This window comes from Aquarana catesbeiana, linkage group LG10 (genome assembly GCF_042186555.1).
Source record: "Aquarana catesbeiana isolate 2022-GZ linkage group LG10, ASM4218655v1, whole genome shotgun sequence".
NCBI classification, from domain to species: Eukaryota; Metazoa; Chordata; class Amphibia; order Anura; family Ranidae; genus Aquarana; species Aquarana catesbeiana.
Window position 1 is genome coordinate 137442077 of NC_133333.1, and position 124367 is coordinate 137566443.

The 124367-nt window shown below is 43.8% G+C and overlaps 1 protein-coding gene and 1 long non-coding RNA gene across 2 annotated transcripts; one reads left to right on the forward strand and one right to left on the reverse strand.

Annotated features, from left to right (window-relative positions):
* Positions 1-5112: 5112 nt before the first annotated feature.
* On the reverse strand, positions 5113-76187 carry LOC141110914 (uncharacterized). Its single transcript, XR_012236350.1, has 4 exons — positions 76028-76187; positions 73800-73865; positions 17809-17915; positions 5113-10449 (listed from the first exon to the last, which is right to left on the reverse strand). It is a non-coding gene; the product is annotated as an uncharacterized lncRNA (long non-coding RNA).
* RPL18 (ribosomal protein L18) lies at positions 28961-57175 on the forward strand. The gene is made up of 7 exons (XM_073602699.1): positions 28961-29097; positions 35284-35370; positions 35455-35562; positions 39240-39338; positions 46871-46994; positions 54201-54270; positions 57057-57175. Exons 1-7 carry the CDS (start codon positions 29095-29097, stop codon positions 57130-57132), a joined length of 567 nt encoding a protein of 188 aa, XP_073458800.1. The 5' UTR covers positions 28961-29094; the 3' UTR covers positions 57133-57175.
* Positions 76188-124367: the final 48180 nt, after the last annotated feature.

Here is a 124367-nt window from a genome sequence, read left to right on the forward strand (position 1 = left end):
TTTAGATCATTTATTTCAGTCAGGATGGGTTATAACACATCAGGCTGTAATCCCTCCCTCATGCACTTATTTCATTATATATTATTTGCACAACATAGGATTAGACCGCTATTATCACGTGCCTATTCGTATCCCCATTTGTATTGTTCTTTCGCCTTTGTGTTTTACCAGTGTGTACATTATTTTTCCTTAGCACGTAGATGTGCTTTTTTACATTCACGGCCAGGTTTGACATCTGCAGGGAGTCAGGTGATTGCAGTGCGGACACGCCCATGTTGTGTGGGCCTCTCCGACACTGCGTCAGGGTTGCCTGGAGACCTGTGTGTACCGCCCAATTGAGAATGACGTTGTACGTCATAAGGGACGGTTACCGGGGTCACGTGACGGCCGCGCATACACGTGGTTTGTGTTCGCGGGCTTTCTGGACGCAGCGTGCATGGTTGCCAGGCAACCTCCACGTGCGTCCGTATACCCTCCGGGTCTTGGCATCTCATGACGGCCGCGTGAACACGTTGTTTCGTGTTTGCGGGCTTTTCTGGACACAACGTGTATGGTTGCTAGGCAACCTCCACGTGCGTCCCGTATACTTCCGGGTTTCGGCATTACATGCGGGAGTCCCGCTTAGTTCCCGGGCTCCCAGCATGCAAATGCCTATGGACAATCCCACTAATCACAATTGATGTAGGTAGGAAGTGCCTGTTCTCAGTGGCTGAAGGCTGTATGTTTATTTTGTTACAGGTATAATGATTGGTCAGGAGGAGAAGGTGGGTCCTATGCCATCAGATGACCCCCTCCTCTGTCCAATAGGATTCATTATTGTTCAAATGTCGATAGCTGATTGGTCTTGCATTGTGTTTGATTACATACACTATTTTATAAATATTGGCAGTGTTATGAGGGTCTTACATGCCCCTGTTGAAGATCCTTTGATCGAAACACGTAGGGCGTTTTTATATACCCCATACACTGCTTTTTTAATTCCGTGATCACGTTTTGTTTTATGTATTGTGGTTTTTTAATAATAAAACTACCTGAGTCACACTATGTGGAAGCGTCCCTCTTTTTTCCACATGCCCTGGTGAATCGAGAAACCACTCTCCTTTGGGAATTGTTTCGATCCCGTTCCAGTGGACCGAGAGGGACGTCCAGGTCTGGCAGAGGCTCTACCCTTGCCTCCATCATTCCACACCTTTGCCCTTGGTGGCACCAAGCCTTATCGATTCTATGCTCATGGAAGTAGAATCCAACTTGTCCGGTAAGCGTATTCCATCCATTCGTTTATCTTGTTGATACCCGATCTGACCGTTGAGAAGCTGAATGAACTGCCACACGGATCATACATATTCACTGTGGACTGTTTTTGTTGCTTTAACAACACGTCACTATTGGGACATTATGTTCATGTGCACAGAGACTATTTGCATATGGGTTTATTAGCGCTACTATTTATTTTAATTTTGGTTCACATTTTTGTCACATGTTTGTAGCAGCTCAATTATTAGTTTCTTTTTGGGTAGCGCATTAACCATTCCCCCTTTTTACTGACTTAGAGAGTATAGCAGTGACTGACAGAAGAGGCCCATGCTGACTGTTATTGTATAATATTCTGCAGTATAGTATGTGCAGGGATGGACAAAAAGTGAATGGTTTTGGGTTTAGCAAACTTTGTGGGAAGACTGCAGAATTAAAACTAATGAAATATCTGGACTTGATATATTGACCTATGACATGACCAGGGTAATAGTGACTGGTGTGGAGTCAAGGTTAAGAAATTATAAGAATTTTAAAATTATTGTATGGGAAATAGTATAGGTTGGGAAATAAAATGTAAAAGAATAATCTATATAAAATACTTCATACTGAAAACATGTACTTCAAGGGATTTATACAGATAATTATTATTAATATTCTAAGAGTATTGTATTATGATAAAACGATATAGATACATGTATATTTCTTTAGTGGATGTTGTAGAAGTAAAAGAAACACACTAAATTAAGTTATTAGATAAAATGAGAGTGCAGGAGCCATTGCTTTGTAGGTTGCCCTGAAATGTTTGCCAGAGACCTATTGTATCCTGACACTGAGTATTTTTTATTTTTTACAACTATAATTCTGAAGTGTATTTTATATCCAGACAAATATCGGGTGATCGCAGAAGACATGATGCAACTTGTTACAAATGTTAATTGCCACAAAGGAAGGATTTCATGCATAAAAGGAGGAACTGGAAAACCTGAGACTTGTATCTTTGCAGAACAGGTATGCACTGAACTTGTGTCTTACAGCATCCAAAGCAGCTTGTGCTATAATACTGGACCAGCAAATGAAGAAGGATATCTCTCCAGACACATCAAGCACTTGGCTAAGCTGAAAAGACCTATGCAGGAAAAGGCAGAGCCTTATGGGACTGAGTTTGGCTTTCATTCATTAGCTAAACTGATTGTTCTTCTTCCCTGTTATCCTTGATGTGATGTTGCTGAGTAACTGTTGCCTGTTGCAAGAAGTTTGTGGCAAGAATGATCACGATGCCACTGAGACTGACAACTATGTTTTCCGTGCCACATATGGAGAAGGACTTTGCATCTACAGAAGATGATGCAGTGTGTTTTTGATTGGACTGATTTATTTTTATTTTTTGTTTATGTGATAAGTGTCGGGTTCATTGGGGTCTCTGAAGGGCATGGTGGGTGATCTGTATTATAATTGCTGTGAGGCTTATGCCTCAACAGGGGGGAAATGTTGTAGAATCTCATATTAGCCAAAGTATTTCATATTATTCATATTGATTTGCATATATTTTATTGATAATAATAATAATAATTATTATTATTATTATATAGTAGTGGTTTTATCAATATTATCATTCAATAAGTAAAGCAACAATTATTAATCTTTAATAATGTATACTGTGTTTTCCATAGATTTAGAAAGTCTTCATTTTCAAGTGTTGAACTTTAAATGACCTCTGCTTTATGACAAGTACTTGTAAACATGTGTTCTCGAAAATGTATTAAGATAGTCTACTGAGTGAAAGTTCATTAGAATAGATTCAAGTTATATAGAATTGTCTCAAGTGTTTGAAATGCATATAAATCAGACAGATAAAGATAAGAAAACAGGTGGTTTAGAAATAATTAAAGTTATGTACAGTACATTAAATTAAGTTTGACAGGGTCAAACAAAGGTCTGCTTGTGTCCTCATTAAAACTGTTAAAATACATGCATATAGTGAAACATATAAAACATCTGGTGGGGTTATTGAAAGTTCATTTTCCCAAAAGTCATAAATCTGTAATTCTTGAACTTAGTTAAATCTTATTAAGATGAGGAGAGTTTGATAACACAGCTGGGTGCCAGACTGTCTCTACACAGGTGTTTTTAATTGGACAAAACCAGTTATAAATCACTTTAATGAACATATAGGAATTTTTTGAATAATTAAGTTTATCTGGTTGTAGAACAGGTGTCAGATTTATGGTTAGTTACATTGACGTAGATCTTAGCGACCAATCATATGTAAGAGAGATGGTTAAGATAAGACTTGTAAAAGGGTATATAAATGCAAGCTCTACAATTGTTAGACAGACAAGTCAGATAGGAGCTCATAAGGCTGAACTCTGTGTATGCTGCCCTATTGCAAGGGTCATAGAGGTCAGAACCAATGGGCAAATATCTGTCCGTAACTTGTCTCCTCGTACGAGCCAGAGAAGACTTCTTAACTTGTTCCAGAGTGTGGTCTCAGGTTAATTTCCCTCACGAACTTGGTCGAGTTGGAACCCAGAACTCTGTGAGGGGACCAGACCACCAGTCAATCGACTGGTTTCTATTAGGTGACGGGTTCCCAAGAATTGGCAGAAAATACCAATCCTGGTTCGAGGTGAGAACAATTCACAATTCTTTCAATTTGGTTAGAGGATAAGAATACCTATATCCAATATGTTTGCATTGTAAGAAACTGTATAAATTAGACCTGTATCTTGTAATACTTTGAACATAAACCTGTATGTTATCAGCTGTTAATAAACCTGCATCCTCGGCGGAAAGCGGTGGCTCTCCTCCTCGGCGGGAAGCGGCAGCGCTCCCCTCTTCGGGGGAAGCAGCGGCTCCTGTGTCCACTCGGCTCCTCAGGCTTTCTCCGCCATGTCGCAGTGCTCTGCGCCCCGAGCCCACCCTGTTTTGAAGACTATTAGAGCCTCTGGTTCTAATCACGTGCGTCAAAATACACCCCCCCCGCTTATCCCCGCCATAGTATTTCATCCGGCCTCCTGAAAGGGGCCAGGCACATGAATAGGGAGGGCGACGGAGGCGTCAGGGGGGCGGCGCCCATGCGCCAACAATGCATGGACCGCCACTGTTAGGGGGTTGGGGAGGGAGCTGCAAATAGGTTTTTTTTACCTTAAGGCAAAGAATGCCTTAAGGTAAAAAAATCTTCTACTTTAACAACCACTTAAGGTAAAAAATGTCCCAGCGGTTGTATCACCCCCTTATCTCCCTTTATACTTACCTGAGTCCTGTCTCAATCCAGCACTGTGTCTGTCTACAGCAGTGCTGGACTCTCTCCTCACAGGCTCAGAGACAGCAGCAGGACCCATTGGCTTTGAATAAGAGACAAGATGACACCTATACCTGTAGTGAGACATTTTGTGGCATGTATTTTAGTGTCCCAACTAAAATAGATCATGTATTTTTAAAAACTGGAGGTGAGGAGGTCTTGAACTGTTCAGATACTCTGTACCTGCAGAGTTTAAACTGAGACCTAGACATTTATTTCTGTAAACCATTTTGTAAATATATGCAAAGACAATGCAAGACATTTTGCCATCTTTCCTAGATGTTTTTCCCCCTGGCAGCAGAATTTTGATAGAAAAAATGCTTCATGCTCATAAACACATGTAAAGCATTTAGGCGCATCAAGTTGTTTGGCGGTAATTCATTTAATTGTCTAGAAGCATAATTTATGCTGGCCATTGAAATGAATAAACCTTCAAGCGTTAAACGCGCCTAGTTTTAACACGTTTAGATACATTGACAGGCATTATGTGTTTTTTCTGCCAAAATGCTGCTGCTCCTGGATGCGTTAAACAAGTCTAGTGTGCATGAGGCATATAGATTTGTAATTTTTTTTATGCTTGGTATTCTTATACCTGGTAATTATGATTATTTTCTATTTGCACGAATAGGCTTGCTAAATTGTTACTTGATGTGTTTATTTCCTGAAGAAGCACTGGTTGCATTCTGTGGAAATACTTTGTGAAATTCAGCAACTTTCTTTGAATAAAAACCTATGAGCGCTGGTACCCTTGGACATGTTCTCTATACTTGAGCTTGATTGGGGAAGCCTTGTTGCATGAAAAGCACTCCACCTAGCCAAGGTGTGATTTACCTTTACAGCTAAAATAAATCTATCGATTTATAATTATTATTATTATTATTTTGAATTTTTTTTTTATTATAGGTAGCAGATTCCAACGGTGAATATTTCTTTAAATCATCTAAACTGTTTGAAAGTCCTGTGCACATGGAGGAAGCAGAAGATGTTCTCTGCATTTTACAGGCAGGTATGTTACTGAAAGGTTTAACAGTAGTATGGGTATGCAAAACCCATTTTTTTGCCATTGCATTTTTTAGATATTTCCCTTTGGCATGTTAGGATGAACACCAGACAAACTGTTTAATGCACAGGTGAAATCCATACACAAGTATTATACTCCCCAGAGGCTTGTAATTCTGTTCTGCTAGTCTGATTTCAACACCTCTGCTACACTGCATGGCCAAGAAGCTGAATCCACTATTTGACAGTTCAGCTCTACAGCTTCAAGTGACCACTGCTTAACCGCCTGCTGCACAATCACAGACATGTACCTCATTGTGTTCAAGTGGTTTAGACCTTGGCCATGGCTTCAGCTGTCAGCTATAACCCCGGTATTACAATTTTAAGCCGGCGATTCCCTAACTTGTAAAAGTGATCCAAGTGGCTGATTTTTGCACCACACACATGTGAGGTATCGCTGCAAACATTAGAGCAATAATTATAGCTCTAGACCTCCTTTGTACCTCTGAACTGGTAACCTGTAAAAAAAATTAAATTGTCACCTATGGAGATTTTTATGTATCGTAATTTGTCACCATTTCACGAGCGCACACAATTTTAAAGCGTGACATGTTAGGTATCTATTTACTCGGTGTAACATCATCTTTTATATTTTACAAAAAAAAAAACTGATTTTGATATTGTGTTTTTTGCATTAAAAGTGATTAAAATTTTTTTTTTTTTTTTTTTTTTTAATTTGCATTCGAAAAATCACGGCGCAAATACTGCGTGACATAAAAAAATTGCAACAACCACCATTTTATTCTCTAGGGCCTCTGCTAAAAAATATGTAGAGTGTTTGGGGGTTCTAAGTAATTTTCTAGCAAAAAATACTGATTGTTACATATAAACAAAGTGTCAGAAAATTGAATAAACTATAATGACTGCGCTTAGGGCAATGTGTAGGTATGCAGCCCCCCTAAGGAAGCTCCCCAGAGGTTCCTCCTGAAATGAATATGTATGTGAATGGGGTGGTGGCGCTCCCTAGACTTGATTGGGCAGATAAGTGGTAGAAAATGACAGACGTAATAGAGACCAATATACTGGCTCCTCGGCGGATGACCCCACCGGAGCAGGTTGTGTAAATAGATACCAGACAACTGTGAGGTGACAGCACTCCCTATAGGGGATATACAGCATAGGTAAGTATGCAAAATAAAATAAAAATATAAAATAATGAGAAATAATATAGTAATGAAAATTATTGCAACCTCCTCACCATAAGTGATAGTGTTGGTAGGTGTACCTACCCTGATTATACATACATCACATGTGAGTGAAACCATACATAGTGCCTTATATAGTATAAGCTTTCACATAAGTGCACACACTTTGGTAGTATGTAATACTACACCTGTGACTAAAATACAAGTGGTGATAACCTCAAAATAACAAAGGTAGCGGTAAGCCTATAAGTGACCATATGATTGAGCACCTAGATATATATTAGGCATCTACCAAATTATGAATTCATAAACATAATCAGTGAACAAGAATCATTTAAACCTTAATTAGTTTTAAATCTTAATCAATTTTTAAAGTGTTTGTAAACAATCCACAATTCTAGGGAGCGCCACCACCCCATTCACATACATATTCAAAGTGTCAGAAAAGACCTGGTCTTCAAGTGGTTAGAGATTGGATAATGAATCAACATTATGATCAGTGGCGGCTGGTGCTCAAAATTTTTGGGGGGGTGCAAACAAACAGAAAAATTCAGAAAAAAAACCCATCAATTGCAGCCTCACTGTGCCATCAAATGCAGCCACTGTGCCCATCAATTGCCACCACTGTGCCATCAAACGCAGCCACTGCGCCATATCAAATGCTCCCACTGTGCCCCATCAAATGCTCCCACTGTGCCATATCAAATGCTGCCAGTGTGCCCCCCGCCCACCGTCTGCACTTACCCTGTCTCGGTGGGACAGCTCTTCGATGTCTTCTCCCGTCCTTTCTTCCCGTCCTCTGCTATGATTAGACGCCTGATAGGCATCCAATCACAGCGCCTGTCGTTTCAGCCAATCAGGTGATGATTAACAGATCAGAGCACCTGATTGGCAGAGAGGCAGTTTAGTGTTAGGAAAGCGAATATCCATTTGCTTTTCTAACACAGATGAGTGACCTGTGAGCGCCCAGCATGGTGCTCACAGGTCACCTTTTTTGACGCCTATTAGAGCCTATGGCTCTAATCAGGTGCTTCAAAAACACCCCCCGCCGCTGTAATTCAGGCGCCTGGCACCCGAAAAGGGGCTGGGCGCCTGAATAGTGGGTGGCAGCGGTGGCCATAGATAGATTCATGCAATGCATCTATTGGTGATAGAGGGGGTGGCAGGAGAGAAAGGGCGGCGTCTGTGTGCCCTTATGGACACTGATGATGATTTCAATTCTTGGATCCATGAGCAGTTTGGAGGCAGAGAGGTGATTTGGACTGTATCAGGCAATAGGGATGCCACCTGCCTGCTTTTGTTTGTAATACTGACTGCATAGAAAAACAAACCCTTTTGTAGCTAAAATTGTACATATGCATACTGGACTTCTGTTTTGAAAACTCGCATATAAAAGTACCAATGGACATACTTCTTTTAAAGCCAACACATGTTATAAATGGAAAACCAGCAAATGTAACTCTTTTTTGCAGCTGTGTTTATGAATTATTGCACAAATGGGGTGTTAAAGGTTAAAGGGGTTGTAAACCTACATATTTTTTCACCTTAATGCATCCTATGCATTAAGGTGAAAAAACACCTGGCAGTGACCGGCCCCCAGCCCCCCAGTTTTACTTACCTGAGTCCTCGAACTTGACCCACGGGGATGCGATGTCTCTCTGCCCGGGGTTCTTGACTCTTGATTGGATAGACTGATAGCAGCACAGCCATTGGCTCCCACTGCTTTCAATCAAATCCAATGGCGCGAGCGCCGGGGGCCTGGCCGAGTCCTGCATTCAGCGGCTATGGACGCCAAATGCTGGACTCAAGAGTGCGTCCGCAAGGTAATCCTCTGGGAGAGCGCTTCTCCCAGGGGGTTATCTGATGTGGGGAGGAGCCTCGGGGACCCCAGAAGAGCAGGTTCTGGGCCACACTGTGCAAAACGAGCTGCACAGTGGAGGTAAGTATGATATGTTTGTTATTAAAAAAAAAATCTCCTTACCTTAATTATACAGTACAGGACATATGCATTCTATTCATATACCATAGGACATAGGTTATAGACTCTTATCTTCAGGTAATTGGACACTGGCAAGCTTTTGAGGACTTGGCCCCTGGGGCGCCTCCCCTATAACCCTGCTCCACTCCTTTTGTCCTCAGTATTTTACTAGTGCCTAAAGATTACGGACCTCTTCTCCTTCGTGAATAAATCAGCACCACTGGTTTTATTATTTTTATTTATTATGTTCTTAAGAATTCTTCAGTAAACCTCAATGTCTTCTAATGCCTACAGAGAAGCAGTGCATCCTCAGTAAAACCTTGGGAGTCCTATCTGGACCCTATGGTGTGGGGATGGCCTGAAATTTTGCTTCAGCCACTGGATCTCGCATAGGGTACTCTCCACATGCGTTGTTAGATGCAGGGTCCTATACAGATTCAGGGCTGTGGTTCATCCTTATGGATCCCAGTCCCTGAAGACCCCTTTGGGTATATATTTTTATAAATAAAGTGCAGTGCTCTAACACGTACCCTTTGGTATGTTTTGTAAATGGTTTGTCTCAACACTACATTTGCAGGACAGCTTGTTCTGTTGAAAAACAACAGACTTACTGGCTGGATCACCAAAAAAGAAAATCAACCACTTCCCACCCAAGGATGTCATATGACATGCTTAATTCTGGCACTTCGCTCCTACAAATTACTCAGAACCCCACAAACATATATATATATATATATATATATATATATATATATATATATATATATATATATATATATATATTTTTTTTTTTTTTTTGCAGAGACCCTAGGGAATAAACTGGCGGTCCTTGCAACTTTTTATGTCACACAGTATTTGCGCAGCAATTTTTCAAACGCTTCATGAAAAAAAAGTAAAGTTAGCCCAATTTTTTTGTATAATGTGAAAGATGTTACGCAGAGTAAATAGATACCTCACATGTCACGCTTTAAAATTGCGCACACTTGTGAAATGGCGCCAAACTTTAGTACCTAAAAATCTCCATAGGCAACACTTTAAAAATGTTTACAGGTTACCTGTTTAGAGTTACAGAGGAGGTCTAGTGCTAGAACTATTGCTCTCGCTCAAACATTCGCGGCAATATCTCACGTGTTTGGTTTGAACGCCGTTTACATATGTGGGCGCAACTTTTTTTTAATATTGTTTATTTGAATTTATTTATTTTTACACTTTCCCTTTAAAAAAAAGTTTTTGATCACTTTTATTCCCATTACAAGGAATGTAAACATCCCTTGTAACAGGAATAGTGCGTGGTCCTCTTTATGGAGAGATGTGGGGTCTATAAAAAAAAATACCGGCCTCCAACCTCCCCTAGTGATCCCTGTCCTAGTGATTGTAACCAAGGATTCTCAAATAGGCAGGTTGAGAGGCTCCAGGAGGATTATTTAATTTGGAGGAAACTGTTTTATAAGTTTCCTCTGTGGTTGGTAAAAATCCAATTGGGGACCTGGAGCCTGGATATTTCATAGCGATCTGGGTGGGATGGAATCTCCAATCCTGGGACCGGGTTTTGGGAACAGCCAGGAGTCTGGCTTGTTGATTGTGCAGGTGGGTTCTGGCCTCTACCCTCCCGAGGAGTCCAGGCGTGCAAGAGAGAAGTGTGCCTGTTGGCCCAGGACAGTCTGACACAGCAGTCGGAGGGCCCAAGCCGGTGGGCTGTAGCAGCCAGGAAGCTGTAAGAGAAAGTGTCACCAGAGTTACAGAGTGGGTACCAAACAGGGACACAGTTACAGGGACAAGAGGACCGAGATCAATGCCTGAACAGCAGGACTGACCAGAGAGCCAGGTGGCTCTGTATTTTTGTATTTTCCATTCGTTATTTTATTATTGCTTTGAAGTTGAAACACCTGCGTGGGAATCCTGGATGGACTGTTTTTTTTTCTTTTACCTTAATAAACATGGGTCAAAAAAGCCCTTAAACTGCATATTTGGCGTAGACTCAGCTCACTGGTAAGCTCTACACTGAAGCTAAATAACCCCCAATATATATATATATATATATATATATATATTGGGGGTTATTTAGCTTCAGTGTAGAGCTTACCAGTGAGCTGAGTCTACGCCAAATATGCAGTTTAAGGGCTTTTTTGACCCATGTTTATTAAGGTAAAAGAAAAAATATATATATATTTTAAATATATATATATTTTTTTTTTTTTTTTACTGTATATAAACCTCTAATGAACCAAATGATAAAACTGTGTGAAACACCAGCAAACAAAAACGCTGCTGTACATAATGACCCCAAAAAATATTAAATAATTGAAGTCTAAAATACCTCATATAGTACAATATATACTTAAAAAAAAAAGAAAGTTATCTTAATAATGTGCTATAGGCTGATAAATATTGTTACACTAATGTAGCACCCCCATTAACCCCCAATGGCTGTGGTACCGGTGATTGGGGGTTAAGGGGGGTGCCTGGCTGCCTCATGGTCTGAGGCACACAGACACCCCCAAATTTGGATCTCACAGCCGAGCGCAGCAATCATTGTGCCTTGAGAAGCTCTGATCTCCCTGTCACAGCAGTTCACACTGTGATGTGAACTGCAAACAGGGAAAAACATTTCATTCTAAGTGTTCCCGTAAAGAGAATACTTTGAATTACAGACATCTCAAGTCTCCCGCGAGGTGCTGGAGACTCCTGCATTTCTGTGGCGGCTCCCGCACGCCCGCAAGCGCCTCCCGAACTCCCGGGAATGATCGGTGTGGCGGGAAACAGCTGTGAAGACCGGCTCTGTCCCCGCAGACGTCTCTGCAAACAGCTTCCGCTCCTAGCATTCCCATCAACACTAAAAATCTGTCCTTGTAATTAGGGCTCCGGCTGGCGGCCATTTTGTGGTGGACCAAATTGCATTGATTTTAATGGGAGAATTCTCAAACGTTAGAGAACAAACGTTCTTCTTGTGTTGAGTCTCCGGCTGGGCGCCACCATTTTCCTAAGAAAAACACCTCCTTACAGCATAGGACAAAAAAAAAATTATATATATATATATATATACATACACACACACACACACACACATACACACTAGTTGTTTTTGTTATGTTTTTTACTTTATTTCAGAGCAGATATATAATCTGCTTTGAAGAAAAAAAAAAATAAACAAGTGTATATGCTGACACCTCACCAAAGCCCCCCCCCCCCCCAAAAAAAAATAAAATTTAAATTGTAGAAGAATTCTAAAAAATTAAAAAGTGCAAAAAAATAAAATAAAAAACTACTGACACCACTCTCCCCTGCCCTACCAACACTGTTCACTGCCCCAACCCCCTCCCCCCAAAAAGCATTGTGATAAAAAATTAAGAAACAAATTAAATTGTATAAAAATCAATTATTACAAACAAACAAAAAAACACTGACCCTGTCCACTGCCATATACTACCCACCCCCTTCCCCAGGAGCACTGTGGAAAAATATTAAAAAGGTGATTTAAAAAATATTTTACCGAGGGGGGGGGGGGCGTTGTTTACGCAAGCACCACCTCCCTGAAATGAGTTTACCTCCTCCCTGAAATTAGTTTTTGCAGGTTGGGATGTCTGGAATTACAATACAATTACAATTTAGCGCTCCCTTACATCTTTCACAAAATTAACCCCTTCACTTCTGTCTGATCACTTCTTGCATGCAACAGTAGCTGGCTGCAGGTGTTCCGTCAGATATGGCGACCCGTCAGAATTTATAATGGAAGTGATGTTCCGTCTCCGCCATCTTGCTACACCCCGCAAACCTCCATAGTAACGATACACCGAGAAGGGGGCAAGAGGACATCTTGTTACACCCACCTGAGTTTTGCATTCCACAGTTATTTTTAACAGGAAACGCAGCTTATAAGGTGAAATATAGTATATAGAAATCCCACGGACTGTTTAGATTTTGAATTTTAAAAGCAGTGGTAAACCTGCTGATCTCACAGGTTTGCTAATGTGACAGGACGCCGCTGCTTTTATAATTCAACATGTAAACAGTCCGATGGATTTCCAAATACTGTATTTCACCTTATATGCTCCGTTTCCTGTTAAAAATAACTGTGAAATGCAAAACTCTGGTGGGTGTAACAAGATGTCCGCTTGCCCCCTTCTTGGTGTACTACCGTTACTGTGGAGGAGTGCTGGGTGTAACAAGATGGCGGCGATGGAACGTCCCTTCTGTTACCAATTCTGATGGGTCGCCATATCTGACGGAACACAGGCCTGAGCTACTGGAGCTCCACTCTAGACAGGAAACATGTGACAGGAAATGCAGATGTGACAGGAAACATGTGGCCTCCACTTACTCAAGTTGTGTCTATTGGTTGTTTGTTATATTAAAGTTGATTAAAAAAAGAAAAAAAAACTTAGAGTGGAAGCCACATGTTTCCTGTTGAGAGTGGAACTTCAGTCTGCAGCTTGATACCCTTGAAATGAGACGTAATCATCTACTGCACTTCATAAACAGACACTCAGAGAACTCAGCAGTGGTAATTTACCACTAATTGATAAACGGACACCTAATCCAGGGTGTGGATATGTGATTTGGATGCTCTGGAGCAGCTTGGGATATATTTCTTTATATAATTGACCCTAATAACACATGAGGAGATTTACTAAAGCTGGTACAGCTGTGCATGGTAGCCAATCAGCTTCTAACTTCAGCTTGTTTAACCCCTTTCACACCTAAGGGTAAAACAAATCAAAGCAATTTTGACAACTACTTTGTGCTTCCAGGTGGATTATATCTTGTTTTTTTTCAGGACAGATTGGGGTTTCATTTGGTAGTAAATAGTTATGGATTTCTTCTTTTTTTTTTTTTTTTATTATTATTATCAAAGGAAAACTGGTCCAAAAAAAAAAATCTTTTTTTTTTTTTTAAATTTAGCTGTATATTTCTTGTTGCTACCATAACCTACCACTTAAGAACAACCCAAAATAAATTCCCCTGCTCCTGACAATCACAGTGATATCACATAAGTGTGTGTTATTTGTTGTTTGTACCCGTAGTACAGCCCAGAAACAATAGTGCACATTTTTTTTTTTGACCTACCTAAAACACTCCGACACTAAATGACACTGATGCTACAGTACCTGACCGCGAGATTGTGTTTCCAGCGCGATACCATCGCGCTGGTTCTCGGCGACAGGGTACTGTGAATGTCGCGCTGGCTCACTCATCGGGAAAGGAAAACTTTGTTTTCCTTCCGCGATGAGTGACAGGCAGCGCTGACAGCTGTCTAGTATGAATCCTGAGGCGGGAACACCGCGCCAAATTTTAAATGAAAAAACCGGCGTGGGTTCCCCCCTAGGAGCATACCAGGCCCTTAGGTCTGGCATGGATTGTAAGGGGAACCCCCTATGCCGAAAAATCGGCGTGGGGGTCCCCCCCCAATCCATACCAGACCCTTATCCGAGCACGCAGCCCGGCCGGCCAGGAAAGGGGGTGAGGACGAGCGAGCGCCCCCCCCCCCCTCCTGAGCCGTACCAGGCCGCATGCCCTCAACATGGGGGGGTGGGTGCCTTGGGGGAGGGGGGGCGCCCTGCGGGGCCCCCCCACCCCAAAGCACCTTGTCCCCATGTTGATGAGGACAAGGGCCTCTTCCCGACAACCCTGGCCGTTGGTTGTCGGGGTCTGCGGGCGGGGGGCTTATCGGAATCCGGGGGCCCCCCTTAATAAGGGGGCCCCCAGATCCCGGCCCCCCACCCTGTGTGAATGAGTTTGGGGTACATGGTACCCCTACCCATTCACCTAGGCAAAAGTGTCAATATAAAAAAAACACAGTACACAGGTTTTAAGAATAATTTATTAGTCAGCTCCGGGGTCTTCTTCCGACTTCGGGGGGTCTCCTTCCGACTTCTCCCGGTGTTCGGCCTCTTCTCCCGGGCCCCGCCGCTATCTTCTTCCAGCTCTATTGCCAGCGAGGGGCCCGGTCTGCTGCCGCTGTCTTGTCGCCGCTGTCTCGCCGCCGCTGTCTTGTCGCCGCTGTCTCGCCGCTTCTTCTCTTCTTTTCTTCTTCCCCGATGTTGACACGACGCTCTCTCCGGCTCGAATGCTGTGTGCGAGCTGCGGAGCCATTTATATAGGCGGTAACCCCGCCCCCTTACGACGTCATGGTCCCAGCATGCGCAGGGACTCTGGCGTCATAAGGGGGCGTGGCCCCAGAGTCCCTGCCCATGCTGGGACCATGACGTCGTAAGGGGGCGGGGTTACCGCCTATATAAATGGCTCCGCAGCTCGCACACAGCATTCGAGCCGGAGAGAGCGTCGTGTCAACATCGGGGAAGAAGAAAAGAAGAGAAGAAGCGGCGAGACAGCGGCGACAAGACAGCGGCAGCGAGACAGCGGCGACAAGACAGCGGCAGCAGACCGGGCCCCTCGCTGGCAATAGAGCTGGAAGAAGATAGCGGCGGGGCCCGGGAGAAGAGGCCGAACACCGGGAGAAGTCGGAAGGAGACCCCCCGAAGTCGGAAGAAGACCCCGGAGCTGACTAATAAATTATTCTTAAAACCTGTGTAATGTGTTTTTTTTATATTGACACTTTTGCCTAGGTGAATGGGTAGGGGTACCATGTACCCCAAACTCATTCACACAGAGTGGGGGGCCGGGATCTGGGGGCCCCCTTATTAAGGGGGGCCCCCGGATTCCGATAAGCCCCCCGCCCGCAGACCCCGACAACCAACGGCCAGGGTTGTCGGGAAGAGGCCCTTGTCCTCATCAACATGGGGACAAGGTGCTTTGGGGTGGGGGGGCCCCGCAGGGCGCCCCCCCTCCCCCAAGGCACCCACCCCCCCATGTTGAGGGCATGCGGCCTGGTACGGCTCAGGAGGGGGGGGGGCGCTCGCTCGTCCCCACCCCCTTTCCTGGCCGGCCGGGCTGCGTGCTCGGATAAGGGTCTGGTATGGATTGGGGGGGGACCCCCACGCCGATTTTTCGGCATAGGGGGTTCCCCTTACAATCCATGCCAGACCTAAGGGCCTGGTATGCTCCTAGGGGGGAACCCACGCCGGTTTTTTCATTTAAAATCTGGCGCGGTGTTCCCGCCTCAGGATTCATACTAGACAGCTGTCAGCGCTGCCTGTCACTCATCGCGGAAGGAAAACAAAGTTTTCCTTTCCCGATGAGTGAGCCATCTCGGCGCTGGCTCCTGCGACGGGGCTCGTAGGTGTCAAATCTCGCCGAGAAGTGCGGCGAGATTGACACAATATCGCGGTCACCTACTGTAATTAAATTTAAAAAAAATCCTGTCCAAAATATACTGACCCTGACCTTGACCATTGACCCTTACTTGATCTGACTTAGATCAAACCTTGGTCTAGGTATTTTTCTTTAATTTTTATTTTATTTTGTATCATTTATTTATTTAAAACAATTTTACAAATTTTTCTTTTTTCTTTCTGCAAGGAACAAGAAAGATACATTGTATCCTTCTTCTCCATTCACAGAAAGAAAAAAACACAGGGGCGGGCTTCACCGTCACTGATCACTGTGGAAGGCCAATCAGAGGCTACCACCGCGATCAGGTGACCCGGAATCAGGAGATCCAGGTCCCGATCACTAGTACGGGGCCCGGGGCTCTTGATGAGACCCCAGTCTTTGTTCTGGGAGCGTGCCGTGCAGTGCACGCCCAGCACAAAAGGAGAAACACATATGCAGCCCCATGTAAAAAAGAACAGTGCAGTGAGGCTGCATATATGTGTTACATTGGCGTGAAGGAGTTACTTAAGCGCTTGCCGACCAGCCGCCGCAGTTTTACCACGGCAGAATGGCACGGCTGGGTGAAACAACGTTACCTTGCCTCGCTTCGCCTTTTGGCCACTAGGGGCGCATGCGTGCAGTGTGTGCCCAGAGCCGATATGAGTGCCCGATGGGCGCGGTGACCGCCAGGCTCCCGCGATCGCTCGTGACAGAGCGAGAACCGGGATCTGTGTGTGTAAATACACAGATCCCAATTCTCTCAGGCGAGAGGAGACAGATCGTGTGTTCATACTATGTATGAACATTGATCTCTCTCTCTCTCCTCCTAGACAGTCCCATCCCCCCCACAGTTAGAAACACACATAGGGGACACAGTTAACCCCTTGATCGCCCCCTAGTGTTAACCCCTTCCCTGCCAGTGACATTTACACAGTAATCAGTGCATTTTTATAGCACTGATCACTCCATAATTGTCAATGGTTTCAAAAATGTGTCAAAAGTGTCCGATGTGTCCGCCATAATGTCGCAGTCCCGATAAAAAAATCACAGATCACTGCCATTACTAGTAAAAAAAAAAAATAATAATAAAAATGCCATAAATCTATCCCATAGTTTGTAGACGCTATGACTTTTGCGCAAACCAATCAATATATGCTTATTGCGATTTTTTTTTACCAAAAATATGTAGAAGAATACATATCGGCCTAAACTGAGGAAAAAATTAGTTTCTTTGATTAAAAAATGTGGGATATTTATTATAGCAAAAAGTAAAAGATATTGTGTTTTGCTCAAAATTGTCGCTCTTCTTTTGTTTATAGCGCAAAAAATAAAAAACACAGAGGTGATCGAATGTCACCAAAAGAAAGCTCTATTTGTGGGGAAAAAAGTACGTCAATTTTGCTTGAGTACAGCGTCGCACGACTGCGCAATTGTCAGTTAAAGCGACGCAGTGCGGAATCGCAAAAAAATGGCCTGGTCATTGAGAAGCCAAATTTTCCAGGGCTGAAGCGGTTAAGCTTTGACAATAGAACCTGGAAGCTAACTGGTTTCTATGAAGAGCTGCACCAGATTTTGCACTCTTCAGTTTTAGTAAATCAACCTTATAGTGTCAATAAAAACATAAATGAAGATAAAATGACAATTGTGCTCTGTGCTTACATACAATAAACAATCCAATAATGATAGAAAGTATTCAATAAACAGATGTGAACAGAAACAAAGTGTCTAACATTTCATTGCTCTCTTCTGTGAACAAATATCATGCACATTGCAACAAAAAACTTTCCACTCTGTGATAATTGTCCTCCTGTGCACCGCCCCAAAACAATCCTTTTCACCACAATAATGAGATCCGCACTCACCAGACTAAAATGCTTTTCTTTTCTTTTCTTTCTTACGCTATCACAAGGAATCCTCCTCTGTCAGCATGGATGGCTGCTCGAGACTCCAAACTGCAGTGTCTCCCCTCCTCAATAGAGTGAAAGTAGACTAAGTGAATGTAAAGGCACAGTTTTTTTTTCTTTTTTTTAAATAACAAACATGTCATACTTACCTGCTCTGTGCAATGGTATAGCACAGAGCAACTCGATCCTCATCCTCTCTACTCCCCCACCGGCCCTCCTGGCTCTTCCACCCTGCCGAGTGCCCCTCAAAGCAAGCCGTTTGCTATGGGGGGAAATCCTGCGTGCATGCTGGCTTGCTCCCAAGTCAGGTCTTTGTGTCCATAAGACAGAGCTCGGCCCTGCACCCTGCTCTCTCCTCACTGGCTGTGATTGACAGCAGCAGGAGCCAATGGTTCCTGCTGCTGATATATCTGTGCCAATGAGGAAAGAAAGAGCCAAGAGAGCCTTTGCTCTTGTGCACATTGCAAGATTGAAATCAGGCTCAGATGAGTAAGTATAATGCCCCGTACACACGGTAGGACTTTGTTCGGACATTCCAACAACAAAATCCATGGATTTTTTCCTACGGATGTTGGCTCAAACTTGTCTTGCATACACGCGGTCACACAAAGTTGTCGGAAAATCCGATCGTTCCAAACGCGGTGACGTAAAACACGTACGTCGGGACTATAAACAGGGCAGTGGCCAATAGCTTTCATCTCTTTATTTATTCTGAGCATGCGTGGCACTTTGTGCGTCGGATTTGTGTACACACGATCGGAATTTCCGACAACGGATTTTGTTGTCGGAAAATTTTATATCCTGCTCTCAAACTTTGTGTGTCGGAAAATCCGATGGAAAATGTGTGATGGAGCCCACACACGGTCGGAATTTCCGACAACAAGGTCCTATCACACATTTTCGTGTGTACAGGGCATTAGGGGGAGCTGGGGGGAGTGGGGCAAACTGCATTCAGAAGGTTTTTTTTTACCTTCATGCAGAGAATGCATTGAGTTAAAAAAAACTTTCTATCTTTACAACCACTTTAAGCTGTCTCTCAAGGAATTCTTATCTGCCTATGTGGATGGCAGTTCCAGACTCCAAAGGAGGAGGATTCACCCAGAGAAAGAAAATTCTCACACGGTGTAGTGTAATAATTCTTAAAAAGTCATTTATTAACCAGCCCCAGAATATTTTACCCCCTTCCTGACCAGAGCATTTTTTGTGATTCGGCACTGCGTCGCTTTAGCTGACAATTGCGTGGTCATGCTACGTTGTACCCAAACAAAATTGGTGTCCGTTTTTTTCCCACAAATAGAGATTTCTTTTGGTGGTATTTGATCACTTCTGTGGTTTTTATTTTTTGCGCTATAAACAAAAAAAGAGGGACAATTTTGAAAAAAAAGCAATATTTTTTACTTTTTGCTTTAATAAATATCCCCAAAAAATATATTAAAAAACAAATTTCTTTCTCAGTTTAGGCTGATATGTATTCTTCTACATATTTGTGGTAAAAAAAATCACAATATTTGTATATTGATTGGTATGTGCAAAAGCATCTACAAAATAGGGGAGAGATTTATGGCATTTTTATTATTATTTTTTTTTTATTATTAGTAATGGCGGCGATCTGCAATTTTTATCATGACTGCGACATTATAGCAGACACATCGGACACGTTTTACACTATTTTGGGACCATTATTTATACACCAATCAGTGCTATAAAAATGCACTGATTACTGTGTAAATGACACTGGCAGGGAAGGGGTTAAACACTAGGGGGCGATCAAGGAGTTAAGTGTGTCTAACCGGGAGGTGTTCCAACTGTAGGGGGGAAGGGCTACCACTGACATGACAGCAATCACTGCTCCCGATGACAGGGAGCAGTGGATCTCTGTCATGTCACAAGGCAGAACAGGGAAACGTCTTGTTTACAAAGGCATCTCCCCGTTCTGCCCCTCCACACCGCAATCACGGCCGCCGGTGAACATAGGCGCGCGGTGGGCGCGCGCGCCCCCCGATAGGCGACAAATTCAAAGGGACGTTCATCTGTGTGCGGCGGTCGGCAAGCGGTTAAAACAACTATTATACCACAAGTACCAAGTGAAAAAAAGCAGGCATCAAGACATAAATCTGGTCTGGCCCCCAATAAACTAAAAATGTGTGTACTGGGATTCCTAGACACCGGCTTCCGCCTACGCTGTCACTCTGCCTCAATGCGTTTTATCGCTACGGCGACTTCATCAAGAGGATGGCCTGACAGTATGTAATCGTGTCACATATACCCAAAACTGCTCGGACACTCAGAGCAAATACATCCTAATAGATCCAGGTGGTGTGTGCAGCATCGCAGGCTGCAAAAAAACAGCTCTCATTAACCCTTATGATTCAGGTAAAAAAACTATTTTACAAATAATAAATATCAAAACATAAAACTAAATAAGAAAAAAAGAAACAAATATCCAGAAGACATTTACAGCACCAGAGACTATGAGTGTCAGTTCACATATATGGGAATTGGATGCATTTTGTACCGCATCCGATTCACATGACATGAAATAGCATTGGTTTCTATTGAAGCTGTTGACATACAGTTAGGACCATATATATTTGAACACAGGCACAATTTTAATTTTTTCAGGTATTTACCAAAACATATTCAAGCTATAGTTATATAATGGATATTGGCTGAAAGTGCACACTCTCAGGTTTAATTTGAGGGTATGTACATCCAAATCTAGGGAAGGGTTTAGGAATTACAGCTCTTAAGAATAGCCATCCTGCCTTTTTCAAGGGACCAAAAGTAATTGGACAATTGAATCATAAGCCGTTTCATGGCCGGGTGTGAGCTACTCCTTCGTTAAGCAGGTAAAATGTCAAGAGTTGATTCTAATGCCGCGTACACATGATCGGAAATTCGGCCAGCAAAAGACCGATGAGAGCTTTTGGTCGGAAAATGCGACCGTGTGTATGCTCCATCGGACTTTTGCTGGCCGAATTCCAGCCAGCAAAAGATTGAAAGCATGTTCTCAAGTTTTTGGTCGGAAAAAGTTCCTATCCGAAAATGCGATCGTCTGTAGCACTAGCAATTCCGATGCGCAAAATTCCTACGCATGCTCGGAAACAATATGACTCATGCTCGGAAGCACTGAACTTCATATTCTCGGCTCGTCGTAGTATTGTACGTCACCGTGTTCTTGGCGGTCGAAAGTTCAACAAACTTTTGTGTGACCGTGTGTATGCAAGGCAAGCTTCAGCGGAATCCCGTCGGAAAAGCCATTATATCTTTTTCCGATCAAAATCCTGATCATGTGTACGCGGCATAAGTGTGGTATTTGCATTTGGAATCTATTGCTGTGAACCCACATCATTCGTTCAAAGGAGCTGTCAATGCAAGTGAAACAGGCCATTGTAAGGCTTCAAAAATTAAAGAGAGATAGCAGCAACATTAGGAGAGGCCAAATCAACAGTTTGGTACATTCTGGGGAAAAAATGTAAAAACGACAGCACTGTGCCCAGGTGTGTGTTAAACTGATCAATACAAAATTAAAAAGACATAAACCCAACACAATCCTATGATCTCTCTCCAATACTTCCCAATATTACTAATGTACCAGTGAATATCTAAAAAATGTGACAAAGAAATAAATCAAACTAAAAAAATTGTGATGGGTGACCACACTAACACTTGATAAAGGAGTGGATAACTAAACCCACATACACATGTACTTGAATCTGGGGGGCTTCGGTAACCAAAACTGCAGTGTTTTGTTCACCGGGACCAGGTGGCTTGCACTCAAGGGTACTTAGGGAACTCAGTCAAGTGATTGCAAGACCATTGTTGGTAATTTTTACTGACAGTCTACTGACTGGAATGGTACCAGCTGATTGGAGAAAAGCAAATGTAGCACCAATATTTAAAAAGGGCCGAAATACATCCCTGGGAATTACAGACCAGTAAGCCTAACATCAATAGTATGCAAGCTCTTGGAGGGGATGATAAGGGACTATATACAAGATTTTAGTAATGAAAACGGTATAACTAGCAGTAATCAGCATGGATTCATGAAGAATCGTTCTTGGCAAACCAATCTGTTAACCTTCTACGAGGAGGTGAGCTGCCATCTAGATAAAGGAAGGCCCGTAGACGTGGTGTATCTGGATTTTTCAAAAGCATTTGACACAGTTCCCCATAAATGTTTACTGTACAAAGTAAGGTCCGTTGGCATGGATGGACCATAGGGTGAGTTCATGGATTGAAAACTGGTTACAAGGGCTAGATCAGAGGGTGGTGATAAATGGGGAATACACTGAATGGTCAAGGGTGGAAAGTGGGGTCCCCCAGGGTTCTGTGCTGGGACCAATCCTATTTAATTTGTTCATAAACAACCTGGAGGATGGGATAAACAGTTCAATCTCTGTATTTGTGGGTAACACTAAGTTAAGCAGGGCAATAACTTCTCCGCAGGATATGTGGAAACCTTGCAAGAAGAACAAATGAACAAATTAATCGGGTGGTCAACTACATGGCAAATGAGGTTTAATGTAGAAAAATTTAACTCACTAGGGGGTGAACCTCTGGGGGAATCTAGGATGGAAAAGGACCTGGGGGTCCTAGTTAGTAGATGGGCTCAGCAATGGCATGCAATGCCAAGCTGCTGCTAACAAAGCAAACAGAATATTGGCATGCATTAAAAAGGGGATTAACGCCAGGGATAAAGTGATAATTCTCCCACTCCACAAGACTTTGGTCCGACCACACCTAGAGTATGCTGTCCAGTTCTGGGCACCAGTCCTCAGGAAGGATGTACTGGAAATGGAGCGAGTACAAAGAAGGGCAACAAAGCTAATAAAGGGACTGGAGGATATTGGTTATGAAGAAAGGTTGCAAGCACTGAACTTATTCTCTCTGGAGAAGAGACGCTTGAGAGGGGATATGATTTCAATTTACAGATACCATACTGGTGATCCCACATTAGGGATAAAACTTTTTCGCGGAAGGGAGTTTAATAAGACACGTGGCCATTCATTAAAATTAGAAGAAAAGAGGTTTAACCTTAAACTGCCTAGAGGGTTCTTAACCGTAAGAGCGGTAAGGATGTGGAATTCCCTTCCACAGGTGGTGGTTTCAGCGGGGGGGCATCGATAGTTTCAAAAAACTATACATAACTCTAGATAAGCACCTGAACAACCGCAACATACAGGAATATATAATTTAATACTGACATATAATCACACACATAGGTTGGACTTGATGGACTTGTGTCTTTTTTCAACCTCACCTACTATGTAACTATGTAACTGTGTATAGATAGATAGATAGATAGATAGATAGATAGATAGATAGATAGATAGATAGATAGATAGATAGAGATTATATGTATATATATATATATATATATATATATATATATTTATATATCTATACATATAGATATATATCCCACAACCCACTACCTCCCGCTGCTAAATAAACTAAGGGTCACCTGGTGACCTCACCGAGTGGCCCCGCCCCTTAATTTACTTAGAGGCGGGAGGCGGTGGAGCTGTCAGATGGCGGGAGCCCGTGTCGAGTTCAGACTTTTGTTTTTTTGTTATTTTCTGGGTCGGCGGCATTGGCAGCATTCATTGTGACTAATGCTGGATTTACTTCATGTTGAGGGCATGTGGCCTGGTATGGTTCAGGAGGGGGTACCGCTGTCAGGCTGGATGCTTGGATAAAGGGCTGGTATGGATTCTGGGGGGGACCCCTGCACCGTATTAAAATAAATTTGTTAAGGGCGCTGGTGGCTGCCCTTTACTAAGGTTCACATCAGAAACGTATCTAAATTGCAGCTGAACTGCTGAACAGCTACTTTGGAAATTCACAGTAAAAACGAACCTGAAATTCGCACCGCACTTGTGTGACCCCAGTCTAAGGAAACAACTCTCATGATGCAAACAAACAAAAAAAAGCTCAAGCATCCCAACAGCACATGCTGCAGGAGAGACTGTGGGGAAAAAGCTCACATGATGCAAATTGAACACCAATTTTACTTTACTTAAAGAGGAAGTAAACTCTCTCTTTTTTTTTTCTTTTTTTTCGTCCCTGTAAAGTAATGCCATAATGTGCTAGTATGCATAGCATACTAGCACATTATGTGACACTTACCTGCAAACAAAGCCAGTGTCGTCCCCGCTGAAGGCCGCATTCATCTTCGCCCGTCTTCCTTCCGGGGCCGCGGACTTTGGCTCTGTGACTGGCCACATCATTGACGCAGTATACAGTAAATATCTCCTACACGGCGCACATTGCAGTATCTATAGGTAAGCCTTATTCTAGGCGTACCTAGAGGAACAAAGTATAAAGGAAAATTTACAACCTCTTTAACTTGGTTTAACTTCGGTTTACATCTGTTTATTAAATATTTTGTGTTATATTGGTTTTTGAATGTAAACACAGGACCCCATTATAGTTGTAGCTTTATTTATCTTTTTATTGACACTGCTTCATCAGTTTTTTTAATGTGGAGGTACATATCACTGCGCTGTACTATATGAGGTATTATAGACTTAATGTATTTTATATTATGTGGAATAGCGAATGCACAGTGCAGGGTACAGAATAAGACAGTGTGGAATACTGTTATGCATGCGCACAGAAGTTACATCACCACGGCACAGAGGGCTGCTGTAAATGTACGCTGAACTGTGTGCGTTGTTTAGTGTACATTACTGCTGACAGGCAGGCTGAGAAGCTGTTATGACAGAAGATACTGAGGTCCCATTCTTATCTAGCGCCACTGGAGCATCACTTATTTTGGTGCTTTTTTGGAGTGACACAATTCAATTGAATGCGCTGCCCTTCACTCCAAAAATGTGCCAAAATAGCCCCTGTACCCTTTTTTTGAGTTGACTTTGCAGTGCGATTTGGCGTGCTATTCACGTGTTTTGTTGCTTGACAAAATGCCCATTTTTATGGCACCTTTGGTGTTTAACCACTTGCTTACTGGGCACTTAAACCCCCCTCCTGTCAAGACCAATTTTCAGCTTCCAGCACTGATGCAATTTGAATGTCAATTGCGCGGTCATGCTACACTGTACCCAAATGAAATTTTTATCATTTTTTCCCCACAAATAGAGCTTTCTTTTGATGGTATTTGATCACCTCTGCAGTTTTTATATTTTGTCAAAAAAAATTTAAAAGACCAAATTTTAAATTTTTTTTTTTTAATATTTTGTTATAAAATTTTGCAAACAGGTAATTTTTCTCCTTCATTGATGTATGCTGATGAGGCGGCACTGATGGGCACCGATAGGTGGCAGTGATGGGCACTGATGGGTGGCAATAATGGGCACTGATCGGTTACACTGATAGGCAGCACTGCTTGGTGGCACTGATTGGCACCACTGGTGGGCATTGATAGGTGGCACTTGTGGGCATTGATAGGTGTCACTCATGGGCATTGATAGGTGGCACTGGTGGGCACTGTGGGCACAGGCAGGTGACAATGGCAGGTGGCACTGGCAGGGGGTACTGGTGGGCACAGATGAGGCATAATTGCCTCTTCCTCTTCGGGACCGATGTCCCTTGCAGATAAACCGGTGATCAGCTTTTTTTTCTCCTCACGCTGTCAGCGTGAGGAGAAAAAAAAAACGATTACCGAGCTTTTGTTTACGTCATGTGATCAGCTGTCATTGGCTGACAGCTGATCAGATGGTAAGGGGCCAGGACCGGCCCCTTACTCGGATCGGCGATCACCCGAGTCTCAGTGTCATATGACGGCCTCCCTGAAATTCAGGTCCGCGCTGTGGCCGTCATTCGGCTATATCGCCGATGCCAAGAGGTTAACTGCCATATCACATCCACCTGGAAGGAAGAGAGTCCCACCTGGCCGTCAATCTGCTATAGGCCAGGCGGGGCTCTCCTCCTTCCAGGTGGACATCATATGATGTCCTCCTGATCATGCCACTTGCGCGCCCTGATCAGTAGTGAGTGCCCTGATCATCAGTGCAGCCCCATCCACATACCTCCCAACTTTTTGAGGTGGGAACGAGGGACACCTATTAGACCCCTTGCACACTGGGGCAGTTTACCACTACTATTTCTTCATACTGGCTTTTGAAATGTACTAATGCAGCAATTCTGAAACTCGAGGAAAGAATTAGCACTGGGAAACACTTTTTGAAAGATAAAAAGTGCATTTTATATACAACTATATAGATCAGACCAAAATGAGGGACAAACGAGGAGGAAAGAGGGACAGAGGAACGTTCCAAATCAGGGACAGTCCCTCAAAACCAGGGACAGTTGGGAGCTATGCACCAGTGCCAATTGATGCCCATAAGTGCAGCCTATCAGTGCCCATCAGTGCAGCTTCATCAGTGCCCATCAGTGCAAACTCATCAGCGCACATCAGTGAAGAATAAAAATTACTTAATTGCAAAATTTTGTAACAGAAATTAAGAAAAAGGGTTTTTTCAAAATTTGGGGGTTTTTACATTTGTTTAGCAAAAAACAAAAAAAACTCCAGTGGTGATTAACCACTAGCCTACCGCCCACCATCATATGATGGCGGGACGGTAAGCCTCTTGTTCTGGGCGGACGTCATATGACGTGATCGCCCTCCCGAGCCACTAGGGGGCGCGTGCGCGTGCCCGATGTGTCGCTCGGGACCCGGTGCGCGTGCCTGGCGGCCGTGATGTCCGCCGGGCACCCGCGATTGCCGGGTAACAGAGCAGGACCATGGATCTGTGTATGTAAATACAGATCCACGTCCTGTCAGAGAGGAGAGGAGACCGATGGTGTGTCCCTTGTACATAGGGACACCGATCGGTCACCTCCCCCAGTCAGTCCCCTCCCCCCACAGTTAGAATCACCTTCCTAGGTCATACATTAACCCCTCGATCGCCCCCTAGTGTTAACCCCTTCCCTGCCAGTCACATTTACACAGTAATCAATGCATTTTTATAGCACGGATAGCTGTATAAATGTGAATGGTCCCAAAAATGTGTCAAAAGTGTCCGATATGTCCGCCGCAATATCGCAGTCACAATAAAAATTGCAGATCGCTGCCATTACTAGTAAAAAATAAATAAATAAATAAAAATGCTATAAATCTATCCCCTATTTTGTAGACGCTATAACTTTTGCGCAAACCAATCAATATACGCTTATTACGATTTTTTTTTACCAAAAATATGTAGAAGAATACATATCTGCCTAAACTGAGGAAAAATTTTGTTAAAAAAAAAAAAAATTGGATATTTATTATAGAAAAAAGTAAAAAATATTGTGTTTTTTTCAAAATTGTCCCTCTTCTTTTGTTTATAGAGCAATAAATAAAACCCGCAGAGGTGATCAAATACCACCAAAAGAAAGCTCTATTTGTGGGGAAAAAATGATAAAAATTTCATTAGGATGCAGTGTAACACGACCGCGCAATTGTCATTCAAAGTGCAACAGCGCTGAAAACTGAAAAATGGCTTGGGCAGGAAGGGGGTGAAAGTGCCCGGTATTGAGGTGGTTAAATAGCACCAAAAGAAAGGTCTATTTGTGTGAAAAAAACGATAACGATTTAATATGGTTACAGTGTTGCATGGTCGTTTAATTGTCATTCAAATTGTGACAGCGCTGAAAGCTGAAAATTGGCCTGGGTAGGAAGATGATTAAAGTGCCCAGCAGGCAAGTGGTTAAATATCGATTGTTTTAAAAGCTCTGTCATTTTTCAGGTTCCCAGTAACAAAATGTGCTCTGTCAGTAAACTTCCCATGTTTTGCCAGTAAAAAAATGCTGCAGGAGGTTGGCAACCCTGCTTCTTGTACTTTTTATATCTTTGTTTCTTAGACCCATACACACTATACAACTTTTGTTGTCTGATTTCCTTTAGATTAAGACCCCTTTCACACTGAGGCATTTTTCAGGCGCTTTTGGGCTAAAAATAGCACCTAAAAAACACTTCCCCTGCAGTCCCAGTATGAGAGCCGAAATGCTTTCACACTGGGGCGGTGCGCTGGCAGGACGTTGAAAAATGTCCCGCAAGCAGCATCTTTGGGGCGGTGAAGGCGCAGTGTATACACCGCTCCTGCTCATTGTAATGAATGGGCTGCGGCAGTGGCACTACACGGGCGCATTTAACCCTTTATTCGGCCACTAGCGGGGGTTAAAAGCGTCCCACTAGTGGCCGAATAGCACCCCTAAAATGACGGTAAAGCGCCACTAAAACTAGCGGCGTTTTACCGTCAACGCCTGCTCAGTGTGAAAGGGGTCTTACCAAAATCGTGTAGTGTAAGGGCTTGCCTGATTGCATACAAATTGAAACTCTAAGACCCCTTTCACACTGAGGCACTTTTCAGGAGCTTTCACGCTAAAAAGTGCCTGAAAAGCTCATGAAAACCTATTTCCATTAAAATCAATGAATGCTTTCACACTGGGGCAGTGCGCTGGCAGGGCGGTGAAAAAACGCCTCTCTCCATCGAAATGAATGAAAAGCTCTTCAAAAGCTCTCAGTGTTTTACTGGCAGTTTAGAAGCACCTTAGTGTGAAAGGGGCCTTAAAGCGGAGGTTCACACAAAAATTGAACCTCCGCTTTTCGGAACCCTCCCCCCCTCCGGTGTCACATTTGGCACCTTTCACTGGGGAGGGGGGTGCAGATACCTGTCTAAGACAGGTATTTGCACCCACTTCTGGCAAAGACTCTCACGGGAGTCTACGCCTCTTCCCGTCCCCACCGCGCTGTCTGCTGGGACACACACGGGTCCCAGAGACAGCGGGGACCGGTTAGGAAGCACAGCGCGACTCACGCATGCGCAGTAGGGAACCGGGAAGTGAAGCCGCAGCGCTTCACTTCTTGATTCCCTTACAGAGAATGGCGGCGGCAGCACCCGAGGACCGAGGGACGATTTGGTCTCGGGTGCCGACATCGCTGGACCCCGGGACAGGTGAGTGTCCTTATTTTAAAAGTCAGCAGCTGCAGTATTTGCAGCTGCTGACTTTTAATTTTTTTTTTTTCGCGGGACTCCCTCTTTAAGCTTTGACCTCATATTATATGGTTTTGGTAAATCTAAAGGAAAAAAAAAATCTAAAGAAAATTGCATAGTGTGTATCCAGCTTTATTCTGAGGTGAGCAGAGTTCAGTCCTCCACAGGTCATAGAGTGGAGCGGGCAGAGCGGCGCGGTCTCTAGCTGACAGCTTCCTGTGTTGGGCTTTTCCCATAAGCCTGTGCGGCCCCTCCTCCTCCTTCCTTTCCTCCCCGAGAAGCCGCTGCTGCCAAAGCCGCCATCATGGTGAGAGACCGTATTGGAAGTGTATCCGCAGCCATCCCGCTTCCCCGTCTGTCCGGCCTCGGTCTTTGGGGCTCCGCTGGTGTCGGCGGAGTCTGAGGCTCCGGGTCGGGCCGGTATGGACGGGGAATAGGAAGGGAGAGGCCGGTGGAGATGTGTGTGAGAGGGGATGCTGTGTATGGGCGGCCTGCAGAGCTCTATGTAGTGAGGTAGTAGAGGGAGCGGAGGCCGGGCTCTGTCCTCCATGTATAGGAGCCTCGTCCTTCTCTCCTCTAGTTTGTATATTATCTAGTTGTAGGACCGGTCACAGCACTCGCAGTGCGGACATTGGTGTTTCCTGTACTAGAAGGGAATACGCTGCTGTCTGCAGACACACATGGGGGGCCATGATTGTTATTGGCACCCCCCACACATCTAGGAAAGGCACGTGTGTTTGTGGCCAGCAGCGCAGTTTGGCGAAATTTAAAAAATCGTGCCTGCCGTACTTTTTACATTGCTGCATATTTGGGAGCCCATAGAAATTAATAGACTGTCAAAAACTTTTGTAGGAACATACAGGAAAACGTACATTATGGTGTATACTGGCCCAGAGGCCCGCTTCACGTCTCTGCTGTGTGTGTGCAGACATTGCCCATTCTTTGAAATGTAATAAGTGCAATGCACATGTTATACTCCTGGGTGTTGTGGAGCACAGTGCTTGCTGCTGCCACGTTATTATTGTTCACCATTAAAGAAAATCTGTAAAGGTGAACTTGCACTGGGCCCTCCTTACCCTATCCCCCCCCGGTCTCGCTGTACTGGAGTCCTGCGATCCCCCACTGTTGGGCAACGGGACGTCACCTTACCGGTCTGATGGCTGTAATGGGATGTCAGTCTTGTGTATGCACAAAAGTTTAGTCATTCTGGCACACAGGATCTCTTCCAGAAAGTAAACTGAGCATTGGCAGCTCCATGTACATTCTACAGATAGAATGTGGCAAGTAGGGGAATTTAGTTTTATGTCTATTTTGCTATACAAAGCCTGCACACATATTTTTTTTTTTTATTGGGGACTTTAATTCTGTTTTAGGGTGATAGGTGCACTCCCAGCCGAGACACATACCATGTGTATATGGGCAGCGTGGTCGGGTCCTTATTGTGCGTGGGGTGTACATATGCAGTGAGCGAGAGGTGGGCAAGGAATCGTGGGACATGTTGTCCTAATTCATGTTGATATAGAAGACTTGGTAAAATGTGTTTTCTGGCTGGATCTTCCTCATTCTGTGTGAGCTCAGGCGTGTAGTGTGAGTGTAGTCCTTAGTGTTGTTTCAGCTCAGAGAGAAGCATTTAATAGAAGAGACCAATAGGCTCTTTTCTGTCATAAAAACCTTACCTGTGACCTTTTTTTTCTAGCAACAGAGTGTGAAGTAAGCATGTTCGATTTTCACTCCTCAAACATAAACACATTGTTGGTGGACTTTGTATAATCTAAATCTCATGGTGGTTATGTGTCTGCTTGTTTATTATTTGTTGCCTCATCTTTAATTGCCGCTACTTAAAGTGGAGTTCCACCCAAAAATGGAGTTCCACCCAAAAATTCCGCTTATCCGGTTCCTCCCCCCCTCCGGTGTCACATTTTGGCACCTTTCAGGGGGGAGAGGGGAGCAGATGTCTGTCTAATACAGGTTTTTGCTCCCACTTCCGGCGATAGATCGCCACAGAACCTGCGGCGATATATGCCATGTCCGGCCCCTCTTCCGTCCCCCCTGCTGTCTTCTGGGAGACTGGCAGGTACCAGTCAGGATGCGCAAAGCGACTCGCGCATGCACAGTAGGTAACCAGGCTGTGAAGCCGCAAGGCTTCACTTCCTGATTTTCTTTTATAAGATGCCGGCGTTTGCACCAAGGAGCCGAAGGACAGGTCGGCTTCGGGTGAGGACATCGTGGGCACCCTGGACAGGTAAGTGTCCTTATTTTAAAAGTCAGCAGCTGCAGTATTTGTAGCTGCTGAATTGTAATTTTTATTTTATTTTTTTCCGACTGAACTCTGCTTTAAAGAGGAGTTCCACCCAAAAGAGGAAGTTGCACTCTCCACTTCTGGCACTTTTTGGAGGGGGGCTGATATGTGGCTTTGACAGGTGCCTGCACTTCTGGCTCAGATCGCTACTGCTAACTAAGCTGTAAGCTCCCCTGCAGTCTTCTGGGCCACATCACAGGTCCCAGAAGACTGCGAGACCATTCACAAGGCGCAGCGCAACTCCTACATGCACAGTAGGAAACAGGCTGTGAAGCCGCCAGGCTTCACTTCCCGTTTCCCTTACTAGAGATGCCGGTGCCTGCACCTGAAGCCGGTTGAAGAATCGGCTTGGGTGAGGACATTGCGGGATCCCTGGACAGGTAAGTGTCCTTGTATTAAAAGTCAGCAGCTATAGTATTTGTAGCTGCTGATGTTTAATTTTTTTTCTGAATGAGCCTGGAGCTCCTCTTTAAACTGCTTAGTGATCACTGGAGTGTTGATTTTGTTTGACGTGATTGAATTTATAATGTTTTTGGTTATGGAATAGTCATTGAGGATCTTGTTGTATCTCTAGCCAAATCATTTTAGTTTTGTATGGAGTTGGGAAAGGTTGGGCTCTCTATCAAGTCTTTATTGCTGTATGTGTCTCTACTGGGGATAGACTTTTTTTAGGGCTGCAACTAACGATTATTTTCATAATCGATTAGTTGGCCGATTATTCTTTTGATTAATCAATTAATCGGTTAATAACCTTAAAAAAAAAGCGTGGTGTATAATTTAGTTAATATGTAAAGTTTTTTAAAAAAAAGCAATTTATTCTTAAATATCTCTATGCAGTGGTAAATATAAACAACCAACTATATGGTTAGCGAGCAAAATATTGAATCCACTCTGAGAATAACAGACAGAAGAGATATACTGTATATACACTATTAGAGGAGATATACTGTATACACTATTAGAAGAGAAATACAGTTTTATGACCAATTTGTTGTTGGGCAGATTAAAAAATACAAATTGCTGCAAAAACGCATTACATGCTTTTCTGCAGCTTCTCCATTGAAGTATATTGAACCAAAAAAGCACCGTTTTGCGTTAAAAAAAAAAAAAAAAGTCCTTGACCCTTTCCAAATACGCAGTGGCTGAAAAAAAGCATAGATGTGAACGTGTCCCATAGAAAACCATGTTAAATGAACTGTAGTGTGTTTCTGCAAAAAGCACCAAAAAACACAAAGATGTGAACCAGGTCTAATGCCGCGTACACACGAGCAGACTTTACAGCAGACTTTACCTGGCGGATGGGATTTCGTCGGACAATTCGATCGTGTGTGGGCTCCAGCGGACTTTGTTTTCTCAAAAGTTGAACGGACTTAGAACATGTTTTAAATCAATCCATCGAAATCGAGTCCGGTTGAAAAGTCCACTCGTCTGTATGCTAGTTCGACAGACAAAAAGCCACACTAAGGCAGCTATTGGCTACTGGATAGGAACTTCCTTGTTTTAGTCCGGTCGTACGTCATCACGTACGAATTCGACAGACTTTGGTGGATTGTGTGTATGCAAGTCTGTTCATTCAGAAAGTCCATCATAAAGTCCGCCGGGCAAAGTCTGCTGTAAAGTCCGCTCATGTGTACGCGGCATAGGACGTTTAGTAACATAATGGGGTTAGAAAAAACTGAGCCCTTTTATAGTACAAAAAAAGCAAATCACTACTGTAAGAGGTTCATTTTTTTACTGTAGAACTGTGAAAGTAATATTTACAGTAGCAATTATTTGCTCTTTTTGTACTATAAAGGGCTAATTTCATTATTTTTAACCCTATTATAAAGGGCTAATTTTATTATTTTTAACCCCATTATGTTACTGGCCGATTAATCGATTATGAAAATAGTAATCGATTAATTTCATAATCGATTAGTTGTTTCAGCCCTAGACTTTTTAGGTAGATTTAGAGGAAGAACTTCCAATGGGGACACCTATGCCAGGGACACCTGTTTAAATAGCACATTCCCCTCACTTTGAGAGATTTCCAGTGGCTTTCTATTTGTGTTTCTGGGACAGGAATTGGAGGGAAATTTCCCCAATGGTACTAAGGCAGCAAACACATAAGCTCACAAGGGATTTAACCCTTTGCTTTTCAATCAAAAAAATTTGGCCATATATACTTTATTCCCCAAACCATTTTAATACTGCAGTGTGCCAGCAGCACAGAAGGGTAAAGGTTCATGCAGCCAAGAGTATAATTTTCAGCGCATAGATGGGATTTTATGCAAATCTGAATGCAGTAACAATTGTATTCTATGGGACCATTAAGGCTTCATGTACACGGGACGTTTTTACAACTCCTGAACGATTTAACTTAACAGATAGTAACCCATGTTTAAAACGTCTGATTTGGTGTGTTTCCGTGCCACATTTAGAATTTTTTTTTAAATAGCCAAATATTAAAAACGCCTGTAAACGAAACGCGGCTAAACGTGAGTTACAGTGTTTAGAAGCGTTTGGCACTTGAAATGCCTCTAACTAAACTCAACTTCTGAAGCCATTTTTTTGCGTTACAAAAAAAGCCTCTAAACTTGACTGCCTAGAAATGACTATAAAAGACCCTGTGTACATATACTGATAAGATAACGTAGAGGAGAGTTTAGGAGCAGTTGAAAAAAATGCCCAACTGCTCCTAAACGCCTGTTTAGCAGCAGTGTACATGAGGCCTCACACAGCTTTATTTTGGTCTGCTGGTGTTTAACTGCGTAGACCAGTTTTAGAAAAATCTGTTTGGAGTCCCGCATATGGACCATATTTTTCACTGTATGCTTGCAAGTGTTTGTGCGTCTGCACCATTGATTACATGTTGATGTTTACATGTCAGCCCTGAATGAATCATTCATGTGACGCATGTACAGAATGACTGAAGGCCAATGGTGATTTGCCGTTGTATGAATGACTTGTTCAAGGAAGATGTAATCGTCAATGTGTAATTGGCAGTGGACATTAGGGTCCATTTACACTGCACGCACAAACGTTACATGTGTACATTGTATGGGCAACCTTTTATGTAAAATAAATACATCTATGTGCATGAGCCCTAAAGTGGCCCAACCTGTGTGTACCAGATTGTGATTATAGGGTCTCTGAATTCAGGCACCAACTGTATGTCAGGATAAGACGAATATTGAAATCTCTAGCTGTTCAGTCAATATGTTTGTAGCAGGGCTGGGGAAAAAATCGAGTTGAGAGGTCAAATCGATTTTTTTTTTTCTCACCAAGACTGGCGCTGACACCGCGCCAGTCCTGAGGAGCTGCGGGCAGGAGTTTTTAGGCGAGGCCGCGGCTTCGGCCTAGTCCGCAAGGCTGGACGTCGCGGACTAGGCCAAAGCCTCACCTAAAAACTCCTGCCTGCAGCTCCCCAGGACCGGCGTGGTTCCAAAAGAAAAAAAAAAATCAAATTGTGAATCAAGGTTTTTTTTTTTTTTTTTTTTTTTTTTTAGAAAGTCGCCCAGCTCTAGTTTGTAGTACTGTCAGGCAAGCATGTAAACCTGTTGGCACTAGAGAAGGCTCAGATTTAGTCCTGCCTTGCACTAAAGCTGGATACACACTATACAATTTACTTTTGATTTTTTTTTTTCTTTAGATTTACCAAAACCATATAATATGTGGTTAAACCTAAAAACTTTCAGGCAGTCCCTTGCACTACAAAGTTTAAGGTAAATCTGAAGGAAATCAAACAAAAAAGTTGTGTAGTGTGTATCCAGCTTAAGCAGTAGCTAATTGACTCCTGGAACCTCAGGGACTATATATTTTTGGGCATATTGAACATGGCTACAACTGACAGTCATGGTCCTAAAGCAGAAGCATACTGACCCTCGGATCTTTTAAAATGGTTTAATGCTCTGTTGGCTAACAGACAGTACTATTCATATCAATCCTAATGATCTGCTGCATTGTTTGGACGGTTAGGAAACTGGGGGCAGGTTTACAGGTTCTATGCTGTATGAGGTTTACTGACTTTTAAGCACCTGGAACTGTGCCTTACTATAGTTTAGTTTATTACCGGATTTTGATCAATCAGCTACTTACTGGTATCCACTCTGGTTGTTGTGATTTAGATCATTTGAAAGAGTAAATTACAAAGGACTTGTGGGCTGTAGGAATATGTTAGGAACTGTTGCTTAATTTTGTGCATCTCTTTTGCAGGGAGTAGATATCCGTCACAACAAAGACCGCAAGGTGCGACGAAAAGAGCCCAAAAGTCAGGATATCTACCTGAGACTTCTGGTTAAGGTCAGTAATGTTTGTACTTATGTATTGATGGCTAGCTCTGAATTTCAGTATCGATAACTATACGTATGTTTTTTCTGTTTCCAGTTATACCGTTTCTTGGCTCGTCGTACAAATGCCACCTTCAACAAAGTTGTTTTGAGACGTCTGTTCATGAGCCGTACCAACAGGCCACCCCTCTCTCTGTCCCGTTTGGTAAGAATTGAAAGTGCTGTATGAAATGGATTTGTTTGACTTTTCACTTGAATATTTGGTACATTTATTTTTAACAGTTAACACTAAGAACAGACCTAAACCCATAAAGTAATTTACTGCCACTTTAGCCTTCTTTCTCCTCCTAAAGAAAGCTAAAATAGAGCCCTTCTATACATGCTTTTTAGGCAGAATGGGTTCCTTAAATTGAAATAACTGGTATGTGGGACTAGGGATGCCTCTCTCTGGCTCTAGTCTGTGACTGATGAGGGTTTCTGCGGGGAACTTTTTCAGGTCCTAATAATCTAGGGAGCTGTAAGGTTTAGGCACCTTTCACACTGGTGGAGTCCATCAGCTGGTCTGCAGGGGATCTCTCCGCTGATCCTTGCTGAGCAGGCGGATGACAGGTCAGTGTCTGCTAATGCGGACATGCATGCAGCACGCTGTCCTCTATGGGATGTTGGATGGAAACGGACCACCTTTCATCTGATGAACCAGACGAATGGGGTCTGTCTCAGTATATAAGCCAGATAGCTCTCCACCAGCAAATGACTGTTCTTTGACAGGGGCACATTAAGTTGACTTTTTTTTTCCCCAGAACTGATCTTTCCACTTAAAGCAGTTCTGCAGACCCCCCCCCCCCTATATTTTTAAACCTCTGCATACCTTGTGGTGGGTACCAAATGTTTCTGATACTCGCCCATCCAGCGGTGTCTTGCAGAATTCTGTCCCTGCTTGGTTCCGCATCACCATCTTGCAGTATGATGTCATCCTGAGGCCCACCGGCTCTTCTGGGTTTAGCCAACAGGCCTTGTGATGATGCATCACTAAGCCCCCACCTCCTCCTTTCTCTGAAGCACTATGTCTTCTGGGATATGTGATGTGCATATCCCAGGAGCCCTAGCAGGCATAATGCCTGTAATTTGGCTAGGCGAACGACGGGCATTAGGGAGTGGGACAGAAATTTTTTTTAAAGCAAATAAAGTGCATTTTAAATGGAGGGGAGGGAACTTCACAAAAGGGTTTGTTTGAGCCAAGCTGGCATACTATATGTAACCGGTCCTACTACTGTATGATACGGCCTGACAGCAGCTGCATCAATTCGTAAAGAAATTAATTTGGTTGGGCCAAGCAAACTATTTAAAGTGAAAGTAAATCTGCAGTTAGGCTTTAAGGTAGACAACGGTGACCCCAGGCACCTACTTATTTTTCATGGGCACATACGTACCCTCAGAACTCCATCGGTACCATTGTATCCCACTCTACCTGCTAAATTCAGACCACCAGTTGTATTGCTGTAACGCTGTTAGAGCAGCTCCTTTTCCCCACATGTGAGGAAAGAACATCTCACCAATAGGGACTTGGCAACAAAAATACTGTCAGGTTTTAACCCTTCTCCTTCACCTCTAGTTCATTGGGTTTTATTCCTCACTGCTGTCTTGGTGACACAACAGAAAATGAGGGAAAATCTATACAGAAAGGGCACAGACAGTAGTTCTGACTCCTTCCCATTCCAATAAAAAAAAAATTGAAGTAAAGTGATTGTAAACATGTCGTATTTTGTGCAATGGTTTGGCACAGAGTAGCCACCATCCTCCACTGGGGTCCCCCACTGGTGCTCCACCTCTTCAAGTGCCTGCATAGGAAGCGGCTTCTTATAGGGGCACTTGTGCAGGCTCTATTGAGTCTATAGACACAGGCAGCACAGCTCGGTTTCTCCCTGGGAGCCAATTGGGAGAGAGGGGGTGGGGCTCCCTGTGTGAATGGACACACGAAGCTGTGACTTGGCTCGGGTGCCCCCATAGCAAGGTGCCTGCTGTGGGGGCCCTCGACAGGAGGGACCCGAAAAGAGGAGGCTCCGTGCTGCTCTGTGCAAAACTAACTGCACAGAGGAGGTAAGTATAACATGTTTGTTGTTTAAAAAAAAAAGAGAGAGACTTTACAATCGCTTTAACCACATAAGCCCTGGACCATTTGGCTGGCCAGAGACCAGAGCACTTTTTGCGATTCGGCCCTTTAGCACTTTAACTGACAATTCGCGGTCGTGCAACGTGGCTCCCAAACAGAATTGACGTAATGGCGATTGTATTTTTTTTTATCGGGACTGCGACATTATGGCAGACACATCGGACATTTTTGACACATTTTTGGGACCATTGTCATTTATACAACAATCAGTGCTATACAAATGCATTGATTCCTGTGTAAATGACACTGGCAGTGAAGGGGTTAACCACTAGGGGGCAGTGAACGGGTTAAGTATGTCCTAGGGAGTGATTCTAACTGTGGGGGGCGTGGCTATGTGTGACACGAAACTGATCACCGTCCTGTTACTAGGCACCGAAAGTGATCAGTGTCCTGTCACTAGGCAGAACGGGGAAATGCTTGTTTACATCAGCATTTCCCCGTTCTTCCTCTTCGTGAGACGATCGTGGGTATGCCCACGGACATAGTCTGCGGGACCCGCGATCACACTCACGGAGGTCGCGGCGCGCGCGCCCACAAACAACATCTTAAAGGGCAACGTACAGGTAAGTTAATCTGCCTGCACATGCCCTTCTGCCGACGTATATCGGTGTGAGCCGGTCGGCAAGCGGTTAAGGCTTCACACCCACTTTAACGAGGAAGTAAACCCTGGTGGGTTTTTCTTCCTTTCTTCATCCCTGCAAAGTAAAGGCATAATGTGCTAGTATGCATTGAAAACTAGCACATTATGTGAGACTTGCCTGCAAACGAAGCCCGTGTCCTCACTGCAGGACGCATCCATCTTTGCCCGTCTTCCTTCCGGGGCCACAAACTCCGGTCACGGCGCATACTCGTGAAGAAACGGCACAGGCGGCTTTTCCTTCATAGCGCATGCGCTGATGACATCAACGGCACGGTAAATGTCTCTGGAGCGGCGCACGTTTAGGAGATATTTACGGTACCTATAGGTAAGCCTAGAATAAGGCTTGCCTATAGGTACAACTTCCCCATGGAGGTTTACAACCTCTAAGTTTTAGTGATCCAGGCTCTTGTGCGCAGTGTTTTTATATTTTGCTTTGCTCTATTGTACCTCAGTGCCTGTTCATGCAAACATTTTATAGGACTTTTACTAAGACTCGTACCATTTTTTTCGAGCGGACTCTTGCTTTTTCTCTGTTTTTGGTATTCACTATTGCAGATTCTTTTTTTTTTTTTTTTTTATTGTAATACATGAGATCAAGCCTAGGTTCACATTGATGCGATTTGACATGTCAAATTCCTGGCTATTGTCGTCAATGGCACCGTCAATCGGTGCGATGCCACAACGATTCCCAAAAGTAGTTTCTGTACTACTTTTGGCCACTTCGGAGTGCGATTTCAATAGACATCTGTGCAGGAACCCGCAAATATGTCTCTGAAATCGCCCCCAAAGTCAGACTGACACGCGGGTATGAAATTGTGTAAGTTCAGCTGAACTCGCACGATTTCAATCCCACTGTCAGTGTGAAATTAGGCTTCAGGTAGTAAGAAAGAAGGCTTGTAACTGCTGCAACCAGGAACGCAGAAGACCTCTTGGGTCGCTGTCAAAAAGCCAACTAAAAAAGCAGTGGGGTTATGCAGGTTGCCTCCACTAAAGCATAAAATGTTTGGATGGCTTTTATGGATCCAAATTCACCTTGACAATATGTTAAATACTGGCTTATTTATTCTAAAAGATTCGCAAGATGAAGCTTCCTGGACGTGAAAGCAAAACTGCTGTGGTGGTTGGATGCATCACAGATGATGTGAGAATTCAAGATATACCCAAACTCAAGGTAAGTGCCTTGTTTCTGAATTATTACATTTGCTTATTGCTGTGTGTAAAATATTTTCTCATCTCTTTATTTTATCCAAAAGGTAGCTTGTGGTTAAGTGAAACTTTTTAATAAGTTCAGGGGCTGCTCATTTTGAAAATGCCACTCGCCTGGCTTTCTTGGGAATCTCTGCTCTTAAAGGAGACTTACAGCCAAAGCTTCTCCTATGGATCACAAGAGTGCAGTTCGTTTTGCACTCCTGTAGCCCGTTTTCAGCAGAGAGCGTGCTGAAGTCCGCTCTCTGCTGACGTAACCAATGTCAGTCCAGGCACCGTGTCATCACGACAATGGAGTCTGGTCCACCAGGTGCCTGGACTGACAACCGGCTCAGCCTATCAGCGAGCCACTGAGAGGCAGAGCCGGCTGCCTCCTCTACAGCTCAGCACTCCAGTGAGGAGGGGGCAGGGCAGAGAGCTGTCACTGACAGTCTTCAGCTCTCTGCTCACAGAGCTCTGAAAACTGAGCGATTGGCATTGTTCGATCGCTCGGTGTTAGAGGCGCCGGGGGACAGATGTAGCATCAGACTGATGCTGTCTCCAGCTAGGTAAGTATGATACTGGGGAAAAAAAAACACCTTTTAAGTTACTGACCCATAATTAGAATGCATGATTGAAATTGGAATTTCCAGATCTGCAGAAAGTTTAAGTTGGGGACTTGGGGTTTAGGTCGTAGGATCAGCCTAACCGCCAGTAGAGCTGCACAATTAATCGTTAAAAAATCGTGATCTCGGTTCGGTTTTTGTTAAAAAATTTTAAAAAGACAGAATTTAAAAAAAATATATTTTCCCTTATCGTCTTTCAGGACAGCACTTGAGAGAGAGTGACTCCTCTCCTTGCCAACAGGAAACACCTCTTCCACCAAACTTTAAAAGGAGGCTCCTTTCCACACATTGTCAGTTTTTGTGTTTCCTCCGGAGGGAACACTTCGTGGGGAAGTCAGGGCTCTCAGGTGCTGTCCTGGGAGCTCAGGTTTCCTGTTTTTTTTCATCAAACACCTTTTACCTCATGAGAGCTGTTCCTCCCATTCCACAGCTGAGGTGAAGTGCTGCTGGCTGGGCTCCCTCTCCCTCTTCATATGGGCTCAGGGTGAGTCCGACTGTCGTGGGCATCGCTCCTAGGCGGCGGCAAGACAGGCGGTGGCCGTTTACTATATTTTTTTCTCAGGTCCACCGCCTGTTGCTCATTGCACCGCCGCCATATTGGGGATGGCAGCGGGGCTCCATCCGCCGGAAGTGAGGCATCCGGAGGGGGCGGCGCCCACGGAACAGGCGTGCGGCGTCATTTCCGCCGGAAATCGCAGAGGGAAAGGGGAGGAACGGGGCTGGTGCTTATTTAGCGGTTCTGGTCCGGCGCACTGGCGCTATTGGAGTCCGGAACCGGCGTTTAGCCACACAAACACAGCAAGCGCTCCTCGATGGAATCGATGGCGGCAGCAAGTGGGACAGGCACAGGCACCAGCAAGGCCCAGGTAAGGTGCAGTTGTATACTGTCTTCCCTGTACTGTGGGGTCTCTCTCTCTCTCTCTATCCCCCCCCCCCCCCCGGTGGCAGGGGCCTGTCTGGGCACATAAAGCAGTTAGCTCTTACTGTGCACCTGTGGTGAGCATCCTTGGGTATAGGACAGGTTGTCTCACTGGGATGGTTTCTTCTTTTGTCTCATGGCAGGCCAAGAGCTCTGATCCAGTGGCAAAAAGAAAATGTCCTTCATGTAAATCCAAGCTACCTGAAGGGTGGAAGAAGACGTTATGTCAAGCTTGTATTGATTTGCTAGTTAAAGAAGAAGCTTCTTCCGCTTGCAGCGACTTGATTGCATCAGTTAAAAAGGAACTTGATGCGACTATTCAATCATTTCGCTCTTCCCTAGCAAACCCATCCCTGAGTCAGCCTACTACCTCACAGTCCTCCCAAGGCTCACTTATAGTCCCGGTGATGGAGACTGAGGCATCTCCTACCCCAGAGGGACATTCCCCCTCTCAATCTGAGGATTCTGATGAGGGTGAGGAAGGAGAAAATTTACCTTCAAGATTTAAATTGTCTTTAGAACAGGTAGATGGCCTGTTAAAAGCAATCTATACCACACTGGGTCTGGAGGAGGAAAGAAAGGAGTTATCTCTGCATGATAAAATGTATGCAGGGCTTAGCGAGCACAAAAATCGCAATTTCCCAGTACACTCTGTTATTTCTGAAGCTATTAAGAAAGAGTGGGCAGAGCCAGAGAGAAAGCCTTTCTTTCCCAAAGCCTTAAAAAGGCGTTTCCCTTTTGATGAAGATCCAGCGGCGGTTTGGAACAAAAACCCCAAACTAGATGCCGCGTTTTCCCAGGTCTCGAGGTCTACAGATTTGGCATTCGAGGACATGGGGGTGTTGAGAGATCCCATGGATAAAAGGATGGACCAGCTACTAAAGAGGGCTTGGCAATCCATCATGGGAAATCTTAAACCTACTATGGCAACTACAGTGGTATCCAGAAATATGGAGTTCTGGTTAGAGCAACTTAAGGCCCATATCTCAGCAGACTCACCAAAACAAGAAATTTTGGATTCATTTTCAACTCTGTCTGCCGCTGTCGCATTTATATCGGATGCTTCAGCGGAATCAATTAAAATGACAGCTAGATCTGCTGCCCTAGCCAACTCAGCCAGAAGGGCTCTGTGGTTGAAAACTTGGCCGGGGGACGCGGCATCCAAAAACAAGCTGTGTGGGATACCGTTCCTGGGTGACTTGCTTTTTGGACCTGATTTAGATGCGGTTCTAGATAGAACTGCTGATAAAAAGAAGTCTTTTCCCATCAAAAAGAAAAAGCAGCCAGTTAAACGGTTTTTTCGTTCCCAAAGGGCTCAAGAACAAACCAAACCCCAGGAGAAAAGAAAAAATTGGGCATTGCAGAAGGGTAAAGGCAAAGGAAATGTCCTTTTCCATCCTCCTGCAGCCTCCGGTAAAACACAATGACTTGTGCATACCAGTGGGGGGAAGGCTTCAAAGTTTCCTTCCCCTTTGGGCCAGCATGACAGAAAGTCTATATATTTTGGACATGCTGTCCCAAGGTTACAGGATAGAGTTTTCGGATCGCCCGCCAGAAAGATTCTTTGTAACAAACCTACCAAGGGATCTAACAAAGGCTCTGGCCATGAAGAACCTTTTAAAGGATCTGAGGCACCAGAGGGTAGTGATACCAGTATCCCCAGAAGAACAGGGTCAGGGTTTCTATTCACACATCTTTCTGATAAGAAAACCATCCGGAAACTTCCGTCTTATCCTCAACCTAAAACCCCTGAACAAGTCAGTCCTATACAAAAAGTTTTGTATGGACTCAATTTTCACGGTCAGAAACATTCTGACAAAAGATTGTTTTATGGCATCAATCGATCTGAGGGATGCTTATCTTCATATTCCTGTAGCACCTCAGTCCCAGAAGTTCCTGAGGTTTGCGGTGAATATGGGCAAGGAGATTATACATCTTCAGTTCAGGGCCCTTCCCTTCGGCCTGTCGTCAGCTCCTCGTATTTTTACGAAGATAATGGCGGAAGCTCTCGCCCCTCTTCGACTCCAGGGGATTGCGGTAATTCCATATCTGGACGACCTCCTCTTTTTTGCCCCATCCAGGGAAAAGTTGCAGGAGGATTTGAACAAATCCCGCAGTCATTTGGAGTCACTAGGGTGGATAGTGAATGTTCAAAAATCAAATTTCATCCCAGCTCAGCAAGTACTGTTTCTGGGTTATTTGATAGATTCAGTGGAGCAAAAGATTTTTCTCCCAGAAGAGAAAAAGATCAAGGTCCAAAGGGTAATAACGGCACTACAAACAAATCAACTGATTTCAGTCCGAAAGGTTATGTCGGCTCTGGGGACATTAACCTCTTCAATGCCAGCCATCCAATGGGCAAGGCTGCATTTCAGGACTCTCCAGAGGTTCCTTCTAAGGACATGGAACCACAGGACGGAGAGTTTGGATACAAAAGTAAAGATTCCCACCAGAGTCAAACGTTCACTTTGGTGGTGGAAAAGTCAGGTGGTACTGCAAAGAGGTCTTCTTTGGTCTTTTCCGACCGGGAAAGTGGTCACAACAGACGCCAGTTTGCAGGGATGGGGGGCCCACATGGGTCAAGCCTTAGCGCAGGGAACATGGTCCCAGTTCGAGGCCCAAAGATCCTCAAATTGGAGAGAGCTGAAGGCAGTTGCCCTAGCATTAGCTTTCTTCTCTCAAAACCTCATAGGTTGCCATGTCCAGATTTTGTCGGACAATGCCACGGCCATAGCCTACCTGAACAAACAGGGAGGCACAAGAAGCAGGGCCCTTCACTTACTGTCAGTAGAGATTCTGGAGTGGGCGGAGAACCACTTACTATCTCTATCCGCAGTCCATCTAAAAGGCACATTGAACGAAGTAGCGGATTATCTGAGCCGACAAAAAGTTCAGGAATCAGAGTGGAGTCTGAACAGGAAGGTGTTTGCATTAATCACCAGTGTTTGGGGCCTTCCGCAGGTAGATCTGTTTGCTTCAAAACAAAACACGCAGCTCCCGAATTTTTTCTCCCTTCAGAGAGACATTTGCTCTCAGGGGATAGATGCTCTGGCACATCCGTGGGATTTTCACCTGGGGTATGCTTTTCCTCCATTTCGATTAATCCCTCTAGTGTTGAGGAAAATACTGAAAGAGAGAGTATCAATCATTTTGATTACTCCATATTGGCCAAAGAGAGCTTGGTTTTCCACGATTCTGCAGTTGGCAATCAAACCATGTTGGCATCTCCCGCTCAGTCAGGATCTGTTGATTCAGGGGCCAGTGCTTCATCCAGGGGTAGACAGGTTAAAGCTCACTGCCTGGTATCTGAGGAGCAATTAATGAGAAGCAAAGGCTTTTCAGAACGTTTAACTGCTACGTTGCTTTCCAGTAGGAAAAAGGTAACCAGGGATATTTACGCCAAAGTATGGAAAGTATATGTTTCTTTCTGTCATTCCGAACATAGGGGGGTTAAAGACCTAGTTTCAGTGCTGGAATTTTTGCAAAAGGGTGCAGACAAGAATCTGGCGGTCAGCACTCTTAAGGTGCAGGTGGCTGCCTTGGGAGTTTATCTGGAGAGATCCTTATCTTCAGAAACTCTGATCATGAGATTTTTCAAAGCACTTTCCAGGTCGAGACCGGTACCGGTGAAGCATTTCCCAAATTGGGATCTCTCGGTGGTTCTGCAGGCTCTGGCAAAAGAACCATTTGAGCCTTTACAGGCCATATCCCTAAAGAATTTAACTTTGAAGACTATTTTTCTGGTCGCAATTACTTCAGCAAGAAGGATTAGTGAACTGCACGCCCTATCAGTAAAAGAGCCTTTTTTGTCAGTTTTTCCTGATAGAGTTGTCCTTAAAGTAGATCCGGGGTTTTTGCCAAAAGTGGCAAGCTTTAGTAACAGGTCTCAAGAGATTACTCTACCAACCTTTTCTGCTAACCCTTCGGGTGCAAAGGAAGAGCAGTTTCACAATTTAGACGTAAGACGTATCCTATTACAGTATTTGGAAGTAACAGGAGGGTTTAGAGTTTCAGATTCATTATTTGTTCTTTTCTCTGGAAACAAGAAAGGCCAACAAGCATCAAAAGCATCATTGGCTAGATGGCTTAAGACAGCTATTTCTGTAGCCTATTCTCAAATGGGTTTATCTTCCCCGCTGGGAATTAGGGCTCATTCAACAAGAGCCCAGGCCACTACATGGGCAGAAAGAGCTGGTGCCACCCCAGATCAGATTTGTAAGGCGGCTACGTGGTCAAGCTACTTAACGTTTGTCCGTCATTACAGACTGGATCTCCTATCAGCAGGTGATCAGGCTTTTGGCAGAAAGGTTCTGCAGGCTGTGGTCCCTCCCTAGGGGGGTAAGTCTCTATTATCCTCTCAAGTGCTGTCCTGAAAGACGATAAGGGAAAATTCAAGTTAGACTTACCGGTAACTTGTTTTCCTTGAGTCTTTCAGGACAGCAGCATCCCGCCCTATTGTTTTTTCATATATATACTGTGACTAATCATATCTCGATTATGTGTTCCAGTTTGGGGCCGGAGGTTCTCTACTACTACTGACAATGTGTGGAAAGGAGCCTCCTTTTAAAGTTTGGTGGAAGAGGTGTTTCCTGTTGGCAAGGGGAGGAGTCACTCTCTCTCAAGTGCTGTCCTGAAAGACTCAAGGAAAACAAGTTACCGGTAAGTCTAACTTGAATTTTTTTTTATATTTTGTTATAAAACTTTTGCAAACAGGTAATTTTTCTCCATTGATGTACGCTGGTGGGGCGGCACTGGTGGGCACTGAGAAGTGGCAGTGATGGGCACTGATTGGCACCACTGCTAGGTGGCATAGATAGGTGGTACTTGTGGGCATAGCTAGGCGGCACTGGCAGGCAGTAATTGTGGGTACAGATGAGGCAGATGTGCCTCTTCCGGACCGATGTCCCTTGCACATGAGCCGGCGAGCTGCTTTTTTTTTTAAATAAAAGATTACCGAGCTTTTGTTTACATCATGTTATCAGCTATCATTGGCTGACAGCTGATCACGTGGTATGGGGCCGGGATCGGCCCCTTACTCGGATCTGTGATCACCCGAGTCTCTGACTCGGTGATCACAACGCGCTCTGCAAAAGGGGGCGCTCTGCAAAGGGGGCGCGTGCAAAGGGGAGGACGTCATATGACGGCCTCCCGAGTAATTCAGGTCTGTGCTGTGGCCGTCATTTGGCTATAGCGCAGACGCCAAGTGGTTAAGTTAAAATCAGTATTTTTCGCTAGAAAATTACTTGGAACCCCCAAACATTTTATATATAATATATATATTTAGCAGAGACCCTAGGGAATAATGTCAATTGCTGCAAAATTTTATGTCATACTGTATTTGCCCAGCGGTCTTTCAAATGCAATTTTTTGCGAAAAAATACACTTCAATTAATAAAAAAAAAACGAAACAGTAAAGTTAGCCCAATTTTTTATTTTTTTTTGTTTTAATGTGAAAGATTGTTACGCCGCGAGAATTGTGATTCTCATTTTACCCAGAATCATGCAGCTCTAACAGCCAGGCAGTTGGCACATTCAGGGGGACGTGGTGAACATTTTTATAAATCCACCTGTGACATAATTGTGAACTGGTTATCATTGATAATCATATGAAGGGGGTGTAATTTGATCTTCACTGTAAGCAGGTGCAGCATCCAAAGTATTTGACATGGCTGGAAGTGTATATCTTATTGGTGCTCAAAATGCAGTTGTGTAGAATATAGGAAAGAATGATAGAGCTAGGCATATCTCTCTATTTTGTGTGTAGGTGTTTCCTGACCAACTTTGGTTTTCTAATGTAAGTCACAAAAATTAAGCTAAAAGGATTGCCCATGCATGTCATTGCAACTCTTCCCTTCAGTTTTTGTCAATGTATTTCATGTTTGCTGCTTTTTAAGATTTGTTTGATTTATAATTGTACAAAGTAACAAATTTGTATTTAAGTTTTTTTTTTTTTTTTTTTTTTTTTCCTTTCAGGTGTGCGCGCTCAAAGTGTCTTCTGGAGCACGCAGAAGAATTCTTAAAACTGGTGGACAAATTTTGACATTTGACCAGTTGGCTCTCGCTGCCCCCAAAGGCCAGAACACTGTTCTGCTTTCAGGTAATGACCCTCCACCAGGCAGTATGTTTTCGCTACATTGCTGCTACAATAGTTTTGAAAGTGGTGTCATGTCTAAAGCCTCGTACACACGTACAGATTTTCGGACAGCCGTTCGTCTGTTTTTTGTTGCATGCTAGTCTTGTGTTGAAAGTGTAGAGTTTACTTGCCATACAAAAATTCTCATACGACAGAATTCAACTTCAGAAGTGACGTAATGTGTTGAATAGTTTTGTATGTGTTTGTATGTGCTCGTTTCTGAGCATGCAGTCTTGCTCTTATGATTTTTTCGGACAAAAAACGGATGTTGCGTTCACGTGCACCAAATATTTTATAGCCTGCACATTTAGCTTTTGTCGGACGAAAAATCTGAATTGGCTGTCAAAAGCACCATACTAACAATCCGAAAATCGGCAGATCGTTCGGACGAAATTTGACTTCTGATTATTCGTATCGTGTATATAGGCCTTAAGTCCTCATTCACACTAGTCTGTACTCTGATGTAGTTGCTGTTGTGCTGCACTGCATGAAAATGGAAATTACATTATTCTCTATGGTGCTTGTTCACATCGATGAAGCAAGTTTTTTGAAAAGGTGCAAGTGGTTAATACTAGTTTTGAAAAGAGCAGGGAACGCTAAACCTGTGTTCTGGTATTTTAGACCATTAGAGAGGATGTTTGACTAGAAAAGAAGTGAGGTCATGCTGCTTGGGTTTTTTCTCTAGTAGGGGAAGGCTAGAACCCCTTTAAGCTGTCTGTGTCCCTGTTGCGGTCCCCCTCCTTCCTATCTTCTGAAACTGTTGTAAGTGGAACAGGATAAGCAGTAAAACCATACATCTGATCTAACCCTTTTCTTATCAAAAATAAAAAATTGGGCTGGACATAAAATACCTGTTATGATGGTGTTCAGTATATTTAATTTCAAATTATATATATATATATATATATATATATATATATATATATATATATATATATATATATATATATATATATATATATATATATATATATAATATCTATCTAATCAGTGGGGACGGAAAGTATTCAGACCCCCTTAAATTTTTCACTCTTTGTTATATTGCAGCCATGTGCTAAAATCATTTAAGGTTAATTTTTTTCCCTCATTGACCACTTGACCACTGGGCACTTAAACCCCCTTAATAACCAGACCAATTTTCAGCTTTTGGTGCTCACATTTTGAATGACAATTGCTCAGTCATGCAACACTGTATCTATATGAAATTTTTGTCCTTTTTGTCCTTTCGGTGGTATTTAATCACCGCTGGGTTCTTTATTTTTTGCGCTATAAAAGAAAAAAGAACGAAAAATCTGTAAAAAAAAATGTATTTTCTTAGTTTCTGTTATAAAATTTTGCAAATTAGTAATTTTTCTTCATATATTTTGGCCAAAATTTATGCTGCTACATATCTTTGGTAAAAATAACCCAAATCGGTGGATATTATTTGGTCTTTGAAAGTTATAGAGTCCAAAAGCTATGGTGCCAATATCTGAAAATTGATCACACCTGAAGTACTGACGGCCTATCTAATTTCTTGAGACCCTAACATGCCAGAAAAGTACAAATACCCCCCAAATGACCCCTTTTTGGAAAGAAGACATTCCAAGGTATTTAGAAAGATGCATGGTGAGTTTTTTGAAGTTGTAATTTTTTCCCACAATTCTTTGCAAAATCAAGGTTTTTTTTTACTTTTTTTTTTTTCCCACAAAATTGTCATATTAGCAGGTTATTTCTCACACACCGCATATGCATACCACAAATTACACCCCAAAACACATTCTGCTATTACTCCCGAATGTGGCGATACCACATGTGTGAGACTTACACAGCGTGGCCACATACAGAGGCCCAACATGCAGGGGAGCACCGTCAGGCGTTCTGGAGCACCCAGGCCAATTCTGACATTTCTCTCCTACATGTAAAAATCGTCATTTATTAGCTAGAAAATTAAATGGAACCCCAAAACATTATATATGTTTTTTTAGCAAAGACCCTAGAGAATACAATGGCGGTCATTGCAACTTTTTATCTTGCACGGTATTTGCGCAGCAATTTTTTGAACGCGTTTTTTTTTTTGGGAAAAAAAAAAACAGTTTTGTGCTTTAAAAAAAAAACAAAACAGTAAAGTTAGCCCAATGTTTTTGCATAAGATGAAGTTACGCAGAGTAAATAGATACCCAACATGTCACCTTTCAAAATTGCACGCACTTGTGGAATGGCGTCAAACTTTCGCTACTCAAAAATCCCCATAGGCGACGCTTTAAAATTTTTTACTGGTTACATGCTTTGAGTTACAGAGGAGGTCTAGGGCTAAAATTATTGCTCTCGCTCTACCGATCGCACCGATACCTCACGTGTGGTTTGAACACCGTTTTCATATGTGGGCGGGACTTGCGTATGCATTCGCTTCTGCTTGCGAGCACACAGGGACAGGGGCGCTTTTAAAAAATTTTTATTTTTTTTTTTATTCATTTTACTTTATTTTAGTTTGATGCTTTTTTAAAAAAAAAAAAATTTTTGACCTTTTATTCCTATTACAAGGAATGTAAACCTCCCTTGTAATAGGAATATGGCATGACAGGTCCTCTTTACAGTGAGATATGGGGTCAATAAGACTCCATCTCACCTCTAGGCTGGGAAGCCTGAAATAAAAAAAAAGGTTCCTGGCTTCGATCGTAGCGGTGAGTCAGTAGAAGCACCGGAGGGTGGCGGGGGGGACACACACACACGTCCCCTCTCGCCTCCCGTAAGAATGATCAAGCAGTGGAACAGCTGCTATGATCGTTCTTAAGGTGTAGGGAATCGCCGGCTAAAAAAGCTGATATCTGAATGATGCCTGTAGCTGCACCCATCATTCAGATATCCCCGCACAAAGTCAAGAACGTCGTATGACAGCCAGCGGGCGGGAAATGGTTAAAACGCATTTTTTTAAATTTTAAACACAAAGTTGTCCATTTATACAATATTTCTAACGCATAACGTACATACCAAAAATGACACCCCAAAATAGATTCTCCTACTCCTCCTCAAGTACGGCGATACCACATGTGTGAGACTTTCACAGCCTGGCCACATACAGAGGCCGAGCATGGCCGGGTATGGCGGGGGTATTTCAGAGTATTGCACTGTGTTGTGGGGCATTGCAGAGCATTAGGGATGACTGAGCATGGATGGATGGATGGCTGGATGTCACTGGTTAGCGCTGTGGGCACTACAGATGCAGCCCACAGCGCTACTGCCATCCATCCATTCCCTTCTCCTCTCAGTGTACCGATTGGTACACAGGAGGGGAGGAGAGGAACCATGTGATCGCTCCGTCATTTGACGGAGCGATCACATGGTAAACATTCGCGATCCGCGGCCATTTACCGGGATCCGTGATGCGCCGGGTCCTCTGGACCCAGCGGTCACGGATGTGTTCAGGTGCGCGCCCCAGGGGAACTCTGGGAAGACGTCATATGACGTGATCCCAGAGTTAAGCAACCGCCCTGCTGCCGTCATTCGGCTATGGGCTGGTTGTAAAGTGGTTAATGTACACACAGCACTCCATATTAACAGAAAAACACAGAATTGTTGACATTTTTGCAGATTTATTAAAAAAGAAAATCTGAAATATCACATGGTCCTAAGTATTCAGACCCTTTGCTCAGTATTTAGTAGAAGCACCCTTTTGATCTAATACAGCCATGAGTCTTTTTGGAAAAGATGCAACAAGTTTTTCACACCTGGAATTGGGGATCCTCTTCCATTCCTCCTTGCAGATCCTCTCCAGTTCTGTCAGGTTGGATGGTAAACGTTGGTGGACAGCCATTTTTAGGTCTCTCCACAGATGCTCAATTGGGTTTAAGTCAGGGCTCTAGCTAGGCCATTCAAGAACAGTCACTGAGTTGTTGTGAAGCCACTCCTTAGTTATTTTAGCTGTGTGCTTAGGGTAATTGTCTTGTTGGAAGGGAAACCCTTGGCCCAGTCTGAGGTCCTGAGCCCTCTGGAGAAGGTTTTTGTCCAAGATATCCCTGTACTTGGCCGCATTCATCTTTCCTTCAAGTGCAACCAGTCGTCCTGTCCCTGCAGCTGAAAAACACCCCCACAGCATGATGCTGCCACCACCATGCTTCTTCTATCTTGGTCTCATCAGACTAGAGAATCTTATTTCTCACCATCTTGGAGTCCTTCAGGTGTTTTTTTTTTTTTTGCAAACTCCATGCTGGCTTTCATGTGTCTTGCACTGAGGAGAGGCTTCCGTCGGGCCACTCTGCCATAAGGCCCCGACTGGTGGAGGGCTGCAGGGATGGTTGACTTTCTACAACTTTCTCTCATCTCCCGACTGCATCTCTGGAGCTCAGTCAGTGATCTTTGGGTTCTTCTTTACCTCTCTCACCAAGGCTCTTCTCCCCCGATAGCTCAGTTTGGCCAGGCGGCCAGCTCTAGGAAGGGTTCTGGTCGTCTCAAACGTCTTCCATTTAAGGATTATGGAGGCCACTGTGCTCTTAGGACCCTCAGGTGCAGCAGAATTTTTTTTGTAACATTGGCCAGATCTGTGCCTTGCCACAATTCTGTCTCTGAGCTCTTCAGGCAGTTCCTTTGACCTCATGATTCTCATTTGCTCTGACATGCGCTGTAAGGTCTTATATAGACAGGTGTGTGGCTTTCCTAATCAAGTCCAATCAGTATAACACAGCTGGTCTCGAAGGTGTAGAACCATCTCAAGGATGATCAGAAGAAATGGACAGCACCTGAGTGCCACAGCAAAGGGTCTGAATACTTGGGGCCATGTGATATTTCAGTTTTTGTTTTTTAATAAATCTGCAAAAATTTCAACAATTCTGTGTTTTTCTGTTAAATGTGTGTGTACATTAATGAGGGAAAAAAATGAACTTGAATGATTTTAGCAAAAGGCTGCAATATAACAAAGAATGAAAAATTTAAGGGGGTCTGAATACTTTCCATCCCCACTGTGTATATACACACACACGGCTCAAAATTTCAAGTCCTGAGCCACTAGCCAGGCCTTAAAAGTTACTCGCCACCAGTTGCCCCACCCAACCCCTGCTCCTCCCCTAAACCCACCCTTATAAATTATCTCATGAAATTACATTGTTAAATGTTTTATGCAGAATGAAGTTCCAAAAATAAATATTAACAACGTTAACAATATTAAAATAAAGCATATCCGTACCCATCAGTGCAGCCTCACTGTGCCCATCAAATGCAGCCTCACTGTGCCCATCAAATGCAGCCTCACTGTGCCCATCATCAATACAGACTCACCATGGTGTGTGTCATGGACCCGGGGTCTGTGTTCGGGGGCGCTCTAGCAAGGTCTGGCTCGTGTGATAGGCGGGACACTGATTTAATCTACTATCACACAAGCCGGCCTAGGGGGACGGGACCTTGCTACAGCGCCGCCGAACACAGAACACCGGCTCTGTAACACAGCCTGCATCTCCGTTACACACAAGAGGAGGGGAGAGCTGCAGCCTCTGCTGAAAGCGGCCTCAGTTTAGTCCGGTCCTGCCGCTCTGTGTCCTCCAGCTGACCGCTTCTGTGGTCCACCCCTGCTCCTCACTCGCCCTGCACTAAATTCCACTTGCAAAATGTGAGCAGGCAAGTGGAATTTTTGAGGGCTGTAATATATAGATAGATAGATGTATATCTATCTCCCCCTGCCATCTTGAAATATGATAACTGAGCGATCAAACCCTGCTGATTGCTCAGTTCTGGGTCTTCAGTGAGCAAAAGAGCCTGTGACTGTTAGTCACTGGCTCTCTGCTCTGCTCCTCCTATGCTCACCAATGTGCTGGGCTATGGAGAGGGTGGGAGTGACTGGCTGGAGCTCTCAGTGGCTTGCTGAGTTGGTGAACCAGCTGCTGGTTCAGGCCTCTGGATGGATCCTGACTGTAAAGTGATCTTTTCTGAGCCTGGCTTGGCTGGGTGACATCAGCCTACAGTGGACTTTAGCCAGCTGTTGGGCTGCAAACGTATCACAGGAGTGCAGAACGAACTGCACTCCTGTGAAACCCGAGAGAAGTAAAGCCCAAAATAGCTCCTCACTAATTCTTTTGACATCAGACATCATTTTGAGATGCTTCTGAGATCGTTAAAAATTCACTGACAAGGGCAGTTGACTTCCTGGCCATATCGTCATTTCCTCTGTTGCATCACAAATGGGTGAAAGCCTACTTCACGATCTGTCTTTTGCGGTGTCTATCAGATCTAATTACTATTTAGTTCTCACCTGCACCAGTGCTAGACTGAAATGCCCAGGGATTGTGGGATATATAGTTTCTTCAGAGTGTCACTTAGACTACAGAGATTGTGCATTAGCCTGTGCAGTGCTGCATGGCTCCATGTGAACAGAAACTGCTGACAAAGGAGTGTGAAGACTTGCTCTACTATAGTCTGACAAATGACACCATATAACTAATTTTTTTTTCTAAATTCAGAAATATACAAGTTGTTAAGTATTCACCTCTTATAAGCTGCTATTATCAGTTTATTTTAAAATCTGATCACAATCATTGGTTGTAGACAGATTCATCTGGTTCCAATTTTAGTTGGTAATCTGAGCAGTAGCTAATTACTTGCGGTAGGTTTTCTGCGTATGTGAATGTAAAATGCTTGGTTCATATCTGGGGCTATTAACATACTAAGGGTGATGGTCTGTTATGCCCAGATTATAGTATCTGCATAAATCTGGTTGCTGAATTTGTACCCTGAGAGATGTTTGGGTAAACTCTTCAAGGAAACTTATGAAAGAAATGCTTAGCAGTTGCTGGCTGCCTTTTGAAAATGCTAGTTGCCTGGATATCGGTTTACTTCACTGCCTGCAGACTTGTTCTAGTTCTGTGATTCAGAGTGGTTTGGGAGCTCCTGATCAGTTTACTTGTTCGGGTCTGTATAGAAAGAATCTGGTCATGGTCGTATTCAGACATTTTCAGGAGCGCTTAGCAGTGGTAGTCTGTAAGGTTTCCTAAATGGAAATTGGGGATTTTTTTTTTTCTTTAAGTTTCTTGTAAATACTAGAGAGCAAGCAAATCAACAGCATTTTAGGTCTGTTTTTACTTTAGTTTATCTGAAGAAACACCTTTATGATTTGTAACTTTATTATGTCTAACCTCTGCATATCCAGAGACACAATGTTAAACTTATTCAGAACAGTTTTGCTAACCAATGTAATGTTTGTTTCAGGTCCTCGCAAGGGACGGGAGGTCTACAGACACTTTGGAAAGGCACCTGGTACTCCACACAGTCACACCAAGTGAGTTAACTAAGCTAATGTGTTTTAATAATTAGCCTGTTCAGAGAACAGTATAAGGTCTGGTGGATGGCTAGAAGTCTGCTCTTTGCCCCAGTTCCAAGAATAAACATTATGTTAAGGTATGGGGAAAGATGTCTTCCTCTCTTGCCTCCCACAATGCATCACTCAAGTCCTGATATGGGGGAGAGATAATGCACTTGAAGCGCTGACCCGGAACTTAAAGTATTAAATACTTTTCATGTACAGTGAGGGGGAAAAAGTATTTGATCCCCTGCTAATTTTGTACGTTTGCCCACTGACAAAGAAATGATCAGTCTATAATTGTAATGGTAGGCTTATTTTAACAGCAAAACAGAACAAAAATATCCAGAAAAACGCTTTTCAAAAAAGTTATAAATTGATTTGCATTTTAATGAGTGAAATAAGTATTGATCCCCTTTCAATCAGCAAGATTTCTGGCTCCCAGGTGTCTTCTATACAGGTAACGAGCTGAGATTAGGAGCACTCCCTTAAAGGGAGTGCTCCTAATCTCAGCTTGTTACCTGTATAAAAGACACCTGTCCACAGAATCGGATTCCAATCTCCACAATGGCCAAGACCAAAGAGCTGTCCAAGGATGTCAGGGACAAGATTGTAGACTTACACAAGGCTGAAATGGGCTTCAAGACCATCGCCAAGTAGCTTGGTGATTGGGTGACAACAGTTGGTGCGATTATTCGCAAATGGAAGAAACACAAAATAACACTCAATCTCCCTCGGTCTGGGGCTCCATGCAAAATCTCACCTCATGGAGTTTCAATGATCATGAGAACAGTGAGGAATCTGCCCAAAACCACACGGGAGTATCTTGTCAATGATCTCAAGGCAGCTGGAACCATAGTCACCAAGAAAACAATTGCTAACACACTATGCCATGAAGGACTGAAATCCTGTAGTGCCCGCAAGGTCCCTCTGCTCAAACTATATGTACAAGCCTGTCTGAAGTTTGCTAATGAACATCTGAATGATTCAGAGGATAACTGGGTGAAAGTGTTGTGGTCAGAGGAGACCAAAATCAAGCTCTTTGGCATCAACTCAACTAGCCCGTTACAATCACTTTAAACACATGTTTTGGGGGCAACAACAAAGGAAAGTATATTTACTAGCCAGCAAACCTATTTTATATGCAACTGTTTATCTTACAACTTTTTACAACTTTTTCTTAAAAGAAAATTGTTGGCTGGCATTACGCTTTCATTTCCTACGTATGTATTTCAATGTAAAAGGGTGGCTGTAGCTACTATACTTACTATATGCGTTAGACAACCATGGCTGCCTTTTTAGGGTAGAAGTATGCATCTGTGTGATTCTCCTATAGTCCTCCCAAAGGTGGCACAAGTAGCTGTTAAAGATAACATTCCAGCAGATACCTACACTGATTACATTCAGATATTTGGGGAGAAAGTCTCCAAATAGTTGGTCAGTAAAGACACGCAAGTCTGTTTTGTATACCCCATTCGTTTCCAGTCAGACTTGTAATGTGCCAGATCTTCATAATTTACTAAGATGGGAACAATTAGAATCTGGAGCAGTAGTGCATGGCAACCAGTCAGATTCTATCTTTCATTTTCAAAGTTCAACTAGTTTGTTTGAAGCCTGAGTTTAGTTTAGAAAAAAAAATTTCTATACGAGCAAGGAAAGTCACTTGCAATCAGTGATATGCCCCTTGTGTTGCTATGAATGGAAGTGGTGGATTATCCATCTGTCTTCCATTCATAGATTGTTTAGTTTCATTTAAAGAAGTGATAGTATGGCTTCTATAAATGGAGGAGGTGGTGGGTATAATCTGCATTCTTGATGAGTGCCTGTCACAGCTTCCTCAGCTCTATAAATTTAAGGGGGAAGATTTAGAGGAAGATTACTAAACCAGGAGACGGCAGCACAAAGGACACATCACACTGATAACGTCTGTTGTGCTGAATTTTTTTCATTTTTAAGGGCTTTAAAGCAGAAGTGTGGGAATTTAAAAGAAAAAAAAAAAAAACATACATTTATACTACCGTAGGCAGATGCAGCAACTGTCTTTTAAGATCAAGAACTGAGTGGCCAAAGACTGCTGATCGCTTGGTTCTCGGTCTTCAGTGAGCAGAGAATCGGTGGCTGTCAGTCACTAGCTCTCTGCTCTTCCCCTCCAGTGCTTACTGGACTGCTGGGCCATGCAGGGACAGGAGTGGCTGGCTCGGGCTTATTGGGATCCCTGCAGTGCCCGGACTGGCAGAGTGATGCTAAAGTCTGCTGTTAGCTGAATACAGGCCACAAGAGAAGTAGGGCCAAAAGAGCTTTAGCCCTAGTTCTCCTTTTAAAATGACCGCATTATCTATATGATTTTTGCTGAATGTGCCCAAACCAGAACTAATGGGTGCTTTAAATGCTTCAGTAAGTTGTTGGAATCTAGCTAAAAGCTTTGTAAATGCATTCTAAATAAAAGCTTGCCACAACTCATACAGGCTATAGCCACTATGTACAAGGCCTTGCTGCTGCTACAGAGAAAACATGTGCTGCCCTCCACCATTTACAGAACTATTACTACTCTCTCATAATGCATCATGTTCTGTGAATGGACAGTGGAAATCTGTTAAACTGCTGCACCACCCATTACAGAATGTGATACATTATAGGAGTGCAATGTGAGTTCTGTGAATGACTGAGAAGGGACATGCCCTAAACGTTTTAGCTTTGCAGGTATATAAACCTATTGGTATTTCAGCTTCATGTTATAAATATACTTTTTTTTCCCCCCTTTTTAGGCCCTACGTTCGTTCTAAGGGTAGAAAGTTTGAGCGCGCTAGAGGTCGCAGAGCAAGCAGAGGATACAAGAACTAAACACCATCTGTGCTTTGTACTCATTAAAGATGTTAAATCTTGATTCAGTCTTCATGGTTTTTATTATATAAACATTGCTGTTTTTTTTTAGTGGATGCAGAACCACTCTTAAAGGTAAAATGTACATCGTATCTTCATTTTTGTCTTCAGGGATGGAAATTCTACTTTTACATGTATTATGGCTGCTGCTGGTAGATGGATTCTACAGAAATGGGTGAACTGGAGAAACTACAGATGAATGGCACTGTATGGTAGAGCTGCACGATTTTGGCTAAAATGAGAATCGCAATTTTTTTGCTTAGATCGATCACGATTCTCGCGGCGTAACATCATCTTTCACATTTAAAAAAAAAAAAAAATTGGGCTTTACTGTTTCATTTTTTTTTTATTATTCATTGAAGTGTATTTCTTTCCCAAAAAATTGCCTTTGAAAGACCGCTGGGTAAATACAGTGTGACATAAAATATTGCAGCAATTGACATTTTATTCCCTAGGGTCTTTGCTAAAATATATATAATGTTTGGGGGTTCCAAGGAATTTTCTAGAAAAAAATATTGATAACTTAAACAAGTGTCAGAAAAAGATTTAGACTTTAAGTGGTTAAACTTCCTGCATTTACAAGTTAAAAACTTGGCAGACTGCCTGGATTTTTTCTTTACACACAAGTTTATCCCTTTGATCTAAGAAGATAGTTAGAACCCTTTCACACCGAGCCGCCTATAGCGTTGGCGGTAAAATGCCGCTATAGCGGCTTTTTACCGTCGGATTTCGGGCGCTTTTACCCCCGCTAGCGGCCAAGAAAGGGTTAAAACCGCCCGCAATGCGCCGCAATAGCAGCGTTTTGCCGGCGGTATCCCAGTGCTGCCCCATTGATTTCAATGGGGAGCAGCGGTGGAGGAGCGGTAAACACACCGCTCCAAAGAAGCTGCTGACAGGACTTTTCCTGACGTCCTGCCAGCGCTTCGGTGAGAAAGCCCTCGGGCTTTCACACTGGAGACAATGCTGCAGCTGTTTGAAGGCGGATTGCAGGCGCTATTTTTAACGCTATAGCGCCTGCAAAATGCCCTCTGTGTGAAAGGGGTCTTAGTTACAGTGTTTCATGTTAAAAACTTGGCAGACTGCCCGGATATTTTCTTTTGACAGCTGAGTGAGCAGATAAGTCTCTCCACTTGTTATATGAAAGAATCTGCAAACTCTGCAATAGAGGTCGTCAGGGGGGGTTGAATCGAGATCATGATTTTTTTTTTTAACGATTAATTGTGCAGCTCTACTGTATGGCAAAAATAGTGCTTCCATATAGTGAGCTTTTGAGTAAAAAATTTTTTAGCCAGCTCCTGATACCTACAGGATGCTGTATTTAAGAATTTGATTCCTGTAGTCAGGTTTGTGTATATGTAGAAAAAAGTACAATTATACATCATTCCATTGAAGAAGAGATATTGGTGAATGGTTTTCTGGCCCTAAAACTGGGGAATGTTAACTATTTTATAAATATGCTACAACAGTTTAGCTACTCTGGAAGCTCAGTTTGCAATTCTCCAGTCAGTCACTGTGTTTTTGGTTCGAACACTCATAATCTCTCTACAATTCAACAAGTGAACACCTATCTCAGTTTAGTAGTACTAAGTGTTTTTGTACAAATTGGTGACCTCCTAGCAGGAATGTTTTTCTTTGAAGAGGAAATGTGCTGAGCCGCCATTGCTTACTTCTGTTTAAAAATATTGGTAGGCCCCGATGTCCTGGTTTCTGTGGTTGATCTGAAACAAGTGAAAAGATCAGGACTTTATTCTGTCCTCAATTGCGTTACTTCAGCCAGTGGCTCGCACTATAGAACACTGAAATGCACAACTGAAGCTCATGTACAGTGTGTTTACTGTTTTACCTTCCAGAATATTTGTAGTTCTGTGCTGCTACTTTTATTTAACCACTTGCTGACCACCCGCCGCAGTTATACTGCGGCAAGGTGGCTTGGCTGCCCGAAACATCATGCAGGTACGTAGTTTTGGGCACTAGCCTGTGTGGGCGCACGCGTGCCGGAGGGCCAGTGGCCGAGCAAATCAGCGGGTCAGGCAGACGCAGTGGCTGCCCCTGATCATTCCCCACAGAGACAGAACAGGGATCTGCTGTAAACAAGGCAAATCTCCGTTCTGACAGGGGATGACACAGGATCTCGTCTTCCTGCTCTGTCTGTTGTCCCAGTATAGTTAGTAAACACACCCTGGGAACACAATTAACCCCTTGATTGTCTGTTAACCCCTTCACCAGTGTCATTTATACAGTGATCAGTGCATATTTTTAGCACTGATCACTGTAATGTTACTGGTCCCACAAAAGAGTCCAATCTGTCCGCCGCAATGTTAGTCCCGCTAAAAATTGCTGATCACCGCCATTACTAGTAAAAAAATTACATAAAAATGTCATAAATATTTCCCTATTTTGTACACACTATAACGTTTCCAAAAATCAATAAATATACGCTCATTGGGATTTTTTTTCAATCAAAATATGTAGCAGAATACATATTGGCCTAAATTGATGAAGAAATTTGACTTTTTTTTACCTTGGATATGTTTTATAGCAGAAGGTAATAAATATTTTTTTTATTTTTTCAAAGTTGTTGTTTTTTTTTTGTTTATAGCGCAAAAAATTAAAACTGCTGAGTGATCAAATACCACCAAAAGAAAGCTCTATTTGTGGGGAAAAAACATGACCATTTTATTAGTGTACAGCGTCGCACGAACGCGCAATTGTCAGTTAAAGTAACGCAGTGCCGTATTGCAAAAAAACGGCCTGGTCATTAAAGGGGTAAATCCTTCCAGTCCTTAAGTGGTTAATGCACAGTTAAGTGATCCGCTGGTTTAGCAATGCAGCTTATGATGTTCCCTCTCCTTTATCATTTTGCTTTTTTTTTTTAATCATCCACATAATCACTACAGTTCAGTGGTTGGAGGCTGACTCAGTAATACTAAACCAGGAATCTTCCTGGCTAGCAGAGATGTGTGGCATAAATGGCCATTCAAAATTACAAATCCTTTATCGCATAAAGCAATGACCCTGTGTACCTGGAAATTTTAATTTCCTCCCTAAGCTTTTTTTTTTTTCTAGGAATAATATGGTGTCTTGTAATTGCTGCCCTCCATATTTAAATTACTTGTTTGATTTACTAAGGCTGGGTTCACACGGTAGCCTGCTGCGGATCGCACAGGAGCGCTGTGCGTCCCTGTTCCTCGTTTCGGGGCCGAATCTATGCCTGAATTCGGCCCTGAAACTGAGCCAAAGACTCACAGCATTTCTGTGCAGTGCGCTCTGCAGCTGCAACTGAGATATGTGAACTGGCTCCTTAGGAAGTCAGTCACATTCTCCTGCTATGTGAATTGGATGCGGAGAAAGCCGCATCTAATTCGCACAGGTGTGAACCCGACCTAAAGGAATAGAGGCTGTTCATTGAAATTAGTAAATTAACTGATCGTGTGCTAGTAAATTATAAAAAAAAAAAAAAAAAAAAAAAAATTCCTGGATTATAACTCCTGGACATATAACTAAACCCAAGAGCAAATACAGGCAGTCCCCGGGTTACAAACAAGGTGGGGTCAGTAGATTCTTAAGTTGAGTTTGTAAGTCGGAAGAGGGAACATTTTTTTTTTTTTTTAAGTGTAGCTCCAGCCAAAAAACTATTTTTTTATTTTTTTTGTGGATGGCATAGGGAAGGGTTAATAACACCCTTATAACATTTATTTTACTGTCTGTCTCTGTTCAGATAAATCATATTTTCTTTCACATCATGTGTATGGCTGGGTGTGTGTTGCCTTATGAGGAGTTTATGAGTAATCTCTATTAGCAACTGGGAATATTTGTATACAAGTATGTTTTAGGATAATAAACAAGGATTAGTGTGTATGAAATGTTGGTAAGGGGTTAACCTAGCTAGCTGTACACATATGACAGGCTTTAGATTGAGAACCTAATTAATTTAACAGTTCCTTTAGACTTGCAGGAATGTTAGGTGTGTGTTATGGGAGATGCTCTGCTATTTACTTGTCGTAAATTCAAATGTGAGGAAGAGATGCCATCTGAGTTAAATACTGTAGTGGACACTTGACAGGGCCGAATTCATTAGCTAAATAAAGGCCTTGTAGTCCCCTGTGTTAATCGACCCTTTATCCACTTCAAAAGGTGTTTGATATGCTGAGAATATTTCTTTGATCTGTTCAGGAATGGGCAATTTGCCCTGGCTATGACCATGCATACTTAAAGCGGGATTCCGTCCTAAAAAAAAAAAATTAAAGTCAGCAGCTACTAACACTGTAGCTGCTGACTTTAAATAAGTACTTACCTGTCCTGGGTGCCCGCGATGTCGGCCGACCCGTCCCTCAGGTCCCGGCACCGCCATCCTAGGAAAGGGGAACAGGCAATGGAGCCTTGCGGCTTCACTGACAGTTTCCTACTGCGCATGCGTGAGCGGCGCGGTGCGGCGCTCCGTTCTGTGAATGGCCCCGTGGTGTTCTGGGAACACACACAGTTCCCAGAAGACAACGGGGCCACTCACCACGGAATAGGAAGAGGCAGATTAGGAAGACTGCCTAGCAACAAGGGTTTGGGTAAGTTTAATTTTTTTTTTTTCAAATTAGGATTTTTGGTGTGTTTTTTTTTTTTTTCAGGGTGGCCCTCCACTTTAAGTGCCCCATTCAAGAGAAGGTGATTGACCTTCTCTTTAATTTCTCTTCCTTCTAATTACCTCCCCAAGAGAGGAGTCGTTAGTAAAGGGGCTGAGCTATGCTAAATTTAAGGGGAAGGGGAAATTGTCCAATCTTGGAGGAGATACGTCTGGAGGAAGGAGAGCGTTAACATCATTCCACCAATCGGGGGTCCTGTTCAAGTCAATGAGAGATGGGTGTATATTAGTGTAAGGTACACACAGGGAAGAGAAGTCTGACGTGGGCCCACACACATCACTACTGGTAAATATCAGGTCAGCTCCCAGCACTTAAGGTATACCTGCTTATTTTATGTTTGTTTGCCGTTTTGTATTTTGATGTTTTGAGGAATATACTCTATTTTATTTTAACCTAAGATTTTCTTATCTATAGATGGCACTGTGTATTAGACTTTCAACTACTCACCAATAAATGTTGTTTTTGTGTTAAAGCTTTCACTCGTGGTCAACAAACTCATTTAACCCACATCATATCTTTGAGATATTAAATCTTAAATATAATGAACGGGTAACGGTGTGTGTCAATCGCTTACCTGGGGAAGAGATGGAACCTAGATGCAGTATGGGAAGAGAGCAAGCTGGCAGAGGCAGCGTGATGCTTTGCGTCTTTCCATTTAGTGTGGATGTTACTTTGACACGTGCCACCTCCCTAAACCATTGTTTTGGACCAAGTACACCCTTCATGGAAACAGTTTTTTTGGCGGCAGTGGCCTCTTTCAGCAGGATAATGCTCCCTTTTCCCCACTGCAAAAATGGCTAAAGAATGGTCTGAAGAACATAATAAGTTTGAGGTGTTGATTCTGGATTGTGATTTGGAGTGGGGTGTGCTGGAAAAACAAGTCTTATCCATGGGGTTCCCACCTTGCAACTTAAAGGATCTGCTACAGCTGGCTTGGTACCAAGATACCACAGCACACCTTCAGATGTGGTGTCCATGCCTCAATGGGTCAGCTATAGCATTTAAATGTACTGTCCACACTTATTTATTTTTTTGGTTTATCAATTTGTATTAGTGACTCTCGCGTATTTAATTGGTCACTCTAGAATATTGTTTACACTGTTGTATATGCTTGCCTTTATTCAGGCAGACAGAGTTCAGTAAGCATTGCAATGGATTATTGAATTATTGGTTTGGGAATCGCATTTCTGCGCTTCACAACAAGACTATCTTTACTGGTACTTTAGTATTGTGTGTGTATATATTGACCACAGAGGGAACATATACAATAACAGCGCAGCACCATAACAGTTTGACCTCAATTACACATTAGCCAGGAATAGCTAACAGGTGCTAGTAGCAGTTAACCACGTTTAATCACATGAGAAGTCGCACCCTATTTGTGCCTATGAAACAGTCTTGCAACAATTTTGAAAAGGTTCCGGCACTATTTCTGGCGATTTCATGTGCAACTTGCATAGACATCTGTGTATGAAGTTGCAGAGGTGTTGGCAAGCTGCACAAGAAATCGCATTGACCAGTGGCGATTTCAAAGCCACATTCGGTGTGAACTGGGGCTTAGGCTAGGTTCTCACAAAGGTGGGTGCATGAATTGCACCTATTCTCACACCCAAAATGCACTGCACTTTAAAAACGTGAGGCTGTTTTTAATTCTTAATAGCACCCCCACACATCTACAAATTAATTCCATTTGGGTGCGTGAATCACCGGGAAATTGCATGGTGCAGAAACCTTTTTTTCTGCATAGAATGCAGGCACAGTAGCCCATTAAAATGAATGGCTGAAGAAATGAAGCACGCAGAGCTGCATTAGCGTGAACCAGGCCTTAAAGCTACAGCCATCTGCTCTGTGTATTCAATAGGCAACAGATTAACCACCGCAGTGGTAAAAGCTTTTAAGAAATATTACCAGTCAGACATTGGCAAAGTTAAATCACAGCCAGAATTGTGTGAAGGATAGGACCCACCAATAAGAGCATAGCTCGAACTAAAACTGCTTTTCAATTGGTTCCTTTGAGACAGGTGTCTTTTGTGGGGGGGTCCCCAACCACCGGGCTGTGGCTTCTCTGCAGCCAAGCCGCGAGTGAGTGGAGAGATGACATCATCTCTCACTGCCCACCCTACATCACCACAGTTCTGCCTTAGCCGTGCATCTGCGGTTAGCAGAGAGATTACATCATCTCACTGCCCGCCCCCACTCTGGGAGCCATGTGCTGAAAAGCTGGGGAGAGACAGCAGATCTGCTGTCACTGTTGCCTGCCATCAAATTGCCTTTACATTTAAAAAAAGTGACAAGCTGGGGGGGGGGCGTGGCCAGCTGCTGAGAGGATGGTTACAGGCTGTTAGAGCTCTGAGGTAATGGGCTCGCTGTAGCTTAAATAAAGCGACAAAAATATCTCCTGAGGGCACAATTAAAGCCTGAACGCGGCAAATGTCCTAGGAAGATGGGGAATCGAAAAACTAAAGAAGGACAAATTTAGGCAAGTTCAGAACCCAGGCCGGGACACTACAGAAGATTAAACATGGCGCTGGTCCCTCCTCACCTCACAGCAGCACAAAGCAGCAGGATCCCAGCGCTGAGGGAGACATGGAGACACAGGCTGGCTCGCAGGGAAACAGTCTACAGCTCCAGGTTGACATTAACAGCACCATAAAAAGGAGAATTTCATCCTCTGAGGAAAATGTCAGTGAAACTCCAAATGAATATAATAGTACACTGGGAATTAACCCCTATGATGCAAAACTAAATGCAATACCTACCACAGGTCAACCCATGTCAGATTCCACTATTAAAGACATTATAATGTCACTGAGGGGAGCTCTTCAGCTTGACATGATACATTTTATGAATCAGTCAAAGCAAGAAATTGATGAACTAGGTGACAGAGTGGAATATGTGGAAAACAAAATGAGTGACTTCGCAGAAGCTCATAATGAATTAGTTGACACATATTTTGATGTGGAAAATGAAATTAGAAATCTAAAAATGAAGGTCTCAGACTTGGAAGATAGGTCCAGAAGGAATAATATAAAATTCTGCGGAATTCCTGTGAATATTAAACCTGCTGACCTGAAAAGATTTCTAACAGAAATTATTTCTAAATTGCTCCCTGCAACTCCCCAACAAGAACTGATGATAGACCGTGCACAGAAATCTCACTTAACCACTTGCCGACCGCCTCACGCCTATATACGTGAGCAGAATGGCACGGGCAGGCAAAATCATGTACCTGATCCGTGATGCCTTCCCGCGGGCGGGGGGTCCGATCGGACCTCCCCCGGTGCCATAGGCGGTCGGCTCTTGTTCGCGGGCGATGAGAGGTCAGGGGGAGGCCATCCATTGATGGCCACCCCCTCCCGATCGCTCCCAGCGAATCAAATGCTTCCTCTCCCTCTGTAATGTAAACAGAGGGAGAGGAAGTGATGTCATCTCTCCTCGATCCGGCGCCGAGGAGAGAAGACATCCAAGTAAGTTGCACCAATACAACTCTTCCAGTAGAACACGCAGGCACACTTTTCACCCCCCTTTACCCCCCGATCACCCCCCTGTACCCCCTGTCACACTGACACCAATAGCAGTTTTTTTTTTTTTTTTTTGCATTGGTGTCAGTTTGTGACAGTTATAAGTGTTAGGGCAGTTAGGTTAGCCCCCTTTAGGTCTAGGGTACCCCCCCTTTAGGTCCAGGGTACCCCCCTAACCCCCCCCTAATAAAAGGTTAACCCCGTGATCACCCCCCGTCACCAGTGTCGCTAAGCGATCGTTTTTCTGATTGCTATATTAGTGACACAGGTGACGCTAGTTAGGGAGGTAAGTATATAGGTTCGCTGTCAGTGTTTTAGAGCGACAGGGACCCCCATATACTACCTGCTAAAGGTTTTAACCCCCTGATTGCCCCCTAGTTAACCCTTTCACCAGCGATCACTGTATAACTGTTACGGGTGACGCTGGTTAGTTAGTTTATTTTTTTATAGTTTATTATAGTTTTAGGGCACCCGCCGTTTATTACCTTATAAAGGTTTAACCCCCTAATTGCCCGGCAGTGATATAAGTTAAGTTTTTAGGGTCAGATAAGGTCTGCGTCGCCCCAGGCAGTGTCAGGTTAGCACCAGTACCGCTAAAACCCACGCACGCAGCATACACCTCCCTTAGTGCTATAGTATCTGAGCGGATCGATATCTGATCCGATCAGATCTATACTCCCCAGCAGTTTAGGGTTCCCTGAAATGCAGTGTTAGCGGGATCAGCCCAGATACCTGCTAGCACCTGCGTTTTGCTCCTCGGCCCAGCCCAGCCAAGTGCAGTATCGATTGATAACTGTCACTTACAAAACACTAAGCACACATAACTGCAGCGTTCGCAGAGTCAGGCCTGATCCCTGCGATCGCTAACAGTTTTTTGGTAGCGTTTTGAATCAGTCGTTAACAGTCAGGAGCTTTTTTGCCTGTGAGTCTCACTAGTGTACCCCTAAATTTAGAGCCCAAAATGGCAAATCGAAGGTACACTAGTGAAGAGGCCTACACGTTTCTGAGCATGACAGATAGTGAAGAGGAAGTCACTCATCTGTCAGATTCAGGCTCAGAATACGATCCTGTAGAGGACAGCGGCTCCATGACAGATAGCTCTGACGACGGAGTTGTGGTCCCTGCTAAGGTCAGGCGTACCAGACCCCGAACTTCTGTCCTTGAAGTGCAAGAACCGCAGGGCTCTCGTGTGGAGCAGAGAAGTACTAGTGCCGCTATTCCTTCTGGTGAACTGGCAAGCACCAGCGGCCTAGTACACCCTGGTCGTACATCCAGCACTGCAGTAACACTTGGTGACGTGGCGAGTCCCATAAGTGCAGTTCAAGCTGGCGAGGTGGCAAGCACAAGTAGTGTCCCGCTGCCACCAAGAAGACGAACACAGGCCCGTCGTGCCCATAGTGCCCTTCCTGCTGCATTCGCCAATCCGAATTGGGTACCCACCACTTCTGCAGCACCCGTACTTCCCCCTTTCACTGGCCAACCCGGAATTCAGGTGGAAACAGTTGACTTTATGCCACTGGATTTTTATTCGCTGTTTTTCACCGAAGATCTCTATAGATCTATTGTGGACCGAAGCAATTTGTACGCTGGTCAACACATCGCCACTAATCCCCAGTCCTCCCTTGCCAGAGATTGGAAACCAATTACGGTTTCCGAATTTAAGATCTTTCTGGGCCTTTCCCTCCTCATGAGTGAGTTGCGGTCATATTGGTCCACTGACCCAATTTACCATTCGCCCTTGTTCTCTGCTTCCATGGCCACGGCACGATACGAGCAGATTTTGCGGTTCATGCACTTTAACGACAATGAACTCTGTCGTCCTCGTGGAGACCCTGGATACGATCGGCTCTACAAAATTCGGCCCCTCGTAAACCACTTCAACCAACGTTTTGCAGACTTGTTTACTCCCCATCAAGTTGTCTGCGTTGATGAGTCCCTGGTTAAGTTTTCTGGCCGCTTGTCATTCAAACAGTACCTTCCCAGCAAGCGTGCCAGATACGGGGTCAAGATGTATAAGCTCTGTGACAGGGCCACAGGCTATACATGTAGTTTTATGGTTTACGAGGGCAAAGATAGTCACGTAGAGCCGACAAACTGCCCTGACTACATAGGAAGCGCTGGCAAGATAGTGTGGGACTTGGTGTCACCCTTATTCGGAAAGGGGTACCACTTGTACGTGGACAATTATTACACGAGCGTGCCATTTTTTAGCCACCTTTTTGATCATCAGATTGGAGCATGTGGCACCGTGCGACCTAATCGCCGGGGCTTTCCCCAGCGGCTTGTAGATTCCCGTCTTAGGCTGGGGGAGAGAGCCTGCTTGCAGTGTAATAACTTGCTCGCTATGAAGTGGAGGGACAATAAGAATGTTTTCGTTCTTACCTCCCTTCATGCAGACACGACGGTCCAAATTCCTACGGCGACTGGTGTTGTGGAGAAACCCCTCTGTGTCCACGAATATAACCTTAATATAGGAGGGGTGGACCTCAACGACCAGTTGTTGGCGCCGTACCTAATTGCCCGTAAGGCCAGACGCTGGTACAAAAACGTGTCTGTTTATTTATTTCAATTGGCTTTGCTGAACGCTCATGTGCTATACAGAGCTTCAGGACAGACTGGATCCTTCCTTAAATTCAAGGAAGAGATCGTCAGAGCCCTTCTGTTTCCAGACGGTGCTCCACCTCACCTTCCCCAACCAAATGCAGTAAGCCGGCTGCATGAGAGGCATTTTCTTTATGCCCTCCCAAGTACCCCTACCCAACGAACCCCCCAAAAAAGATGTCGTGTCTGCAGCAAGCGCGGATTTAGGCGTGACACCCGGTATTATTGTCCCCTCTGTCCTGGCAATCCTGGTCTTTGCATTGGTGAATGTTTTGAACGCTACCATACATTAGTGGAGTATTAGCGTAGGGTACAGCACTGCACAGACTAGGACACACTTTCACAGGGTCTCCCAAGATGCTGTCGCATTTTGAGAGACCCAAACCTGGTACCAGTTAAAAAAGTTACAAAAAAAATTATAAAAAAAAAACAAAAAAAAAAGTAAAAAAACAGAAAAAAATATATATAATATAAAAACCAAAAATAGTTGTTGTTTTATTGTTCTCTCTCTATTCTCTCTCTATTGTTCTGCATTCTATACTGCAATGTTTTATTGTTATGTTTTTATCATGTTTGCTTTATAGGTATGCAATTTTTTTATACTTTGTTTTTTTTATTGTTAACCACTTTTTTGCTTTCAGGTACGCCATTCAGCTGCAGAGCGGATTTATTTATCTTGACAGCAACAGCGTTTGCTCCCACGATACATAAAGCCGTGACTCCAGCGCTGTCGGAGGTGATTTCACCACCACAGTTACATACTTCAGCATATATGCCGAAGCGTGGGGGCAGCAGTGGGTGGAGGAGCGATTTGCTCCTGCCTTTTGCGGGAGGATGCCCCCATGCTTCGGCATATATATATACGGTGCATGTATGCCCATCATTAGAAGTGGGTGGATGAAGGGAGGTATTCTAATGGTGGGCATGCCCACTGATCAATATCTTTTTTTCGTTCAGCCCACAGGCTGCATGAAAAAAAAGTTTACAATGTATGCCCAACAAGGACCAGCAACGTACTGGTATGTTGCTGGACTTTGAGTGGTTATACCAGAATGATGCCTGCAGGTTTAGGTATCATCTTGGTATCATTCTTTTCAGCCAGCGGTCGGCTTTCATGTAAAAGCAATCCTAGTGGCTAATTAGCCTCTAGACTGCTTTTACAAGCAGTGGGAGGGAATGCCCCCCCACCCCCCCACCCCCACTGTCTTCCATGTTTTTCTCTGGCTCTCCTGTCCCAACAGGGAACCTGAGAATGCAGCCGGTGATTCAGCCAGCTGACCATAGAGCTGATCAGAGACCAGAATGGCTCCAAACATCTCTATGGCCTAAGAAACTGGAAGCTACGAGCATTTCATGACTTAGATTTCGCCAGATGTATACAGCGCCATTGGGAAATTGGGAAAGCATTTTATCACACCGATCTTGGTGTGGTCAGATGCTTTGAGGGCAGAGGAGAGAGACCCCAATTTTTTCTAAAAAGGAGTACCTGTCACTACCTATTGCTATCATAGGGGATATTTACATTCCCTGAGATAACAATAAAAATTATTAAAAAAAAATAAAAATGAAAGGAACAGTTTAAAAATAAGATAAAAAAGCAAAAAAATAATAAAGAAAAAAAAGAAAAAAAAAAAAAAAAAAAAGCACCCCTGTCCCCCCTTGCTCTTGCACAAAGGCGAACGCAAGCGTCGGTCTGGCGTCAAATGTAAACAGCAATTGCACCATCCATGTGAGGTATCACCACGAAGGTCAGATCGAGGGCAGTAATTTTAGCAGTAGACCTCCTCTGTAAATCTAAAGTGGTAACCTGTAAAGGCTTTTAAAAATGTATTTAGTTTGTCACCACTGCACGTTTGTGCGCAATTTTAAAGCATGTCATGTTTGGTATCCATGTACTCGGCCTAAGATCATCTTTTTTATTTCATCAAACATTTGGGCAATATAGTGTGTTTTATTGTATTAAAATTTAAAAAAGTGTGTCTTTTCCCCAAAAAATGCGTTTGAAAAATCGCTGCGCAAATACTGTGTGAAAAAAAAAAATTAAACACCCACCATTTTAATCTGTAGGGCATTTGCTTTAAAAAAATATATATAATGTTTGGGGGTTCAAGGTAATTTTTTTGCAAAAAAAAATAATTTTTTCATGTACACAAAAAATGTCAGAAAGGGCTTTGTCTTCAAGTGGTTAGAAGAGTGGGTGATGTGTGACATAAGCTTCTAAATGTTGTGCATAAAATGCCAGGACAGTTCAAAACCCCCCCAAATGATCCCATTTTGGAAAGTAGACACCCCAAGCTATTTGCTGAGAGGCATGTCGAGTCCATGGAATATTTTATATTGTGACACAAGTTGCGGGAAAAAGACACATTTTTTTTTTTTTTTTGCACAAAGTTGTCACTAAATGATATATTGCTCAAACATGCAATGGGAATATGTGAAATTACACCCCAAAATACATTCTGTTGCTTCTCCTGAGTACGGGGATACCACATGTGTGAGACTTTTTGGGAGCCTAGCCGCGTACGGGACCCCGAAAACCAAGCACCGCCTTCAGGCTTTCTAAGGGTGTAAATTTTTGATTTCACTCTTCACTGCCTATCACAGTTTCGGAGGCCATGGAATGCCCAGATGGCACAAACCCCCCCCCCCCCCCCCCCCCCCCAAATGACCCCATTTTGGAAAATAGACACCCAAAGCTATTTGCTGAGAGGTATGGTGAGTATTTTGCAGACCTCACTTTTTGTCACAAACTTTTAAAAATTGAAAAAAGAAAAAAAAAAAAAAACATTTTTCTTGTCTTTCCTTATTTTCAAAAACAAATGGGAGCTGCAAAATACTCACCATGCCTCTCAGCAAATAGCTTGGGGTGTCTACTTTCCAAAATGGGGTCATTTTTGGGGGTTTTGTGCTATCTTGGCATTTTATGGCCTTCGAAACTGTGATGGGTAGTGAGGAGTGAAATCAAAAATTTACACCCTTAGAAATCCTGAAGGCGGTGATTGGATTTCGGGGCCCCGTATGAAGCTAGGCTCCCAAAAAGTGCCACTCATGTGGTATCCCCGTACTCAGGAGAAGCAGCAGAATGTATTTTGGGGTGTAATTCCACATATGCCCATGGCATGTTTGAGCAATATATCATTTAGTGACAACTTTGTGCAAAAAAAAAAAAAAAAATTGTCACTTTCCCGCAACTTGTGTCAAAATATAAAATATTCCATGGACTCAACATGCCTCTCAGCAAATAGCTTGGGGTGTCTACTTTCCAAAATGGGGTCATTTGGGGGGGGGGGTTGTGCCATCTGGGCATTTTATGGCCTTCAAAAATGTGATAGGTAGTGAGGAGTGAAATTACAACTTTACGCCCTTAGAAATCCTGAAGGCGGTGCTGGGTTTTCGGGGCCCCGTACGCGGCTAGGCTCCCAAAAAGTCCCACACATGTGGTATCCCCGTACTCAGGAGAATCAGCAGAATGTATTTTGGGGTGCAATTCCACATATGCCCATGGCCTGTGTGAGCAATATATCATTTAGTGACAACTTTGTGCAAAAAAAAAATTGTCACTTTCCCGCAACTTGTGTCAAAAAATAAAATATTCCATGGACTCAACATGCCTCTCAGCAAATAGCTTGGGGTGTCTACTTTCCAAAATGGGGTCATTTGGGGGGGTTTGTGCCATCTTGGCATTATATGGCCTTCAAAACTGTGATAGGTAGTGAGGAGTGAAATCAAAAATTTATGCCCTTAGAAATCCTGAAGGCGGTGCTTGGTTTTCGGGGCCCCGTACGCGGCTAGGCTCCCAAAAAGTCCCACACATGTGGTATCCCCGTACTCAGGAGAAGCAGCAGAATGTATTTTGGGGTGTAATTCCACATATGCCCATGGCATGTTTGAGCAATATATCATTTAGTGACAACTTTGTGCAAAAAAAAAAAAAAAAATTGTCACTTTCCCGCAACTTGTGTCAAAATAAAAAATATTCCATGGACTCAACATGCCTCTCAGCAAATAGCTTGGAGTGTCTACTTTCCAAAATGGGGTAATTTGGGGGGTTTTGTGCCATCTTGCCATTTTATGGCCTTCAAAACTGTGATAGGTAGTGAGGAGTGAAATCAAAAATTTATGCCCTTAGAAATCCTGAAGGCGGTGATTGGTTTTCGGGGCCCCGTACGCGGCTAGGCTCCCAAAAAGTCCCACACATGTGGTATCCCTGTATTCAGGAGAAGCAGCTAAATGTATTTTGGGGTGCAATTCCACATATTCCCATGGCCTGTGTGAGCAATATATCATTTAGTGACAACTTTTTGTAATTATTTTTTTTTTTTGTCATTATTCAATCACTTGGGACAAAAAAAATAAATATTCAATGGGTTCAACATGCCTCTCAGCAATTTCCTTGGGGTGTCTACTTTCCAAAATGGGGTCATTTGGGGGGGTTTTGTACTGCCCTGCCATTTTAGCACCTCAAGAAATGACATAGGCAGTCATAAACTAAAAGCTGTGTAAATTCCAGAAAATGTACCCTAGTTTGTAGACGCTATAACTTTTGCGCAAACCAATAAATATACACTTATTGACATTTTTTTACCAAAGACATGTGGCCGAATACATTTTGGCCTAAATGTATGACTAAAATTGAGTTTATTGGATTTTTTTTATAACAAAAAGTAGAAAATATCATTTTTTTTCAAAATTTTCGGTCTTTTTCCGTTTATAGCGCAAAAAATAAAAACGGCAGAGGTGACCAAATACCATCAAAAGAAAGCTCTATTTGTGGGAAGAAAAGGACGCAAATTTCGTTTGGGTACAGCATTGCATGACCGCGCAATTAGCAGTTAAAGCGACGCAGTGCCAAATTGTAAAAAGTGCTCTGGTCAGGAAGGGGGTAAATCCTTCCGGGGCTGAAGTGGTTAACAAAACCACTCCTGGGAAAATCCCACAGCAATGGGAAAGAATGTCCTAGTTGATATGGTTCTCCTTTCTTAAGAGGTTTCCAAATTCCTCACAGCACACAGTGCTACTTGTTTACTAGCTTATAATATACAACAGCATACGATAGTAAATTGCCTCAGGTACTGTATTGCTCAGGGAGCCCCCAATCTGGGAAATTTTAAATATTTTTTTTCCACTCAGTAGCATACAAGGTACAATACTGCCATCTACTGGATGAAAAGGGAATCAACTCTGTAAGTACTAATGTCACTAACGATATTCATTAACGATGCTTACAAACATTTCCATGGGTCTTAAACTAATGTCACTTAATGCAAAAGGCCTCAACAGCCTTTTAAGCGGAAATCTCTCTGGAATGACATATTAAAATTCCAAAGTGACATTGTATGCATTTAAGAATCACATTTTGCTATGAACAAAGCACCAAAATTCTCCCACCACAAATTCCCTTATATATTTGTATCCAACAACACCAAGAAAACAAAAGGAGTAATATTGGCAACAAAAGATTCTGTTTCCTTCCAACCTCTAAACGTTAAGACTGATTCTCAAGGTCGGTACATTATTCTGGCAGCATCCATTGTCAATATTTATCCCCCAAACAAAAACCCTCATCAATTTATTAAGAAAATTATAAGGAAGGCACGTAAAATGCAAAAAGGTCAACTCATAATTTGCGGAGACTTCAACGCAGCGATGGATCCAGATATAGACACCTCCAATCAAGGACACACCAAAAGAACAGGACTAAATAAGATATTTTCTAATGAAGATTTGTATGATCCCTGGAGGTGTCTGCACTCCCCCTATACCTATACTTTTTGCAGTGCCAAAAAGTTGGACCGCTGTTCTACTGGATGTAAGTTCCTACTGCTGCATCCACAGTGCGAATGAATCACTTCTATACAAATACAATACTCACCAAACAGGTACAAGGCTAGTGCAGGTGCAAACGGAAAAGTCTTTCCTTCCTTAAAGGATAAGTTCACTTAAAAATAAAATAAAATAAATGCACATTTATTTTGCAGGTAAAAGGTTGTTTTTTTTTTTTTGTTTTTTTTAATACGGGTGTAACATCTTATGAAAGGTGAATTTATCTTTTAAATCAATAATAAATGCTATTTTTTTTGTATTAATATAAAAAAAAGTATACTTCGCTGCTCTGTGTAATGGTATTTGTTAACCTCTTCTGTAGTCACCCACCTGTGCTCCTCACTCCTTCCAAATGCGCGCTAACAAGCTGGGCTGTGTGTGTCCATAGATACACACAGCACGGCTTTGTCACACCCCCTCTCCCTCCTCACAGGATTTGACTGGTAGCAGCAGGGGCCTATAGTTTTCACGAAACTAGAAGAGGGAGAAGCACTGGATCAGTGAGAGGTGCCATGTAAGTGTTTAAAGTGGTTGTAAACCCTTACATTTACCCAGTGAGGTGTCAGTCCTCAGGTGATACACAGACATTAAAGTGGATGTAAACCCACTCTCATCCTTTCTAAACTACTGCCATAGTGGTTATCTATGAGGATATACATGCCTCCTGCATGTATCCTTACCTGTTACTTGTCAAATGTCTCCCCTCTGTCTGTTATGAGACCCGAAAAACTGCAGAATGCCTCTAAACTTCCCTTGTCAATATGTATTTTCTCCTGTGTATTTCTTACACTGAACTGTTGCTATGATCACTAACATCCAGTCAAAACCCAGAAAGGTCACCACATGACTTCAGAATGCCCAATCATGCTGAGGTGTGGATCAGCCAATCCTGGGAGAGCTGGAGAAGAAAGGAGGAGGGGATCTGAAGTACACAGAATGTCTCTCTCAGGCTGGTGCATGAGATATGTAAATCACCTGTAAATCACCTGTCACTCACAGCAAAAGGGGAGAAACTAACTCCTATTTCTCTGTCTGTCCATTATCTCACTGAAAAAAGATAAGAGGACTGCTCAGAGCTGGATTAACTCTTTGTGGCAAGACTGGGCACGGATGACATGAAATCCTATACTGTACAAGGTGCAAGCCTTAATTTAAAAAAAATGTTTTTCGGGTTTACATCCACTTTAAACAAATCCTCTTACATGGGTTGTATCTTTTTATCTGCAGTCTTCTCTACAGCCATTCAAACTCCAGAATTTGTACAGTTTGTCTGAGCTTTCAGAAAGCAGGGGGCAGGGATCTGACATTACACTCGACAGATCTCAGTGAAGAGAACTGATTGGAGGAAATGGACACACCCCACTTCACACAGGAACAGAGTTGAGGACAGGATAGACTTCAGCAGCAAAGAGTAATGTGATTTTAGGATTCAGAAGTTGGCACCATGCTGCTGCATAGAACTCCACAGCCATTAGAATGTGAGCCCCTGAAACAATTGCTTTCATGTCTAGAATCAGACATGTTGCGATACTGTGGCAGAATTGGACAGCTGAAGGCGACCAAAGTCTTGCTTGACAAGCAGCAGGAACAGATCAAATTTCCACCTGGCTGCTTACAAGCAGCAACAGTAGAAATCTCTCCTGCGATCGGGTGTCTAGTTTCTCAGTGCGTGGTGCGACCAACTTTATACAATAATGCCTGCCGTCTTGCAGCCCTCCTCAGAATAATGGGTATTCATGAACTAAAGAAAAAAGAAAAGGAGGGTGCACCGACCTAGTGCATTAGCACTGGTAAAGCTTTATTAAAGCATAAAAACAGCAAAGTATATACTCACAAATGAGCATTTGTAAGAGGCATTAACAATTTAACAGGTTTGCTGTTCTGAACACCGACAAGCCAGGACCTGATGTCGAGTGGATCAAACGGATACCTCAAGATGGCTGACGCGTTTCAGGGGAGTACCCCTTTCTTCAGAGCCTAAGCGGGCAATGACTAGTCTCTCGTAGTCACCTCTATATATGTGTCTGCGCACCCCAATCCCTAGCGACGCCCACCCACATGGACTGGCCCTCCCTGGCTCCACCTGATCAATCACATGCATCAACATATAGGGCTACATACCAAACAATTCCCCCATATACTTAACCAGATGGTATGATTTATAATATAAAATATATGATTAAATGTATTTATAATATAAAGTATTATGACCAAAGGAAAACCATACATGATTAGACAGTATAACCTCTCAGGGGGAAGTGATCAGGCACATCTTACCTGCGCCACTCCCACACTTGTCCCATGCTGTAAAGAGGTATGAGGGGATTAAGATAAAACATATTGGACACCATGGAACCTCCAGCTGCTGCCTCCAGTGGGTGGAACGCACACCGCTCAGATAACCAGGAAGTGCGGGTGTACCTGCGTTCCACCCGCGACCTCCGGCCAACCACGGCGTCACTTCCGTTTCCGCGCACGCAAGTGATTGGGCCGCGTGCGCGGAAAACGCGGCCCGGAAGTACGGGTGTGTTTGCATTCCACCCGCTACTTCCGGCCGCTAAAGTGATGACTTCCGCCCAAACAATACAGTGGTATTATATGTGCGCGCATGATGACAAACGTGCACGCCCACACTCACTGCCTGCTCCAGATTACCCCCTCCACTGGCCCAATGCTGAACTGCATCATGCACTCAACTCACAAGGAAGGGGCTAATTACTGCAAAGCATTTGAGGCGCGCAGACACATACAGAAAGTATATAGACAAATGCCCAATGGCATTCGATAGAAGTAACCATCCATAAATTAGTAAAATAAAAACATGTTTTAAAAAATGTAATATAAAAAAACTGTTTAAAAACTTGATATAAAAAGCACAGATCGACTGCTCGTACCAAGCATAAGTATTCTGGGCTCATACATTCTATAGCAGCATTTCAAATGGAGCACCCTACTTGGTGACAGTCTATAGTATAAACACTGTTAGGGGCATAATAATCCCCGCTTTTTAAAAAACAATTTTAAAAGAACACACTTGTATACACTGAAGGATACTTCTATGGACTTTCATACTACGAAAAAGCCATTTGCCCGCTTATATCCGATAGCTTAAAAATGAATATATGTAGGCTAAAATTATATTTTCTTAGTATGAAAGTCCATAGAAGTATCCTTCAGTGTATACAAGTGTGTTTTTAAACAGTTTTTTTATATTACATTTTGTCATCATGCGCACGCATATAATACCATTGTATTGTTTGGGCGGAAGTCAGCCCATTAGCGGCCGGACGTAGTGGGTAGAACGCAAACACACCCGCACTTCCGGGCCGCGTTTTCCGCGCACGCGGCCCAATCACTTGCGTGCGCGGAAACGGAAGTGACGCCATGGTTGGCCAGAAGTCGCGGGTGGAATGCAGGTACACCCGCACTTCCTGGTTATCCGAGCAGCGTGCGTTCCACCCACTGGAGGCAGCAGCTGGAGGATCCATGGTGTCCAATATGTTTTATCTTAATCCCATCATACCCCTTTACAGCATGGGACAAGTGTAAGGGTGGCGCAGGTAAGATGTGCCTGATCACTTCCCCCTGGGAGGTTATACTGTCTAATCATGTACAGTTTTTCTTTGGTCATAATACTGTATATTATAAATTTTACCACCTGGTTAAGTATATGGGGGCATTGTTTGGTATGTAGCCCTATATGGTGATGCATGTGATTGATCGGGTGGAGCCAGGGAGGGCCAGTCCATGTGGGTGGGCGTGACTCATGTGGGTGGGTGTCGCTGGGGATTGGGGTGCACAGACACATATATAGAGGTGACTACGAGAGACTAGCCATTACCCACTTAGGCTCTGAAAAAAGGGGCACTATCCTGAAAGGCGTCAGCCATCTTGAGGTATCGGTTTGATCCACTCGACATCAGGTCCTGGCTTGTCGGTGTTCAGAACAGCAAACCTGCTTAATTGTCAATACCTCTTACAAAAGCTCGTTTGTGAGTATATACTTTGCTGTTTTTATGCTTTAATAAAGCTTTACCAGTGCTAATGCACTAGGTCGGTGCACCCTCCTTCTTTTCTTCTCTTTTTTTTTTCTTTTTGCTTACAAGTAGCAGCAGGGAGATGCTTCCTTGACAATGTGAGGCTGTGAAAGAGTGTGTGCATGGGACACTCCACTCTGTGGATGACTTCCGCCTTCATTACCACAGTGTTAACCCCTTTACATGGCAAAGAACTGCAATATCGGAATATTGACACCAAGCAAGCTATATAAAAGAGGTAGCTCTGATCCTATGCCCAACCTGCCTTCTTACTAGTCTTCAGAGACGAGGCAAGCACTAAGGCAATGCTAGGGACCCTGGCCCCGGAAAGTGTTTTGTAGCTAACTTTTTCCAGAACAGTGTGTGCAAAGCACACAAAGGTCAACTCCAAACTATCCCCACAACTTCCAGTTCAGTGGGATCTGGACATAGTACTCCAAATGCCAGGCTGAGGACAACCAAGCCAGATAGTTGCAATTGAAGAGACAAGCTCTACCAGTGATGTAGAGAAGAGTCTTGATTGAAGGTAAAAAAGTGCTAATAAAAAAGTAAGGCCCGTTTCACACGGGCGCCCCGCTAAGCGGAATCCGCTTGCTCAGCGGGTGATCTCTCTGCTGAGCAGGCAGATAACAGGTCCGCTCCCCTATGCAGAGCGAGCACGGACACAGTCCCACTCTCCTCTATGGGGTAATCATATCTAATCCCATCTGCTGGACAAATTGGGAATATGATACGATCGGAATTGGATGGTAGCGGATGTCAGTCAGGGCCGGCACTCCTATTGCCCCAGGCTCCCGGCAGGGCAGCTGATAGAGGGGCCCAGACAACAAGGCGTTCCGTGCGGCAGGCAGGTGGTAGCTTTGCAGAGCGGTGTGCAGCTTTCCCCCTCTCCCTCCCACCGGCTTTCACATGCTGGAGGGAGAGGGACAGACCAGTACTCCAGTACCATGTCTGCAGTCTCTGACCCTCTCCTGTACCATGTCTGCAGTCTCTGACCCTCTCCTGTACCATGTCTGCAGTCTCTGACCCTCTCCTGTACTATGTCTGCAGTCTCTGACCATCTCCTGTACAATGTCTGCCGTCTCTGACCATCTCCTGTACAATGTCTGCCGTCTCTGACTTTCTCCTGTACCATGTCTGCAGTCTCTGACCATCTCCTGTACAATGTCTGCAGTCCCTGACCTTCTCCTGTACCATGTCTGCAGTCCCTGACCTTCTCCTGTACCATGTCTGCAGTCTCTGACCCTCTCCTGTACCATGTCTCCAGTCTCTGACCATCTCCTGTACAATGTCTGCCGTCTCTGACCATCTCCTGTACAATGTCTGCCGTCTCTGACTTTCTCCTGTACCATGTCTGCAGTCTCTGACCATCTCCTGTACAATGTCTGCAGTCCCTGACCTTCTCCTGTACCATGTCTGCAGTCCCTGACCTTCTCCTGTACCATGTCTGCAGTCTCTAACCCTCTCCTGTACCATGTCTGCAGTCTCTGACCATCTCCTGTACAATGTCTGCCGTCTCTGACCATCTCCTGTACAATGTCTGCCATCGCTGACCTTCTCCTGTACCATGTCTGCCGTCCCTGACCTTCTCCTGTACCATGTCTGCCGTCCCTGACCTTCTCCTGTACCATGTCTGCAGTCCCTGACCTTCTCCTGTACCATGTCTGCAGTCTCTGACCCTCTCCTGTACCATGTCTGCAGTCTCTGACCCTCTCCTGTACCATGTCTGCAGTCTCTGACCCTCTCCTGTACCATGTCTGCAGTCTCTGACCCTCTCCTGTACTATGTCTGCAGTCTCTGACCATCTCCTGTACCATGTCTGCCGTCTCTGACCATCTCCTGTACAATGTCTGCCGTCTCTTACTTTCTCCTGTACCATGTCTGCAGTCTCTGACCATTTCCTGTACCATGTCTGCAGTCTCTGACCATTTCCTGTACAATGTCTGCAGTCCCTGACCTTCTCCTGTACCATGTCTGCAGTCCCTGACCTTCTCCTGTATCATGTCTGCAGTCTCTGACCCTCTCCTGTACCATGTCTGCAGTCTCTGACCATCTCCTGTACCATGTCTGCCGTCCCTGACCTTCTTCTGTACCATGTCTGCAGTCCCTGACCTTCTCCTGTACCATGTCTGCAGTCTCTAACCTTCTCCTGTACCATGTCTGCAGTCTCTGACCCTCTCCTGTACCATGTCTGCAGTCTCTGACCCTCTCCTGTACCATGTCTGCAGTCTCTGACCATCTCCTGTTCAATGTCTACTGTGTCTGACCTTCTCCTGTACCATGTCTTCTGTGTCTGACCTTCTCCTGTACCATGTCTGCAGTCTCTGACCTTCTCCTGTACCATGTCTGCAGTCTCTGACCCTCTCCTGTACCATGTCTGCAGTCTCTGACCATCTCCTGTACAATGTCTGCCGTCTCTGACCATCTCCTGTACAATGTCTGCCGTCGCTGACCTTCTCCTGTACCATGTCTGCCGTCCCTGACCTTCTTCTGTACCATGTCTGCAGTCCCTGACCTTCTCCTGTACCATGTCTGCAGTCTCTAACCTTCTCCTGTACCATGTCTGCAGTCTCTAACCTTCTCCTGTACCATGTCTGCAGTCTCTGACCCTCTCCTGTACCATGTCTGCAGTCTCTGACCCTCTCCTGTACCATGTCTGCAGTCTCTGACCCTCTCCTGTACCATGTCTGCAGTCTCTGACCATCTCCTGTTCAATGTCTGCTGTGTCTGACCTTCTTCTGTACCATGTCTTCTGTGTCTGACCTTCTCCTGTACCATGTCTGCAGTCTCTGACCTTCTCCTGTACCATGTCTGCAGTCTCTGACCTTCTCCTGTACCATGTCTGCTGTGTCTGACCTTCTCCTGTACCATGTCTGCTGTGTCTGACCTTCTCCTGTACCATGTCTGCAGTCTCTGACCCTCTCCTGTACCATGTCTGCAGTCTCGGATCTTCTCCTGTACCATGTCTGCAGTCTCTGACCCTCTCCTGTACAATGTCTGCAGTCTCTGACCCTCTCCTGTACCATGTCTGCAATCTCTGATCCTCTCTTGTACCATATCTGCAGTCTCTGACCCTCTCCTGTACCATGTCTGCAGTCTCTGGCCCTCTCCTGTACCATATCTGCAGTCTCTGACCTTCCCCTGTACCATGTCTACAGTCTCTGACCTTCTCCTGTACCATGTCTGCAGTCTCTGACCTTCTCCTGTAGTATGTCTGCAATAAAGGGGGGCTACAGGCACGGTAGGTGGTGAGGGAAGGTGTACCTAGGCATGGTGGATAGTGAGGGATGGGGGGCCCAGGCATGTTTGGTGGTGAAGTAAGGGGTCCCAGGTGCAGTGGGTGGTAAGGCAAGGGAGGCTGCAGGCACAGTAGATAATGAGGAAAGGGGTCCCTGGTGCAGTGGGTGGTGATGGAAGGAGTGCCTAGGCACAAGTGGTGGTTAATAAAGGCAAGGCTGTAGAGAAAATTTGAATGTAGAATACAGGGCAAGGGGCATCATAATCCAGGGCCCACCAAAGTCCTCAGCACCAGGCCCCTGATGCTCTTAATCCAGGCCAAACGACCAGGGTTGCAGAGGTCGCATTTGCAATCGGGCCCTGGTGCTCCGCCACTGTGGCCACTTCCACCACTAATATATATATTTTTTGTAATGGCACACAGTGAAATAATTAAAAATTGCCATTATAAAAAAAAAAACACTGACAGATTTTCACACAATACACACTGGGATCTGTGATCCCAGTGTGTATTGTGCTATTATTTAATAACACTGCACAAAGCCATTCGTTTTTGTTTTTTTTGGGGGGGGGGGGCGCAAGTAGCTGGTCTTGCCTAGGGCGCAAAATAGTCTAACACCGGCCCTGGTGTCAGTGGACATGTGTCCGCTGACATCCGCTGCTCCATAGAAGAGATAGAAGAGACTGGAGTGTCCAATCAGGTCTGCCTGAAAAACTGACAGGCAGACCTGATTGGACAGCCTATGTGAAAGGGGCCTTAGTCTTTTAACACAGTGAGGTTGAAGAAAAGGCACCCATACTCCTGGGATGCTAACAAAAAAAACTGAGGCATGCTGGTAGTAGGAGGAGTTAGCCTGGACTGGTTTACAGCTTTTTGTTTGTCAATGTTTAATCCTCTTATAGGTGGCAGTATAGCCTGAAGGTTAAAGTGGAACGTCACTCTCCCAATCAACGTTGATTATTTTGAATCCTTATGCTGCTAAATAGATAAATAGATAAGAAAGTATATCTATGTACAGTATATTTACTTGTTTTAATTTTTTTTTTCTTTTTACCTTTCTTCAGTTTCTTCTTGCCTAGGCAAATGATGTCATACATCCCATGAGTCTTCAGGAGAGGAGGATACGTTTTCTCAGATAATCACACTCTCCTGCATGCATGCTTGAGCTAAGGGCAGATGTATTCCAGGAAGTAAATGCTACAGCTACATGAATCATTTGCCCTAAAGCCTCGTACACACGATAGGATTTTCTGCAGACAAAACCTCAGACTGTTTTCAGCCAATAAACACGAACGTAGTGACGTACTACGTGTTTTTTCAGCTCTTTAGCGCCACCCTTTGGGCTCCTTCTGCTAATTTCATGTTAGTAGAAGTTTGGTGAGTGTTGATTTGTGCTTTTCATTTCGCGCTTTTCGCTTCGTGCTTATCAGTTCATTTCTGAACGGCCGTTTGTCAACCAGACATGTTGAGGAATCTGAGGAGATAACATGTTATTTATTATTTGCCTTGGAGTTATTGCTTTGATCCAAGTCCAGTCCAGGAACAGGAGGAGGAGGATTTCTTGGACCAAAAATTGGTTGCTTTATTAATCATTATCAATTATGTCATATGCCTTTGCTTCGGGAGCTTCAGGAGAATAATCCAGGTGATTTTCGGAATTATCTCTGGATGACGGACACCTGCTTTCACCTACTTTTGGCATTGCTGACCCCCCCTATATTAAGAAGCAGGACACATGCATTAGGCTTTTATTTTATTTTTTGGTTAAATAATAATGATTTGATTTGTTATATTTTCTATAATTTTGGATGCACAGAATGCACTTTTTAGTTAAGTTATATTGGCAGATAGCATGTCTAATTTTATTTTTATTTTTTTAATACACAATAAAAAAATTGTGTAGAATAATACTTGGCTATGTGTTTTACCTTAAATGGCAGTTTGGGAGAAGGCAGTTACATTTAACTGCAATAACCCCATCAGTATCACCAGCAAAGCAGCTTCATTATTATCCCATTAAAGAAGAAGAGAATTGTGCGCTGCATTTTGAGATTTCATAATTTGCCACGTCACAAATGTTAATTCTCCATTATGAACGCTAGTTTAATGACCGACCGCTTCTGGCTTGTCCTTGCTTCCGAGCATGGGTGTTTGTACTTTTGTCTGTGGAAAATTTCAAAGCCTGCCATTCAACATTTGTCCGCGGAAAATCCGACAGCAATTGTCCAATGGAGCGTACAAGCCGTCGGATTTTCCACCAACAGCCTGTCATCACACATTTCCTGTTGGAAAATCTGATTGTGTGTGCGCGGCTTTACTCAAGATGGCCATGGCCAGAAATGCTAGGGGGGGGGGGGTTTCAAAGTGATTTCTTTAAAAAAAAATAAAGCATAGAGACATGGATGGATGTGGGCGTTTGCTTTGAATAGTAAAAATTATTAATTGGTGCTTTCGGTTTGTGGTGCTCAGCAGCAGTGAAGATCCGCTTTAAGATATATTGTCCCTCAATGGACAAAAATAAATATCAGTTGATCTTGCCAGAAATGTCTTATCCCTGTCACTTTCTGTGAGATGAACTAGAAACCAAAACAATTATACTTATCCAATCACACTAATGAAAATGAACAATGGCAGCCATGTTTGAAAATCAGTCTCTAACATCCAGTGCTTTCTCCATAGAACCAATGGAAAAATTTGTGCATATACATGAAGGGGCAAGAAGTGTACTACTCGCTGGATTACCAAGTGAAAAACGAAAAACGAATACAGCTTTCACATCTAAGGACTGGTAAGTTGTAATATACTCATTTTTGTTCTTTAGATATAGGTTAGATGTGTTTTAAAATGTATAGTGATATGTTTCTGTAGCTTATTTTTTTAACTTCTAAAAATGTGTCCTGAGTTAAACTTATCAATAGGGATGGGCCGAACATCCCCCTGTTCAGTTCGCAAACACCCTTTAAAAGTTTATGGGAGAAATCTAAAGTGCTAATTTTAAAGGTTAATATGCAAGTTATTGTCATAAAAAGTGTTTGGGGACCCGGGTCCTGTCCCAGGGGACATGTATCAATGCAAAAAAAGTTTTAAAAACGGCTGTTTTTTCGGGAGCAGTGATTTTAATAATGCTTAAAGTGAAACAATAAAAGTGAAATATTCCTTTAAATTTCGTACCTGGGGGGTGACTATAGTATGCCTGTAAAGTAGCGCATGTTTCCTGTGTTTAAAACAGTCCGATAGCAAAATGACATTTCTAAAGGAAAAAAAAGTAATTTAAAAGTACTAGCGCTAGTGTTGGCTATTAATGAATTGTCGGTCCTGACAATAGACATAAAAGTCATTGAAAGTTATTGAAATATAAAAAAAAATGCGTGGGAGTCCCCCAAAATTCCATTACCAGGCCCTACAGGTCTGGTGTGGATATTAAGGGAAACTCCGTGTCAAAATTTTTTTTAAAAATGGCGTTGGGTTCCCCTCAAAAATCCATACCAGACCCTTAAGGTCTGGTATGGTTTTTAAGGGGAACTCCGCACCAAAATTTATTAAAAAAATGGCGTGGGGTTCCCCCAAAAATCCACACCAGACCCTTATCCGAGCACACAACCTGGCAGGCCGCAGGAAAAGAGGGGGGTGAGAGAGCGCCCCCCCCCTCCTGAACCGTACCAGGCCACATGCCCTCAACATGAGGGATGTTGATTCCAGCGATGTAATCCAATAACTCCAACGATGGACTCCAATTCTCGATCACCCATCACGTGACCCCGTCCAGCTTTGACAAGGGGAAACGCTGGGGTTTCCCAGTGACGTGTATGGGTGACCCCGCCCCCTCTGATGCAACGGGAATCCTGCGTTGCATCAGAGGGGGGCGGGGTCACCCGTACACATCACTGGGAAACCCCGGCGTTTCCCCTTGTCAGAGAGGGACAGGGTCACATGACAGGTGGCTCCGCCCTCAGCTACATAAGAGCTGTCAAGCTAGCACCGTGTCATTGGCTGGGTACCTCCGGTGGAGGCAGGATCCTGTGCGTGTTCTCGCTGGAGTCGCTGGAGATCATCTATCGCTGGAGATCGAGAATTGGATTACATCGCTGGAGTAGGAGCATGGATTTATTGGATTACATCACTGGAATCTCTTTTTTATTTTTGTATTTTTAATAAAGGACTTGTCCCAAGCCGTCTCCTGTGGTTTTTTAACATTTTGACACTTTCTTTTTGTGAAATGGTAGGGGTACAATGTACCCCTTACCAATTCACATAGGGGGGCGGGATCTGGGTGTCCCCTTTGTTAAAGGGGGCTTCCAGATTCCCATAAGCCCCCCCTGCAGACCCTCACAACCACTGGGCAAGGGTTGTGGGGATGAGGCCCTTGTCCCCATCAACATGGGGACATCCTCCCCATGTTGAGGGCATGTGGCCTGGTATGATTCAGGAGGGGGGGCGCTCTCTCGGCCCCCCTCTTTTTCTGCGGCCTGCTAGGTTGCATGCTCGGATAAGGATCTGGTGTGGATTTTTGGGGGAACCCCACATCATTTTTTTTTTAATTTTGGCGCGGAGTTCCCCTTAATATCCATACCAGACCTGAAGGGCCTGGTAATGGAATTTTGGGGGACCCCCACGCATTTTTCTTTTTCAATGACTTTTAATGACTTTTATATGTATTGTCGGGACCGACAATTCATTAATAGCCGGCACTAGCGCTAGTACTTTTAAATTACTTTTTTTTCCTTTAGAAATGTAATTTTGCTATCGGATTGTTATAAACACAGGAAACATGCGCTACTTTACAGACATACTATAGACACCCTCCAGGTACGAAATTTAAAGGCATATTTCACTTTTATTGTTTTACTTTAAGCATTATTAAAATCACTGCTGTTTTTAAAACTTTTTTTTGCATTGATACATGTCCCCTGGGACAGGACCCGGGTCCCCAAACACTTTTTTATGACAATAACTTGCATATTAACCTTTAAAATTAGCACTTTAGATTTCTCCCATAAACTTTTAAATGGTGTTCCTCGGCTTTTCGAATTTGCCGCTAACACCCCAAATTGTTCGCTGTTCGGCGAATGGGCGAACAGCCAATGTTCGAGTCGAACTCACGTTCGACCCGAACAGATAGCCCATCCCTACTTACCAATAAACTAAGTCCATACAAAATCAGATCTCAACTTTGAGCAGAACAGAGATGTTCCTGAGCTATTATCTTAAGCCCCTTTCACACTGCTCCGGTGCAGTCTCCCCACCGCACAGGCGCAGTGCAGTGAACACGTGGATTTCGTTCGGGTTACCCACATTTTCCAATAGACTTCTAGGCTGGCCATGCACTACAATTTTCTTATTCAATTTTCTTTAGATTTACCTTCAACTATGTAGTGCAAGGGCCTGCGTGACTGCATACACATTGAAAGTGTTTAGGTTTGACCTCATATTATATGGTTTTGGTAAAACTAAAGGAAAATTAAATAAGAAAATTGTATAATGTATAGCCAGCCTTAGATTGGGTGCATTTGGTGAAAGCACACCAAAGATGCAGCACATAGAACTTTTGGAGCGCTTTCAGAAAACGCACCAAAAACAACCAATCTAATAAAAGTCTATGGGAAAGCACGGGTAACCCGCACAAGAACTGTGGGTACAGTGCTCTGCACCTGCGCTTCGGTGAAACCACACCAAAGCAGTGTGAAAGCTCCCTTAATCGTGTACACATGGGCAGTGTATACAGTAGGATGTTGCAAAACTTCCTGGAGCTTGTTAAGGTAGGTGCACATGGTTCAATTAGAAGCTTAACAAAACTGAAATTGTTAATGGTTAGGAGTGGCAAGTTATGGCTACACACGTGGAAAAAAGAACAAATGTCTCTGTGATAAGGGTTAATTGCACAATGCTCCAAATGTGTGTTATTAATTACTACTATGCTTAACTTACACCATAAAGACGCCTGTCACACTGGGACCGCCGTACGTTAGCGGTAAAGCAACACTCGTTTTAGTGGCGCTTTCCCACTGTTTAAGCCTCGCTAGCCCCGTGTTGCAGCACTTCCAAATCGCTTTTCAGTCGCTTTGGAAGTGCCGCCCATTCATTTCAAATTAATCCCAAACCGCCCCAAAGATGCTTCTTGCAGGACTTTTCCTAACGTCCCGCAAGCGCACCGCCCCAGTGTGAAAAGTCATACTGAAATGAATGGGAGGCAGTTTTCAGGCGCTTTCCAGTCCCTATTTCTAGAGCTAAAATGCCTAAAACCTGCCTCAGTGAAAGGGGTCTAAGGGAGCCGCTTATTCCATTTGCATAGCGATCACCATTTATAGTAAATAATATCTAGCATAACTGAGCTATAAAAAAAAGTTGCTAGTGTGCTCCTGCATTTAACACTACAACCTCTACCCATCTACACAACCTATCCATTATGCATGCTGTGATTGTAAAAGCCTGGTTGATCCTGCCATTTTACTGTACTTCCCTATTCAGAGTGACAACAGAAAAGGAGCTGATTCTGGGTATCCCCCATTGCCACTTCTTGTTTTTGGTCTGGAAGCTTCCCCGCATGACTTCATCATTCTGTGGGGCTCTTCCCACATCTTCTGCATTGAGTTGCAGTACAAGTAACCAAATGTCACATGTCTACATATTGAGCACATAAAATATGATATTTGGAAATAATTATTATGAATCCTATAGAATGTGGATCAAAATGTTATATTTCCTAATGTTTCATACTAATCTGGTCACTTTAAGGCTGGGTTCACACTGCAGACAGATGCGGCTTGCAGCAGGGGTCCGGTGCGTCCCTGTTCTCCATTTCAGGGACAAATTCGGCCCTAAAATGTATCCAAAGACGCACAGGACTCCTGTGCAAGCCGCTCCGCAGTCGCCATGGAGATGTGTGAACTGGCTCCAATGAGAGGCGGTCACAATCTCCTGTCATGCGAATTGGATACGGGAAAACCCACATCCAATTCGAAATAGTGTGCACCCAGCCTAAGACTGCTCAAAGCTTTATAACAGCTGGTTATTCCCACTGCTCTTAGACCCCTTTCACACTGAGGCGCTTTTACGCTAAAAAAAGCGCCTGAAAAGCTCACGAAAACCTATTTCCATTACAATCAATGAATGTGTTGCACCCTGGAGTTTAGGCAGGGATGGTCCCCAAAAATTTACTTGCCAGGAATAGTTACCCTGGTTGATTCTTAGAGATCTACTGATTGCTCCTTAAGTTTGGCCTGGTTGCACTTGTCACTACTACCACTAGGTGGCCGGGTACTTGGTGGTGCTAGATATGAGAAGGGCAACGCAAAGTCAAGTTATGGGTATGTAGGTATCTCAGCCAATCGGCAAGGGTTTCTTTGAATCCCATGGCCTGCTGAGAGCGCCTATATATTTGGGTGGAGTCAGGTGATCTATGTTCTGTGCCACCTGGACGGCTGTCTGGGTGCATGTGTGTCGTGTTGCCCTGGGCTGCTAGGCCGGAGATTGGGCCTATGCCGGGGTCATCTGGCTGCTAGGCTGTCTGAGGGCCTATCCAGAAGCAAGAAAGCAGCGCAGGGTTGGGATTGTGGCTTGCAGTCCAACCAGAAGGGATGGTTCTGCTAGCCCGAGAACCTGACGTGGTCGGAGGTAGAGGGGAAGCTGTCACTACTAAGGGACCATCCACCTTATTACCAGGGACCACAGTGAGTAACTGAAGTACCGGAGCAATTTTCTCGACGAACGGGCACGGTAGAGAATCTGGAACTTTCAGGCAGTGATTAAGTCAGGGACTCAGTCAGCGGAGGTGACGCTTGCAGAGCAGCCTTGGGTGCCAAGTCAGGGACCAAGCAGGCCAGTTGGGTGAAGCTTGAGAAGTATCTGAGTGCCAAGCTAGGGACCCAGCAGAGAGGCGGGGCTGACGCTTGAGGAAGATACCACCGTGGAGATTGGAGGAGCTCAAGGGATTCAGTGGCAGTGAATCAGAGGGTCTAGTGAGAGACCGGGAGCTCAGTGAGCTGAAGAACTACAAGGAAAGGTGTAGTGAAGGTGAAAACTTATGCTTTGTGTTAGAAACTGTTAAAGACTGTTGCCATAGGAGACAGCATTCCTGCACGTGCAGATGTGGTGTCTTGCTGGAGGCCTTTCCCTGCACGACTGTCCTCCTATTGAAGTCTCGGAGTCTGTTTTTTGAACATGCAACTACGTAAGGGTGTCCTGGCCCTAACCCTCTTTCCCCCATAAAAGTTTGTAAGAGAAATAAATATCTCTTTTGCATCCAAGAAGTGTCTGGTGCCCAATAACTTCACCCACCTTGCACTCACTATGCCTCACAGCCCACCATATACAGAAGGATGTAAGCTATCTCTGGCTCTGGAGGTTCTCATTAGACTGAAGGAGGCCGGGGAACTTGCTACAAATGCTTTCACACTGGGCCAGTGCACTGGCAGGGTGGTGAAAAAACGCCCCTCACCATTGAAATTAATGGAAAGCTCTTCAAAAGTGCCTGAAAAGCTCTTCAAAAGCACTCCGTGTTTTCTAATCTAATCTAAGATCGAATTTATTTAAAAGAGACGTTCACTTTTTTTTTCTAAATTTCAGCTCCCCTATGTACCAATATACCATTAGTGTACTTCTTTTGCAGAAATAAAAAAGCTTTCTATTTATCTTCCCCCTACCTCTGTGTCCAGCTGGCTCTATGAAAAAACGTCTTCATTACTTCCTGGACAAACCTTGAGATGTGACACAGGAAGGCTCTTACCAGCTGTCCTCAATAAGGCTGCTTTCACACTGAGGGGGCGGGTCTGTTAGCGTTAAAGCTCCGCTAGTTTTAGTAGCGCTTTACCACTGATCAAACGGCGCTTTTTTTTAATATTCACAAAGGTATTAGCAGAAGTGCTACAGGCTTTAAGAAGAGAGGGGATCTTGATAATACCATTTTTGGATGACCTACTCTTATTCGCAAAAACGACAGCAGAATTGGAAAGGTCCTGTGTTATTGCTTGGGTCACCTGCTGGTGGCACTGCTGTTTTTAGCACCAAAGGGTGTAGTTCTGGTGGCCACCAGTGGGTGTTTCCCAGCAGATGTACAAACTGATAATCAAGCAGCACCTGATGTGGAACTGCTGGGAGTATATAAGCCCGTCCTTCACTGAGGCTCAGGGCTTCAGTATTCCCCCTGCAAGCCTTGCCCCTGCCTGAGCCTGACCTGTTTCTGCCCGGTGTCCTGAATCCTGTATCCTGAATCCTGACCCAGAGACCTGTACCCTGGTACCTGCTTCTTGCTCTCATTACTTACTGCTCCCAGTACCTGGCTTCCTGTTCCCCTCTTCTCTTGTCCCTGTTTTGTTTGCTTATGTGTGTTCCATTCACTTGTATATACAGTGCCTTGCAAAAGTATTCACCCCCCCTTTGGCATTTTTCGTGTTTTGTTGCCTCACAACCTGGAATTAACATGGATTGTTTGAGGATTTGCATCATTTAATTTACAGAACATGCCCACAACTTTGAAGATTTTTTTTTTATTGTGAAACAAACAACAAATAGGACAAAATAACAGAAAAAGTCAATGTACATAACTATTCATCCCCCTAAAGTCAATACTTTGTAGAGCCACCTTTTGCAGCTATCACAGCTCCAAGTCACTTTGGATAAGTCTCTATGAGCTTGCCACATCTTACCACTGAGTTTTTTGCCCATTCCTCCTTGTCATATGTCATATGTCTGGTCAAGCATGTGGTGCGCAAGCGGCTGCTGTTCTGGCCACGCTTGATCCGCTTCAGACATAGGTTGTAAACAGCAATTGTGCAATCTGCTGCACACATGTCAAAAAAGGCCCATACTAAGGAACTTTTTAAAATCAGCGGGGAGTCAACAGCGCCCTGCACCTGCGGAGCTCTGCGGTGTGATGCAGTAGGGTGGCTGCCCTTAAGCTGCCCCCTAGAGGACATCCTGCCTCATTGGAGTTGTGCCACCTCCTCCTCCTCTCTTCTATCAGGCACCCAAGTAGAGTCAGTGACTTGGCTCGAATTTCCCGTGAACGCCCCATAACGTTTGTTCTTCGGCAAACGCCCGATGTTCGAGTCGAACCTATGTTTGACCTGAACATCAAGCTCATCCCTACTCATAAGTTGATCATTTATACAGTGCCTTGCAAAAGTATTCACCCCCTTGACATTTTTCCTGTTTTGTTGCCTCAACCTGGAATTAACATAGATTGTTTGAGGATTTGCATCATTTAATTTACAGAACATGCCCACAACTTTGAAGATTTTTTTATTGTGAAACAAACAACAAATAGGACAAAATAACAGAAAAATTAAATGTACATAACTATTCATCCCCCTAAAGTCAATACTTTGTACAGCCACCTTTTGCAGCTATCACAGCTCCAAGTCACTTTGGATAAGTCTCTATGAGCTTGCCACATCTTACCACTGGGATTTTTGCCCATTCCTGCTAGCAAAACTGCTCCAACTCCTTCAAGTAGGATGGTTTGCGCTTGTGAACAGCAATCTTTAAGTCTGACCACAGATTTTCTATTGGATTGAGGTCTGGGCTTTGACTAGGCCATTCTAACACATTTACATGTTTCCCCTTAAACCACTCAAGTGTTGCTTTAGCAGTGTGTTTGGGGTCATTGTCCTGCTGAAAGGTGAACCTCCGTCCTAGCCTCAAATCACACACAGATTGGTACAGGTTTTGCTCAAGAATATGCCTGTATTTAGCACCATCCATCTTTCCCTCAACTCTGACCTGTTTCTCAGTGCCGACTGCTAAAAAACATCCCCACAGCATGATGCTGCCACCGCCATATTACACTGTGGGGATGGTGTTCATTGGGTGATGTGATGCGTTGGATTTGCGGAAGACATAGCGTTTTCTTTGATGGCCAAAAAGTAAAATTTTAGTCTCATCAGACCAGAGCACCTTCCTCCATACATTTTGGGAGTCTACCACATGCCTTTTCGCAAACTCAAAAAAGTGCCATTTTTGTTTTTTGCTGAAAGTAATTGTATTTCTTCTGGCCACTCTGCCATAAAGCCCAACTCTATGGAGCGTACGGTTTATTGTCGTCCTATGTACAGATACTCCAGTCTCTGCTATGGAACTCTGCAGCTCCTCCAGGGTTACCTTAGGTCTCTGTGCTGCCTCTCTGATTAATGCCCTCCTTGCCCAGTCCGTGAGTTTTAGTGTGTGGCCACCTCTTGGCAGGTTTGCTGTTGTGCCATGTTCTTTCCATTTGGTTATGATAGATTTGATGGTGCTCCTAGGGATCATCAAAGATTTGGATATTTTTTTATAACCTAACCCTGACTTGTACTTCTCAACAACATTGTCCCTTATGTGTTTGGAGTGTTCCTTGGTCTTCATCGCAGTGTTTGGTTAGTGGTGCCTCTTGCTTGCTTAGGTGTTGCAGCCTCTGGGGCCTTTCAAAAAGGTGTGTATATGTAATGACAGATCATGTGACACTTAAATTGCACATAATTGGTAATTGGTTGCACCAGAGCTTTTTATGGGCTTCATAACAAAGGGGGTGAATACATACGCACATGCCAATTATCAGGTTTTTTTTTCTGAAAAATAGTTTTATGTATATATTTTTCTAATTTTACTTCACCAACTTAGACTATTGTGTTCTGATCCATCACATATAATTCAGATTAAAAAAACATTGAACCAAAGGCTGTAATGTAACAAAATAGGTGAAAAGCCAAGGGGGGTGAATACTTTTGCAAGGCACTGTAGCTAGTTAGGTAGTGAGTTGGGTGTTATTTGGGGCTTGCTTTGTTCATTTACGTTTCATTTACTTGTTTATGGTTACTGGTGTTGGTTCTCACGTGTGTCATTATCTTTAATAAATATACATTTTCACTCACTCATCTGGTCCTGATTCCTTTAAGTGCAGCCAACTGATCTGATCACCCCTGCTGGATGCCTGCATGTGGTATCCGTGACACCACAGCATCCATCAGGAAGATAATGAGGTTATTGGGACTGATGACAGCTGCGATTCCGGCAGTGACTTGGGCCCAGACTCGCATGAGAGGTCTTCAGGGGTTCATGTTGTCGGTATGGGACAGTCACCAACAATCACTGAACAATCTGGTGGAACTACCGAGTCAAGTGAAGGAATCCTTACAGTGGTGGCTGCAAGAAAAGAATCTGTCGCTGGGACGCTGCTGGACACAGTTAGACCCATTAAGAATTACAACAGACGCAAGCGCATGGGGCTGGGGAGCTCACATGGACCACCAGGCAGCGCAAGGAAAATGGGATCAGTCCTGGGCCAAAAAGTCTTCCAATGCAAGAGAACTGAGAGCCATCTGAGAAGCCCTAAGCAACTTTGTACGCATTATAAAAGGGAGGATAAGTATTAATCCTTTCAGACAATATCGCTGCGGTATCTTATATCAACAAACAAGGAGGCACACGCTCAGCAATCCTCCTAGAAATAGCAGAGTTAATATTTGCCTGGACAGAGGAGAACGTTCTTTCCCTTGCAGCAATAAACATCAAAGGGAAGGTAAATTCATTAGCAGATTTTCTGAGCAGGAAACAGATCTCACACACAAAATGGAGTCTGAATCAAGAGGTGTTCTCGCTAATCACTCAAAACTGGGGCTATCCAGAGATAGATCTTTTTGCTTCTTCAAAAAAAGCGAAAGCAGGGAAATTCTTCTCAATACACAGAGATCCGAGCAGTTTAGGGTTGGATGCGTTCGCTCCCCCCCTGGTCAGGGAAGCTAATGTATGCATTTCCCCCCTTCAGGCTCATTCCGAAAGTCTTAAGCCCCATACACACTATCAGATTTTCTGCTGATTTTTGTCTTCAGATTTACCAAAACCATGTAGTGCAAGGGCCTGCCTGATTGCATACAAATTGAAACTCCTAAGGTTTGACCTCATATTATATTGTTTTGGTAAATCTGAAGACAAAAATCAGCAGAAAATCGGATAGTGTGTATGGAGCTTTACAGAAGATCCAAACTACAGAAGCAAAGGTCATAGTGATAGCTCAGTTCTGGCCGAAGAGAGCATGGTTTCCTGCACTTCAGAACCTCTCAAACGCAGACCCCTGCAAACTTCCAGCAAAAGAGGACTTACTAGTACAGGGGGAATAGTTTCACCGCTACCGGGCCGGCTTTCTCTGATCACCTGGCTACTGAGGAACAATTGCTAAAGAACAAAGGTCTGTCACAGAAAGTGATTTGTACTGTATTGGATAGTAGTAAAAAGTCCACTAATCTAATTTACTACAAAATTTGGAAGAAATTCTGCTACTGGCAGAAGGATAAAGGCAGGGTCTTCGGTTCTATAATCCTAGCCATACTTGATTTTTTACAGGACAGTACAGATCTAGGTCTTGCACCCAATACTCTTAAAGTGCAAGTGGTGGCATTATCCAACTAGTTAGACGTGAAATTAGCAGACATTTTAATAAAAAGGTTCATTAAGACAGTCTAGGAAAAGTGTCCACCGATTTTCACAGGTCTCAGGACATAGTAATTCCATCTTTCTGCAGGCAAGCACGCAATTTAAAAGAAGAAAATTTTCACAAATTGGATGTCAGGAGAGCCTGTTATGCTACATCAAAAGAACAAAAGAATGGAGATCTGTTCCGAATCTGTATGTGTTGTACTCAGGTCCTAAAAAGGACAAGGAGCTTAAAAACAACCATCGCTAGGTGGATGAGATCCGCTATTGAGGAAGCCTATTCCATAGCAGGACTGCCAGCGCCACCAAGACTCAATGCACATTCCACTAGAGCCTTGGCCACCTTCCGGGGTCGGAGAGAGCAGGGGCTACCATGATCCAGATCTGCAAAGCAGCCACCTGGTCGAGTTTCCAGACTTTTGTAAGACACTACCATCTGGAACTCCTGTCATCTACCGACCAGGCTTTTGGGAGAAAAGTGCAACAGGCAGTAATCCCTCCCTAACAGGTAATATTTCTTTGATGTCACTCTCATAAGGCTGTCCTGGAAGATGACTTGAGAAAACTAAGTTATTATCTGTTAACTTGATTTCCAGGAATCTTCCAGGACGGGACTGTTCCCACCCTATGATTATGTAATTGTAATGATGATTACTAGGGGTGTTCGTTATAGGCCTTAGGTGATTTGTTATTACTGAGGGACCATGCATAGTACCTGTCCTTTTATACTTATGTGGTTTTGTGTTTCCTGTGCTAGGTAGGAGGAGCCACTCTCTCATAAGGCTGTCCTGGAAGATTCCTGGAAATCAAGTTAACAGGCAATAAAGGTTAACAGGTTTTTATGTTAATCACCTAATAAATTTAGCTACACTATTCTCAGCTTGGCACCTCTTCCTCCCCATCTCCTCTTGTTGTTTCAGTTGTTCCAGCCCACTCCAGAGGTAGCCTCACCTCCATCATACAGTATCAGCCAAAAACTTTTGTATTTATTAATCAATATATCTGGCTCTTCTCCAGGACTCCGGACTTTTAGCTTTTTTACATTTTATACTTGTACTTACACCATCTGCTCTTCCTGTACACCCGGACATACTTGACCGGTTTGGTATCATACATGGTTCAATTGCTGGCAACAAGTGTAGCGCTGAGTAAATGATTTAGTGTGTTGATTCTGTTGTCCTATTATATAGTTTTGGTAAATCTAAAGGAAATCTTACACCTAAAGTCACACTGACATACAGCTTTGAAATCATGCATCTTCAAGTGAAGTCGCACAATTTCACATTCGGATTCAGTGTGTCCGAAGACTCAGGGTTTACAGCTTCTTTAACCACTTACAGACCGGAAGATTTGCCTGCTTAATGACCAGGCCATTTTTTGCGATACGGCACTGCGTCGCTGTAACTGACAATTGTGCGGTCGTGCGACGCTGTATCCAAACAAAATTGACGTCCTTTTTTTTTCCCCACAAATAGAGCTTTCTTTTGGTGATATTTGATCACCTCTGTGGTTTTATTTTTTGCGCTATGAAAAAAAAAAAAAAAGACAATTTAAAAAAAAAAACTTTTTGCTGTAATAAATATCCCCAAAAATATTTTTAAAAATCTAATTTCTTCATCGGTTTTGGCCAATATATATTCTTCTACATATTTTTGGTAAAAAAAAACAAAAAAAAACCCGCAATGAGCGTATATTGATTAATTTGGTTGCGCAAAAGTTATGGCGTCTACAAACCATGGGATAGATTTATGGCATTTTTATTATTATTTTTTCTCTTTTTTTTTTTACTAGTAATGGCGGTGATCAGTGTTTTTTAGTGGTACTGCGGCGGACAGATCGGACACTTTTGACACATTTTTGGGACCACTGACATTTATACAGCGATCAGTGCTATAAAAATACACTGATTACTGTATAAATGTCACTGGCAGGGAAGGGGTTAACACTAGGGGGCAATCAAGGGGTTAAATGTATTCCCTCATTTGTGTTTCTAACTGTGGGGGGATGGAACTGACTAGAGGAGGAGACATATCGTTCCTAGCTAGTAGGAACAGACGATCTGTCTCTTCTCTCCTCACAGAACAGAGATTTGTGTGTTTACGCACACACATGTCCCTGTTCTGGCTCTCGTGCCCACAATTGCGCGTGGCCGGCAGTCATCATGACCGCCGGCCACGCGCATTGCTTTCCCCGCAGTGCAGCGGGCGCGCGCCTGCTTATAGGCATTTAAAGGGCCGACATGCAGCTACAATGGTTCGTAGGATCATGCCGACCTGCCGCTGTATGACGGCGGCTGGTCGGCAAGCTGTTAAGATATTTAAGTCTACTTTAAGTTGTATGCAAATCTTGACATTTTCTGCAAAAAGTGAGCTTGGGATGTCACACTCCCACCTCATGAACCTCCTACTGGTCAGTAAGGCACGATCCACATTAAATAGACCAATAAGGAGAGTTTGTGTTGTGCCCTTCACACCTTGACAGGAGCGTTCACACGTTTTTATGTGTTACCGCCATCCGATGAATTTCAATTGGCAGGCAAATGAGCAAAAAAAGTAGGCAAGCGTAACTTTAAAATTGCGCCGGCAGTACCATGCCTTTTGGTGGCCACAAATGCAGCTACATTTGCAAAATGGGTGAGCATGCCATTAGGAATTAATGGCAGCCACACGCAGCTGCAGATAGCGCATTCCCGTGTGGGAAAACGCACTCTTCCGCACTGCAATTGGTGTGAACCGGCCCTAACCCTCTTTCCCCCATAATAGTTTGTAAGAGAAATAAATATCTCTTTTGCATCCAAGAAGTGTCTGGCGCCCAATAACTTCACCCACCTTGCACCCACTATGCCTCACAGCCCACCATATACAGAAGGATGTAAGCTATCTCTGGCCCGGGAGGTTCTCATTAGACTGAAGGAGGCCGGGAACTTGCTACAAATGCTTTCACACTAGGCCAGTGTGCTGGCAGGATGATGAAAAAATGCCCCTCACTATTAAAATTAATGGAAAGCTCTTCAAAATGCCTGAAAAGCTCTTCAAAAGCACTCAGTGTTTTACTGCCAGTTTAGAAGCGCCTCAAGCCAAAGCCCAAGTGTACAAGATCTAATTTATTTAAAAGAGAAGTTCACTTTTTTTCCTAAATTCCAGCTCCCCTATGTACCAATATACCATTAGTGTACTTCTTTTGCAGAAATAAAAAAGCTTTCTATTCATCTTCCCCCTTCCTCTGTGTCCAGCTGGCTCTATGAAAAAACGTCTTCATTACTTCCTGGACAAACCTTGAGATGTGACACAGGAAGGCTCTTACCAGCTGTCCTCAATAAGGCTGCTTTCACACTGAGGGGGCGGGTCCGTTAGCGTTAAAGCTCTGCTAGTTTTAGTAGCGCTTTACCACTGATCAAGCGGCGCATTTTTTTAATATTCACAAAGGTATTAGCAGAAGCGCTACAGGCTTTAAGAAGAGAGGGGATCTTGATAATACCATATTTGGATGACCTACTCTTATTCGCAAAAACAACAGCAGAATTGGAAAGGTCCTGTGTTATTGCTTGGGTCACCTGCTGGTGGCACTGCTGTTTTTAGCACCAAAGGGTGTAGTTCTGGTGGCCACCAGTGGGTGTTTCCCAGCAGATGTACATACTGATAATCAAGCAGCACCTGATGTGGAACTGCTGGGAGTATATAAGCCCGTCCTTCACTGAGGCTCAGGGCTTCAGTATTCCCCCTGCAAGCCTTGTCCCTGCCTGAGCCTGACCTGTTTCTGCCCCGTGTCCTGTATCCTGAATCCTGACCCAGAGACCTGTCCCCTGGTACCTGCTTCTTGCTCCCATTACTTACTGCTCCCAGTACCTGGCTTCCTGTTCCCCTCTTCTCTTGTCCCTGTTTTGTTTGCTTATGTGTGTTCCCTTCACTTGTATATACAGTGCCTTGCAAAAGTATTCACCCCCCCTTTGGCATTTTTCGTGTTTTGTTGCATCACAACCTGGAATTAACATGGATTGTTTGAGGATTTGCATCATTTAATTTACAGAACATGCCCACAACTTTGAAGATTTTTTTTTTATTGTGAAACAAACAACAAATAGGACAAAATAACAGAAAAAGTCAATGTACATAACTATTCATCTCCCTAAAGTCAATACTTTGTAGAGCCACCTTTTGCAGCTATCACAGCTCCAAGTCACTTTGGATAAGTCTCTATGAGCTTGCCACATCTTACCACTGAGTTTTTTGCCCATTCCTCCTTGTCATATGTCATATGTCTGGTCAAGCATGTGGTGCGCAAGCGGCTGCTGTTCTGGCCACGCTTGATCCGCTTCAGACATAGGTTGTAAACAGCAATTGTGCAATCTGCTGCACACATGTCAAAAAAGGCCCATACTAAGGAACTTTTCAAAATCAGCGGGGAGTCAACAGCGCCCTGCACCTGCGGAGCTCTGCGGTGTGATGCAGTAGGGTGGCTGCCCTTAAGCTGCCCCCTAGAGGACATCCTGCCTCATTGGAGTTGTGCCACCTCCTCCTCCTCTCTTCTATCAGGCACCCAAGTAGAGTCAGTGGCTCAAATTTCCCGCGAACGCCCCATAATGTTTGTTCTTCGGCAAACGCCCGATGTTCGAGTCGAACCTATGTTTGACCTGAACATTGAGCTCATCCCTACTCACAAGTTGATCATTTATACAGTGCCTTGCAAAAGTATTCACCCCCTTGACATTTTTCCTGTTTTGTTGCCTCAACCTGGAATTAACATAGATTGTTTGAGGATTTGCATCATTTAATTTACAGAACATGCCCACAACTTTGAAGATTTTTTTTTTATTGTGAAGCAAACAACAAATAGGACAAAATAACAGAAAAAGTCAATGTGCATAACTATTCACCCCCCTAAAGTCAATACTTTGTAGAGCCACCTTTTGCGGCTATCACAGCTCCAAGTCGCTTTGGATAAGTCTCTATGAGCTTGCCACATCTTACCACTGGGATTTTTGCCCATTCCTGCTAGCAAAACTGCTCCAACTCCTTCAAGTAGGATGGTTTGCGCTTGTGAACAGCAATCTTTAAGTCTGACCACAGATTTTCTATTGGATTGAGGTCTGGGCTTTGACTAGGCCATTCTTATGCCCCGTACACACGGTCGGATTTTCCGATGGACAATGTCCGATCGGAGCGTGTTGTCGGAAATTCCGACCGTGTGTGGGCGCTATCGGACATTTTCCATCGGATTTTCCGACACACAAAGTTGGACAGCAGGAGATAAAATTTTCCGACAACAAAATCCGATCGCGTCAATTCCGACCGTGTGTGGCCTGTTCCGACGCACAAAGTGCCACGCATGCTCAGAAGAAATTCCGACACGGGACAGCTCGTTCTGGTAAACTTAGCATTCTCAATGGATACAGCACTTTCGTCACGCTGCAATGTAAAAAATGGTTTAATACAGCGCACTCTCTTCTTCTTTATAATGTGACAAGAATGAAGTAGTTTTGCTGCTCATATTCACACACACTTCTCACAAAGTTTTATTTGTGTTTTTTTAGTGGGATTCCCTGAATATATTGTTATTAGTTGTCACATCTGACAGTTTTATATTTTTTATGTTTTTTTTTTTTGATTTTAAGCCTTTTTTTTTCTTTAATGTTTGGATTTTTTCCAAGGCTGATCTTTGTTCAATGTTATTTTTATTTTTACTCCAGAATATTTTTGTGTGTGTTTTGTGTGTCAAGTTACCCCAACACCATTGATATCTTTTATTATTTAATCTCAAGGAGATTTTTTGTTGTTGGTGTTCCTTGTTCATTTCACATTGTATATTAGAAATGTACCTGAACCCTCACAAACCAACTGTCATTTTTGAAGTAAAACACATAGGAGAGTATAATTCAAAACAAAAATCCTTTATTAAGGGATCAGAACCAAACAAAGAGGAAGGCAACACTGGATCAACAGCAGAAATTAGTGAAGCCTGGGACCCCCACGGCAGACATCAATTCTTAAACATCAAAATTGGTGGCCTGAGGAGTCCATATCTAAGGGAGGGCAGTCTGGTCTGGGATTCACAGAGACTCGGATAGCAGCAGATGACATCTGTGTCCGCAGGCTGTGGTACCACAAGAGGCTGCATCTTTTGGCCGACCAGACTGGATCCAGGGCAATCACTCTCTGGTCTTCCTTTCACGCTTCCTTCCAGGCTGTGGCTGTGCAGTTGGAGATGTGGCAGGAGGAGGAGTAGGACCTGGAGGAGGAGGAGGAGGAGGAGGACTGGGAGGACCTGGAGGAGAGGGAGGAGGAGGAGGAGGACCTGCAGGAGGAGGAGGAGGACCATCCCAAAGCTGTGTGTGAGGTGTAATTTGGCCCCTCACACCTTTCTCCAGAGCCTCTGATATGAGGGCCTGACACATGGCTTTTTGGCCCTCCTCCATCCTCTGCATTTTATAGGCAATGAATGCAGCAATGTTCTCCTGCCTGGTGTGGGGTGCTCCCAGGACCTCTGTAGCCCTCCAAAAGAATCTGATAGCCGCCTCCTCTAGGGCACTCGTCCCACTGCCACTTTCTGTTTTCAGGTGTGGTGGAGGGACCTTGATATCAGCCAGCCGACTCGGCCCGGCCACCTCCTGGCTGAGACTTCCCTGTGTATGAAAAAGGGACATGGTTTTAGTTTTTGCATCATCAATCACAATCCTAAATTAGTACTCCCAACTAACATCTAGGTAACATCATTGATTGGACAAGCAGAAATATTTAGAGGAATGCTATACCTGGCTCAATCTGGGCTCCTCCACATATGGCCTGGAAGGCCCAGGTTGGGCGTCAGAAGCCTCAGCCGGGGGGGGAAGGAAGCGTGGAAGGAAGACTGGAGAGGGATGGCCTGGGTTCAGTCTGGCCTGCCAGAAAGTGCAGCCTGTCGTAGTACAACATCCTGGGGAGATAGATGTCATCTGCTGCTCTGGATCTCTGTGAATCCAGGACTTTCTTGCGCTCCCTCAGATATGTGCTCCTCAGGCAACCAATTAATATCTTTAAATAAGTGATGTCTGCCGTGGGGATCACCTGCTTCACAATTTCACACAATTGCTCCAGTGCTGCCTTCCTCTTTGCTTGGTTCTTGAAATGGGGGTGGGAAATCTCCCACAGACAGGGCAGCTCACTTAGCATATCAATGAATAGTGACATGAAGTCAGTATCTCTCATTAAGATATCCATGTTCACTGCAAGACACAACACAAGACAAAGCCTAATGTCAGACCAAACTCTCCTAATCTTGTTACAATATAGGCCTCAATCTAGAAGCAGTATAGGCCCAAGTTTGTCTCTTACCTTCGTTCTTACGATCGGCGCGTCCAATGCTCCTTCCTCCGCTCACAGATCATACGTAATACGCACGCGTGTTACGCTTTATACACACTGAGCATGCGTGTAACTCCGCCCGCCCCTGACGTTCTTTCTAGTCTATTCCCCGCCCCTTTTCGTTCGGCGCAGTGGGGGAAGAGCATGATGGCGGAGTTACAACAGGTGCGTGATAATTCTAACAACGAGGAGGAGGAGGAGGAAAGCTCGGATCCAGGCACGTCCCGATCCAGAAGGAGACGTTTTAAGGCCACAAATATGTCGTTTGGGGAGATGTTGGAGATGGTAGACATCATGAAGAAGTCCGACTATGACGGAAAATATGGGCCTTACCCCCACCCCAACATCAGAAAGGCCAAAATCATTGGTAAAGTGGTCCGGAGTCTGGAGAGGAATTTCGGGGTACGAAGATCTAAAGATCAGCTCAGGAAGCGGTGGTCGGACCTGAAGTTGAGAGAGCCAGAGCAGTACCGAAAGATCCGGAGAGTGCTGCAAAAAAGTAAGTAGTTGTGCTGTGTTCCTATTCTTTCTGTCTTTATTCCGTTCGTTCTGCTCCATATGCTTTTAGTAATTGTAACGTTTAAAAAGGTCAACTTTAATGTTCATGGGCCCATTATTCGTTCGTATCAAACATTTTTCTTTCGGCCTCTAGAACACCATTGTTTAGGCCATATGCATTTTCCCACATTTTTTTTGGGCCTACTTGGATGCCAAATATTTGTTTGTGTAGATGGGTTTGTTACTAGAATGAAATGCCAACTAGATTGTGTGTAAGGAGAGGACACTGAGCAGTTGTTTTCACATCTGGACACTGGAGCACTAGTGTGGGACACAAGAACACCATTTTTATTAGGGGGGGCACACAGGTGCTCCAGTGTATACTATAGGGGGGGCTACATCTGTGAAGCTTGTACCAAACAGGTAAAGTATTGCAGCTTGACAAAGGACAATAAAAAATATACATCTTGGAACTCGGCTAAAATAGACAATTGTACCCCACTTCCAAGCAATGTTTCCTATTTCTAGTTCTGTCATCAAATATCTGTGTGCTAATTATACCCTTTTTGTTTTACATAGGGGAGAAAAGACTCGGACACCCCTCATCCGAGGAGACCAGAGACCCCCCCCCTCTGGAAGAAGGGGAAATACCAACCCAAGAAGCTGAGCAGGAGGAAGAAGAAGATGTGGTGGAGATTGGCACCACAACAGGTGAGTGTCTGCAACCACAGGCTCAGGTAAAAGAGATGGATGTTGGCAGATTTTTGAGACCTGTTTTTTTTGTTCTTTATCTCTTTTTAGGTGATCGTGATCCAGAACGCTTTACATCTGAAAGTGCCCAGATACTGATCGGGGAGATCATGGGGTGTAATCTCCAATTGCAAAACATCCAGCAACAAATCAGTGATGTTATTAAAAAAAATAATAACATCATTGATGTTTTGGGGCGAATTTAAACCCCACAAAATCACCTGTTTTATCTTACTAAAATTTTTACAATGTTTAGAAAAGCCAAATTTGGAGGATGCACACAGTGTGCCAACATGTGCTATCTGCCATCACGGGAGATCAATGGACGCGTTTTGGGGGTGCAACCCCTTACTCAATTATAAAGTAGCGTTGAGGAAGGGCTTGCTCCCCCAAAACACGTCCCTTGATCCCCCTTGATGGCAGATAGCACATGTTGACATTCGTAAATTGGTGTGCATCTTCCAAATTTGGCTTTTCCAGGGGTGATTTCCCCCCATCTGAACGCTATATCAAACCCAGTTCCTAAATACTGATGTCTGATATAGCCTTCAGGTTTTACCTAATGTGAACTTTGTAAGTTCAAGTTTTTTGGCTTTCTTGTTGGTTTTACACAGGCCTGTTTTATCTGAAATGGATATTTCGATTTTTGATAATGCCCCCCCAAAAATTGTTATACAACAAACATGTTGCTTTGTTTTAAAAACCTTTGGTAAATGCACATGTGATTGTGCAGATATAAAAAAGTGCCTTACTCAAGAATGTGTGGATTATTGTCTCAACACTACAACACTTTTGGGGTGATGTAATAGCTGTTTTATGCAAAAATGGGGGTTATTTCCTAAGGGCAAATACACTTTGCACTACAAGTGCAGGTTCAGTGCAGTTGCAAGTGCACTTGTAGTGAAATGTGTTTTTGCATTTAGAAAGTACCAGCCAACACTATTCTTTATAAGGTTACCCAATCACGACATTTTCTGCACTCAACACATTTCTGTCAGGGTCAGCTCAAACAAACACAAGCAGTAAATGTCCACCAAGAATTGCTTTTGGTTGTTTTTTATTTGAAAAAGGTGTCACAGATTGTCTGGCATATTGATAGCCCCCCTACCCGCAAAGAACTCCAGGTATCGTAACCGGACATCACGGGCACTCAGGGAGGGCAAGCCAGGACGGCCGCTTTCAAGCGCCGTCATTGTTGATGTATTTGGGATTCCGGCCTCAGGCCCAACTGAGCCAGCATAGTTGGCTGAATGTTTTCTTAAAAAATTATGGAGAACACAGCATGCCAGTATAATATGGTTCAGTTTATACTCCGCCATATGGATGGGTGTCAGAAATAGTCGGAACCGGCTGGCCAGGATTCCAAATGTGTTCTCCACCACTCTTCGGGCTCTGGCCAGCCGGTAATTAAAAACCCTCTGTTCCGGGGTGAGGGTCCTCATCGGGAATGGCCGCATCAGGTGGTCCCCCAGCGCAAACGCTTCATCAGCAACGAACACAAATGGGAGACCTTCAACATTGTCCTCTGGAGGTGGCAAGTCCAAGCTGCCATTCTGGAGACGCCTGTAGAACTCCGTCTGGGCGATCACTCCACCATCGGACATCCGGCCATTCTTCCCCACGTCCACATACAAGAACTCGTAATTAGCCGACACCACCGCCAACATCACTATACTATTAAACACCTTGTAATTATAATAGTACGACCCCGAGTTGGGTGGTGGGACGATGTGGACGTGTTTCCCATCAATTGCCCCTCCGCAGTTAGGAAAGTCCCACCGCTGGGCAAAGTGGGAGGCCACAGTCTGCCATTCCTGTGGCGTGGAAGGAAACTGTTGAGGAAAAAACAATAAACATTACTATTTTTTCACAGAAACATGGCAAGCTGATTAGACACAAACATTATGGGTCAACCTCCAGATAGCATTTATTAACCACTTGAGCCCCGGACCATTATGCTGCCTAAGGACCAGAGGTCTTTTTCCAATTTGGCACTGCGTCGCTTTAACTGCTAATTGCGCGGTCATGCAATGCTGTACCCAAACGAAATTTGCGTCCTTTTCTTCCCACAAATAGAGCTTTCTTTTGATGGTATTTGATCACCTCTGCAGTTTTTATTTTCTGCGCTATAAACGGAAAAAGACCGAAAATTTTGAAAAAAAATGATATTTTCTACTTTTTGTTATAAAAAAAAATCCAATAAACTAAATTTTACTCATACATTTAGGCCAAAATGTATTCGGCCACATGTCTTTGGTAAAAAAAATGTCAATAAGCATATATTTATTGGTTTGCGCAAAAGTTATAGCGTCTACAAACTAGGGTACATTTTCTGTAATTTACACAGCTTTTAGTTTATGACTGCCTATGTCATTTCTTGAGGTGCTAAAATGGCAGGGCAGTACAAAACCCCCCCAAATGACCCCATTTTGGAAAGTAGACACCCCAAGGAATTTGCTGAGAGGCATGTTGAACCCATTGAATATTTATTTTTTTTGTCCCAAGTGATTGAATAATGACAAAAAAAAAAAAAAATATTTACAAAAAGTTGTCACTAAATGATATATTGCTCACACAGGCCATGGGCCTATGTGGAATTGCACCCCAAAATACATTCAGCTGCTTCTCCTGAGTATGGGGATACCACATGTGTGGGACTTTTTGGGAGCTTAGCCGCGTACGGGGCCCCGAAAACCAAGCACCGCCTTCAGGATTTCTAAGGGTGTAAATTTTTGATTTCACTCTTCACTGCCTATCACAGTTTCGGAGGCCATGGAATGCCCAGGTGGCACAAAATCCCCCCAAATGACCCCATTTTGGAAAGTAGACACCCCAAGCTATTTGCTGAGAGGCATATTGAGTCCATGGAATATTTTATATTTTGACACAAGTTGCGGGAAAGTGACACTTTTTTTTTTTTTTTTTTTGCACAAAGTTGTCACTAAATGATATATTGCTCACACAGGCCATGGGCATATGTGGAATTGCACCCCAAAATACATTTAGCTGCTTCTCCTGAGTATGGGGATACCACATGTGTGGGACTTTTTGGGAGCCTAGCCGCGTACGGGGCCCCGAAATCCAAGCACCGCCTTCAGGATTTCTAAGGGTGAAAATTTTTGATTTCACTCTTCACTGCCTATCACAGTTTCGGAGGCCATGGAATGCCCAGGTGGCACAAAACCCCCCCAAATGACCCCATTTTGGAAAGTAGACACCCCAAGCTATTTGCTGAGAGGCATGGTGAGTATTTTGCAGCTCTCATTTGTTTTTGAAAATGAAGAAAGACAAGAAAAAACTTTTTTTTTTTTCTTTTTTCAATTTTCAAAACTTTGTGACAAAAAGTGAGGTCTGCAAAATACTCACTATACCTCTCAGCAAAAAACTTTGGGATGTCTACTTTCCAAAATGGGGTCATTTGGGGGGGTTTTGTGCCACCTGGGCTTTCCATGGCCTCCGAAACTGTGATAGGCAGTGAAGAGTGAAATCAAAAATTCACGCCCTTAGAAAGCCTGAAGGCGGTGCTTGGATTTCGGGGTCCCGTACGCGGCTAGGCTCCCAAAAAGTCTCACACATGTGGTATCCCCGTACTCAGGAGAAGCAGCAGAATGTATTTTGGGGTGTAATTTCACATATTCCCATGGCATGTTTGAGCAATATATCATTTAGTGACAACTTTGTGCAAAAAAAAAAAATTTGTCTCTTTCCCGCAACTTGTGTCGCAATATAAAATATTCCATGGACTCGACATGCCTCTCAGCAAATAGCTTGGGGTGTCTACTTTCCAAAATGGGGTCATTTGGGGGGGGTTTGAACTGTCCTGGCATTTTATGCACAACATTTAGAAGCTTATGTCACACATCACCAACTCTTCTAACCACTTGAAGACAAAGCCCTTTCTGACACTCATAGTTTACATGAAAAAGTTATTTTTTTTTGCAAAAAAATTACTTTGAACCCCCAAACATTATATATATTTTTAAAGCAAATGCCCTACAGATTAAAATGGTGGGTGTTTCATTTTTTTTTTCACACAGTATTTGCGCAGCGATTTTTCAAACGCATTTTTTGGGGAAAAAACACACTTTTTTAAATTTTAATGCACTAAAACACACTATATTGCCCAAATGTTTGATGACATAAAAAAGATGATCTTAGGCTGAGTACATGGATACCAAACATGACATGCTTTAAAATTGCGCACAAACGTGCAGTGGCAACAAAATAAATACATTTTTAAAAGCCTTTAAAAGCCTTTACAGGTTACCACTTTAGATTTACAGAGGAGGTCTACTGCAAAATTTACTGCACTCGATCTGACCTTCGCGGCGATACCTCACATGCATGGTGCAATTGCTGTTTACGTTTGACGACAGACCGCCGCTTGCGTTCGCCTTAGCGCGAGAGCAGGGGGCGACAGGGGTGCTTTTTTTTTTTTTTCTTTATTATTTTTTTGCTTTTTTATCTTATTTTTAAACTGTTCCTTTCATTTTTTTTTTTTTTTTTTTAATCATTTTTATTGTTATCTCGGGGAATGTAAATATCCCCTATGATAGCAATAGGTAGTGACAGGTACTCTTTTTTGAAAAAATTGGGGTCTATTAGACCCTAGATCTCTCCTCTGCCCTCAAAGCATCTGATGACACCAAGATCGGTGTGATAAAATGCTTCCCCAATTTCCCAATGGCGCTATTTACATCCGGCGAAATCTAAGTCATAAAATGCTCGTAGCTTCCGGTTTCTTAGGCCATAGAGATGTTTGGAGCCACTCTGGTCTCTGATCAGCTCTATGGTCAGCTGGCTGAATCACCGGCTGCATTCTCAGGTTCCCTGTTGAGACAGGAGAGCCAGAAAAAACACGGAAGACGGTGGGGGGGGGGGGCATTCCCTCCCACGGCTTGTAAAAGCAGTCTAGAGGCTAATTAGCCACTAGGATTGCTTTTACATGAAAGCCGACCGCTGGCTGAAAAGAATGATACCAAGATGATACCTAAACCTGCAGGCATCATTCTGGTATAACCATTCAAAGTCGTGAATGGCGTACCTGAAGACAAAAAAATGGTTAACAATAAAGCACAGTAAACGGTAAAGTATAAAAAATTGCATACCTGAAAAGCAAACATGATAAAACATAATAACAATAAAACATTGCAGAATAGAATACAGTAAAAAAGAGCAGAACAAGAGAGAGAGAATAGAGAGAGAGAGAACAATAAAACGACAACTATTTTTTTTTATTTTATATATTTTTTTTTTTTTACACTTTTTTTGTAACTAACTTTTATAACGGTAACCGGTTCCAGGTTCGGGTCTCTCAAAATGTGATGGCATCTTGGGAGACCCTGTGAAAGTGTGCCTAGTCTGTGCAATGCTGTACCCTACGCTAATACTCAACTAATGAATGGTAGCGTTCAAAACATTCACCAATGCAAAGACCAGGATTGTCAGGACAGGAGGGACAATAATAGAGGGTGTCACGCCTATATCCGCGCTTGCTGCAGACACGACATCTTTTTTGGGGGTTCGTTGGGTAGGGGTACTCGGGAGGACATAAAGAAAATGCCTCTCATGCAGCCGACTGCATTTGGTTGGGGATGTGAATAGGGGAAGTACGGGCGCTGCAGAAGCGGTGGGTTCCCAATTAGGATTGGCGAATGCAGCAGGAAGGGCACTATGGGCACGACGGGCCTGTGTTTGTCTTCTTGGTGGCAGCGGGACACTACTTGTGCTTGCCACCTCACCAGCTTGAACTGCACTTATGGGACTCGCCACGTCACCAAGTGTTACTGCAGTGCTGGTTTGACTACGACCGGGGTGTACTAGGCCGCTGGCGCTTGCCAGTTCAATAAAAAGCTACCAAAAAAACTGTTAGCGATCGCAGGGATCAGGCCTGACTCTGCGAATACTGCAGTTATGCGTTAAGTGTTTTGTAAGTGACAGTGATCGATCGATACTGCACTTGGGTGGGCTGGGCCGGGCGGAGGGGCAAAATGCAGGTGCTAGCAGGTATCTGGGCTGATCCCGCTAACACTGCATTTTTGGGAACCCTAAACTGCTGGGGACGCCAGTATAGATCTGATCGGATCAGATATTGATCCGTTCAGATACTATACCACTAAGGGAGGTGTACGGTGCGTGCGTGGGTGTTAGCGGTACTGGCGCTAATCTGACGCTGCTTGGGGCTGGTGCTTGCCAGTTCACCAAAATACTACCAAAAAAACTGTTAGCGATCGCAGGGATCAGGCCTGACTCTGCGAACGCTGCAGTTATGCATTTAGTGTTTTGTAAGTGTCAGTGATCGATCGATACTGCACTTGGGTGGGCTGGGCTGGGCCGGGCGGAGGGGCAAAACGCAGGTGCTAGCAGGTATCTGGGCTGATCCCGCTAACACTGCATTTTTGGGAACCCTAAACTGCTGGGGACGCTAGTATAGATCTGATCGGATCAGATATTGATCCGATCAGATACTATACCACCAAGGGAGCTGTACGGTGCGTGCGTGGGTGTTAGCGCTACTGGCACTAACCTGACGCTGCCTGGGGCTGGTGCTTGCCAGTTCACCAAAATGCTACCAAAAAAACTGTTAGCGATCGCAGGGATCAGACCTGACTCTGCGAACGCTGCAGTTATGCGTTTAGTGTTTTGTAAGTGACAGTGATCGATCGATACTGCACTTGGGCTGGGCGGAGGGGCAAAACGCAGGTGCTAGCAGGTATCTGGGCTGATCCCGCTAACACTGCGTTTTTGGGAACCCTAAACTGCTGGGGACGCTAGTATAGATCTGATCGGATCAGATATTGATCCGATCAGATACTATACCACTAAGGGAGGCGTATGCTGCGTGCGTGGGTGTTAGCGGTACTGGCGCTAATCTGACGCTGCCTGGGGCGACGCATATCACCGCCGGGCGATCAGGGGGCTAAACCTTTATTCGGTAATAAACGGCGGGTGCCCTGACACTATAAAAAATAAACAAACTAACCAGCGTCACCCGTAACAGTTATACGATGATCAGTGGTGAAAGGGTTAACTAGGGGGCCATCAAGGGGTTAAAACATTTATTCGGTAGTATATGGGGGTCCCTGTCGCTATAAAACGCTGACGGCGAACCTAAATATTTAGGTCCCTAACTAGCTTCACCAGCGACACTAATACAGCGATCAGAAAAATGATCGCTTAGCGACACTGGTGACAGGGGGTGACCAAGGGGTTAAAACTTTATTAGGGGGGGTTAGGGGGGTATCCTAGACCTACAGGGGGGTAATACTAACTGTCCCAACACTGTAACTGTCACAAACTGACACCAATGCAGTAATCAGAAAAAAAAAAAAAACTGCTGGTGTCAGTTTGTGACGGGGGGGGGGGTGGGGGGATCGGGGTGTTTTGTGTGCCTGGCATGTTCTACTGTGTGTGTGTAGTGTTGTGCACTCACATACCTGTCTTCTCTCCTCGGGCCGGAACGGAAATTACCGAGCCGAGGAGAGATGACATAATTTCCTTTGCTGCTGTTTAGCATACAGCAGCAAAGGAATGATGTGATTGGCCGGCGGCGATCGCGAGGGGGGGGCCACGAACGGATGGCCTCCCCCTCATCTCCGATCGCCGTGGGACAAAAGACGACCGCCTCGGGCACCGGGGGGGGGGGGGTCCGATCGGACCCCCCACCCGCGGAAGGCAAATCACGTATATGTACGTGATTTTGCCTGTCCGTGCCACCTTGCCGACGTAAATCGGCGTGAGGCGGTCGTCAAGTGGTTAAGGGGAATTTTACAACAACAAAGTATAAGGTACACCTATCATATTCCCCCTCCCCCCCCTCTCATGGGCCATTTCTAACATTATGGGGGGGGGAACTCTTGGACAGGTAACCCTCTTCACTTCATTGAGAGATGAATGCCTAAATACAGGGTATTACTTGGAACAGCCCCTCCTTAGTTACACTATTGGCAGCCCACTGGACAGGTAAGAAGTGTCATAATACAAAGATATAAATACACACTGTACACATTTGAGCACATTTGGACATTCTGCTATTACCTATCAAGATCATAATAGGATACAAGAACTTTAAACAGTACCATTGGAAAGTATACAGGCAGGCCCTTGCACTACATGCTTTGGGGAATTCATCCATAAATCTGAGCACTAAAGAGGTGGGTATAGTGTGTATGGGTTTGGCAAAGTCAGCAGATAGATGATTGAGGATAGAGAATTGGGATCAGCTGACTTAGCAGTTGGGGGAGGGAGGGTTACAAAAAATTTGGGGACACCACAAAAAAAAGCCTCTGGCCCTCTGCCTGAATTTAAATCAAAAATAACATTTCCAAACATTTTAGGGGGTGTTTGGGGTAAAGCACTACTATGGAGCAGATAAAATACATTGTTAAGTGACTACATGAGGTGAATATAGGGCAGGAGACACCATGCTGGGGAGGTTATTGAAGGGCAAATATGTATGAAGGACCTAAAATAATAATTACAGAAAAATCCAGCATGCATGAGAACAAAGGGGACATTCACAGCATATTCCAATCATGGTAATTAGGGAATGAGGAAAGAAATACAATATATTAGCAAACATTCAATACCATAAAATGTGATATAAAAGGATAAAAATCTTACCTTCATATACTCCTTCTGCAGGACCTGGATGATGGCAGAACAGGTCTCTGGGATAATGATCCCCAGAGCCTGGGGGGAGATGCCTGTCGAGAACTTGAGGTCCTGCAGGCTTCTCCCTGTGGCCAAATACCGCAAGGTAGCGACCAACCTCTGCTCCGGAGTGATGGCTTGCCTCATGCAGGTATCCTGCCTGCTGATATAGGGGGTCAGCGAAGCCAACAGACGGTGAAACACGGGGTCCGTCATCCTGAGAAAGTTCCTGAAATCATCAGGATTATTCTCACGGATCTCACGGAGCAAAGGCATATGACAGAACTGGTCACGCTGAAGCAACCAATTCTTGGTCCATGAACTCCTCCCCACCCTGTTCATGGACTGAACTTGTGTCAAGGTCAGGACCCCAACACCAAGCCCCCGCACAGCACGAACTCTACGAGGAGTACGCATACGCAACATGGCTAGAAAACGGTCGGCTGCTCAGAACGAAGTAACAGAACGCACTGAAGAACAGCAAGGCCTGTGAAGAGCGACCTGAAAAACAGCAACGAGCGGACAAGATCGCACAGAAAACTCCAATACGAACTGACTGCACGCACTGAAGAGCAGATACAAACCCACAAGCACAAACTGAACGGCAGAAAACGATCTGAAAGCCACGAGTCTGAAAAAGCGCGAATCGTCTCTCACCAAACTTTTACTAACACGAGATTAGCAAAAGGAGCCCAAAGGGTGCCGCGCTTGGTTCTGAACCGGCCTTTTCTAGTCTCGTCGTACGTGGTGTACGTCACCGCGTTCTTGGCGATCGGAAATTCCGACAACTTTGTGCGACCGTGTGTATGCAAAACAAGTTTGAGCCAACATCCGTCGGAAAAAATCCGAGGATTTTGTTGTCGGAATGTCCGAACAAAGTCCGACCGTGTGTACGGGGCATAACACATTTACATGTTTCCCCTTAAACCACTCAAGTGTTGCTTTAGCAGTGTGTTTGGGGTCATTGTCCTGCTGAAAGGTGAACCTCCGTCCTAGCCTCAAATCACACACAGAGTGGTACAGGTTTTGCTGAAGAATATGCCTGTATTTAGCACATCCATCTTTCCCTCAACTCTGACCAGTTTCTCAGTGCCGACTGCTAAAAAACATCCCCACAGCATGATGCTGCCACCGCCATATTACACTTTGGGGATGGTGTTCATTGGGTGATGTGATGCGTTGGATTTGCGGAAGACATAGCGTTTTCTTTGATGGCCAAAAAGTAAAATTTTAGTCTCATCAGACCAGAGCACCTTCCTCCATACATTTTGGGAGTCTACCACATGCCTTTTCGCAAACTCAAAAAGTGCCATTTTTGTTTTTTGCTGAAAGTAATGGTTTTCTTCTGGCCACTCTGCCATAAAGCCCAACTCTATGGAGCGTACGGTTTATTGTCGTCCTATGTACAGATACCCCAGTCTCTGCTATGAAACTCTGCAGCTCTTCCAGGGTTACCTTAGGTCTCTGTGCTGCCTCTCTGATTAATGCCCTCCTTGCCCAGTCCGTGAGTTTTAGTGTGCAGCCGCCTCTTGGCAGGTTTGCCTTTGTGCCATGTTCTTTCCATTTGGTTATGATAGATTTGATGGTGCTCCTAGGGATCATCAAAGATTTGGATATTTTTTTATAACCTAACCCTGACTTGTACTTCTCAACAACATTGTCCCTTATGTGTTTGGAGTGTTCCTTGGTCTTCATCGCAGTGTTTGGTTAGTGGTGCCTCTTGCTTGCTTAGGTGTTGCAGCCTCTGGGGCCTTTCAAAAAGGTGTGTATATGTAATGACAGATCATGTGACACTTAAATTGCACATAATTGGTAATTGGTTGCACCAGAGCTTTTTATGGACTTCATAACAAAGGGGGTGAATACATACGCACATGCCAATTATCATTTTTTTTTTTCTGAAAAATAGTTTTATGTATATATTTTTCTAATTTTACTTCACCAACTTAGACTATTGTGTTCTGATCCATCACATATAATTCAGATTAAAAAAACATTGAACCAAAGGCTGTAATGTAACAAAATAGGTGAAAAGCCAAGGGGGGTGAATACTTTTGCAAGGCACTGTAGCTAGTTAGGTAGTGAGTTGGGTGTTATTTGGGGCTTGCTTTGTTCATTTACGTTTCATTTACTTGTTGGTTCTCACGTGTGTCATTATCTTTAATAAATATACATTTTCACTCACTCATCTGGTCCTGATTCCTTTAAGTGCAGCCAACTGATCTGATCAACCCTGCTGGTTGCCTGCATGTGGTATCCGTGACACCACAGCATCCATCAGGAAGATAATGAGGTTATTGGGACTGATGACAGGTGTGATTCCGGCAGTGACTTGGGCCCAGACTCGCAGGAGAGGTCTTCAGGGGTTCATGTTGTCGGTATGGGACAGTCACCAACAATCACTGAACAATCTGGTGGAACTACCGAGTCAAGTGAAGGAATCCTTACAGTGGTGGCTGCAAGAAAAGAATCTGTCGCTGGGACGCTGCTGGACACAGTTAGACCCATTAAGAATTACAACAGACGCAAGCGCATGGGGCTGGGGAGCTCACATGGACCACCAGGCAGCGCAAGGAAAATGGGATCAGTCCTGGGCCAAAAAGTCTTCCAATGCAAGAGAACTGAGGGCCATCTGAGAGGCCCTAAGCAACTTTGTATGCATTATAAAAAGGAGGATAAGTATTAATCCTTTCAGATAATATCGCTGCGGTATCTTATATCAACAAACAAGGAGGCACACGCTCAGCAATCCTCCTAGAAATAGCAGAGTTAATATTTGCCTGGACAGAGGAGAACGTTCTTTCCCTTGCAGCAATAAACATCAAAGGGAAGGTAAATTCATTAGCAGATTTTCTGAGCAGGAAACAGATCTCACACACAGAATGGAGTCAGAAACAGATCTCACACACAGAATGGAGTCTGAATCAAGAGGTGTTCTCGCTAATCACTCAAAACTGGGGCTATCCAGAGATAGATCTTTTTGCTTCTTTAAAAAAAGCGAAAGCAGGGAAATTCTTCTCAATACACAGAGATCCGAGCAGTTTAGGGTTGGATGCGTTCGCTCCCCCCTGGTCAGGGAAGCTAATGTATGCATTTCCCCCCTTCAGGCTCATTCCGAAAGTCTTAAGCCCCATACACACTATCAGATTTTCTGCTGATTTTTGTCTTCAGATTTACCAAAACCATGTAGTGCAAGGGCCTGCCTGATTGCATACAAATTGAAACTCCTAAGGTTTGACCTCATATTATATTGTTTTGGTAAATCTGAAGACAAAAATCAGCAGAAAATCGGATAGTGTGTATGGAGCTTTACAGAAGATCCAAACTACAGGAGCAAAGGTCATAGTGATAGCTCAGTTCTGGCCGAAGAGAGCATGGTTTCCTGCACTTCAGAACCTCTCAAACGCAGACCCCTGCAAACTTCCAGCAAAAGAGGACTTACTAGTACAGGGGGAATAGTTTCACCGCTACCGGGTCGGCTTTCTCTGATCACCTGGCTACTGAGAAACAATTGCTAAAGAACAAAGGTCTGTCACAGAAAGTGATTTGTACTGTATTGGATAGTGGTAAAAAGTCCACTAATCTAATTTACTACAAAATTTGGAAGAGATTCTGCTACTTGCAGAAGGATAAAGGCAGGATGTTCGGTTCTATAATCCCAGCCATACTTGATTTTTTACAGGACAGTACAGATCTAGGTCTTGCACCCAATACTCTTAAAGTGCAAGTGGTGGCATTATCCAACTAGTTAGACGTGAAATTAGCAGACATTTTAATAAAAAGGTTCATTAAGGCGGTCTAGGAAAAGTGTCCACTGATTTTCACAGGTCTCAGGACATAGTAATTCCATCTTTCTGCAGGCAAGCACGCAATTTAAAAGAAGAAAATTTTCACAAATTGGATGTCAGGAGAGCCTGTTATGCTACATCAAAAGAACAAAAGAATGGAGATCTGTTCCGAATCTGTATGTGTTGTACTCAGGTCCTAAAAAGGACAAGGAGCTTAAAAACAACCATCGCTAGGTGGATGAGATCCGCTATTGAGGAAGCCTATTCCATAGCAGGACTGCCAGCGCCACCAAGACTCAATGCACATTCCACTAGAGCCTTGGCCACCTTCCGGGGTCGGAGAGAGCAGGGGCTACCATGATCCAGATCTGCAAAGCAGCCACCTGGTCGAGTTTCCAGACTTTCGTAAGACACTACCATCTGCAACTCCTGTCATCTACCTACCAGGCTTTTGGGAGAAAAGTGCTACAGGCAGTAATCCCTCCCTAACAGGTATTATTTCTTTGATGTCACTCTCATAAGGCTGTCCTGGAAGATGACATGAGAAAACTAAGTTATTATCTGTTAACTTGATTTCCAGGAATCTTCCAGGACGGGACTGTTCCCACCCTATGATTATGTAATTGTAATGATGATTATTAGGGGTGTTCGTTATAGGCCTTAGGTGATTTGTTATTACTGATGGACCATGCGTAGTACCTGTCCTTTTATACTTATGTGGTTTTGTGTTTCCTGTGCTAGGTAGGAGGAGCCACTCTCTCATAAGGCATAAAGGTTAACAGGTTTTTATGTTAATCACCTAATAAATTTAGCTACACTATTCTCAGCTTGGCACCTCTTCCTCCCCATCTCCTCTTGTTGTTTCAGTTGTTCCAGCCCACTCCAGAGGTAGCCTCACCTCCATCATACAGTATCAGCCAAAAACTTTTGTATTTATTAATCAATATATCTGGCTCTTCTCCAGGACTCCGGACTTTTAGCTTTTTACATTTTATACTTGTACTTACACCATCTGCTCTTCCTGTACACCCGGACAATCTTGACCGGTTTGGTATCATACATGGTTCAATTGCTGGCAACAAGTGTAGCGCTGAGTAAATGATTTAGTGTGTTGATTCTGTTGTCCTATTATATAGTTTTGGTAAATCTAAAGGAAATCTTACACCTAAAGTCACACTGACATACAGCTTTGAAATCATGCATCTTCAAGTGAAGTCGCACAATTTCACATTCGGATTCAGTGTGACCGAAGACTCAGGGTTTACAGCCTCTTTAACCACTTACAGACCGGAAGATTTGCCTGCTTAATGACCAGGCCATTTTTTGCGATACGGCACTGCGTCGCTGTAACTGACAATTGTGCGGTCGTGCGACGCTGTATCCAAACAAAATTGACGTCCTTTTTTTTCCCCACAAATAGAGCTTTCTTTTGGTGATATTTGATCACCTCTGTGGTTTTATTTTTTGCGCTATGAATGAAAAAAAAAAAAAGACAATTTAAAAAAAAAAAACTTTTTGCTGTAATAAATATCCCCAAAAATATTTTTAAAAATCTAATTTCTTCATCGGTTTTGGCCAATATATATTCTTCTACATATTTTTGGTAAAAAAAAACAAAAAATAAACCGCAATGAGCGTATATTGATTAATTCGGTTGCGCAAAAGTTATGGCGTCTACAAACCATGGGATAGATTTGTGGCATTTTTATTATTATTTTTTTTCTTTTTTTTTTTACTAGTAATGGTGGTGATCAGTGTTTTTTAGTGGTACTGCGGCGGACAGATCGGACACTTTTGACACATTTTTGGGACCACTGACATTTATACAGCGATCAGTGCTATAAAAATGCACTGATTACTGTATAAATGTCACTGGCAGGGAAGGGGTTAACACTAGGGGGCAATCAAGGGGTTAAATGTATTCCCTCATTTGTGTTTCTAACTGTGGGGGGATGGAACTGACTAGAGGAGGAGACATATCGTTCTTAGCTAGTAGGAACAGACGATCTGTCTCTTCTCTCCTCACAGAACAGAGATTTGTGTGTTTACACACACACATGTCCCTGTTCTGGCTCTCGTGCCCACAATTGCGTGTGGCCGGCAGTCATCATAACCGCCGGCCACGCGCATTGCTTTCCCCGCAGTGCAGCGGGCGCGCGCCTGCTTATAGGCATTTAAAGGGCCGACATGCAGCTACAATGGTTCGCAGGATCGTGCCGACCTGCCGCAGTATGACGGCGGCTGGTCGGCAAGCTGTTAAGATATTTAAGTCTACTTTAAGTTGTATGCAAATCTTGACATTTTCTGCAAAAAGTGAGCTTGGGATGTCACACTCCCACCTCATGAACCTCCTACTGGTCAGTAAGGCACGATCCACATTAAATAGACCAATAAGGAGAGTTTGTGTTCTGCCCTTCACACCTTGACAGGAGCGTTCACACGTTTTTATGTGTTACCGCCATCTGATGAATTTCAATTGGCAGGCAAATGAGCAAAAAAAGTAGGCAAGCGTAACTTTTAAAATTGCGCCGGCAGTACCATGCCTTTTGGTGGCCACAAATGCAGCCACATTTGCAAAATGGGTGAGCATGCCATTAGGAATTAATGGCAGCCACACGCAGCTGCAGATAGCGCATTCCCGTGTGGGAAAATGCACTCTTCCGCACTGCAATTGGTGTGAACCGGCCCTAACCCTCTTTCCCCCATAATAGTTTGTAAGAGAAATAAATATCTCTTTTGCATCCAAGAAGTGTCTGGCGCCCAAAAACTTCACCCACCTTGCACCCACTATGCCTCACAGCCCACCATATACAGAAGGATGTAAGCTATCTCTGGCCCGGGAGGTTCTCATTAGACTGAAGGAGGCCGGGAACTTGCTACAAATGCTTTCACACTAGGCCAGTGTGCTGGCAGGATGATGAAAAAATGCCCCTCACTATTAAAATTAATGGAAAGCTCTTCAAAATGCCTGAAAAGCTCTTCAAAAGCACTCAGTGTTTTACTGCCAGTTTAGAAGCGCCTCAAGCCAAAGCCCAAGTGTACAAGATCTAATTTATTTAAAAGAGAAGTTCACTTTTTTTCCTAAATTCCAGCTCCCCTATGTACCAATATACCATTAGTGTACTTCTTTTGCAGAAATAAAAAAGCTTTCTATTCATCTTCCCCCTACCTCTGTGTCCAGCTGGCTCTATGAAAAAACGTCTTCATTACTTCCTGGACAAACCTTGAGATGTGACACAGGAAGGCTCTTACCAGCTGTCCTCAATAAAGCTGCTTTCACACTGAGGGGGCGGGTCCGTTAGCGTTAAAGCTCTGCTAGTTTTAGTAGCGCTTTACCACTGATCAAGCGGCGTTTTTTTTTAATATTCACAAAGGTATTAGCAGAACCATATTTGGATGACCTACTCTTATTCGCAAAAACGACAGCAGAATTGGAAAGGTCCTGTGTTATTGCTTGGGTCACCTGCTGGTGGCACTGCTGTTTTTAGCACCAAAGGGTGTAGTTCTGGTGGCCACCAGTGGGTGTTTCCCAGCAGATGTACATACTGATAATCAAGCAGCACCTGATGTGGAACTGCTGGGAGTATATAAGCCCATTCCTTCACTGAGGCTCAGGGCTTCAGTATTCCCCCTGCAAGCCTTGTCCCTGCCTGAGCCTGACCTGTTTCTGCCCCGTGTCCTGAATCCTGTATCCTGACTCAGAGACCTGTCCCCTGGTACCTGCTTCTTGCTCCCATTACTTACTGCTCCCAGTACCTGGCTTCCTGTTCCCCTCTTCTCTTGTCCCTGTTTTGTTTGCTTATGTGTGTTCCCTTCACTTGTATATACAGTGCCTTGCAAAAGTATTCACCCCCCCCTTTGGCATTTTTCGTGTTTTGTTGCCTCACAACCTGGAATTAACATGGATTGTTTGAGGATTTGCATCATTTAATTTACAGAACATGCCCACAACTTTGAAGATTTTTTTTTTTTTTAAATTGTGAAGCAAACAACAAATAGGACAAAATAACAGAAAAAGCCAATGTGCATAACTATTCACCCCCCTAAAGTCAATACTTTGTAAAGCCAACATTTGCGGCTATCACAGCCCCAAGTCCCTTTGGATAAGTCTCTATGAGCTTGCCACATCTTACCACTGGCATTTTTGCCCATTCCTCCTTGTCATATGTCATATGTCTGGTCAAGCATGTGGTGCCCAAGCGGCTGCTGTTCTGGCCACGCTTGATCCGCTTCAGACATAGGTTGCAAACAGCAATGGTGTGATCTGCTGCACACGTGTCAAAAAAGGCCCACACTAAGGAACTTTTCAAAATCAGCGGGGAGTGAACAGCGCCCTGCACCTGCGGAGCTCTGCGGTGTGATGCAGTAGGGTGGCTGCCCTTAAGCTGCCCCCTAGAGGACAGCCTGCCTCATTGGAGTTGTGCCACCTCCTCCTCCTTTCTTCTATCAGGCACCCAAGTAGAGTCAGTGACTTGGCTCGAATTTCCCCCAAACGCCCCATAATGTTCGTTCTTCAGCGAACGGGCGAACACCCGATGTTCGAGTCAAACCTATCCCACTCACAATTTGATCATTTATACAGTGCCTTGCAAAAGTATTCACCCCTTGACATTTTTCATGTTTTGTTACCTCACAACCTGGAATTAACATGGATTGTTTGAGAATTTGCATCATTTAATTTACAGAACATGCCCACAACTTTGAAGATTTTTTTTTTTTATTGTGAAGCAAACAACAAATAGGAAAAAATAACAGAAAAAGTCAATGTGCATAACTATTCACCCCCCTAAAGTCAATACTTTGTAGAGCCACCTTTTGCGGCTATCACAGCTCCAAGTCGCTTTGGATAAGTCTCTATGAGCTTGCCACATCTTACCACTGGGATTTTTGCCCATTCTTCCTTGCAAAACTGCTCCAGCTCCTTCAAGTATGGTTTGCGCTTGTGAACAGCAATCCTTAGGTCTGACCACAGATTTTCTATTGGATTGAGGTCTGGGCTTTGACTAGGCCATTCCAACACATTTACATGTTTCCCCTTAAACCACTCAAGTGTTGCTTTAGCAGTGTGTTTGGGGTCATTGTCCTGCTGAAAGGTGAACCCCCTCCTAGCCTCAAATCACACACAGAGTGGTATAGGTTTTGCTCAAGAACATCCCTGTATTTAGCACCATCCATCTTTCCCTCAACTCTGACCAGTTTCTCAGTGCCGACTGCTGAAAAACATCCACACAGCACGATGCTGCCACCGCCATATTTGACTGTGGGGATGGTGTTCTTTGGGTGATGTGATGTGTTGGATCTGCGCAAGACATAGCGTTTTCTTTGATGGCCAAAAAGTTCAATTTTAGTCTCATCAGACCAGAGCACCTTCCTCCATACATTTTGAGAGTCTCCCACATGCCTTTTCGCAAACTCAAAACGTGCCCTTTTTTTTACTGAAAGTAATGGCTTTATTCTGGCCACTCTGCCATAAAGCCCAACTCTATGGAGCGTACGGCTTATTGTCATCCTATGTACAGATACTCCAGTCCCTGCTGTGGAACTCTGCAGCTCCTCCAGGGTTACCTTAGGTCTCTGTGCTGCCTCACTAATTAATGCCCTCCTTGCCCGGTCCGTAAGTTTTGGTGTGCGGCCGCCTCTTGGCAGGTTTGTTGTTGTGCCATGTTCTTTCCATTTGGTTATAATAGATTTGATGGTGCTCCTAGGGATCATCAAAGATTTGGATATTTTTTTTTTATAACCTAACCCTGACTTGAACTTCTCAACAACATTGTCCCTTATTTGTTTGGAGTGTTTTTTGTTCTTCATGGCAGTGTTTGATTAGTGGTGCCTCTTGCTTAGGTGTTGCAGCCTCTGGGGCCTTTCAAAAAGGTGTGTATGTGTAATGACAGATCATGGGACACTTAGATTGCACACAGGTGGACATCATTTCACTAATTATGTGACTTCTGAAGGTAATTGGTTGCACCAGAGCTTTTTATGGGCTTCATAACAAAGGGGGTGAATACATATGCACATGCCAATTATCAGTTTTTTAATTTCTGAAAAATAGTTTTATGTATATATTTTTTCTAATTTTACTTCACCAACTTAGACTATTGTGTTCTGATCCATCACATATAATTCAGATTAAAAAACATTGAACTAAAGGCTGTAATGTAACAAAATAGGTAAAAAGCCAAGGGGTGAATACTTTTGCAAGGCATTGTAGCTAGTTAGGTAGTGAGTTGGGTGTTATTTGGGGCTTGCTTTGTTCATTTACATTTCATTTACTTATTTATGGTTACTAGTGTTGGTTCTCACGTGTGTCATTATCTTTAATTAATATACATTTTCACTCACTCATCTGGTCCTGATTCCTTTAAGTGCAGCCAACTGATCTGATTACCCCTGCTGGATGCCTGCATGTGGTATCCATGACACTCATGCTGAATCCCACAGCATCCATCAGGAAGATAATGAGGTTATTGGGACTGATGACAGCTGATGACAGTGACTTGGGCCCAGACTCGCATGAGAGGTTTTTAGGGGTTCATATTGTCGGTATGGGAAAGTCACCAACAATCACTGAACAATCTTGTGGAACTACCGAGTCAAGTGAAGGAATCCGTAGAGTGGTGGCTGCAAGAAAATAACATGTCGCTGGGACGCTGCTGGACACAGTTAGACCCGTTAAGAATTACAACAGAAGCAAGCGCATGGGGCTGGGGAGCTCACATGGACCACCAGGCAGCACAAGAAAAATGGGATCAGTCCTGGGCCAAAAAACTCTTCCAATGCAAGAGAACTGAGGGCCATCTGAGAAGCCCTAAGGAACTTTGTATGCATCATAAAGGGAAGATAAGTATTAATCCTTTCAGACAATATGCGGTATCCTATATCAACAAACAAGGAGGCACGCGCTCAGCAATCCTCGGAGAAATAGCAGAGTTAATATTTGCTTGGACAGAGGAGAACGTTCTTTTCCTTGCAGCAATACACATCAAAGGGAAGGTAAATTCTTTACACACAGAATGGAGTCTGAATCAAGAGGTGTTCTCGCTAATCACTCACACCTGGGGCTATCCAGAGATAGATCTTTTTGCTTCTTCAAAAAAAGCAAAAGTAGGGAAATTCTTCTCGATACACAGGGATCCGAGCAGTTTAGGGTTGGATGTGTTCGCTCCCCCCTGGTCAGGGAAGCTATTTTATGCATTTCCCCCCTTCAGGCTCATTCCCAAAGTCTTACAGAAGATCCAAACTACAGAAGCAAAGGTCATAGTGATAGCTCAGTTCTGACTGAAGAGAGCATGGTTTCCTGCACTTCAGATCCTCTCAAACGCAGACCCCTTCAAACTTCCAGTAAAAGAGGGCTTACTAGTACGGGGGGAATCGTTTCACCTGCTACCGAGCCGGCTTTCTCTGATCACCTGGCTAATGAAGAACAATTGCTAAAGAACAAAGGTCTGTCACAGAAAGTGATTTGTACTATATTGGATAGTAGTAAAAAGTCCACTAATCTAGTTACTCCAAAATTTGGAAGAAATTCTGCTACTGGCAGAAGGATAAAGGCAGGATCTTCGGTTCTATAATCCCAGCCATACTTAATTTTTTTACAGGACAGTACAGATCTAGGTCTTGCACCCAATACTCTTAAAGTGCAAGTGGTGGCATTATCCAACTAGTTAGACGTGAAATTAGCAGACATTTTAATAAAAAGGTTCATTAAGGCAGTCTAGGAAAAGTGTCCACTGATTTTCACAGGTCTCAGGACATAGTAATTCCATCTTTCTGCAGGCAAGCACGCAATTTAAAAGAAGAAAATTTTCATAAATTGGATGTCAGGAGAGCCTGTTATGCTACATCGAAAGAACAAAAGAATGGAGATCTGTTCCGAATCTGTATGTGTTGTACTCAGGTCCTAAAAAGGGCAAGGAGCTTAAAAACAACTATTGCTAGGTGGATGAGATCCGCTATTGAGGAAGCCTATTCCATAGCAGGACTGCCAGCGCCACCAAGACTCAATGCACATTCCACTAGAGCCTTGGCCACCTCCTGGGGCCAGAGAGAGCAGGGGCTACCATGATCTAGATCTGCAAAGCAGCCACCTGGTCGAGTTTCCAGACTTTCGTAAGACACTACCATATGGAAGTTTTGTCATCTACCGACCAGGCTTTTGGGAGAAAAGTGCTACAGGCAGTAGTCCCTCCCTAACAGGTATTATTTCTGTGATGTCACTCTCATAAGGCCGTCCTGGAAGATGACTTGAGAAAACTAAGTTATTATCTGTTAACTTGAATTCCAGGAATCTTCCAGGACGGGACTGTTCCCACCCTATGATTATGTAATTGTAATGATGATTATTAGGGGTGTTTGTTAAAGGCCTTAGGTTATTTGTTATTACTGAGGGACCATGCACCGTACCTGTCCTTTTATACTTACGTGGTTTTGTGTTTCCTGTGCTAGGTAGGAGGAGCCACTCTCTCATAAGGCCGTCATGGAAGATTCCTGGAAATCGAGTTAACAAGTAATAACTAAGTTTTATGTTAATCACCTAATAAATTGAGCTACACTATTCACAGCTTGGCACCTCTTCCTCCCCATCTCCTCTTGTTGTTTCAGTTGTTCCAGCCCACTCCAGAGGTAGCCTCACCTCCATCATACAGAATAAGCCAAAAACTTTTGTATTATTAATCAATATACAGTATCTGGCTCTTCTCCAGGACTCCGGACTTTTAGCTTTTTACATTTTATACTTACACCATCTGCTCTTCCTGTACACACGGACAATCTTGACCAGTTTGGTATCATACATGGTTCAATTGCTGGCAACAAGTGTAGCGCTGAGTAAATGATTTAGTGTGCTGGTTCTGTCGTCCTATTATATAGTTTTAGTAAATCTAAAGGAAATCTTACACCTGAAGTCGCACTGACATACAA

Bases quoted from the DNA above. Each gene is read 5' to 3' on its own strand.
- RPL18 (XM_073602699.1), top strand. The intron at 35,563-39,239 runs GTAAGAATTGAA...TTATTCTAAAAG, and splicing joins CCCTCTCTCTGTCCCGTTTG to ATTCGCAAGATGAAGCTTCC. The intron at 46,995-54,200 runs GTAATGACCCTC...TGTTTGTTTCAG, and splicing joins GAACACTGTTCTGCTTTCAG to GTCCTCGCAAGGGACGGGAG.